This window comes from Trachemys scripta, chromosome 23 (genome assembly GCF_013100865.1).
Source record: "Trachemys scripta elegans isolate TJP31775 chromosome 23, CAS_Tse_1.0, whole genome shotgun sequence".
NCBI lineage: Eukaryota > Metazoa > Chordata > Testudines > Emydidae > Trachemys > Trachemys scripta.
The window spans coordinates 6,627,139-6,744,238 of NC_048320.1; the positions used below are offsets into that span (position 1 = coordinate 6,627,139).

Consider the following 117,100-nt stretch of genomic DNA (forward strand, 5'->3'; position numbering starts at 1 on the left):
CTGGACTCCGTGCTGGCCAACATGGGGATCCATTTAACCCAGGAGGAGCTGCAGGAGGCGCTCAAGCACAGCCCCGTTGACAGTGAGCATGTCCACTCCCACTCTGGCTCCGTTTGTGTTGTCAGAGCCGCGTTGTGTGGGGCGAGGCCTCCTGCTGCCAACGTGGTGGTGGGCAGAGGCGGCGAGGGTGAGGCTGCTCCTTCCTAGAATTGCCTGGGCATGTCAAAGGTGCTAACTCCACCCTCGCCTGACCCGACTTCCCCCTTAGACCATCAGGCTGCTCTCTCTTGCAGCCAGCTCTTATGGCCTCAACTGGGTAGCTGGGAACAACCACAGCATTGAGGTTCTCAGGCCATGGCCTTTGCCCCCCCGGCTAGTCTCCCCATACACCCTCTGTGCAGGAGGCTGCAGTGGGGCAGTGACATAAAGCCATTGCCCCAGGTGGCCATTTCCTCTGTGGACAGGGGTTCCCTGATGGCTGGAAGCTGCCTTTGTCGCACCAAAGTGGTCTAAAGCAGGAGGAACAGAGCCCAGAATCCACAGCCTGGCTTGCTCAGCTGCTTCCCCGTCCATGGCCGTGTCCGGCCCTCATCCCTGAGCGCTGCTTTCCCTTGCAGGCGATGGCAGAGTCGGCCTGAGCGCGTTTATGAAGAGCGTGATGAGTATGGCTGAGAGTAAGTGAGAACAGACGCTCTTTCTCCACATCCATCCCTGGTGTGCCCTGTTCCGGGGAAAGCCTGGTGCCAGGGCCTTCCTCATAAACTCATAGACTCAAAGACTTTAAGGTCAGAAGGGACCATTATGATCATTTAATCTGACCTCCTGCACGACGCAGGCCACAGAATCTCACCCACCTACTCCTGTAACAAATCCCTAACCTATGCCTGAGGCATTGAAGTCCTCAAATCGTGGTTTAAAGACCTCAAGGTACAGAGAATCCTCCAGCAAGTGACCCATGCCCCACGCTGCAGAGGAAGGCGAAAAACCTCCAGGGCTTCTGCCAATCTGCCCTGGAGGAAAATTCCTTCCTGACCCCAAATATGGCGATTAGTTAAACCCTGAGCATGTGGGCAAGACTCACCAGCCAGACACCCAGGAAAGAATTCTCTGTAGTAACTCTGATCCCACCCCATCTAACATCCCCTCACAGACCATTGGGCATACTTACCTGCTAATAATCAAAGATCAATTAATTGCCAAAATCAGGCTATCCCATCATACCATCCCCTCCATAAACTTATCAAGCTTAGTCTTGAAGCCAGATATGTCTTTTGCCCCCACTACTCCCCTTGGAAGGCTGTTCCAGAACTTCACTCCTCTGATGGTTAGAAACCTTCATCTAATTTTAAGTTTAAACTTCCTAATGTCCAGTTTATATCCATTTGTTCTTGTGTCCACATTGGTACTGAGTTTAAATAATTCCTCTCCCTCCCTTATATTTATCCCTCTGATATATTTATAGAGAGCAATCATATCTCCCCTCAGCCTTCTTTTGGTTAGGCTAAACAAGCCAAGCTCTTTGACTCTCCTTTCATACGACGGGTTTTCCATTCCTCGGATCATCCTCGTAGCCCTTCTCTGTCCCTGTTCCAGTTTGAATTCATCCTTCTTAAACATGGGAGACCAGAACTGCACACAGTATTCCAGATGAGGTCTCACCAATGCCTTGTATAATGGTACTAACACCTCCTTATCTTTACTGGAAATACCTAACCTGATGCATCCCAAGACCGCATTAGCCTTTTTAACGGCCATATCACATTGGCGGCTCATAGTCATCCTGTGATCAACCAATACGCCGAGGTCCTTCTCCTCTGTTACTTCCAACTGATGTGTCCCCAATTTATAACCTGCAGCTGACCTCAGCAGCACATGCAACTGCCTCAGTTTCCCCTTTTTCTGCCTGTGCAAACACAGTTGTGTTTTTCTCAGCGGAAAATTCCTGTCCTTTATTCACATCAAGTGCCAGCGTCTGCAGATCCCTTATCATTGTAAAATCACTTATTCCGAAAACTCCAGTGTGAAACAAAGGAACTCAGCAGCTCTTCAATCCCATCCTCAGGTCCCTCACCTGAGCGTCATTAGCCACTCAGTCTCAGTTTCTTTGGCCTCTGTTCCAGGCCCCCGCTCCCCAGGCCATCCACCTGAGAGTCCCAAGGCCCCCTCTCTCCCACGAGTCTTCTCCGGTAGCCCAAAGTCAGGCCTCCCCTGAGAGGTCTCCCTGCAATGTTCCACTCCCTGGCTGCCTGCCCTGCGAGTCTAATCCCTGCTCCTGGGGACCTTTCTCCAGAGTCAACCCCTTCTTGGCCCAGCATGGCCTGACCAAGCTGGTTCTTCCCCCTCATTCTTTGGGGCCTGTGCATGAGCCTTCCTGCAGTTTGGCCGGGATCCCCAGCTCTCGCCAGCCCTCCCAACGGTTTTCCTCAGAACGTATCACCAACAGTTCCAGTTACTGCTCTCCCTCAGCCCTCCTGCAGCGCTTTCCTCAGGCGACTCGCTGCCGCTGTTCCTTTCTCTCCTGTGTTCCCAGGGTCTGTCTGCGCTGTTAGTAGAACACACATTAGTAGCCCCTGGCTTTGTTTGTTGAGACCCCAGGCTAGGAACTGTTGAACCCTGGGTTCCAGCGTCTACACTGCATTATGTGGGCCCGAGTCCAACCCACCCACATCCCAGACTTCCTAGCGCCCTCCAAAAACGTGGCTGCTTTAGCCCTTTGTTCATGATGCAGGGGAGGTAAATTTAACTGTCCCGAGGACAAAGTAAGTCTGCCTGGGGGATTGTGGGATATTTTTGGCAAACTCCCAGAGCCCACATCCACTGGGGCTGCGTCTATACTGCAAAGCACTAGGGTTTGAACCCTGGATCCCAGCTTGGCTCAGGCTCTGACCATCCACCGCGATGGGCTGCTGGGTCCAAGCCCTGGTGTTAGCACCGTTTGTGTGTAGACGGAAGGGGGGTTAGTCTTGAGCCTGAATTTAAATGGCAGTGTAGATATGGCCTCTGACAGCTCTCACCTGCGTCTTCCTGACATTCTCTCTCTCTCTTTCACTGTCGGCCCACTGTATGTTATTACTCTCTCCTTACTCAGGCAAAGCTCCCCATTGACTAAATTAGACCTCTTTTTCCCATGTATCCCAGGGGATAAGGTTGATCTCCAGAACCTGGACTCCATCCTGGACAGCATGGGAGCCCATTTAACCAATGAGGAGCTGCAAGAGGCATTGAAACATGTGACTGTTGATGGTTTGTATTTCAAATCTGGCTCTGTGTTCTCTAGCAGGGGGCGTGAAATCAGCAGGGATGGATGGAGAGCGTTGGAAACCCTGCTGCATGTGTGATTTGTGCGTGTAAAAAGAAGTGATGTGATGTGTGCACAATAGGGACAAGGGACAGTTGATCCAAGGCCCAGATTCTGCTCCCACTTACACTGGTGTAAATCTAGGTAACACCACTATCACCAATGGATTGATTGGCTGGGTCTCATTTGCACTAACGTCGCTTTATCCCATCCTGGCAATGTAAAGTGGCCTTAAAGTAGAACACGTTTATATTTTTGCGCCACGTGTAGAACAGTATAAAGTGATTGTGTAAATGAGAATCGGGTCCAACAGGGTTAATCTGTATTCGCACCAGTACAAGTGGGCTCACGATATGGCCACTTGGATTTCACAAGAACGGCCAGATGGGCTCAGACCAATGGTGCATCTAGCCCAGTATCCTGTCAGTGGCCAGTGCCAGATTCTTCAGAGGGAATGAACAGAACAGGTAATCATCAAGTGATCTATCCCCTGTCATCCTCTCCCAGCCTCTGGCAATCAGAGGCTAAGGTCACCCAGAGCATGGGGTTGCACCCCTGACCATCTTGGCTAAGCCATTGTTGAACCCATCCTCCATCTTTCATACCCTCCCTTTTCTGATTCTAACTCCATGCCTCCTCCTCTCAAGGATTCCTCCAGTTTTCATTTACAAGGAATAAAGTCTCTTGTCTGACCTGAACTTAGCAGTGATGCCCATTCCCTTCTGCCTCTTTTCCTTAGTGTCTGTTTGTCATTTCCATTGACTCTGAGCTGTGCTTTACCTTGCAGCGGACGGGAAGGTGAATTTGGGCGAATTTATGAAGGAGGTGAGGGCTGTCCAGAAATTGCCCCCAGGGGAAGGTGAGTGAGAACTTAATAACACTTATGGTTGGTAAAGGAGAGTACACTGAATGAGGCAGGAGAAAGTATTATGTGACTGTGTAATTAAAGATTGTCTCCTAATGAACCCACACAAGGGGCAGAGTTAAGGTTATTTCATGAACCTTAATTCAGACATTTCCTACCTCTTTCCTGAAATGAGTAGATGAAAGCGCAACTATAGAGCTGTTAGTGAATGGTAACAGGGTCCACGCCGCCAATTAGTGCCTGGCAGGCTAGAGAGCTATAGATTTATATGCCAGCTTACTGCGCACTAACCATCTGTATAGACAAGCCAGTTAAGTATTGTGAAAAACTAATTAGAAGCGGATTCTTCCCCCTTCGAACTGAATAATGTATTACCTGTTTCCTGGGTATTTGCAAAGACGCAGGAGGATTTCAGTGCCATCCTAGAGGATATCAAAGATGATGATGGTCACAGAGCCATTTGCCTAGTTGTTTTAATTGATCTGCATGTTGTTTCCGGGGCTGGTTCTGGGCTTCCAGCTGCTCCATGCAATTCTTCTCAAAGCCATGGGCTCCCACCCTTACAGCATAACGCCATGCGAAACGATCCAGCACCAGCTGCTCAAAGGTCGAATCAGAAATATTCATTTGGGGCAGGTTTTGTTTCAAGGTGTCTTTGAAGCATTTCATCTGCCCTCCACGCGTACAGTTGCTTTAGCTTAATTCAGAATATAAGACTTTGTTTTCATAGATGGGTCTCGGGCATTCGAATTACCTGGCGAGTCCATCTCAAGAGGGAGCAGATCAAATGAGTCTTGATGCCAGCCCAACCAGCTTTCACCTCTTTTATCAAAGGGGATAAGGGGCTTGTGTCTAAGATACATTACCAAAGTTTTCAAACATAATAAATAACCAACACCTAGGGCTAGATTCAGCGCTGCTATAACTCTTATACTTTGCGGGAGTTACACTACTAGGTCATAAAGCAGTGAGCTTTTTTCCCCTTTGTTTGTACAGTGCCTAGCACCGTGGGGTCCTGGGACGTGACTGGGCTCCTAGGCACTACAATCATATTTTTAAGGTTTCAGTATTCCTTAGGAGGTAGTGCAGAGAGGGGAAGGACTGATTTGCACATATGGATAGGCCTAGAGGCCAAGACACTTGGGATTTCTCTTCCTGTGCTGCAAACACTTGAGCAAATCACCTAATCGTATCTGACCTTGAATAAAAATTTAATTGCTGTGCCTCGGTTTCCCCTCTTGTATAGCTGATGATAGTTCCCTTCCGCCCAGAATGGGTACAAGTTTCATTTCACTATTCTGTGTGTAAGAGAGAGAGAAAAAACAAAGAGTTATTGTTTTTATTATTATTATCCTTATATTGCCAAATGTCACTCCCCAGCCTGTCTGCATGTAGGGGAAGAAAGCCTGGTTTAGTTCTTCAGGGTGATTCTTTAATGTACGACTAATGAGCCTATGCAGAGTCCAATCTTCTCCTCTCCGTTCCCAGAGGACAAAGTGGATGTGGGGAACCTGGACTCCGTGCTGGCCAACATGGGGATCCATTTAACCCAGGAGGAGCTGCAGGAGGCGTTGAAGCACAGCCCTGTTGACAGTGAGCATGTCCACTCCCACTCTGGCTCCGTTTGTGCAGCCAGAAATCTTGTCAGCACCCTGTTGTGTGGGGCAAGGCCTCTTGCTGCCAATGTGGTGGTGGGCAGAGTCGGCTCCCTCCTCCTACTGCCCGGCAAGCCAAAGGTGCTAACCCCATCCTCCCCTCACCTCAGCCAACCTTCCCCCTTAGACCCAGAGGCTGCTCTCACTTGCACCCAGCTCTGATGGCCTCCAGGGGGCAGCGGGGAACAACTGAAGCTCTCAGGTTCCCTGGCCACAACCATTCCTCTCCAGCTATTCCACCCTATGCCCTCTATGTAGGAGGCTACAAAGGGGGTGGCATAGAGCCATTACCCCACGTGGCAATTCCCTCTGCCCACAGGGATTGCCAGGGAGCTGGAAGCTGGCCTTGTCATGTAAAGCAGGAGGAACAGAGCCCAGAATCCCAGCCCTCGCTCGCTCTGCTGCTTCCCTGTGCGTGGCCGTGTCCGGCCCTCGTCTCTGAGTGGTGCTTTCCTTCGCAGGGGACGGGACAGTCGGCCTGAGGGCGTTTATGAAGAGCGTGATGAGTACGCGGAGACCGTCCCAGGCTGAAAGTAAGTGAGAACAGACGTGCTCTTCACATTCGTTGCTGACGTGGCCTTACCTGGACCATTGGAGAGCAGCATCGAGTCACTCTCTATTAGGGTGACCAGATGAGATGAAGAAAATATCGGGGCACATGGCGGGTGGGGGAGCAAAAATGCTGCTGGCAGAGCGAAATATCGGGACAAATTAGTGGGTGCTCTGCACCCACCAGCAGCCAAGCTCCCCTCCCTGTGCCGCCTCACCTCTTCCTCACCCCGTGAGTGCGCGTGTCCCCACTCCTCCACCTACCTCCCAGCGCTTCCCCCCTGCCACCGCCAGCACGCTCCAGGAGGAGGGGGAGGAGAGGGAACGTGGCGCTCAGGGGAGGAGGCGGGGCTGGGGCTGGGGCGGGGATTTGGGGAAGGGGTTGGAATAGGAGTAGGGAGGGGCGGAGTTGGGGCGGGGACTATGGGGAAGGGGTTGGAATGGGGGTGGGGAAGAGGTGGGGCAGGGGCGGGGCCCGGTGAGATCTTGGACAAGGCACTTAGGGACAGATTTTTAAAGGTAGTTAGTCATCTGAAGAAGTAGATAGGCACCTAGTAACCGTTTTTTTAAAAATTGAAAATCCCACGAGGCCCCAGTGCACATCTGTAGGCCCCTAAATGCCTTTTAAAAATCTGGCCCTTTTAAAAAAATAAAAAAATCGACCTCAGTTTCCCTATCTGTAAAATGAGGATAATAGCCCTGCCCTGTCTCTTTAATGTTGTGAGGATAAAGACAGTAAAGATGGTGAGGTGCTCCAATAATCACCTGAACAAGAATCTCACTTCCCGATATACCCAAAGGGTTGAGCTCGCCCATGAGCAGAGGGCTTGCCCCATATAAGCTGGAGGTCTTTTGTGGCACTGAAATGGCATTTATACTGGCTCTCTTCTCTGCCCGGGGTGAATTTCACCAGTGCCTTCAGCACCATCAGCAAAAGCCAAAAGGATCCTTCACTTAATATATTGCACTTCATTATTCAAATGTAGCAAACCACCAGCTCCCGGGGGTGTGAATTCTGCTCTCAGTGTCTACATCCACACTGGCGTAACTGAGAGCAGAATTTGGCCCAAGACGAGTGGGTGGGTTGGGTGCTGGGGTGCAGTTACACTGGTGTTACACCATTTTAACTCTGTTGGGCCAGAGCCATTGAACATCGAACTGGTTGATGGGATCTGGCTCCAGTGGAGAGACTTCTGATTTGCACCAGTGTCTGTGAGAGGAGGATTTGGCCCCAGTGGCCTTAATTGAGATTTTTTACATCTCAAAGAGGTGACGTCAAAGGGTCTAAGGGGACTCTGCTATTTCAAATTATGGGTAAGATTCTGAATGGTTGTCATAGCTACAAGAAAGCAAACAGTAAAACCCCTAATCCTTCTATCTACTTAAAGGGGACAGAGTTGATCCTCATCACCTGGACTCCATCCTGGCCCACATGGGGATCTTCTTAACCCATGAGGAGCTGCAGGAGGCGCTGAAATTCGTGACGGTGGATGGTGAGTCTTTCAGGTCTCCCTGCGCTCCGTGGTAGCGTTCGCGTCGGTGCCAGAAAACTGAGCGAATGCCTGAGCCGCATTTTCCCTTACAGCCGATGGGAAGGTGAATTTGAGCCAATTCATGCGAGGAGTGAGTGCTGCCCAGCCAATGACCCAAAGACCTGGTGAGCAAGAGCTTTATTAAAGAGTCTCAGAGGGGTAGCCGTGTTAGTCTGTATAGTAACAACGAGGAGTCCTTGTGGCACCTTAGAGACTAACAAATATATTTGGGCATAAGCTTTTGCGGGCTATAACCCACTTCATCAGATGTATGGAGTGGAAAATACAGTAGGCAGGTATAAATACACAGCACATGAAAAGATGGGAGTTGCCTTATTGAGTGGGGGGTCAGTGCTAACGAGGCCAATTCAATTAGGGTGGATGTGGCCCATTTCCAACAGTAGACATGAAGGGGTGAATATCAACCGAGGGGAAATTACTTTTTGTAGTGACCCAGCCACTCCCAGGCTTTATTCAGGCCTAATTTGATGGTGTCAAGTTTGCAAATTAATTCCAGTTCTGCAGTTTCTCACTGAAGTCTGTTTTTGAAGGGTTTTGTTGAAGAATGGCCACTTTTAAGTCTGTTATTGAGTGACCAGGGAGACTGAAGTGTTCTCCTACTGGTTTTTGAATGTTACAATTCTTGATGTCAGATTTGTGTCCATTTATTCTTTCGCGTAGAGACTTCCCGGTTTGGCCAGTGTACAGGCAGAGGGGCATTGCTGGCACATGATGGCATATATCACTTTGGTAGATGTGCAGGTGAATGAGCCCCTGATGGTGTGGCTGATGTGATTAGGTCCTATGATGGTGTCCCTTGAATAGATACGTGGATAGAGTTGGTAATGCGGTTTGTTGCAGGGATTGGTTCCTGGGTTAGTATTTCTGTGGTGTGGTGTATAGTTGCAGATGAGTATTTGCTTCAGGTTGGGGGGCTGTCTGTAAGCGAGGACTGACCTGTCTCCCAAGATCTGTGAGAGTGAGAGATCATCCTTCAGGATAGGCTGTAGATCCTTGATGATGCGCTGGAGAGGTTTTAGCTGGGGACTGTAGGTGACAGCTAGTGGCGTTCTGTTACTTCTTTGTTGGGCCAGTCTGGAGTAGGTGACTTCTGGGTATCCATCTGACTCTGTCTGCTGCTAAGCTCCCTGGTCACTGTTCCATCGCTCTCCGGCAGTTCCCCATAGTGACTTGCTTAGAGATGGTAACGTGTGGGTAGAGGTTGGTGTCTCTTGAATGGCTTCTGGTGTCTGTCTCTCAGGCATGTTGTAAAACAGGCAAAAAGCCTCTCTGGTTCACAAGTGTTGCTGGGGGTTACGGATTGTCTGGGCCCATACTGTGGTGAGGTCATAATCACATGGTCTAATGCCCATGGCTGAGCAGGGTTGGGGGCCGGTGAGTTGAATGAAGCTTGTGGCGATTACTACTTCCTGGGCATCCCGAAGTTGATTGTGCTTCGTTAACCATCGTTTAACCTTTTTTACGCTACCTCTTGCACAACAATGGGGACTTAAGACACTAGTCAGTCAGGGTGGGGCAGTACCGAGGCCATATTTCAGGTGTGTCACGGCAGGTTTAGCTGCTTGGCAGAAGCCCCAGTGAGATCAGTATCTCATGGGGGGGAAGTCAAGGCTCCAGAGAGCTCGGAGTACCTCATGATTCTGGATGCAAGTTACAGAACTGATGGCCCCAATTCATGAGGTAAGGTAGCTGGGAAAGAACAGGGAAACTAGCTCTTAGTCCCCCCCACCCCTTATCTAGCCCCATTGCCCGTAAAATCTGAGCACCTCCCAGGCATTAATATATTTTCTCTCATGACCCCCCTCGTGAGGGAGGAGAGTGCCATTATCCCCATTGTACAGATGGGGAAATGGAGGCACAAAGCAGCTAAGTGCTTGCATAACAGCGCATCACTCAGGGGTTCTTTCCTGAGTCTGTATAGTGGCCTTCCTCTTGCCACCCTCCTCCTTAAAGCTGTCTCCGGTCCCAAGCTCTGGGATCAAAGGAGGTTTAAAGTAGGAGGGAGGAGAAGAGCCTCTGACCCTCTCTGCATGTTTGTCTTACACCCCAGAGAAACCTCAGACGACCTTTGGCCCCATCTCTGAGACCAATATGACTCTGAAATCCCTGCCGAAGAAGATGATGTTGAAACCCCTGCCAAAAAAGACCAGCGGGTGAGTGTGGAGGTGTCCGGGCTGCCATCGCCATGGATTGCCAGGTCCTCTGAGCAGGATCCCTGCCTTCACTCCTGCCAGTAAAACACCCAGTACGCTTGGTGCAGTAATCAGCATTAATTACCCTTTTTTCCAGCTGAAGGAGCTGGCTCCGTTGGACTCGCCCGTGCCCCCCTGTGGCTGTAATACCGTGTGTGTGTAACTGAGTTTCTGTCTTTCTTTTTCTTCTTGTTTTTATCAAAAATATAAACACATAACGAAACAAAACATATATAAATACACGCACCAGATAGAAATAATCTCTCGGAACAAAATTTAACCTTCATTATTTGCAAAACCTGGCGGGGGCGGGGAACCCTGAACTCATCCAGGTCATGCAGGGCATCAGTTAGTAAAGTGACTAATTAGATAAATGAGAACATAATCTATGAATAACAGGAACTAATATATATTCAACTGCAAAAGTATGCAATCATTTCATGTGTGACCAGACAGCCTCATACTTTTCCCAAGTGTTTCTATTAGACAGAGTCATTTTTTCCATTAATGCAGTAAGAGGGAGGTCACTAAGCCAGTCTGTAAATAAAGGAGGAATTGCAGATTTCCATTTCTCAAAATTAACTCTTTTGGCCACTAAAATAGTGACTGCAATCCATTTCTCTGGTAACAACAACTCATTCATCATGCCTCAAATACACAGGCTTGGAGAAGGAAAGAGACCATGTAAAGTTTTTGAGAGAGCACTGAATATGGAGTTCCAGAACATGTGCATTTCTGGACAGATATAGAAGATGTGCGAAAGGTTGGCACATGGCTGTTTGCATATCCAGTATTCGCTGTGCGTTGCCTTAAACACATGATCTGGAATCCAGTCCTGCCTGTTTAATATCTTGTTCTGGAAGAATCACAAGGATAAAGAACTTGAAGTATCTTGTGCATTAATACAGATAGCCTTTATTCTCACAACAGAAACCTGGGAGGATACGTTCGTTTTCCCATTTTCCTTTGAGACTGAGATTGAGAGGGTACCGCAAAGCATTAAGCCATCTAAGTAATTCCTACAAAATGACTTTTGTTTCCATATTTCTTAACATCCTCTTCTAGAGGTGAAAGAGTTGAAAAGGACCAATTGTCCCCTATTCTGGCATGAATCCTTGAGCACAGCTGCTGAGAGAGGAACCTGTGAAACAGTAAAAGCGGATATTTGTTACATGTTTAATCGAAGGGGGCCAGTCTATCATCTTGTGTTAATCCTTTTTCTATCCAAATTGTCTTAAGCATGGAGTTGGCCTTGATCCTGATGCATGGGTTATCCCATAGTGGTACGAGAAGAGAATTAGTAAGCTCGGATGCTGTGATCATTGTAGGGCATTGCAGGATGCTCCATGTAGATGCAAAAACTGGACTTTTCCCTAAGGACGTGGGTAGCCTCTTAAGGTATATAAAAGAAGAGAGGGAACCAAATGGCACAGCTAAGCTTTTTTCTATCTCAAACCAGGCCAGTATGCAGAGCATATATAATAGGACGCATTTGGAATGCTAGATAATATAGCTACAGATCTGGCAACCCCAGACCTCCAGTTGCCCGCTATTTTTAAGGGTCTTGTGTGACAAGTGAGGCTGGTTTTTATCTCATATAAATTGCATGATAAGCCTATTTATTTGAGCAAAGAGTGAGGGAGAGACCTTGAAAGACAACAGGCTAATGATATACAATCAATATATGGCAGATATTCATTCTGGCTATTTCTATTTCCCCCAGTAAGGATATAGGGAGGAGACGCCACCTCCCTACATCCTTGGACAGTTGTTTTTATATGTAGTTCATATTTATAGAAACAATTTGGGGAAGATTAGGACAAAACACCTAAATAAGTTATTTCCTTGCATCTTGGAAATGGAAAATGCTGAGACTGAGAAGGATCTGGTCTTTTGGATACATTCGTTGCTTGTGATTTATTCCAGTTATTGCAAAAAACAGAGGTCTCCAGAAATGTAAGCTACACTCTATAATGATGAGATTAATGAGGAGGGATTCTTCAATAGTACAAAAATGTCATCAGCATATAAACTGATTTTGTATTCTTTCCTGTTTATAATCACACCTTCAGTGACTGCGGACATTGCCAGTGGCTCAAGAGAGAGATAAAAAAGGAGAGGCAAGAGGGAACAGCCCTGTTGTGTCCCTCTTTCTAGCTGAAATATGGGAGAAATAATTCCATTCGTCGATAGTGCAGCAAGGGGAGAGTTGTATAATACACTCAGCCAATTCAGGAATATTGATCCAAATACGATTTTTTTAGGACAGCCATTAGATGAGGCCATTCAACCCTATCAAAGGCCTTCTCTGCATCTATTCTCAGCAGCCAGGCTTCCTTTCAGGAAACTACCCTGATCTGCGTGTGTAATTGATGGGATGTGGCTGCTAAAATTTTTGCAATTGGTTTGCAATCTGTGTTGAATAGAGATATGGGACAGAAGTTGACACCGTTGTGACCATCCTTGTTCTTCTTTAATATGAAAGAAATTAAAGCAGTTTTCGTGTTCTGAAACATGGCTCTCTTTTGGAATGTTTCAGTGAAGACCTTTGAAAGAACAGAAGAGAGCTGATTACAGAATGTTTTGTAGAAATCTGCCAGAAAGGCAGCCATCCATCTCAGGGGCCTTGCTGGAGTTCATGGTTTTTTGTAGCCTGTTCAGTTTCTGGTGTTGAGAAAGCTTTGCCCATAAACAACACTTGTTCTGAAGTTAGGGTATTAAAAGGCAGGTCTTCAATTAAATGATCCAATTGATTAGAGTCTGATTGGTTGTCTGATTTATATAAAGCTTAATAGAATTGCTTACATTGATTATTTATATCTGTTCATTCCAGGATGGCCCTCCCGTCTTCTTGTAATAAGGAAGAAATGTTGTTGGCTAGTTCCATCTTAAATCTTCTGGCAAGTGGCTTACCTGCATTATCTCCCCAATCATAATAGCTTTGTTCTACCCTGTTGAGTGTAAATTTGAACTTGGCTGGATAAGCGTTCATTATATTTATATTTGGCATTGATAATGTAGGAGGTTTTCATTATTTGGGTCCGCCTTGTGTGTTTTCTCCAACTCAGCTATTTCCTTGGCCGAAAAGTCTAGTAACTTGAGTCCTTCTCTCTTCTTTTGGGAGGCCTCCCTAATGCATTCACCCCTTACAGCACCTTTCAGAGCTTCCCAAACGATGTATCTGAGGTAACCGAGTGCTTATTTTCTTGTATGAAGTGAGAGATGACACAATCAGCTGTGCAATTACATTTTGCATCTTGTAGTAGCAGTGTGTTCAGCTTCCAGCGAAGGCTTTAACGAGGTGTAACCAGCATCTATGGTAAGTATAAATGGAGCCTGAGCTGAAATTATCAATAGTGCTTCCAGGCATGCTGGAATCCGTTCTGAAGACACAAGAAAAATTCAATTCTAGAGTAAGAAGAATGTACTGCAGATAAATACGTATATTCATGCTCCTTGGAGTGTCTTAGTCTCCATACACCTTTTAAATCAAGTTCATTCATTAGTAACGAGGGTTGCCCTATTGTGCTTTGAGGGCTGGGTCTCATGTAATTGGATTTGTCCAGACATCTGTCTAGCATAGTATTCCAATTGCCTCCCAGTATTACAGGAGTGTCTTTCTTATTAGAAAGAATGTCTGCAATGTCTTTGAAAAATTTAGAATTACCTCCACTTGGATTGCAAAGGCTTCCTAGAACAAACTTTTTTGAGTTGAACCATCTTCAGGAAGAACATTTCTTTCTTCAGGATCAAACCAAGACTGTATACATTGAAAAGTTAATACTATTATGAATTAAGATGGATGTGCTTCTGCTCTTAGAATTCAGTGATGAATGATACTCAAAACCTCCCCACATCTTCTTGATTCTAATGGCATCTATTTCTGCTAGATGAGTTTCCTACAATAAAGCTACCTGGCACTTTTTTGATCCGAGATGTCGCAGGATTTTATTTCTTTTGGAAAGTGGATTAAGTCCTCTCACATTCCAGGAGCACGCTCTAAGATATAAAACCTGATTCTAAAGATACATATTTCCCCATTGATATTGTAAAACCCTATCTCTAGGATATGGTCTATATTTATACATATTAGACACTGGTTAGTTTTAAATTAATTTCTGCTTTCAATTGAGCCTCTAAGCAGGGCCGGCTTTAAGCCAATTCCACCAATTCCCCCGAATCGGGCCCCGTGCCTAAGAGGGCCCCGCGCCCAGTGGCAGGGACGCCCAGAGTAGGGGGCAAGTGGCAGAGAATCCCTTCCCTGGCTAGAGGCGCCTTTTTAATTTTTACTCACCCGGCGGCGCTCCGGGTCTTTGGTGGCACTTTGGTGGAGAGTCCTTCACTCGCTCCAGGTCTTTGGCGGCACTTTGGTGGCGGGTCCTTCAGTGCTGCCGAAGACCCGGAGTGAGTGAAGGACCCGCCGCCAAAGACTAGGAGCGCGGCCCGGTGAGTACAAGCTCCGCATGTTTTTTTAACATGTTTTTTTTTAGTCATCCCTGCTGGGGCCCTGTCGAAACTGTTCGAATCGGGCCCCGCACTTCCTAAAGCCAGCCCTGCCTCTAAGTGTGTACGGTATGCAAAAAGATCTGTAGTTAACTATCATGTGTCTTACAAATATACTTTGGAACAGAAAACAACAAAAAGTAAGACTTAAAATAAGCCAGAATGGGCAATTTCAGATCCGGATGGCTTCAGTTCTATCTCTCCTCCCTTCCCTATATTATCTAATAATATCCTAAACATCTCTGAATGCATATTTTAAGTCAAATCTTACCCTGTAAATATCATTGGGTATTCTAAGAACATGTATAATGTATTCCTACCTACAGAAGTTCTGATGTATAGTTATGTATGCATATATATATACAGACTCATCATATGAAAATGTACAATTGGTTTGGTAAATCCAATACAAATTAGTACAAAATCTAAATATGAAAACTACAACATAAAAAAAGTTTCATATTCATAGTATGTCAAATGCCCTGCACAAATTGAATAACTAGTACTATTTAAGGTTAGGTTATAGTCTGTTTTACATGTCAGGAATATTGACTGTTCCACAAGGGACTTGTGGTTACCCTAACACGACCCATCAGAGGCAAAGCTAGTGAAGAGATTCTGTCTAGCAGTGCAAGCTGTGATGATTTGTGCAGATAATGCTTCAGGCAGTAGATGGGGCTATATCCCCCAGCTTAGTGTTAAACAGTTACTCTGTGCATTGCGTTGCTATACATTCGTTATTGCTCCGTTTTAAAGGCGACCAACTGAAGAGTTCAGCCTACCTCCTTGCTAGGAATTCGAAGTTTGTGTAAGTGACTATTATCATGTCTACAGGGATACCTAGAAAAACAAACTGATTTTTAAACTTGTTGAGGTTCGCTTTGTACTGAATCCATGGGGAAGGTGAATGGGTACTGGATGCTGTATCCGATATTGGTCCCCCTCAAGATTTGCTTTATGCCATTGAATGCAGCCCTCTTTCTGTTAAAGAAGTCAGGGGAAAGAGATTTTGTGGCCTTTGTACATAAGGTTTTCAGCTTTCCTAGCGGAACTTCAGCGGCTTGAAGACGATGGGCTTGGGCTTGTCGGATTCCCACCGTCTAGTACCAGGCATTCGATGAGCCCTTTCAATGTCTAATGGGGGAAGCTGAGGGTGGATTTTAAATATGCCAGGGACCAGCTTCTGAAGAAAGCTGATAATATCCACCTTCTCCAGACCCTCAGCAATGCCCAACAGGTGACGTTTGTTTCTTCAAGTTCTCTTTTCTAAGTCATCCTGGTTTTCTTCCAGTTTGTCTAGTCTAAGCTTTGAGGAGGCCATTTCTTCTTTAAATTCACTGGTTTCAAGGGCAGCCTTTGGCAGCTAATTTTCCAAGTGAGCCATATGGGGATTTTGCATCACACACCTCTTTAGAGAGGCCATGGATATCTTTGGAGATTGAATCCAGGTGGCCTGTGAGGAATTCTTTCAGTGTCGCGATATCCTGGGCTAGGTTCTGGTGTGGCTGCTTGGGTGATGCAGGTTGAGGTCTTTTACTGCTTCTCATTTATTCATTGGGATCCATATTCAGCAGTTTGAAGTTTATCCAGGGGATGAATTTAACCTTTTATGGCAGAAACTTATTGCCAGTTTGCTAGGAGAGTAATGATTAGAGATGAATTGATGTGAGGAGATCATCTTCCTCACAGATATCATGTGATCTTGGAATGTCATTCTTTCTAACACTATAACTTGGCAAAGCTGAGGCTCCCCAAATCAGCTACCTCCTCACCGGTGCTTTCTCCCCACTGCTTTCCAGGGGAGGAGAGGGAGCAGGCTCAGGGGTGGGTGCCCAGCAATGGCAGAGTTAAAGGTTAATGGCTTGGTTTTTCCCAGGAGCTGAGTACCCACATTTCCTATGGGAGACTCAGCCCTTTGGGGAGCTCAGCCCGTAAATGCCAAAGTCGTTGTGCAGCCCTGAGGAAGTTGAGGAGATTGCATAAGAGGGCAGAATCAGACCCTAGAAGTGTCTCCAGAATGACCCCACAGCATCTCAGTGGTGTTCACATCTGTGTACAACTGATGTGAGAGCAGAATCAGATAATAAACTCTTCTCTGTTAAATTAATGCAACCCCTCTGAAGTCAATAGGGTTGCACCAGTGTAGCTGAGAGACGTTTGGCCCCCTGCATCATATCCTGCCCTGAATCCATGCGCTCAGCTGCTGTTCCATCAACAGGAGCTGCACATCTGCAGAGGAGTGTCGGTTTGCATCTTTTAATTGTCCTTCTTTCTTCTTGAATGTTGTATGGCAGGGAGTTATCTGGCATCCTCCTAGACAAGAATAAGTGCAAAGCAGTAAAGCATCTGACCAGGGACCAACTAGAAGGTAATGATGCCCCAGTTATCTGTTTTTCACCTTGAAAGGCAGGCTGACAAAAAGATGTTCAAGGTTTATTCTTTAGCTTGTTAAATCCTTATTATTTCTACTGCAGTAGCAACTGCGGGGACAGCCCCCACCTGAGGTCAGGCCCCCCTTGTGCTGGGCACTGTACAGACCCAATCCCTGCCCCGAACACCTTACAATTGCAGCTGACCAGACAGACAAAGGAAGTAGGGCTGTCAAGCGATTAAAAAAATGCATTGTGATTAATCATGTGATTTTTAAAAAGTAATTGCGATTAATTGCATGATTAATCGCACTGTTAAACAATAATAGAATACCATTTATTTAAATATTTTTACATTTTCAAATATATTGATTTCAATTACAACACAGAATAAAAATGTACAGTGCTCGCTTGGACTGTAAAAAAACAAAAGAAACAGTATTTTTCAATTCACCTCATACAAGTGCTGTAGTGCAATCTCTTTATCGTGAAAGTACAACTTAGAAATGTAGAATTATGTACAAAAAAACTGCATTCAAAAACAAAACAATGTAAAACTTTAGCGCCTACAAGTCCACTCAGTCCTACTTCTTGTTCAGCCAATTGCTCAGACAGACAAGTTTGTTTACATTTGCAGGAGATAATGCTGCCCGCTGAAAGTGAGAACAGGCATTCGCATGGCACTGTTGTAGCCAGTGTTGCAAGATATTTACTTGCCAGATGCGCTAAAGATTCATATGTCTCTTCATGCTTCGACCACCATTCCAGAGGACATGCGTTCATGCTGATGACAGGTTCTGCTCGATAACAATCCAAAGCAGTGTGGACCAATGCATGTTCATTTTCATCATCTGAGTCAGATGCCACCAGCAGAAGGTTGATTTTCTTTTTTGGTGGTTCGGGATCTGTAGTTTCCACATCAGAGTGTTGCTCTTTTAAGACTTTTGAAAGCATGCTCCACACCTCGTCCCTCTCAGATTTTGGAAGGCACTTTAGATTCTTAAACCTTGGGTCGAGTGCTGTAGCTACCTTTAGAAATCTCACATTGGTGCCTTCTTTGCATTTTGTCAAATCTGCAGTGAAAGTGTTTTTAAAATGAACAACATGTGCTGGGTCATCATCCGAGACTGCTATAACATGAAATATATGGCAGAATGCGGGTAAAACAGAGCAGGAGACCTACAATTCTCCCCCAGGGAGTTCAGTCACAAATTTAATGAATGCATTATTTTTTTAACAAGTGTCATCAGCATGGAAGCATGTCCTCTGGAATGGTGGCCGAAGCATGAAGGGGCATACGAATGTTTAGCATACCTGGCACATAAATATCTTGCAATGCCGGCTACAAAAGTGCCATGCAAATGCCTGTTCACACTTTCAGGTGACATTGTAAATAAGAAGCGGGCAGCATTATCTCCTGTAAATGTAAACAAACTTGTTTGTCTGAGCGGTTGGCTGAACAAGAAGTAGGACTGAGTGGACTTGTAGGCGCTAAAATTTTACATTGTTTTGTTTTTGAGTGCAGTTATGTAACAAAAAAAATCTACATTTGTAAATTGCAGAGATTGCACTGCAGTACTTGTATGAGGTGAATTGAAAAATACAATTTCTTTTGTTTGTCATTTTCCCAGTGCAAATATTTGTAATAAAAAAAATATAAAGTGAGCACTATATACTTTGTATTCTGTGTTGTAATTGAAATCAATATATTTGAAAATGTAGAAAAACATCCAAAAATATTTAATAAATTTCAATTGGTATTTCTATTGTTTAACAGAGCGATTAAAATGGCAATTCATTGTGATTAATTTTTTAAATTGCGGCTACTTTTTTTGAGTTAATCGTGTGAGTTAACTGCGATTAATCGACAGCCCTAAAAGGAAGTGTCACTCCCTCTTTTGCGGATACGGGACTAAGGCACAGAGGGAATAAGTGAATTCACACAGGAAACCTATGGCAGAGCTAGGAGCTGAACCCAGGTCACACGAGTCCCATAACCACAAGATCCTTTTGCCTTTCCTCTGGTTCCATGATTCTCTTACCATATTGTTTCATTGACCAGGGTAGAATCTTTGTGTTGGCATAAAAAAAAAGCCCTAGGCATTATGCCCCTTGGTTTCCAAAAAGCGTAGTACATGAAGTTCGTACATCCCACCTGACGTAACTGGTGGTACTTTCCCTACATGCCCACAGCTTTCCACCAGGCCTACAGTTTCTTCAGTAAGGACGCAGATGGCAGTATTGACCTACAAGGCTTGGAGACGACTGCAAAGAAGCTGGGGATTAGTTTAACCGAACAAGAGGCCTACGACGAGCTGTCATATGCTGATGTGGACGGTGAGTGTAAACAATCATCCCAGGTTTAGTCCACCGTGGTACGTTCCAAGGGTCTGTGTTTGTGAGTGTGTGGCGTTGTGCTCCCTTGGTGCCATGCTGCTTGCTGCCTGGCAGAGGTTTGTGCTAACTCCAGCCGGAGCAATGGAGTGCCTGGTCTGTTACGAAGTGAGAGACCAGCTCAGTGTGAAAGCAGGGCTCTTACAGGGGAAATGGGCAAAGTGGTGGGCAGAGGGGGGGCGGGCAGCTGTGCATAGGGCTAGCTCCAGGATGGGCGGGGAGTGCACTAGGCTGGCAACATGCTGATCCAAAGGGGTAGGGGCCAAGGGGGGATGGGACTATGTCCCGCCTCCTCATCAGGCAGCACTGTGAAGGGCACCATGTGAATGGATGATGGGAGAGGGATAGCTCAGTGGTTTGAGCATTGGCCTCCTAAACCCAGGGTTGTGAGTTCAATCCTTGAGGGGGCCATTTAGGGATCTGGAGCAAAAATCTGTCTCGAGATTGGTCCTGCTTTGAGCAGGGGGTTGGACTAGCTGACCTCCTGAGGTCCCTTCCAACCCTGATATTCTATGAGTTGCCCAGCAGCTGTGCCAGCCCTCTCAAGACGAATCCTGGCTGAGTCCACAAGAATTCTTCCTTGGGCTGCCCTGACACTCTAACCAGTTGGTGTACAGCAGACACCATTAGCACACATCTCTCGCACACACATGAGGAGCCCGGATTAGAACCCGAGTCTTTCTGGTCCCACAACCGCCCTTCTGCAAGCCTCCAAAGCAAGTCCCTCTGTGACAACACTGACTCATACATACAAGACCCCTCCTCAGCCCTTTCCAATGCAGCCAGTGGCTTAAAGCCACATTTGGGCCCAAAATGTATTGGTCCCTTTGGTTGATCTGGGTTTCAAACTGGGATTCACTAAGGTTTTCTCCTCTTGTAGTCCTTCCCCCCTGCCCTCCCAATCACACAGGTCAGAAGCAGGCCAGCCATACAGCCATCACTAGGGCCCTACCAAATTCACGGTCCATTTTGGTCAATTTCATGGGATTTTAAAAATTGTAAATTTCATAATTTCAGCTATTTAAATCTGAAATTTCACCGTGTTGTAATTGTAGGGCTCCTGACCCAAAAAGGAATTGTGGGGGAGGGGGGGCAGGGGGGTCACAAAGTTATTGTAAGGGGGGTTGTGGTACTGCTACCCTTACTTCTGCGCTGCTGGCCGCGCCGCTGCCTTCAGAGCTGGGCAGCTGGAGAGCGGCAGCTGCTGGCAGGAACCCAGCTCTGAAGGCAGATCTGCTGCCAGCAGCAGCGCATAAGTTAGGATGGCATTATATGATATTGCCACCCTTACTTCTGCGCTGCTGCCTGCAGAGTTGGGCCCTCAGTTGGCAGCCGCCACTCTCCGGCAGCCCAGCTCTGTAGGCAGCAGCACAGAAGTAAGGGTGGAAATACCACGAACCCCCTAAAATAACCTTGTGCCCCCCCCCCCCCCCCCGCAACTCCCTTTTGGGTTAGGACCCACAATTTGAGAAACACTGGTCTCCGTGTGAAATCTGTACAGTATAGGGTAGAAGCACACACAAGACCAGATTTCACGGGGGGACACCAGATTTCACGGTCCATGACACGTTTTTTGGTAGGGCCCTAGCTCTCACTCTCTGAGACAGGCTCCCGTAAGCAGCATGGCCTCAGAACTTAGACAGACCCATGCTGATGACATCCAGTGGAGTGGGGGAGGTATTATGCACTTGTCTAGCGTGGATCTTAGCAACAAAGCCCCTTCTCCGCCAGCACTCAGGGGAAGGTGGCTGTAGCCAACCTGGCCTGGAGTAGGCCCATTACTACCATGTCCCTGGGGTGAAAGGTGCTTGATCAGTGGGAAATGCTGTTTACCTTGCAGGAGATGGGAAAGTGAACTTCTCTGATTTTCTGACCATTGTCACCGACAACAAGCGCTTCATCCAGGCTGTAGGTGAGTGCGGTGAACCCAGCTCAGCCAATGGGATTGGCCACGGTGTCCCCCAGCGATGTCAGTGTGTGGCCAGAGAACCCCACTTACCTAGAGGCATCGGTGTTACCTGAACCTTGGGGCGATCTGGAGTTCACGTGACGTGGACTCCGACATCAGCATCTGGGGTCCCCCAAAGAATGAGCTCGCGCACAGCTGGCCCCCGTTCAAAACAGCTGTACAAAGCCTTGACAATCTAGCTCAGGGGTGGAGGCCGCTGCTGAGTGCCAGGCTGAGACCTGGGGGCACAGAGGAGAGTGCAGGCACTGGCACAGCTCCCCAAGGTAGCCTGGCTCATGGAAGGGGACTGATGACGGGGAGCCCAGGAACCACAGGGTATATAAGCGGCGTTCAGATAGCCAGGGTGAGGTCAGTCAACGCTGTGCTCCACATACTCAGGCTGAGACACTCTGCCTGGAACACCGGGACCAAATCTGCCTCTTCCAAAGCAGAGGGGGAGCAGCATTCTCTGGAGATACTATGCTTCCTTGGGCGATGGGAGAGGGCAGTGAGAAGTACCCCTTGCCCCAGTGCACCAGGCAGGAGACATGCCCCCACACACGCGTACACCATACTTTGCCCAGAGGAAACCTTGTTGGAGGTCACTGGTGCTGACTGCGGGCTCTGAAGCAGATGGGTTGGTGGGGTGGGCGCTCTGATTGACGTGCATCTCCTCCCCAGCCCCCGAGAAAGGCAGCCTGGAGGACTTTGATTCCATCAACGCCACGGGAATCCTGCTCTTTGAGGTCCTGTCAAAGCTGGTGGAAATGTCGGCTCTGCCCCGGAAGGCCATGCTTGAAATAGTCAGGTGAGTGCTAAAAGCTCTAGCAAGGTCTCCAAAGAGGGGAAAGGAGGCTCGGCAGAGTCAAACAGTGGGCTCAGGGCCAGGCTTACAAAGGTATTTAGGCACCTAAAAATGCAGATAGGCACCTAATGGGGTTAACAAAAGCATCTAGGTGAGTTAGGCCCCTACTTTGATTGGAAGTCAATTGGAATTGGGCCTCTAACTCACTTAGGCGCCTAATGGAATTTACAGTAGTGGTTATCTGCATCCTTCTGTACTTAAATACCTTTGTAAATCTGGCCCCAGTTCTTTAGGCACATAAGTGAGCAGTGTACCTGTGTAGACAAGGCCAGCCATATAAATGAGGACAAAACAGGGCCCTGTAGATATATTTCATACCTCCTCCCTCTGCCCCCTGGAGAACAAAAACACACCTGTTCTATCTGCCATATGGCACACACCGAAAAGCACATCCCTCTTCTCTACATAGCCCTTATGACCTTACCTCCAGATCACCACATAAGCCTCCCAGCCTGTCTGCTTTCATCAAGTTGGAGCATTGTCCCCTGGCTCCTCCTTGGCAAGCTACACCCTTGCAGGGTATGAAAGACGAGGATGGCTGCAGGCTGTGCGAAGGAAATCTGTGGGTAGTGGGGGCCGACCTCTGGGCTAAATCAGAATCGCCAACCTATCTTTAAAGGTGACTTGCAAAGAAAAGGAAGTGCTGTGGTTTGCTTCTTTATGGTGAGTAGAGAAGGCCTGGAAAAGATTTTATCACCCTTAGGAGTACGGTTGTCAAGTCTTGCCTTTCCAGGTCTGGTTGGAGAACTCGGAGGTATGGTCTCAGAGCTTTCTCTGCCCTTTATCAGCAGGGCGGGGAGCTGAATCCTTAAGACAGAGAGCCCTTCTCCCCAGTGTTTTAAGATGCTTTGAAAAACAAGGACGCTAGACTCGGTTACTCTTCCTCTCGATGAACCGTATCTTCCACCCAGGGGCGGCTCTATGTTTTTTGCCGCCCCAAGCACGGCAGTCAGGCGGCTTTTGGCAGCACGCCTGCGGGCGGTCCGCTTGTCACGCAGATTCGGCGGCATGCCTGCGAGAGGTCCTCCAGTCCCGCGCCTTCAGTGTCCCCACCGCCGAAGCCGCGGGACCAGTGGACCTCCCGCAGGCATGCCGCCAAAGGCTGCCTCACTGCCGACATCACAGCGACCGGCAGGCCGCCCCAGGCGTGCGCTTGCTTCGCTGGTGCCTGGAGCCGCCCCTGCTTCTACCATGAGCAGTCTTACTGAAATCAACAGGGTTCAGTGCTATTCAGTGTGCACCAGGCTATCCCAATGGGATCCAAAGAGCATTAATCTATCTGAGTAGAAATCCCTTCCTTCTCAAAGTGAATCAGGATTCAGTTTCTGGATATTGCAGGTACCATAATCCAACCAGTTCTCTAGCTGTCCACAGAGTCTCCAAGGAGACATAAGAGCTGAATTTATACTAAAGTTTAAAAAAAAATTAAAAATAGGGGGGAAAAAAACCTTTCAAATCCTCCCCAGCCTCCTCTATGCAACATAAAGCAGGAAAAGGACACAATTCCCCTCCCCGCTTTGCTAGCCCCCATTAAAGAAGGTGAAAAAGGCTGTTCTCTGGTTATAGCTGTCCTGGGTGTAGAGTGTTTGGTGACACTGCGCCATCTTTCGTCTTCTAGTTACTACCGACAGAAGTTCCTGGTGTCCACTGGCAGGAGGGCCTGGATAGATGCTGGCAGCTTAATGGACCATGGGAAGGGGCTCCACACACTCCGAAAAGCCCCAACTCCTCAGAGAGGCAGAGTCACTCCTATGTCTGCCTTTGCGGGTGCTGCCCGCATCTCAGTGATGAATGACAAAGAGCTGGAAGCCTACGTGGAAACCCTCAAGGGTAAGAACTGCACGTGGCAGTTGTGTGTCTGAGTGGGAATTTCAGTGGTGGTGCCAAAGAGGCAGAAGGCCCATTTGGGGGTCACAGCTATTCACTACAGCATCCTGTGTCCATTGCCAGTAAGGAGAAGTCCTCTCTCCCTACCAGACTTTTGGGCTTTGGATCAGGGCCGAGGTTAGCAAATCTTTTTTGCTACCTGCACCCACCCACTGCTTGGACTCCTCAAAGACATGAGTGATAGGAGGAAGCATAATCTTGTAGTGAAAGTGCAAGACGCCTGGGTTCTCTTCTCAGCTGTGCCACAGACTCATTGGGTGATCTTGGGCAAATCACTTCAGATTTATAGAAGTAGCCACTGATTTGGGATGCCTCCAAGCCAGGACTAGAACCCAGATTTGCCAGTTCCAGATCACTTATTTGAGTAATCAAATGGGAAGGATGGTACTCTTCCAGGCTCCACCCACAAAATAAGCTCCACCCCCATGAATCACCAGACTGACACCTTTCAAATGATCAAAATATGATCATCTGTTCTCTGAGCTGCATTGGGCACCTTGAACTTAGGCCTGGTCTATACTACCCGCCTGAATCGGCGGGTAGAAATCGACCTCTCGGGGATCGATTTATCGCGTCCCGTCGGGACGCGACAATCGATCCCCGAATCGGCGCTCTAACTCCACCAGCGGAGGTGGTAGTAAGCGCCGCCGACAAAAAGCGGCAGAAGTCGATTTTGCCGCCGTCCTCACAACGGGGTAAGTCGGCTGTAATACGTCGAATTCAGCTACGCTATTCACGTAGCTGAATTTGCGTATCTTAAATCGACTCCCCGCTGTAGTGTAGATGTACCCTTAGTTCTTCCCTCAGTGGGACTTGAATATACCTCTGGGCTCTGATAGGCTCTTTAGATTTGCTTCTTTCTTGATTGGTTAAAACAAAAAAGGAGTCATCTCTCCCAGATGCCACCCATTGATGGCACCAAAATGGGAAGTCACTCACAGTAAATTGTGTAGATCTCCTTTCTTACATGAGGAATGAAATAGTTGACACATATATTATCAGCACTGTCACCATGTAGAATAAATATAAAATGGGAGAATTAAAGTTAGCTTAAGGTTGGTTAAAGAAATATGGGTTGTAAAGAAAGGCCTTGAAAGTAAAGAGTTATAAGGCCCGATGGAATGAAGTAGGGAGGGCGTCTGGTTCAAAGAATAACTAATGAGATAAGGGGAAGTTTCTGAAAAGGCTTCTGACCAGTACGGGTGACTGGTTTTAAGTAAGACAAAAAGAACATGGCCCTTCCCACCCCACATACCAGTGTTATCTCAAAAAATAGGGCCTATGTTAACCCAGGTACAAAGGAAAAACTGTGTCAGCAAGAAGGATGGGAAAAGATAAGGAGGAAAGGCCTTGGGGAGAAAGGAGGTTGTAATCTTATCTGGATTAAGACTGGAAATAAGGGTGAACTGTCTCCAGTTGGCTTTTACCTGAAATCAGTAATTGGCAATGACATCACTCGTTTTTTAAAGTGTATAAAAAAGGTAAACTCTTCAAGGGTTCATTGCTAATACCTGCCTGACCACATTGGAGCAAACCAAGATGGGTCTAAGCACCCTTGGGTGTTAACCCATTTGTAAGTATCTTGATCAAATGTTTATAAATGTTTTGTTACATTCGGATGTAGTCAATTGCTTATTATTTAGGCTTTGTAGACGTGTTTAGAGCAATTGTATAAGTACCTTTTGGCCTCTGGATTTAATAAAGCAATTTATGATTAAATTAGTGTCATGATAATATCCTGCGTAAATAATAATTCCAACACACAAGGGAACCTTCAATAACTGTTTAGTTCTTCTTGGTGGCTGCTCGGTGTATAACAGCTCATGGGCTACCAAGGAGTCCATCTCTAGTTCTTAAGACCTATGTCTTAAGACTTTCAAAGGTGGCCTCTAATTTTGGATGTCTCCGTTTATGGTTTCCCAACTTTAGACACTTGTGGGTTGATTATTCTGAGGTGCTGAGCACCCACAACTCTTTGCCTACAGCTGGAATAGTGGGGGATCAACACTTCTGAAAATTAGGTACTAGATCTGTAAAGTTGGGCACCCAAAATCAGAGGCTACTGGCCCATATTTTCCATGTGTTTTACGGAAAGTAAGGTACAAAAAAGGAGGAAAAGTGAATAGGGGAGATCTCAGAATGTGTAGTCCTGTCTTGTTGGATTGGTCATAGAATGGGAGAGCCAAGGGCTAGAAAACAGATGGTGGGTACTGTGTCCAATTAGTGATATCCATTCTTTTCTTTTCTTTTCCCCTTTGCTAGCAAGCAGTGTCCCCTCTGACAGTCCTTATGCTCAGGTACCCATCTTCCCATTGCTTCCCAACCGGAATGGAATGACAATACCGAAGCCAAAAAAAGACTTGCAGAAGCTGGAGATGCAGAGAAGGAAAGAGCCTATATCATCGTTTGAAAACCATTTTTTCCATAAAAGAAACTGGCTGCGTGAGGCAAGATAAGGAAACAGTTAATCTATATAATAACAGATGACACCCAAGGGCAGGTCTGAGTAGTTGTGCTGTAGATTCTTCCCCATTGAAATGTGTGGGGTTAGCACACATCCCTTCAACGCTTACATTCCCTTGGACTCAATGGGTCAAATTCAGTGATGTCAACGGGGTGTGACTCTGCGTAAGCCTGGAGTCGTCTAAGGTGATGTAATATACACATTGAGGGTGACGGAAGGAAGTGTAAATTACACAAACTTAACTTCCTTTTAGATCTTTTTAGACTCATCTCTGAATGTGGCCACCGGAAAATTGTTCCCAGAAATGTTCTTGAAATGAATCTATGAATGCTGCATCGTTTAACCTGCAGTCGGTGCAGCTGGCAAACTGTGGCTGTATATATGTTCGAGATTACATAAAGTGGGGAATTCTGGTGGTTTGTATACCTGGCATTCACCAGCGGTAAAATGAATAGAATAGCTCTCCCCTTTGCAGCCCAGAAAGCCCAATACCTCTGGGTGACTATTCCAGGTAAGACAGGGATACACTTTTACAGGGAAGCAAATAGCCTTGATTTCTCTTAAACATGTTAGGCTGGTTGAAAAGGGTATGGGTTTGATTCCTGTCCTAAAAGCTTTGAGGCAAGAGATTCTGGCTGAATTCCCCCATGTTCCCTGCCACAGATTTAAAGAATATCTGATAACATGATAGGCTGATGGATTGTCTTGGTGGGATGATTAAAGGAATGAACCCTACCACGAATGCAGCAGAAGAGACCAGCTGTCCGTCCCACAAAACAGCTTTGGTCTCTCACTTCCCAATCTCAAGATATGACCAAGTGACCCAGACCACACAAGACACTTAATGAGGATGTCTACTTTCTCTGTTGTCCTCCACAACACACACCCTGAGATGTGTGGACACCTGATGGGAAATCCTGGCTGTGCGTGACAACACTAAAAGATCTTTTCCGAGCAGTAGGCTGTGTTTCCTCCTCTTGGGGACAGTCCTGGAGCATAACAGTACTGAAAGTAGATAGGCCAAACCCTGCTCTTGTATATTGCAGTGTAAATCTAGACTAGTAACTTCATTGGCTTCAATGGAGTGAGTCTGGATTTACACCGGTGTAACTGAGAGCAGAATTTTGCCTTGTACATATACTCTGGTAGCCTTCCATTGCTGAGCTAGGGCTAATCAGATCTCACGCTTCAGCCTGACTGCTGCAGGAAGGGATTTCCCCAAATGTGCGACACTAAACAACTGGCCAGGTGCATTAGAGAGGGGTTTGTTGTCCCTGAAAGTAGTAGGTCAAAGCCACTGCCTGAGGCAAGAGGCCTGTCTTGATGGACCATTGGTAAAGCCTCTCTTTCTGTCTTTTTCAATCAGGCAACTGCGTTCAAACCTCCTGATTACTTCAGAGATCGGAAAACCTCCCTTAGTCTCGGCACTCACTTGATGGAGAGGCGACACCGTTTGACTATAGAAGACCTGCGTGAGATACGACTAGATGTGAGTACAAAGTCTACCACCCCTTCCAAAGAATTCCTCCCTCCTTTGTCTCTGGTAGTTTAGGAGATAACCAGTTTGACACTCCATCAGATCCTCGCCAATCAAACACACTCTTCTTCCAAGGACTAGGTGGCTCACGGCATTAGGAATGGGGTATGGCGGTATTTCCCAAACTTGGGATGCCGCTTGTGTAGGGAAAGCCCCTGGCGGGCTGGGCCAGTTTGTTTACCTGCCCCGTCCACAGGTCTGGCCGATCGTGGCTCCCACTGGCTGCGGTTCGCTGCTCCAGGCCAATGGGAGCTGCTGGAAGTGGCGGCCAGTATGTCCTTCAGCCCGTGCCGCTTCCTTCAGATCCCATTGGCCTGGAGCAGCGAACCGCGGCCAGTGGGAGCCATGGTCGGCCGGACCTGCGGACACGGCAGGTAAACAAACCGGCCCGGCCCGCCAGGGGCTTTCCCTACACAAGCGGTGTCTCAAGTTTGGGAAACACTGGGCTATGGGGGCCCTTTCATCTCCAGGGCACTACTTTGGATGCCGACTGGGTTGCTAGCGATGAAAAGATGGCTCTTTTGTGGTCTTTATAAAAAGAGTTCAGTCCTGGTGAACAGGGGCCATGTCACACGAACCAGCATCCATCCCAGCTGGCCTCGTTGTTTCCCCTTTTTGGAGGTCAAAAGAGATGGCCATGGCCACCTAATGCTACCCTTTCACCTAGCAGCCATCCAATCAGGGCAGGAGTGAGGGGCAGCATACGGACATTTGCATTGCCACACTGCCCCTACTGTGGAGAAAGGACTTCAGCTCCCAGTGTTGTCAATCTGACCCCTTCCAGACAGAGAGTAAAATGTCTCTCTGGAATTGCTCCATTTTGCTTGTTGAAACATAAAGCTACTTAGTATATGGCACAAATTCAGATCTGATGTAAGCAAATGCAACTGAAACTGCTGGGCGTGCGAAGTGCTCAGCGTCTCTGAAAATCAGACCACTTTTATAGGGACTTCATTTTACGTACTCAGATTGGAAACTCTTGTCCTGAGGTCCTCACTGCTCTGCATGGACATTAAAGATTCCACCTGCTATTTTCTGTAACAGTTAGAGGAGCTGACCCAGTCTACTTGGTCAAGACTTCCCTCCCCTCAAATTGTTTGCACGTTTTCAGCCTGATTGCTGCCCTCTGCCCCAAGAGGTGGCTGCATTTCAGTGGTGCTTTGAAGCCCTTTGAGACAAAAGATGTTACAGAAATGTATGATTATCAGTAACCCAGATAGTACAAATTAGTGGGTTGCTGGTGCTCCATACCCCTGTTCCACCCTGATTGTCACCTGGCAACCATTCTTCCTCTCCCAGAGGCATATGCAAGGGTTAGGAGCAGCAAGTACAAATACCATTGGATATTACCACTTAGATACAGTAGCACGAGGATGGGGACCTTAGAAATATTGTAGGAACTGGGGTATATGCACAACCCTTTATAACACAGTGACTGTAGTTACACTGAAGTTCCAGTGTAATTACAAGGTGTAACCCATACAATTAACTTTCTGGTGAAAGGATTTTAACTAAGCATCTGTATTACTTCATGCAATTCCTTGAAATTACTATGAAGTATGAAACCAAAGGGATAATAATAAATAAGTCAGTTAATCTTTCCGTTACATAAATTGGTGATACACGCCACCTTGATATAACACGACCCGATATAACGTGAATTCGGATATAACGCGGTAAAGCAGTGCTCCGGGGGAGCAGGGCTGTGCACTCGGTGGATCCAAGCAAGTTCAATATAATGTGGTTTCACCTATAACGCAGTAAGATTTTTTGGCTCCCGAGGACAGCGTTATATCGAGGTAGAGGTGTATTTACTGGCATCTACTTGCAGTCAGTGCATGATAAAGGGCATCCAGGATCTTTTTTTTGACAACCTCACACCTCCCATCTGTCAGACTTCTGCAGTAGCTGGTTTCCATTTGGGTACAGATCTGGTTTCATGCTACACTGCGGCCTCTTTCAACCTCCATCTCTTCTCCATAGGTGAAAAGGGTAACTGAAATGTACAAGGAGGGGATGGCACTCAAGGAGAGGAACAGGATGCTGAGACTGTGGCGGAGGTTGCACGGTGGGCAGATTGGGCTGGAGTCAGGGAACCACAGCTTCTACCACACTTTCTCCACCTACTCCTGGTCATGGAACGCTCGCCAAGAGCTGGTGACACCCAACGAACTTCAGCAGTACGATAACAAACTGTACCGCAGAGAACATTCCTCAGCCCGCTCCGATGACAGCGAAGTCAAGGGTGGGATAAGGAAAGGAAAAGAAAGGAAATGAGAAGAAAGAGCCATATTGCTCCATTTTCTTATCACTGTTGACTACTGTCCTCCTTCACATCCCATTATTTTTCCCTATAACAGTCTCAGGCTCTTACACAGGTGACACTGTCTGAGGGTAAAGAACTGTTTCCCCTTTGCACACTGGCTAATACAATGAGAATTAAAAGAGAAACATGTTTTTCTTCTACCGGTCTCCGCTCTTTCTCTGTAACAATCACTGGATTCAGGAATATCACTATAGGGATTTCACAAGAGGATAGATTTGAGGGAGAGGTATCAAGATTCCTCTATTCTATTCCTAGCTCTGCCACTGACTTTCTGTTCCTTGGTTTTCCCATCTCTGAAATGGGGCTTATACTTACCTCAGAGGGAGGGAAGCTGCAGGGAGTTCAATGACTGATTACTAGGGCTGTTGATTAATTGCAGTTAACTCATGCGATTAACTCAAAAAACTTAACTGCGATTAAAAAAATTAATTGAAATTATCGCACTGCTAAACAATAGAATACCCATTGAAATTTATTAAATATTTTTGGATGTTTTCCTACATTTTCAAATATATAGATTTCAATTGCAACACAGAATACAAAGTGTACAGGGCTCACTTTAGACTATTTTTTATTACAAATATTTGCACTGGGAAAATAAGTTGTATTTTTCAATTCATCTCCTACAAGTACTGAAGTGCAAACTCTTTGTCATGGAAGCGCAATTTACAAATGGAGATTTTTTGTTTGTTTGTTACATAAACAACGAGGAGTCCGGTGGCACCTTAAAGACTAACAGATTTATCAGGGCATAAGCTTTCGTGGGTAAAAACCTCACTTCTTCAGGTGCATCTGAAGAAGTGAGGTTTTTAGCCACGAAAGCTTATGCCCAAATAAATCTGTTAGTCTTTAAGGTGCCACCGGACTCCTCGTTGTTTTTGTAGATACAGACTAACACCGCTACCCCCTGATACTTTTGTTACATAACTGCATTCAAAACAATGTAAAACTTTAGAGCCTACAAGTCCACTCGGTCCTACTTCTGGTTCAGCCAATTGCTCAGACAAACACGTTTGGTTACATTTGCAGAAGATAATGCTGCCCGCTTCTTGTTTACAATGTCACCAGAAAGCGAGAACAGTCATTTGCATGGCACGGTTGTAGCCGGTGTTACAAGATATTTACATGTCAGATGTGCTAAAGATTTGTATGTCCCTTCATGCTTTGGCCAGCCTTTCAGAGGACACGCGTCCATGCTGATGAGGCTCATTAAAAAAATGTGTTAATTAAATGTGTGACTGAACCCCTTGGGGGAGAATTGTATGTCCCCTGCTCTGTCACGTGGTGGAAGCAGGAGCAGCTGGGCCCTTGCTGCCCGAAACCAAACTGTGGCTGAGGGGTGCTGGTGACCCTATTGCGCTGGGTGGGATGGACCCCTAGGGCCGGGCGCTCCAGCCCCCCCTTCCCCCGCGAGACACGTGCCACGGGTGGGCGGTGACCCCGCTGCTCCTGGGGCTGCGCAGCCTCTGGCTCGGTGGGGGCGGCAGCCAGCGCGAGGCGCGTGCGAAGGCTCGGCCCGGGCCCCGCCCCTCACAGGCCCCAGGCCGCCTCCTGGGGGGGGGCAGCCAAGGGAGTTCTCTCTCCGGTCGGACGGCGGGGTTAGGGGGCGGGTTCGGGTTCCGGTTCCGGGTCGCGCAGCCTGTCATGGCGGCGCCCAGTGGGCCGGAGGAGGCGGCGGCCCCTGGGAGGAGGCAGCCGTTCGGGAGCCGCTTCCTGACCGACCCGAGCCGACTCTTCCAGCACAACGCTTGGTGAGGCGACCCCCGCCCCGGGAGACACGACCCCCCTTTCTGCGAGCAGCCTCCCCCCACCCCGGCGGGCACCGACCCCCAGCCCCGAGGGGAACCGATCCCCTCCTCTGCGTGCTCGTGCTGCCTCCCCCAGTCCTGGGGGGGGGGGCCCCTCCCCCCCCGCCCCCCGCCCCCCCAGCCTCGAGGGGCACCCTGCCAAACTGGGAGAACCGCCCCGCTTTCCGGGTGCGCACAGCCCTCCCCTTTAGGCCCCGGGGGAACCGAGCGCCTCCCCCCCTTCCGTGCAGACCGTCCCTCCCTGGGGGAACTGAGCCTCCCTGATTGGAACTGTTCCTTCTCTGCATCTGCACAGCCCTTCATCCTCCTCACTTGGTGATCCAGTTTTGGATTATATGACTCCAAGTCGCTTCATAAATGTAAATGGTCAATTTCCTTTTTCCAGAAATGAGGCATTCTTAGGGGTTTACGGTTCTGTTTCTTTATGTCTTTTGTCTCTATCAAATAGTGATGAAACACTAACCCATTTTGGGGCCTGAAAAATTCTGCTAGGCCCCTATATTCTTCTTTGTCCTGTCTCCTTCGCATCACCTTGCTTCGCTCTTTTTAAATTATCATTTGCTTTAATGCCTGTGTAGCTGTGTATGTACATTGAAACTGTCAACATGTTCTTAACATCTGAAAGTTTCCCTGTATCCAGTGCTATCTCTAGGATATTCATGCATATTGTTCAATATTAAATCTGTGTACGAATTAAAGCTATTTTAGTACATGGCAGGTGAGTCGTTTGCTTTGTCAACAAAGGGTGCCTATTAGTGTGAAATGTGATAGTGATCTTGTGGCGTGGATTTGTGTCCATTAAAACTGGATGGGCATCCAAAACCATTCACATACACCTCTGAACAGCCATCACATGTTGATCAGCTTTAGATCACTACCTAACTGGCCCAGATTTGAATTGGAGACCTATATATGAAACCCCTATTATTACCAATTCAGTGAGCCGTCTAATTCCCTCCCTTTGTTTGCTTATTAAGAGTGTTTTTGGTTCTTAATTTATCAGACACTGAAATGCTGTTACACTGCCCAGCAGCTTTCTCTCTTTTTTTTCCCCGTCTTAACCTTCCTAGCTAAGTAGCTCATTTTATTTTTCCCAACAGGGATAATGTAGAATGGTCTGAAGAGCAGGAAGCCAGTGCAAGGAACAAAGTTCAAGAGAACAGCAGGCAGCTTGTTCCACAAGACAAACAAGGTACTTCTAGATGCCGCCGTATTTCTTACAAATCTTGACGTGTCAATACAATAGCTGACAATTCTAGCCAAAAACAAAGATTCACCTTCATTTATTCCCCCAATATTTTTTCCAAAACTGCTGATTTTAATCAGACTCGGGGTCTGTTTAGTATAAGGCAAGGGGCTGATTCTGTTCTGCCTTCATGGCTGTCTCTCTCTCTAGCAGTTTAATGACTTCTAACATTTTATCTTCAAGTTCCTTGTGTGACGTTATGCTGCTTGTGAAATAAGCTCAGTCTTTCGCCTGTTAAGCTATAGGCAGTATTAGGGGTGCCCATATTTATCTGCATTAAGTTAATGGTAATAGTTGAAACAGACTAAGAAAAATGTTAGTTTATCCAAGATTGTGCATTGAATGTTTGGCAGCAAATCATAGAATCTTAGGATTGGAAGGGATCTCATGAGCAGGGCTGGCACCAGCTGAGCAAGCTGGTGCTTGGGCGGCAGATTATTGGAGGCGGCATTTTGCCCAATCCTAGGGTGGCACGGCCCCTTTTTTTTTTTTTGTTCCGCTCCGGCCGCCCTGTAGGGGGAGGCGACACGGAGAACCAGAGCGCCCTGCAGGGCAGTCCTCTTCCTTCCCTCCCCGCCGACCGGAGTGGAGCCCTCGTGGCAGGCGGCAGCGCAGCGGGAGGGGCCGCGTGGCAGCACCCCCGTTGTAGCCCTGGCCCTCCCCTTCTCTCTCTCTCCCGCCCGCTCCTCCCCCCTTCCCTCCCCCCCCGCAGCCAGTCTCCCTGCACCTGCGCTCCAGCCATGCTGCAGGTTTTGGGGGTTTTTTTTGCTTTGCCATTCTGGCTGCCCCGTTTTGTTGTTGTTGTTGTTGCTTGGGGCGGCCAAAAAGCCAGAGCCGGCCCTGCTCATGAGGTCATCTAGTCCCGTCCCTTGCACTTAAGACAGGACCAAGCATTATCTAGACCATCCCTGACAGGTGTCTGTCCAACCTACTCTTAAACATCTCCAATGACAGACATTCCACAGCCTCCCTAGGCAATTTATTCCAGTGCTTAATTACCTTGTTAGGAAGTTATTCCTAATGTCCCATCTAAACTGCCCTTGCTTCAATTTAAGCCCATTGCCTCTTGTCCTATCCTCAAAGATTAACCAGAACAATTTTTCTCCCTCCTCCTTGTAACAATCTTTTACATACTTGAAGGCTTTTATGTCCCCTCTCAGTCTTCTCTTCTCCAGCCTAAACAACCCCAGTTTATTCAATCTTCCCTCATAGGTCATGTTTTCTAGACCTTTAATCATTTTTGTTGCTCTTCTCTGGACTTCCTCCAATTTCTCCACATCTTTCCTGAAATGTGGCACCCAGAACTGGACACAATAGTCTAGTTGAGGCCTAATCACTGTGGTACTAAAGTTCTAAGCTGTTTCTTTCAAATTCCCTTCACTTGCTCACACCTCGGTGCAGGAAATATTGGCGTATCCATCACTTAAACTCACGGTAGTTATAAATCTGAATCAAGCTGGAGAAGCATAGCTCTGCAGCTGATGTTTTGGTTAAAGCTGCTCTAACGTTCACCCAGCCCCTTTCCTCTCCTGCTTTGAGATCTCATTCTACGTTACAAAAGATAGCGAAAGTGTCCTGCTGTCCTCTGCTAGATCTTTCTCTCAAGAGCTAGACTAGATTTGGTTGATGTTACTTGTTATATCCCACCTCACGCTTGGATGTAGCTAAATAGAAATAATCTATGTTGGGATTTCTACCGTAGACTGCTCCTAGGTATCAAGCTGGACCTTCTTCTTTAATGAAAAGTAAAGGGCCATGAGTCTATTACATCTGTAAGGCAAAAATGCGAACTGTGATGGGGCTATTCAGGTCCTTGCCATGTAGCGTTCCATTGTGTTCACAATAGCCGTAGTGAAAAGCGTGCTAAGACTGACCCTCCTAAACTCTTGTGTCTAGATTCTCAAAAGTGCTCAGTACCCAGCAGCTGCCATTGTGATATCCAACATGCTGAGTTCATTTGAAAACCAGGCCACTAGAGAATACTGCTATCCACTAGCTTTGCTTACTCCCAGAGTAGAGGAGAGATGGGAACTCTGCCACCTCTGTAGGACTTCAGATACTGCTATAATTCAGTGCATGGCACTCTGTAGTGATATTCTAGATAGAATGGAATCCCTGCTGAAGCTCTAGTAAACCACAGGTAGCTACACTACAGATGCAAAGTAGGATCTTGGTCGTTACAGCTATGATACCTTGTGGAACAGATGGGCCTTCAGAATTTATTTTGAAAGAGAGGGGAGTGTCTGATGTATGCTGTTTGGGAAAGAGTATTAACTAGCTGGAGGCATGGAAAAAGCAGTCTGGCTTCCACCCTTTCCCTTTGGAGACAATAATTCATTGGGTCCATGGAGTCTCTGATTCCCTCCCCATCTTCTGTGGCCAGTAATTTTTGTTTGGGGACATATTTCATCCAAGAGAGTCCTCTAGTGTGAAGGGGTGATACGGGCTGGACTTTGGGGGTTGTCCTCACAAGGAAGAGCTGATCTCTCTGGACTTCCAACCAAGGAAAGAGCTCTGCAGAAATCCAGCTCACACATGGACGTCCTTGCACACTAGAGTTCTGACTAAAAGGAATATTTTTAATATTCTTGACCTTGAAGCAGGAATTATGGGTGAAGTTCATTGGGCCACGCTGGGAAAACGTCAAATTAGAGGATTATAATGCATCTTTCTGGCCTTAAAATCTATTTTTTGAGTGATGCTTATCAGCTGGTCTTTGATTTCTTGTTCTTACGCTGCACTGATGTGAAGTCTTTGTTGTTTTACAAACAGTAAGTTCCACAACATCTCTGAGGTAGGTATGGCTTTATACAGGTCTACTAGAAGGACCACCACACCTCTGGAATAGAAAATAGCCGCTGTCCAGTAATGCACAGCACTACTGCATCATTCTTCAGGACAGGAAGTGCATAATATCTTATGTAGTGGATATCACAGGAGGCATTTAGGTCAGAGGTTCTCAACCAGGCGTATACGTACCCCTTGGGGTACGCAGAGGTCTTACAGGGGTTATACCAACTCATCTAGATATTTGCCTAGTTTTACAACAGGCTACATAAAAAGCACCAGCGAAGTCAATACAGACTAAAATTTCATCCAGACAATGACTTGTTTTTATGGCTCTATATACTATACACTGAAATGTAAATACAATATTCATATTCCAATTGATTTATTTTATAATTATATGGTAAAAAGGAGAAAGTCAGCAATTTTTCAGTAATAGTGTGCTGTGACACTTTTGTATTCTTATGTCTGATTTTGTAAGCAAGTAGTTTTTAAGTGAGGTGAAACTTGGGGGTGTGCAGGACAAATCAGACTCCTGAAAGGGGTACAGTAGTCTGGAAAGGTTGAGAGCCACTGATTTAGCTAATTAGAATGTAGATCACTGAGTTGAAATCTTGCAAAGACACCAAGGTTAGCATCCCCTACATGTCTGAAAATGTCGTGGAATTTTATTAGCACCTCATGTTTTCTCATCTGAAAGATGGCACCACTAGCACTGTACTTCCTTGCCGCCACATTAAGGCATTGGTTCCATGGAGCTCAGGAAAAACCGCCAGCTACTGAATCAACATTACTACTTCCTCTGCAACTTGAGTGGTCTTTGAATGTCTCCCGTGTAAACACTGAATGGGCTTGACCCTGCTTAGCTTGAGATCTGATCGGATCACAGCATGAGGTGCTATGGCTGCAGATATTAAAATCTCTCTTGACTTGGTCCTGAGGTCATGGCTCTTTACAAGGCCCTTATAACCGAGATAAAGTTAGAGGGATTATTTTTATATTTAGTAGTTTTTCAGGATAAATCCTGCTAAAAATACACCCAGAACTGACTTTTCAGTTCTTTGCCAAAACTATTTTTTTCTCCCTTGCCCGAGCCTTCTTTTAGACTGAGACTGCATTTCTCCCCAGACATTTCCAGCCTTTTTTTCTTTATCCTCCTTCAGACCTCTCTTAAACAGTTAGAGAGATTCCAGCTTAATTTTCTGTGTCGATGGCTGGCTCAAGAGTAACTCCAATTTTAATGGATGCCCCCTTTTCCCTGCTTAAGCCTTCTGTCCTTGGTGGGTGGTAGAGAAATAGAGTGAGAGCTGTAGAAGAGGGTGAGTAATCATAATCGTAGGTGAATTTTCTGAGTTCAATAAATAACAAGTCACTGTCCAAACTTGTTTAAGGGCTTGCATGTTGTTGAAATGCAGCTGGAGTCTGTGGCCCTCGGCCATAACACTTCCAAGTTGATTAGTAGCATAAGGGCACTGAAATTAGTTATCTCTTCCCAGCACAATAGGCCAGGACTGCTCATGCCAAAACCTCACTTGAGAGAGAGGCTCACCACCTTTGGAAGATGCTAATCAGTTCCTCATGCTGAGTCCATTTCCCAAGAGAGGAAGCAGCTCCAAGAACGGTATTAGGTATCTGAAATCTGTGCAGTCATGTCATGGAAATTTTCAGGCCGTTTCTGATCCCATTAGAAACTCACTCAATCACCTCCATTCCACATCCGCAACAGAGGGGAGTTCTTCCTGCTCTTGCTCGCTATTGTGTTGTTCATCTTATGAAATCAATCCAGGAGGTCTGAGGGATTAGAATCTGCGAGGGATAACACTCCCCACTAAGGTTTCTTGGGTGCATGGGGGGAGCAGACATTACCCTTGGTCTTCTTTTCCTCAGAAATGTAATCTCAGAAATGTCTGATGCTCTAAATTGCACAAAACACTGGAAAATAAAATACTGGGAGCAGTCCTGTACTGGTAGTCAGACTAAGTTATAATGATGTTTCTAATTTCACACAATTTCAAAGCATGCTACAAATACTAGCTAAGCCTTGCATAGCCTCTGTGAGGTAGATAAGTCCTATCCCATTTTTCAGATGGAAAGCTAAAAGGCCTGATCCCAAAATATACTAAACACCTTCATCTCTCATTGACTTCACTGGGAATAGGAGGTGCTCTGTACGTCTCAGGAGTGAAGCCCTAAATGAGTTTCCTCGGGTCCCAGAGAGAGTCAATGGAAGAGATAGGGAATAGGACCCAGAGGTTCTTTATCAGTTCTCCACAAATAGAAAAGGCCTATCTCAGTGCCGTGAAATTGAGCTAGAAAGGCAGACAACTTCTTTCACAAACACCTTCCTTTTTTATTCCTAATGAGGTAGCGTGGTGTCATAGCTGGGGAGAGGGCTGATAGCTCCGCGTGCGAGGCAGTCGGACTCCAATCAGGATGCTCCTCAATGAATAACCCTAATTCTTAAATAAGTTGCTAAATACAACATGGAGCTTGTGACCCCTGTTGGATTTAAACTGATTACAAGCTAAGAACTTTGACTTGGTTTCTGCTGACCTTTCTTCTATGTCTTTGCTTACAGATGAATATGAGCTCAATGCTAATGAATACTGGAATGATTTCTATAAAATCCATGAAAATGGCTTCTTCAAGGACAGACATTGGCTGTTCACTGAATTTCCTGAACTGGCACCAAACCAGAACCTAAGTCAACCTGAGGCTTCTGCATACAAAGATGGTAGCACTAGAAAACCCATAAACACCGGGCTGGGGAGCTGTGAAAATGGTCTTTGTTCATTGGAAACCAGAACACAAGAGCATCATCAATTGGACTCGATGAAAGACCGTAATAATATTATCAACAGACTCGACGCAGATGGAGAAGCAATACTGAAGTTGGGTGACCTGAAACTAAGTGATGGTGACTTCCCAGGATCCTCTGCCACCTACCGTATACTAGAGGTAACTTCAGTGAATGAGAGAAACAGCATCTTTCCCAAGTGAATCAAGCTTGCCATCAGAATCTTTGTTCATGAAGGTGACAGACTTCAAACTAACAGGTCGTCATGTACAACCTCACCAACAGTGCAGCGCAACTTTACATACAGAACCAACCGTCTTTCTTACAAATCTATCCCAAAGCTCTTTACAGAAATGAATAATAGGAGGGAAGCGGTAATATAGGCAAAGAGAGAGCTTCATTTTCAGCTGAAATTTGATATGAGGGAAAGATTCAGGAAGGTTGCTACAGAGGAGAAGGCCCTTGTACCAGCAGTAATGAGACTGAGCAAAGACGGAATAGATATATTGACAGAGTTTGAGGCCAGAAGGAACCACCAGATCATCTAATTTGACAACCCACCCCCCCAATATTTCACAGGCCACTAGCATTACCCAATACCTTTACAATAAACCCAACCACCAAAATTAGACCAAAGTATTACAGCCCACGGGAGACTAAACTATTATGTGCCACAGGCAGAGAATAAGCTTGCCCAAGACCTCTGCGATGGCAGAGAAGTGATTAAGTGAGATATGCCCAGATAATCCTGACAAGTGACTTGTACCCACATGCTGCAGAGGAAAGTGAACACCTCCCCCACACACACACACACACAGCAAGCAGGGTGTTGGGGGGATAGAGAGAGGACCATAGCTGTGAGATGGACTGGAGCAGCTCAGTAGAGGGTGTTAAAAACATAGAGGAAAACTTTGAACTGAATTAAGCCTGTTGGGTTTTGGTTCAGATTGGTCTTTGTGACCAACTAGTTCCCAAAGGGATCAGTATCTGACTGTGTCCCGCACTGAGGCCTTCTGAGATTCAAAAGGCAAGTTATTACTATCTGATGTTAAAGTAACAGCTGAGGTCTCAACATGCATTCTTGTTGTGTAAAGAGCCAGTTTGTTAACCGTGTTCCGGAAGCTTCCCTCTGTCCCTGGGTTCTGCTCCTGAGTCTGTCTGACCTGAGTGACACAAAACTCTGAAAACTGTATTGCAGACCAAAAAAACCCTACGCAGTACAGCTAAGGAATTCTCAGGTAGTTGTGAGGTCTCAAAATGGTGATGCATAAGGGGTATCAACAGCATTCCTAGAACAGATTATAGAACTCATTGGCTAATAAACTATTAAAGCTGAAATATTTGTGCCAAGTTTGCCCACACAAAATGTCACTGTGGATGATCAATCATCATATAGCTGTGGCTGGTTCCATTGAAGAGTTGCGTTAATAGCAGCGGCCGGCCACCTGTTCTGTTGGAGCCCTGTTCTCCCAGAGGTGAGTCAGCATAAACAACTTTGCAGCTCTCTGCAGGATCCTAGCACCTAAAACCCCGTTAGAGGCAACTTTCCGTACTATTAAACCATCTCTGCTTTCATACCTCACCCGTATGCTTTCTGCACCCGCCGGCATTTCAAACAGCCAATAGTACATTCCATTCTGCTTACTTCAGTCCTTCCACAGAAGTCCCTAAACATTCAGGAACAAAAGCCGCGGAACTAAATTGTATGGCTTCTCTTCTCTTCAAATGAAGGTGAGGGGTAAGGGGCAGTAGCACTGCAGGTCCAGTTATAACTAGGGATAGTAGGAGAGCCATCTAGAAAGGGAGACTGAAATAATAGGGTGCAGCTAGAACAGAAAGAAAAAGAGAGCAAAGCAAATCTCCCCTCCTCCCCCACCCTTCCTCATTGTCTCTGTATGGAAATGAAACTGACTAACCCCTGACCTTTGAGGCTGCCTGGGTGACTCATACTGGTTGTTATGCTTGCAATTCCAGCAATAATAACTTTCAAGAATATCCGTGATCCACACAATCTGCCAGACTGTTGGTAGAATTAGGTAGCTAGTTTGGTGGCTTCCTGTGGATGCTCGGCTGCAGGGCCTGATCCTGAAAGGTGCTGAGCATCTTCATCTCATATTAATGGGCATTGCAGGTGTTTGTTGCTGTTTGGGATTGGTCCCTCGTAGATTGCTGGAAGATCATTTTGTGGCTGGAGGGTGATGCTTTGTAACAGCTGCTAAGTGCAGACTAGAAAGCAGACAGGTGTGTAACTGGCTGCTCTGTTTCTGCAGGTTGGCTGTGGTGCTGGAAATACGGTCTTCCCAATCTTGCAAACCAACAAGTAAGCAGCTCTGATTATTGACTACTTGTAGAGGACAAAATTAAGCACTGGAAAGGACGTTGTGCTCCGCTCTTTTTTTTTTAACTGCATAGACCCATTGCATATAAAAGAGGCTAAACACAAACACACCCGCTTGTCAGTTCTGTCCACACACCTTTGAATGATTGAATTGTGGTTAAAAGGTTGCTGAGAGTCCACAGGATGCATTTGGTGGTCATGAAATTCTGCACATCCACTCATCTGTGGCTTTCAGAGTACTCTACAGACAAGCTTCTCAATCTCTGTTTTCCCTCCTTTCCCCCAACATTGTAAGCATCATTGTACAGATGGGGATGACGGAAGCACAGAGGCGCTAAGTAACTGATCCAAGACCACACAGCAAGTCATTGGTAGAGATGCGGATGAAGCCCAGTGCTCCTAATTCCCAGCTGCGTGCTCTCCCCATTAGACCCACTTCTTCCCTAAAATTTACTTTGCAAGTTGAATTGATTTTAAATCAACAATTTTAATCCTGATTTAAATCAGCAAGCACCTTGATTTAAGTCAACGATTTTGATCCTGTTTTGCATTTGTACTTTAGTTCTTTTCCTAATGAAAGGTTGCTTCTCATTGGCTGGTAACCATTAAAACGTTGATTTGCTAAACTAAATATAGCCTTTACGCTAAATTTGGTACTGCTTGTTGCTAACCAGGAGGATACACTATCTCAATACACATTTATTTAAGTAATTATATAGCTTAATTTACATTATTCAGATTCTTAATTTTTAACTTTTTTTATTATGTTAAAAAAATTGTGAATGATGCATTTCTTTTTTACTAGATGAAGATTAATTTAGATGGAAATTGGAATTCAATTAAAATGCACAAAACCAGCATTTTAAAATGTGTGTTTATTGCTTAAATACAACTACCGTAAATGTGGTGGATACATAAGAAAAAAGATTAACAACACATGTTTAGTATTTAAAACTAACTGATTTATTAAACAAATGAAGTATTGTGTGTAGTTAGTGAATTGAACTGATTGTTTCTGGTCACCGTTTCTTTCAAGATTTTAGAACTGGTAGTTTTCATCCTCCCACGCCTCGTTTTTATTCATAGAGTGAGAGTTAAAAAAGCAGGAAAATTTTGTTTTATTTTTCCAATCAGTTTCCCAACTTTGAATGAACTCGTCATTAAACTGAAATAGTTGAATAAATTGAAATGAAGAAAATAGTGGCTCTGCTCCTGCCATGCGGGCAGGGGACTGGACTCGATGACCTCTCGAGGTCCCTTCCAGTCCTAGAATCTGTGAATCTATAAGAAACTGCTGTTGTCAAAAGATAGTTTGGCACTTCGACAAAATCTGTTATAGGTGCTTAGCCAGTGACTGCTACCAGTTCAGTGCTTTGATTTTCTTTAAAACTTGGGCAGCAAACATGTAGTGCCTGAATATTTTTGACTTAAATTATTTTAATAGATTATAGTAAGTGTAGGTATTAATGTAGGTTGTCATAATTTCAAATTTAATTTTAAATAGGCTTATTTTTAAAAAGAAAAATATATTTAGATTAAAAATCCAGGGTTTTTTTATGTTTAATTTGTATCCACCCTGAGGACCAATTGGGGCACGTGACTGTTTCCTGTTTCTTTTGCATTTATTTCAGTGATCCGGGACTTTTCGTTTATTGCTGTGATTTTTCCAGCACAGCTGTAGATCTTGTCCAGGTAAACTAAATGTTGTGTAAGTTCTAGATGAAGTCACAGCTAGGTGGAGGCAGCTGAACCTGTGCGGCATTGGCAAAGATCTACAATTAGCACTGCCTTCGTTAGTGCAGTTCTGCTGGCAGCTTGATCTTTAGCTAGAACTGGATACGGCCGCTCAGTGTAAGTAGATTGGGGGAGCTGGCCATGGGAGGCTGCAAGAAGGAAGGGAACAGGATTAAATTTTTTTTAAATAAAAAGGCAGTTTGACAATGGTTCTGGAGAAGTAAGTCTGCTTTCCCGTCTCCTGTTATCAGCCTCATTTTTTCCAGACCAGATGCTGTTTAATTGGGCAACTGCTAAAGTTTTGAAATCTTTAAAACTCTTTCTTACAGCCTCAGTCAATTAATATTATTCTTGAGTCACTTGCATCATGGATGTAACCACAGGTCTGGAAGTAGCATTTAATTGCTGCTGCCCACGCAGCTGGTGCGATGTCACGGTGGATGCTGACTTTGTTGTTTGGGGCAAGGGTTGACTTTGGCTATGGAATAGCAGGATATAAACGAACAAATCTGTTTAGAATGGAGTTTGGAAAACTTAGCTAGAGTGTTAAATTTACCAGGCCGTTTGATATGAGAGATCGTGAGGGGGGAGAAGGATAGCAGCAAGGGGCAGCGGCTCCAGTATGACTATTGGTGCTCCCCACCTTCCCAAGCAGCCACCGAGTGAAACTGACCAGAGTCTGCATGTCATTGGGAGCTGGGGTTGTCCCACATCTCTGTAAAACAGTCCCCTTCTGTTTAGGAATCTAAATATGGTTTTAAGAGCCTGGCATTAGATATCCTGGTTTGAAATGTTTAACCTAAGGGCCCAGTGCTACCCTACTGAAATCAGTAGGAGTTTTACCATTGATTTCAGAGGATCAGGTTTAGGCCTTGACTCTCTGTGCTGCTATAAAGGGGAGAATTCCAGCTTCATGGTATAAATCACCCATTTCTAGCCTTGATCGTTTGAGAGAGGTTTGACCTTAAAGCTGTCGCTGATCCCACAGTCTGGCACTGCTTTTTTTGGCAGTAGTGAAGGACTGAATAGAATGAGTCCAGAACTCTCTTATAACTCTGCCGTATCGACTTAATAATTTTCCATAGTTCCCCTCCACTTCCCTTTCTCGAATATTCTAATGATAATAGCTGTACACACAGGGGTTATTCTGAGGTGGACCCAAGGCCTCTGGGGGTATGTCTACGCTGCAGCAAAGGGCACGTCTCCCAGCCCGGATATACAGACTCACGCTAACTCCGCTCGAACTAGTGCGCTTACAAATAACATGTGGCCATTGCGGTGTGGGCGGTGGTTCAGGCTAGCTGGTCAGGCAGGCTTGGACTTGGATGGCTACCCCGAGCCATCGCCCATGCCACAGTGTCCACACTGCTATTTTTAGCACACTAGCTTGAGTGGAGCTAGTGCGAGTCTCTCCTGGGCTAGGAGGCACTAACCCAACCGCAGTGTAGACATACCCTGGCTCTTCCAGCTTTTCCACGTGAAAGTGAAATGGAGACCGTGCAGCCAGGTAGTGTGGGTATTTGTGTCTGACAGTGTCTGTATCCTCTTTTAATTGCAGACCAATGCAGAGTATGACTCTTCTCGCTGTTTTGCCTTCGTTCATGACCTGTGCAAGGACCAAAGCCCATACCCAATGCCAGAGGAGAGTCTTGACATCGTTATTCTCATCTTTGTCCTATCAGCTCTTCTCCCAGAAAAGTAAGTCGGCCTCCACTACAGCACCAGCAATTCACTGTAATGAAAGGAGAAAAGGCTGCACATGACTAACGCAGTCAAAGCCCCTTCATGGGGGATATTAAAGTGATATTGTCAGGTTAAAAATTCTATAGTGAAATAATCCTTACCTGTGTTACTGAACTCTAAATTGAACCTAGTGTACTCCTCACCCTGTGCTCTTTGTATACTTTGTGCATTTCATTCCACTTGCACAGTGAACAAGCAGTAGGGTCAATTTCACTTTTTGGATTTGCCCCCTTAGAGCAGTGCTCCAAAGTCTGGGCTGGAATCAGGGAACGTCTGAATCCAAGTAAACTATTCCCATGGACTTTTTTTGCTCCTGAAATGGCTTCTATTAATATTAAGCTATATAAAACTTCGTTTTATTTACATGCCTAGATTTTGGTCCCAAATTCACCAGGCAGTGTCATTTCTACAGATGAGCACAGAGCTCACGGGCAGTGTCCCCATTAACACTGTGCTCACTTTGCTCATCTGTAAAAATGGGCGCAGCATAGTATTTTACCTGTCTCACAGGAGTGTTGAGGTGGAGAGCAAGATATCTTACCTGTGTTCAAAATACATCAGTTGTATGTAGTGCATCTCATGGCAGGACAGAGAGACACTTGGTGATAGGAGTTCAAAGAGGATTTCTTCTTCTGATCTCTGGGCAAATACCAACCCTGTGGCTCTCTTGGCTTTCTTTCTATGGGAGTGACTAGCACAGCATGTGCTGCTGAATGTCCCCGCACAGGGTGTCCCAAGTTTGGCCTGGAAAGTACGATCATGGAAGGGACTGCCGACTCCACTACATAGTAGAGATCATAGTAATGCTTTGTAAAATTGGAATGCTTGTCAGATAGCAACATGGTGTGAAGGTAAATGCCGTTTACAAACCAGTATGTACTTAAATAATTACCCACTGTCCATTGTGTGGCTAGCGTTCAAGAACCTTTTCTGAGGTGACTAATCAGGAAGCCCGAGTAGCCAGCGCGATGTCATCCGCATACGCTAGAAAACCTATTTCAAGGCACAGCAGTTAAAGCCAAATGCCTAGAAAACAATGGCCTTATCTTCCCATCTGAACTATATCCAGGCCAAGAAGACATTAAACATCAATTTCTGTGGGTTACCATTGATGCGCAGTCATCATCCATGGTACCTGGGGATAACCCTGGACTGCCCGTTCAGCTTCCGTCGCCACCTTGAACAAACCAAAAGGAAAACAAAGGCCAGGGTCAACATCATACAGAAGCTTGCAGGACCATCTGGGGGAAGCGATGCCCGCATGCTCCAAATATCGACATTCGCTCTGGTCCATTCTGCAGTGGAATACTGTGCCGCGGTTTGGAGCGGAATCCCCCACACCATTTTAGTGGACATTGAAATTAATGCCGCTCTTCGCGTAATTAGTGGCACCTTCACATCAACACCACATCCATGGCTATCAGGACTGGCTAACACATTGAGCCAGCAAATATCCAACGAGATGCTGCCACAGTTATGGAGTACATAAAGATCATGGCAAATACCCCACTACCACTCCACCCTGACCTAGAACAGCCACCTCGCCGCCAACTAAAATCAAGAATATCCTTTTGGTCTCGTGCCACAGCCTTCTTGCAGACGACGGTCTGAAGCCTGGGCGGCTGCAGATGTACCAAACAAAAATCTAATCGACAAGCCAGCTGTGCAGGTGCCGAGCTTCTCCCCACGTGCATATGGACAGCTCTAAACCATATCCACACCCAACGTGGAAGATGTGCATAATTACTCCGTAGGTGGAAAGCGAGGGAATTGCTGAAATGTGACTGGCATGGTGCAAACTGTCGGCCACATCCTGGACGATTATTGCCCAATCCAAGCTTATCCTGGAGGTGTCTCAGCCATGCCCGTGGCCGCCACCCCCTCTGCTCTGGGCTGAATAAGAGACCCGAAGAGCCAACCGTAGTCATGCCTTTGCTTTCACTGTTCCACTATCGCCATACGGAAGAAGACGAGGCTGACTGTAGCTACATTGTCTGTATGTAACAGAGAAGCTGCTTGTGGTTAATAAACACATTCTGATTGGTGGGCACTGCTCAGTGGCACTCATGGACTGTCTTTGAGTTCTGTGTTTCTACAACAGAGTCCTGGTCAGTGACTGGGGCTCCGAGACGCCATGATAGTACAACAAACAAACAATGAGTGGGTCTGTAATTGTGCACCCATGGGATAACCTTCTCCGCTGGCGGCTGACCCCTAGCATGGCACCTCTTTGAATGGTTCAGGCTCTCTTGGCGAGGTCTCATCGAGCCAGAGCATATGGAGACATGACTAGCCAAGCCTGGGGATGGCTGAATACACTGAGATGGGTTGGCCTCTCATGGCATCTGGCAGTTTCAGTGGGGGTGTGATTCACTCTTCTGAAGTGGGAGGGCTCTGCTCCCAAAAGACTGGGAAATCCTGCCTTGCGCTGTAAGTATCCATGCCAACCTGTGTTTTCTGAACTAGCTAGAAACCCCTGAGAGCAGGGTTATAACAAAGATGCTGTACACCTGGGTGCCTTACAGCTTAGGCCCGCGTTTCAGAGCTGCTAAGCACCAACAGCGTCCGCTGAAGTCCATGGTGGCCACAGGCGCTCAGCACGTCTGAAAATCAGGCCCAAGGTGCCGCAGGTTAGGCACTCACGGAAATTTCATGCATACGTTCATAGATTCTAAGGCCAGAAGGGGCCGTTATTATCACCTGGTCTGACTTCCTATAATACACAGGCCAGAGTGCCTCGCCCAGTAATTGCTGTATCAAGCCCATGACATGTGGTTGAGCTGTATAGTATATCCTTTAGAAAGACCTCCAGCCTTGACCTTTAAGAGGTCAAGTGTTGGAGGATCCGCCACGTCTGGATGTCCATTGTTCCAGTGGTTAACTGCCGTCACTGTTAGAAACGTTTGCCTTATTTCTAGTCTGATTTTTGTCTAGCATCTAGGATGCCTGCCCAAACGCTCACAGGAAATCTATGCAGAACCATGGATAGCACTTGAAGATCCTGTGTTAAAATCACGTGACCACTTCCTCTCATGTGATGCCATCTTACAAAGACTGTCAGATAAACAAAATTATAGCCTACAAGTCCGCGTGTATAGATGCAATCCAGTTTATTGGGACAGCTGCTGACAAAACCACAGCAATCTTCATATTCTCCACTATAAACCCGCCCTTTTAAGAACCTCAAATCAACTGAGCTGTTTAAAATGAGAATTTTTCACTCGAGTCATAAGTTGTAAATAAAAGTCTAAACATAAAGGAACGCTGTCTCTTTGGTAAGCTCAATTCATTCTAATGACCTGAGGGATGAAGGAAGCAAGCGTAACTTTGAAGGCTGTTGAATTTTCCTAATTTGCTCTTTTCCCAGGATGCAGCGCGTCATGAACAGACTGAGCCGGCTTCTGAAACCAGGAGGAATGATTCTGTTACGAGATTATGGTCGTTATGATCTGGCGCAGCTTCGGTTTAAGAAAGGTATTTCCTCCTTCCACACTGGAACCCTTGCCACATCAGGGATGGGTGATGTGAGAGTGTCTGCAGAGGAGGCTGCCGTGTCTAGGAGACAGGCTGGTAACTTCCCCTTCAGCACAGAGTGCAGTAGGGGGCGGAGATTGCCATCTGGCTTCTTGTGCAGCTGATTGGCTGATTTAAAATAAGTTAGGTGGGTAATACTGTCTGAACAACTCTTGCCCCCAGGTCGGTGTCTGTCCGATAACTTCTACGTGAGAGGCGATGGGACCAGAGTTTACTTCTTTACACAAGGTAGGAGATTAGATCTTGTATTCCCGACCTTCTCACCTTCCTCATTCCTATGTGTGGGGAAATTCTGCAAATCCCCCAGAGGCGAGCAGCGGACTCAGACATACCCTCTCTGGACCCCGGGCTGAAACGTTCGAGGTTTGTCAGTTGCATGGAGAGCTGGGCCTGTTGATCATTGTGAAATATGGCTCAGTGCGTTCCTTCGTGTAGCGGAGAATTTTCCCCCATCTGCCTCACGTGCAGAGGGCCCTCTCGCAATGGAACTAGTGTGCTTGCTGCACTGGGGGTGGGAGGGAAAGAGGGGAGGGGAGCAGAATCTGAGGAGGTGTGGGGAGGGGCATTCCCTGGATGCTGTTGCGTGAGGATGGAGCCAGAGGGGCCAGCACTCTGAGGATCGTGTCTTCTGTCTCCCCCAATGTGGGGGCACTAAAGACTATTCTGGCTACTGGGCTGGGGTAGCCTCAGCAGAACAACTGTGCTACTACAACCTGGGGCTTGTTCTCTTCTCCATCTGTCACCCCCTGCCCTCCAAACCCCCAGCCAAGTTAGTGATATCGAGCACCTCTATCCTACTGCTGGTAATCATTAGTCAGGTCTCAAATGATCAGTGTATGTAGGGCAGTGGTACAACTGCAATGAGCTGATCGGGTCACCGCACGGGCGTATAGGTTACAGCTCAATCATTCTAAAATGGGTGTCTGGAAAGGAAGAAAATGGCTGTCTGGCAAAGGTTTCAGTATGGCAGGTATGGGATAAAAGAGCACAAGCTGGGACTTGTTAGCCCTTTGCTACAGAAACACTGTAAAATCACATGCTCCCAGAGCTGCAGTTACGCTGGGTCTCTCCCCAGCACTACTAGGTCTCTGGCTTTACGTGCAGCCAGAGCATCGGGGCGCCCTGGTACAAAATGCACCATGCCGCCTATCGCTTGTGTTTGGACTACTTGGCTATAGCATTGTTCAGGCTTGGAGGGCACTCGGGGTCTTGATCAGCCCCACCTTGATGTGGTTTTTCTGGGATGTTTTTGGATTAATGACCACAATCCATATCAGTAGAGCCCTACCAAATTCACAGCCATGAAATACGCTTCACGGACCATGAAATCTGGCCTCCCCCCGTGAAATCTGGTGTTTTGGGAGCTTTTACCCTATACTGTGCTGATTTCACAGGGCAGACCAGATTCCACAGGGCAGAAAGGGGTCCTGACCCAAAAGGGAATTACAGGGTAGGTCACAAGGTTATTTTAGGGGGGTTGTGGTATTACCACCCTTACTTCGGCCCTGTCTTCAGAACTGGGTGGCCGGAGAGCGGTGGCTATTGGCCAGGTGCCCAGCTCTGAAGGCGGTGCCCCGCCTGCAGCAGCATAGAAGTATGGTGGCAATACCATTCCATGCCAACCTTACTTCTGCGCTGCTGCCTTCAGAGCTGGGCGGCTGGAGAGTGGCGGCTGCTGACTGAGGGCCCAGCACTGCAGGCAGCAGCGCAGAAGTAAAGGTGGCAATACCATACCAGGCCATCCTTACTTCTGCGCTGCTGCTGGCGGCAGCTCTGCCTTCAGAGCTGGGCTCCTGGCCAGCAGCCGCCGCTCTCCAGCCACCCAGCTCTGAGGGCAGCTGCAGCCAGCATTAGCACAGAGTAAGAGTAGAAGTACCAACCCCCCTCCCCCCACAATAACCTTGTGATCCTCCCACAACTCCTTTTTGGGCCAGGACCCCTACAATTACAACACCGTGAAATTTCAGATTTAAATAGCCGAAATCATGACATGTACTATTTTAAAAATCCTATGACCATGAAATTGATCAAAATGGACTGTGAATTTGGTAGGGCCCTATATATCAGACATACAGGACTGTAAGCTTAACCCTAGAGCATTACAGCATGGGTATGATCCTGTAGGGTGCTGCGTGACCTCCACTCCCAGGGACTTTGGGATTTGAGGGTACTTAGCATCTTTATCAAGCCCCTTGAAAAACACATTCCCTAATCTTGGAAAATCCGTCCCCTCAGGCATTCGTGGCTGGACAATGCCCACCCCTTCATTCTAGGGTTGCTGCTGTCTTCCCTTCCTCCTCCTCCTTGCTCTCTATGATGCTGATCGTCCAAGCACTTCTCTTCCCCCTCAGTAGAGCAGAGCAGAACTTGTACCCCAAGGTCGGTGTTAACTCTTGCCACGAGATGATCACAAGGTTTGGCAGACTATAGAGAGCTTGACACATCCAAAGCTAGGTATCATGTGGTCCTTTCATTTGACTGTGGAATCAAAAGCACTGGATTTTTTCCAGCACTTCCTTGAACCTTCAAAGGAATCTTTTGGCCCCCACTTAAAGCAGTTTAGCTTACAACAAGCAAGTGTTGATCAAATTAATGCTTCTGCTATCTTAACCGCCTCGTCTCCATTCCTCCTAGATGAATTGGATGCTCTTTTCACCACGGCCAGGTTGGAAAAAGTCCAGAATCTGGTCGATCGGCGCCTGCAGGTGAACCGAGGGAAACAAGTGACGATGCATCGAGTGTGGATCCAGTGTAAATACCGCAAGCCCTTCCCTGCAGGACATAAGGAGAATGGGCACATTCATTAGCAAGGCGTGTCTATCACATGTGCTGTATTTGGACTTGCTGGGACTCTCCTCCTGTGCAGCGTGTGGCACTGAGCAGACTTGTCATACCATGCTGAATTCTGACGCCTCCTGCAATGACCAAACTAGTCGTAAGTTCACCTGCTTTGTGTGCAAGCTGGAGCTATGCTGAGGACAACTCCACGACAATCCTAGTTACTAGTCTTTGTTTTTAAAATTAAGGGTGACTAACAATTTAGCTAAGAAACGGGCACTAACTGTGTCTTGTTGAGCCTGAGCAAAATGAGTAACGAGTCCTCTGTCTTCCGAGTGTCTGCAGGAAAAGGAACAGGAGTTTGGACCTTATCTTCAGGTTTTGCAGTTTGCAGGACAGTGGGGTTCATTGCAGCCATCCACTCCACCCACACCAGCTCCTCCTGCCCCATCACCTTTTTGTCACTCGCTGCTCCGGGTAGTGAAAACCAAAGTCACATGACTTGCAAATCAGCTACAGCGAGGGGTGGGTTGCCCTAACAGGTTTTAAAAGTCAGGCTGGCTAGTGAGTGCAGATTCATTCCAGGCCTGTGCAAGCTCCCAGAGAGAGAATCACCTTCCATCCTCCGTAAGGTAATCAGCTGACTCAGTGTGGTGGACGGTGTCTAGTAGTTAACTTACTAGAAGCCTACCACAAGGTTCAAAAGCTATCCTTGTGTTCCACACCTTTGGGAGCCAGGTTTTTTTTTTACTCTGGGGAAACTGTTTTAAATAGAGCACGAGGATACAGAACTGATTTGCGATCAACTTTGCCAGCCATGGTTTACACCACTACTTACGTCTTTCCAATCAAGCTAGTGTGCTGTACTACATCTGCGCTGAGGAGATCCAGGTTCAAGTCAGTCAAGCACGGAGCAAAAAGCATGTTGTGATTGGTGTCAAAGTACAGACCAGAATAGACAATCATTTCTGATTGTGGATTTTCACACGTATAGAGTGGAGAAGGTGGGGGAAATTCCATCAAGCCTATGTTTCATTATCAGGATAGGAAGAAAATGACCAGGTTTGTGGGGGGAAATGGGATTGGCTAGGTGTGGGAGGGGAGAGACTGGAGGGGATTTGGGATGCTTCCGAGTAGCTGCTGACTTGTGACTCTCCTTCTCTCCATCTACCTTCCACCACAACCTTCTTTTCCCCTAGTGCCTACCCCTCTCAGGATCTCTGTGTTGGAGAGAACCCAGCCTGACACCTTCCTAATGACTTGTTTTGGCTGACATTGCTGGGGGGAGAGGGGCCAGGGCTGTGCTTATGTCATCTAGTGCACCTAACATGCCATTCCATTCACAGCACGTATATTTTGATGGTGAGATGATCATGGGCCAAGAGTACCTACACAGGAAGGAGATGTCAGCTCCTAAGGGGCTGTTTCATCTCGCTGACAAAGACATAACAAGAACCTATGCCTGGAAGGGTGAAAGGGGAAGTAAAGAGAGAAGAATTTGCTCCTGTCCCTTAGAAATCAATGGGAGCTTTGTCATTGAGAGTAGAAGTCAATAGGAGCTTTGTCATTGAGACAGGACTGGGCCCATTGGCTTGACTGGTGCTGGGAGAGCCCTCAGGCATCATGGTGACATCTCCTGTCACCGTTGTCATGTTTAGGAGCCGACCCTGTTGATTCGTGACACTGCCACCACACAGCCAGCCTGTCCCTCTGCAATTGTCATTCCTAACTCCGTAGGGTGATGCGTTCCAAGGCTGTGTACAGGTGCAAAGGTGACCCAGCAAGTCCCTTGGAGCCTCCCTTTGAGTGCCGTGCATGCTGATGCTATTTTCATGTTTAAAGTCAGACTCCAAAACAGTTCTTTGTGAATACCTGATTAATGCTTGAGAGAACAGCTGGAAGAAAAGTTCTTGTTAAAGGTGCTACAATCCTGCTCCTTCAGTTCAGGGTTGAGAGAATTTTCAAACCACATGGATGGAGGAAGAAAAGACCAGACTCAAAATGCCTACTATTTCTAAGGCAAAAAACATCTGGAGAAGGCATCTTTTCTTCACAGATATTTAGGCTTGGCAGGATTCAATTTTTATTTTTTATGATTTAGGTGGATATTGATATTGAATTTTATGCATTTTTATCAATTTTCACAGTTGTGGGAAACTATGGGGGGGAAGACAATAGCAATTTAATGACCATAGATGTTGAGATTCAAAAATTTAAAGCTTTATAACTGTTCAAACACAAATTATCAACCTCGCATATCAAAATATACCAAATAAACACCCTGAAGTCAAAAACCCTAAGTTCTCACGCAGCATTTTTCTTACTTTGTCTACCTGTAAATTTCAGTATTATTGATGGAAGTATTTGTGTGTGTGTGTGTGTGTGTGTGTGTGTGTGCGCGCGCGCGCAGTGAAATCATTTGCCAAGGTTTACTGATAAAAATCTGAGAACCCTGAGAAAACGCCTCAGTATTTCAGTTAGACGTTAAAAAAATTGGCTACTGGGTTTGGAAGAGATTTTAATATTTATAGAGAGTTAGTGCTTTACAGCCATTGAATAAGACAGGTCTCTGCCCTGAGGAGCTTACAGGGGAATGGACACTACCTAGACAAAAGTGTTTGCTTGAAACTGAGACTGGAAGAATAAACGTCTTTTAAGGTAATGATAGCATCATTGCTCACAGGAACTCCTTTTCTCTGAGTCCTGGTGATGCTTGTCTCTTCCCCTCATCCCGCCCAGGAGATCAAGTCAGGTTTAGGAAAGAATAATCCTGTACTTCTCCAGCATGACATCCCTCTGCCTCTCATCTAACCAACCCTGCCTTTGCTTAAATGTCACCTTTCCAGAGACTGCTGGCACCTGAGAGTTTCCTGCAGTCCCTTCCCCCCCAATCCCCAGAAGGAGCTGTCCCTTTTGGGGATAGTTTTATCTCCCTTGAAGGAGAGTTATTTACTGAAGTAAACAAGCAGTATAATTGGGGGGAATTAAAGTAATTAGAAAAATTCCTTATTAATCACCCAAGGGTTTGTTGTAACACAAGGAAGGCTATTTCTTTCATTATAAATTATTCATTTAAAGCTGATGGATCCCGTAAAAGCAGTTCACACGCTTTTAAAAGAGTTAAAATGAAGTTTCTTATGATTGTTCTACTAGCTAAAAGGCTCTTACCACATCTGTCTGGTTTTAACTTAAGCTTCATGCAAAAACTGGCAACCATTTAGGCATGCAGCCATGAATATTTTTTTTTAACATAGTTTGTTCTGTTTTAGCATTTAAACAGGCACTTGGAATAAACAAAGTACTGGTTAAACATGATTTTGTTTTAGATGTTACTGGTCCATCAATGGCTATTAGCCAGAATGGACAGGGATGGTGTCCATAGCCTCTGTTTGCCAGAAGCTGGGAATGAGTGACGGGATGGATCACTTGATGATTACCTGTTCTGTTCATTCCCTCTGGGGCACTTGGCAATTGGCCACTGTCGGAAGACCGGATATTGGGCTAGATGGATGTTTGGTCTGACCCAGTCTGGCCGTTCTTATGTTCTTGAAAGCAACAGGCTTAGTGGCCTTTACTTGAACCAGATCTACTACAGACCAATGGATAGGGCCCTACCAAATTCAGTCCATTTTGGTCAATTTCATGGTCATAGGATTTTTAAAGTAGTAAATTTCATGATTTTGGCTATTTAAATTTGAAATTTCACGGTGATGTAATTGTAGGGGTCCTGACTCAAAAAGGAGTTGTGGGAGGGTCACCGGGTTATTGTGTGTAGTTCTTGGGCTATTCCAGTCCTGGCCCTACTGGAGCAGAGAACGCTGCGTAGACTGAATTACATGATGGTTTTATGATGTATAGAAATAAGATCATTAAACTTATTGTCACTAATGTCTTAGAGCAGAGGGTTCTCGACCTTTTTCTTTCTGAGGCCCCCCCAAGACGCTATAAAAACTCCACGGCCCACCTGTGCCACAACAACTGGTTTTCTGCATATAAAAGCCAGGGCTGGTGTTAAGGGGTAGCAAGCAGGACAATTGCCTGGGGCCCCATGCCGCAGGGGCCCCCGTGCAGCTAAGTTGCTCAGGCTTCGGCTTCAGCCCCGGGTGGCAGGGCTCGGGGACCATGTGGTGGGGCTTCAGCTCTCTGCCCTGAGCCCCAGCGAGTCTAATGCTGGCCCTGCTTGGAGGACCACCTGAAACCTGCTCACGCCCCCCCCAGGGGGCCCCGGGCACTTAGTTGAGAACCACTGTCTTAGGGAATTAAAAGCTAGGTTGGCTGCCCTAGGTTGGGTAGGTTAGTAGCATCATGTTAGCTTAAAAACATTCTGAACATGTTGGTTCTGAAGCCCCTTGGTTGGAGAGATGGAGAGAAACTCAGTGTATTGGGCCACGTGGCCCATGCCTGTCTCCCCCTTCACCTCCATCCCAAAAGCCACATTGTAAAATTGAATGTATCATTTCAATGAAGTTTTATAGTCTGTAAAACTAATAGGTGACCCTTACTGGTCCTTGACAACTAATGGACCAACTGAAAGTGGGTGTGGTTGAAAATAAATAAATAAATTAATTGAGATATCCTATCTCCTAGAACTGGAAGGGACCTTGAAAGGTCATTGAGTCCAGCCCCCTGCCTTCACTAGCAGGACCAAGTACTGATTTTGCCCCAGATCCCTAAGTTGCCCCCTCAAGGATTGAGCTCACAACCCTGGGTTTAGCAGGCCAATGCTCAAACCACTGAGCGATCCCTCCCCCTGCAATGGTAGACATCCTGATTGCAGAGAGTGCTACCATTGCACGGAAATGAAGGCCAATTCCAACACATCTGGCCTCTGGAGGAAGTCAGGTGGTGGCATATTATTTTTCAGTGAATCATGTGCTGGACTCATAGTCCAGAGGCATGATTCTTCTCTTTATCCATAGGCCAGGCATAACATGGGTAGCAGCATACAGATGTCTCCTACACTGTTCCACTGAATTGGGGGGATCCCTTGTATGGGAGTCAGATTAATTTCCAAAATAAAATTTCTAGTTGAAAAATCTGTTGAAACCAGCCCTTTTCCTCAATAAGGTTTGGTGCTGATTAATTGGATTTCTGAGCTTCTACTTAGAAAGCTTACAACTTCAAACACCTAAACAGAGCGAGGGTGGGGTTATAATGTACAAGCAAATGACCACTGGGAGGAATGGCGCAGTGTGGCACTGATGAAGCATTATACTGAAGGCAAGTGCTGTGATGAAGTGTAGGGAGAGGGGGTCTTTTATAACTGAGTTGTAGGCTATGTCCACATTAGATAGTTGTATTCAAAAAATTCCCATCGGAGCTACCTACTTCAGCTGCACAGGTGGGAATTCTGATGTAAAATTCCTTAGTGTCAGAGCACCAAGGATTTTATAGACATTAATCAACAGCCTGAATGACACTTGTACATGTTTTGGAGGCAGTGCAGAGCAGGAAGCCTGGGTGTCGTATGCAATTATCCATCCATCCATCCTACCTAAAATGGGTCATGCCTCATTTTGCACTGGCTAAAGCTTCCATGTGCCCTGCAAGAGAAGCCCCCAAGTAGAGTGTGGTGCTATAGACCAATCTGGAGTTGGTAAAGACATGGATAGCCATGGTTTCGTCTGCATCAGAGAAGGAAAGGATGACATCTTGTGGCCAAGAAAAGATGGTTGTGGCCCAATTGTGCTAGGTGCTGTACAAACACACAGAAAAGGACAATCCCTTGCCCCAAAGAGTTTCATCTTGCTCCAGTCTAACAGACATTAGCTGATGAGATGAACAGGTAAGTAGGGGTAGGGGTTTCGGGGACATACGGTCATAAGAATAGGACGTGTGCAATCCTTAGTCAATTGGGTGGTAATCACAGCTCCCCACCTATTCCTCGTATATAACACAGGCCACAGAATTTCACTCCGTACCTGCTCTGAGCTCAGTAACTTGTGGTTGATCTACAGCATAATCTTTTAGAAAAACATCCAAGCTGGATTTAAAGAATCCAACTGATGGAGTATGGACCACATCCCTTGGTAAGTGGGTTCTGAACCCTGCCAGATGCTAGAAGAGCAGGGCAGTTGCTGCCCTCGCTGAAACAGAGAGGTAGGCCCAGATCCGCAAAGGGACTTATTCAGTGTGATGCTGAGTATTGCTGTGCCTTTTAGGTGCCTAGAAAATCACAGGAACAGCCCTGCAATCCACAGAGCCTGAGTCAGCCGCCCAGACTCCTATACAGTGACAGGGGAGAGAGCGACACCTTAGACTGTGAGCCACAAGCCAGCATGTTATACAGGGAGCTTGCCTAAGCTAGCCAACAGGAGATGCTGACCAGGAGGGGATGTGCTAAGCCATGCCCCCTCTCAGAGATAGGTACGAAGCTAGAAGGCAGTCCTTAGCCTATGGCTAGGGTATTCATCCAGGGTGTGGGAAACCCCTTCCTTCTGAGGGGGAGAAGGAATTCGAATAGGGCTTTTCCACCGCTCAGGTGAGCGTCCTAGCTGCCAGGCAATGGGATATTTTGATGTGAGGCTTCCTCAATCCCTTCTATTGAAATTGTTCCCCTTTAATGAAAATTTGAATAATTAAATATTAATTGGGGCTGAGAAAGAGTTCGAATGACTCTATGGTCTAGCAGTTAGAGCACTCACCTGAGGGGGGCCACAGCCTGTTCAAATTCCTTCTCCCTCTCAGGAGGAGGGGGGACTTGAACCAGGGGTCTCCCACCTACGAGGTGAGTACATTAGGCTAAAGGTTAGAAAGGAGCTCCTTCTTGTTTTGTGTGAGCTCACCTGAGGTAGCTTCTGGGCACACCTACCAGACTGGGTCCCTGCATATGACTTAGGTGGCAAAATGCCTATCTTTCCCGCTTTGTGAATCGCACTGGGGCTTATGCAGGAGATAGCCGTCTGGGCAATTAGCGCGAAGCAGGAGTGCACATGCCCAGAGCCAGAAACATGAGCGTCTAGGGCCCTTTTGCTGCAAAAACGTAGGTACTGAGAGAGTTTAGGTGCTTACAGGTTTAGGGCGAAAGCCAAGCAGGAGTTTTGTGGCTCCCAGTGGTGCCTAATAGGACTTAGGAATCTAAGTACCTTTGTGGATCACACCCATAGAGCTAAGTAACCTTAGTATAGAACGAAAGTGCAGCTTGTAGTATCCCTCACTCTTCCCCCAGGGGCTCCACACGTTGAACAAGCGATAGGAAGAGACTGAACCCTAAGAAGCTCCACAATTGAGGAAAAGCAGCATGTGGAAGAGGAGCAATATCCTAAACCTCTTCAAAGGAACGAGCAAAACCATACTGAAGTGACTGCAATCCATCCCACTACATGACTCAAGGTTGCTGGTGTAACGAAATAGCTTTATAAAGAGGTTATTGGACCCTGCTGGAGTTGGCCTGCTTATTTGATACTATTCTCTCTCGCTGATTTTAACTGTACAAATGAAGTTTACTTCTATAACTGAATGTTAACTCCAAACGTCCCTAATATTCCTCTAAACTGTGGTGATTAGTTGTAATAATGTGGATGGCTTGAGAAACATAAGTACTATAGAAGTCTCTTTTTAAAAAAGAACTTTCAAAATAGTTTTTAGCGATCCCTGTCGCTGTTTATGTCCCCATGCTGCATATCTTGGTGGGAGGTGAAATTTTGCTGCGACTTCCTCAGATTGGATCTCCTGCTGCGAAATAGGTTAAAGCACAGGAAATGCAGTTTACGAGAAAAGGCAGACATTTTCAAAGTGATTTGCAGAGCAAGTTCCCCCCTCCCCTCCCCTCCTCAACTTAAATTAACAATTTTAAAATAAAATGTTAGAAATTTCTTTACAGTGCTGCAGGTCTCTGTCTTTTCTTGTGCCCTCAAATGGGATCTCTCATTCCCTCAGTCCTACTCTATATCATCAGATTTGCCAAACTGGCAGAGATTCCTGTTCGACTGTACATTTTTCTTTACTCTGTTTGCAGGAAAACAAAGTCTGACTTCAGTGACTGAGTCTCCTCTGACATGCAGACATACTGACTAGAATACCTTTTCCATTACACTATAGTTTTGGAAGGCAAAGCTTTTATCCAAAGCACCAGCAACTTCCTTTCCTGTCCTTAATCCACGCCTGCCTCCACTTGGACAGGCATGGCCACTTCCTTTCTGAACAACTTCTCTCCCCCCCCCCCCATTTGTTTGCTTTTCAGAAAGTTGATTCAGCCTTAAAGCAAAGTGAGTTGCTATGCCTTTCAGTGGCACTTTACATTCTCTCTGATGGTGCTCCCAGGCTTTGGAAGAGAAGGGAATAAGAACAAACGACAAGGTAATCCACCACAGTAACCAGACTAAGTCCTTTTAATGTGGGAGTTTAGCAAGAGGCAATTGCAAGAACAAGCCCCTGGCTTTAAAAGTGCAAGGAAAGACTACAGTTAACATAAAGTCACTTTTAGTTTTCTTCGACCGCGCAGCCTGCTTTTTATGTGCAATATCCATATTTAATCAGAAGCTTGTCAAAAAGATTTAAGAAACGGCAAAGCGGGGTGGAGGCATTCTTGTTTTCTGATGTCTTTTTCTCAATTCCTCAGAGGCGCAATGATTGGGAGGTTGGGGATGTTCTGTGTATGAACCCTTCCCTACAGGCCCCTTTGCTCCTCACGGGGAGGGAGTCATTCCCTGGGGAAGAGGAGACTGTCTTTGCAAACAAGGTCCCTTGTTGCTCAGGAAGAGGGAGGAATTCCCTCTGGGTGGAGATGGAGAGGAATTTTCCCTTCACGCCACAGGGAGTTAAGAGGAAAGCAGGGAAAGTGGATTCATGCTGATCATCCTTATGCATCAGCTCCGTTTCCTCCCTCTGCGCCTGGTCTGTTGCTGCCAGTGCTCATTGAAAGCACCCTCTTGGCTGGGGGAGTAAGACAGCCTAGGTTACCCTTACCCCTGAGTGTTAAGCACATCAGCCACCCGGTCTGCCCCCCCCACCTCGCCCCCAGCAGCAGCCGCCTTGCAGTTCATTGGAGGGTGAAACAACCTGGGTGGGTATAAATCTCCACCAATCCCCTCCCTTCTGCACTAATCCAATTCTGCTGACCCCCAGCGCCAAGCCCTCCCCATGCACGCGGGTCCCCTTCCTCCCTGCATGCACAGACACCCCCATCCCAGACACTAGCTCCTTCACTGGGGGCAGGCTCTAACCTCTCACCCCACCGAACCCCTCCTCCATGATCTAGCCCCTCCCCTCCACACTTGACCCCACTTCTCCTATCAGGTGCCCTGGCCCCCCCATGCACACTCCTCTCCACCTGCACAAACCCCTACCCCCCCTCAACCCCATGCACTGGCCCCTCCCAGCCCCCCATTAGCCCCTCCCCCTTCCTGCATTCACCCCCACCCCAGGCACTAGCCCCGCCCAGCGCTGACCTCCCCTCCCCCCTCCCAGCACTGACCTCCCCTCCCCCCCACAGCCGTGCAAATCTCGCGAGAGAACACGCGCTTTCACTAGTGTGTCTTTGCACCAATCGATCCCTATCGGGCCGGGCCGAGTCGGACCAGGGGGCGGACCCGGCCGCACCGACACCCGCCCCACCCCCACTAATCGCCGACTAGTCGGGCTGACCGTGCAGGGAGGGGGGTGCCCCGGATTCTCGTGCCCCCACCTGCGGCACATCGGAGCCGCCCCCCCCTTCCCCGGGGCCTTTGTCCTCCGAGGCCGTCGCCACCCCCCTCCCCGGTCCTCACGCACCTTAGCCGGGAAGGGAGCCTACGCGAGGCCGGGGATCTGCGGCCTCCCCCGGCGAGGGGCTCTCCCCGCTTCCCCCCCACGCCCGGAGCCGCCGAGCTCGCGTGGAGCCCGCTGCCCACAGCGGCGGGGCGCCTGGCTCAGGAGAGGCCGCGGAGCCGCCCCGGGCCTCCCCCTCCCGCCCGGGTGGCCGCAGCAGGTTCCCCCCGCCCTCCTCCTGCCCCCGGCGGCGGCGGGATCCGAGCGGGGCCCGGGGAGCTGCTGGGCCGGGCCGGAGGGGAGAGGAGCGGCGGGGGAGCAGCGCCAGGTGAGAGCCGCGGCGGGCTGAGCCCGGGGGAGCGGGGCGGCTGGAGGGGCCCGGCCCGGAGCGCGGCCCCTGCCCCGGGGGGCCGGGGTCAGCGTGGCCTGCGGGCGGGCGGGGAGCGGCCTGGGCCCCGGCGGTTGCTGGGATGGGGGAGCGGGGCCCGGCCCGGGGGTCCCTGGCCCCGCTGTCGGGGGGTGACGGGGGTAAGCGCGAGGCCAAAGGGCGGGCCGGGGCCGGGCACGGCCTGCGGATCCCCGGCCTGGCAGTTGAGGTGGTGGCTGCCTCGGGTGAGAGGGAGGCCGGGAGGTGCCGGAGCCGCCGCAGCAGCTGGGACCTGATGGGGGGGAGGCTAAAATCATCCTTGTAAAAACATGGTCCCTGGTGTCAGGCAGGGCCCCCCGGCTCCTGGGAGACACCGAGAGTCTGGGCTGCCCGCAGGTCTCCCCCAGGGGCATCCCCGAGCCCTGGGTGGCTGATAAACCCATGGGGCCAAACCCCTAGAATCCCCAGTACCCCTATATCCCAGCCCATGGTCACTCCAGGGCTGGGACCCCCTGTCCACACGGTCCCCAGGCCACTCCACACCCTTATTTCAGATGATTGAAGGATCTGCATGTTCGTGGGCTGGCTTCCCTGTCATCCCACTTCTCCCATCTCTAGCTTTTCTAATTTCCAAATGAAAAGAAACCAGTGACAGCTTCGTTAAATGGAGACCGGAGGATTTTATTAATCAGACGTCTCAATTTGTTAGGGGGTTTTATGGCTTGTTCAGGGTCTGAGTTTGTGCATGTACATGCCCCCCATGGATTCGCTCAGCACCTTGGAACTTAGATTTGCAGCATTTAGAGGAAATGAGATGTATGGGGACAAAATGGACAGTAAATAGAAGGAACAATTGTACGGTGGCTTTTCTAGAGGGCACTTGCTGCCCTTCAAGAACTTTCCATGAAGCATATGATCTTTATACAGCAAATCTGTATTCTCTCATTTTTTTCTGTCTTTAGCTCATGTGGAGAAATGAAACTGGAACAGATATTTCTGGAACTTACCAACTTGCTCAAAATGCAGTTGGCAAGATGTGAATCACAGTTCTAATAAATTCTGCAATTCCTCCTTTTTTTTTTCAATTAACTCTCAAATTGTACGTTTCAGGAATTAACCCAAGTTACCCAAGGATGCGTTTTTTTAAACCTTTCATATAATGGCACCAATTTTAATCGATCACCTGGAAGTACCTAGAAGCATCCAGCTGTATGGGAGGAACTTGCGTGCTAGAAATATCTGGTACATTGCCCAATAAAGGGCGATGTTTAAAAAAGTGTCAATCTCTCCCTCCCATCCCTTTCCTGGAAGAACCCAGGTTTTGTGTCTGAGGTGGTTGTCACAAAAGCAAAAAGGTAGTTGTGTGGCGTTTGGGATTATCTAGTGCTTCAGGGAGTGGCAGAAATAGAGAATTGTGGGGGTTGAAGGGTGTTTTAGCCCTACAATAGTCAGAAAACTCTAAAGACTTCAGCCATTAATCCCCCTCCCCCTTCTCTGTTTCTTCTGCAACAAATTTAACAAAATACCTAATGGGAGAGGGTGGAATCATAGTTAGCAATAGAACTGGGGTTATTCAAATTAAGAAATTTCCAATAGCTGGTAATAGTGTCAAAAGATGGAACTCTCCAGAATAGGCCCTTATTAAAATAATAACAACTTAGTGGCAAGTCGCATTTTACTGCATGACCATTTTGAATCTATATTGCATGACAGAAATTATTTGTATACAGTCACTTGGTACTACAACTATTTTTGAGCATCATCAGTGCCACAGGAAATACGTTCTTTCCCTTTTCCTTGCATTGCGTAATATGGCATATTTTTCTCATATAGCAGCAGAAATGATGGAAGAGTTGCATAGCCTGGACCCACGACGGCAGGAACTGTTGGAGGCCAGGTTCACTGGAGTAGGTGTTGCCAAAGTGAGTAAAAGTACCTGTGATAGCAGGCATGAATCTTGACCTATCTTGCACACCACATTTAAAAAAAAAAAAACAAAAAAAACCCAAAACATAAGTAGTGCTGTTTCACTAAGGGAAAATTGTTTGATAGTTTTGTTTTGTCCACTAACTTATTTTAAAGCGTGTGTAAAGAGGAATGTACAATACTGAAAATAGTATGAGGCATTTGCCTCTGTGTGCATAGACACCACAGTTTGTGTGAATTTGTTTTGTAATGAAGAGTTAGTTTTTAAGATTTGCTCAGTTTTTTTCAGTATAAAAAAGGCCATGCACCACACCATCACTTCATTTGGCAGAGGTGGTGTAGCCCACCGCTTTCCTATCTCAAAAGGCTTGTGTGGGAACCAAATATGAGTAACTTAGGTGACAACCTTATGATGAACTTGCATGTAACCAGGGTTAAGGCCATCAGGAACTTGTCCATTCAGGTTTCCTCTGAGAACAACTGAACTTGTGTGAGCTCAGTTATATTCAACTAAACTTTGCTTATTCAGAGATAAGTTTGCATACTCTTGAGTTCACAACCTGCTAGCAAAATCCTCCCCTTCTCTTAATGTATGACTTTGTACCTGATCAGAAGTTGCATTTCTTGATTCAGGCATTCAGTAATAAGTTGTGTAACTCCCATCCTTTTGTTTGAAATACCACTATTGGGTTTGATCTCCATATGTTTGTGTGTGTAGTGTTATAGCTCCTGTAGTAGCGTCTCTTCATTTCTCCCACCATTCTAGTTCTTAAGATGACAGTGGAACAATGATAACATTCCAGTGTGCACACTTTAAGCACACTGAGTTTCAGACCATATCAAGCTAGAAAGGAAATCTAACTAGAAAACCTGTTGCTATAAAAAGTTCATCCACCTGTTGGAATCGTATTGGGAAGAGGGAACTTGGTAGCTGATTTACCTTTCTCTTATGAAGAGTACAAAATAAATACATCAAAGCTTGGAATGGTTCTATTCCAGTTTATATTTTATTTCTGAACTAATTTGTGCAGCAGTTGTATTATGAAGCCCTGGAAGCAGATCAGTAAGTAAACAGTCTGCAACTTAAAAGAAGCTTACTAAGGCCTGGTCCAAACTTAAAAGTTTTACTGTTACAACTTTCAATTAGGTATGTGGTGTGTTTTTTTTGTTTGTTTGTTTTTTAACTGAAATAGTAATATAGGTAAAAACCCCAATGGGATGCAGTTTTTCTGGTATGAAGATGACTTGTGCAGGTATAATTATTCCCCTTCTTGCGTGGAGCGAGCTATACTGATATAATTGTGCCCATGCTTGAACGGTGGTGGTGTTGAACCTCTTTAACTATACAAGTATAATTAAAGCTGTACAAATTTCTAGTGTAGACACCCTTAGATTGTAGGCTTCTTGAGGGCAGGACCCCAGTCTCTTTATATTATACAGTGCCTTAATACATTGAGGAGAGTTAATTTAGGAAGCCGCTTCTTATAAAGAAATAACTTTAAGCAGATCTAGGAAACCAAACATACAAAACTGCATGAGGTTATACAATTGGGAGAAAAATGCCCTTCCACTGTTCAGGTTAATATTGAAAGCTACCTTGCTAATTCTTATGCCGTTGACCATAACTTGATCTACCTAAAGAGAACAACAGTTTCTCATTATTTCTCCGGCTTTACAGCAGAGGCAGAACGTAAAGTAGTAAACGTTGTCTAGTATAAAATATGGTACAGTACCACAATCTGTGGGTGTAATGTTAATCCCAGATACTATATGCTCTACTGGGCCTATGCTTTTTCAGAATCTCGGCCCATCACACTCTGCACTGGCATCTATATCTCAGTGTTTCAAAGTGAGCATGTTTGGAAACCCATGATATGGTTTTTAATAGAGTGAAGGAAGATTTTAGCTCTCTCCAGTTGGGTGTGGAAGGAAAGCCACTTCAAATGAGTTAGTGCCATCTAGTGGGATTGGCACTGGCCTCTTGGGATGGAAGGTATTCTGTTGCTGTTTGTTGCATAAAAGGAAGAAAGTAAATATCGTCTCAGATGCTTTCCTATCTGGTGAGCAGGCCAGGCAGCTGTAACATTGAATTTCCTGCCTTTTATTTATTTGGCGTACTGCTTGGTATTTATTCATAAACAAAAGGCACAAATCAGGCCTGTGCAAAATAAACAAATGCTAGTTTGTATTCTTGCTACTAATTACAGCATATATAGTTTTTTAACTTTTGTTCACTTGCAAACCTGGGAAAATAACACTGTTTTTAAGAGCGTTTCTACCTGAAAACCAGTGTGGACTCGCCCTGAGTTTCTTCAGCCTCAGAAATTAAAGAACGTGCCCTTTTAGAAACTCTTGAAATAACCGAAATCACAGGTCCAAGAAAGCAGTGTTTCTAGGCAGTTGATGGAACTCCATCTACGTGAAACAACCATGTAGCTAGACATCTTCAAAGCAGTGGTGACTTGTTGGACACCTAGCATTGCCATACAGTTTAAGTGTATTCCTTTACCAAATTCATGCCTATGTTGATTCAGGAAGGTCTTGCTTTGTGAATTCCTGACATGAGCTGGTACTTGGTTACTTATTTAATAGCTCAGGTTTCATTTAGCAAATGAACAGTAAAGTTCAATTGTGAAGCATACTTCTGTCTAAACCTCTGTTTCCCACTTTGTCTTCAACACTGACTGACCCAAGCGGTAGTTTGAATTCCTGTGGATAACGTTTAGTTTTGTGTCTCTTCTCTTCTGCGTCACCTTCCTCTGTCTCACTGCTGGTAAAATAAAAAGTGGGATAGTTTCAAAGGATTTGTACCATTTCAAGGTATTTGTACCAGATACGAAGAGGGCTAGCTAGTTGGGGGTGGGAAAGTGCACATACATTCCTGCCTCCATCATTCAGGCTACATCGGGATGGATCATTACGGTAAAATACCTGTCATCCCCTAGCCTGCTATTGGGAACCAATGTCCACAAGTTAAACTTGTCCTGGTTTGCTTTGCTGCAGCTGTGCTGATTCACTCAGTTAGAATTTTTTTTTCTAAATTTAAAAATAAATCTGCAATACTTCAAGATGGCACTGACCTTCTTTATTTGGCTATAGTAATTATCTAGATCCAAATGTGTACACTAAAACTCAAGAAGCATTGGTCACTACTGTCTTTGAATTTGCATGTAGGATACAATAAAGAGGGACATGGAAACAAATACAGCCTGAATAGTGTTTGTGCTGCAGGATATCTAGATCCAAAAAAAAGTATATTTTTTCCATAAAAACAACAATATTTTGCAACCTGTTTTTGCTTTATGAACCCCGTGTCTATCCAGGATTGCGTATCCTTTATCACCAAAATAAGCTTAGCAATTAGACCTCTGTTTTAGCTGTAAATTTACCAAGTAGAGGACAAAGTTGAGTGACTGCATTTTTTCCTAGGGGGAAATAATGCTATCCCAAAAAGTTATCTACCATGTAATCAATGCAAACATTCATAGAGCAGTAGAGTAGGAGTTCTGAGTTATGTAAATAGATTCATCAGCTAGCAAAGGAAGTGCCCAGAGTACTTTTTTCTCCTTTTTATCCTGAAGATTTGATATTTCAAATCCATCAAGATAATTAAATAACCATATATAGCAGCTAAAGCACAGAAATGGAAGTCAGATCTGGGTTCTACTTCAGCTTTGTCACTGACTCAGTGTGACCTTTAGGTAAGTCACTTGACCTCTTTCTGCCTCAATTTCCCCATGTATAAGGGAGGTAGTGATTAATTAATCAGTGCTTGTAAAGCACTCTGAAATTTGTGGATGGAAGCTGCCATAGAAGTATGCAAAGCATTAGCATGTGTCTGTGCTACGGAGACTATACTGAGGTTTTTCTGTCAGTGTAGGAACACCAGCTTCTCGAACAACATTAGCTCAGTTGATGGAAGCACTCTTCTGTTGACATAGCTGCATGTACATCAGTGGTTCTCAACCCGCAACCCAATCAGCACACACCTGCTGCCCATGTGACATCCTCAGAGCCATACAGGTCGTATACATATTGTTTGGATGTGGCCTGCATAACATACACAGAACTGCATATGCGGCCCACGGTGGTAAATAGGTTGAGAACCACTGGTCTAGGCTAAGGGTTATGTCAGCATAACTATGTCAGTCAGGGATGTGATTTTATCACACCCTCACCAATGTAGCTATGCTGATAGAACTTTCAAATGTAGACCAAACCTGAGAGATTGAAAACCAGGTAACTATTGAAAAGTGAGTCAAAGTTGTAAACTTACCTACCTCTCAAACACAGCAGAGGTGACCTATGGAAACTTTGTTAGTAGCATATTTGTCTTTTTAACTGGATGTTTGGAAAGGTCCAGTTTTAACCAGCATTGCAGAAGTTTCAAATATAACTTGTGTGTGAAGGATGTCTTTCTTTTGTACTTAGACTATATTATACCTCTTATATCAAGGTAAATAAAGCATGAAATAAGGAAGACTATTTGTGAAACATGTTTCATCTTAGGGCTGGCCTACTTACTAACTAGCACAAAAGTAATTAGATCGGCTGTAATTCACACCTTTTGGTTATCTTGGTTCAAATTTGTGTAAGTGACCCTAACTTGCAATGGAATTGGAAAGGATCAATTGTTTCCATTTAAAACTGTGATATCAATGTATATAGCCACTTCGCTTTCCTGTTGACTTGCAGATATGGAAGTTGCACAGGTTTGGTTCACCCGAGAAGGATCATCCTAGTTTGGTCTAATCGAGTGTCCTCCTGCAGTTGAATTGACAGGAGGGTTTAGCAGAGGTTGCTATTCAAAATTATCCTTTGTGACTCCCTGTAGAATTCATGTTACCTTTCACCATGAGGAATGCATCCACTACATTCAAGCAGATGGTAAATGTAGTACAAATAACTTTGGGCTAGTTCACTGTGGTCGAGATTGATGAGAACCGTCTAAACCAAGTTGTAAGAGGATCATGTACAGTGTGTTGCAAATTGTTGTTTGATGTCCACTTGGGTTATTACACATTGGGGAATGGACAGACTTAAGCTGGAGCCAGACAAGGTGGATGCTGTTAAGCTAGTCCACTTCCACTAAACAATGTTAGATGCGGGTTTTCCTAAGGACTGCGGGTTACTTCCATCATAATGTAAGCCAATACTGCTTGACTGCAACCCTTCCCATGGTTCTTACAAAGAAGAAAATGACAAGCTTGTGTGAGTTGCCAAATGTGAGCAGGCTTTCAAAACCCCTACGGAAGATTCTTGTAGGTCAGTAGTGCTTTTGCAGCTAAATTACAATATGAAGATTTTGCTGTGCGCAGATACTTCAGACGTGGGCCTTGGAGCAGCACTCAGCCAGGTGAATCACAAGTGGGGAAGAACACCCTGCTTTATATCGGCAGGAAATTACTTCCTTGGGAAGCAATGAATGCCATTATGGAGAAATGCCTTGCCATTGGGTAGGCCTTCCAAAACCTCTTAATTTAAATGGCCTATATTTCAAGATGGTGACTGACCCCCATTTCCTTGCACTGGTTACACTAAATGAGTAGGCTTAAGGCAAAACTTCTCCAGTGGAGTATTATCTTGAAACAATACTCTTAAATTAGTCAGCTGTAACACAGCCAAAAATGCAGTGCCATTGGACTTCCTAGTAGCAAGGAAGATCTTTGGCAAACTTCTCCTGATCCAAAAGTGACAGTAAGGGAATTGGCAATACATTGTCGTCAGACTTTTATTTTGTTTTATATACTCTATGCCAAGCGTTGTCTCCCTGCTCTCTTTGATAAGATCTTCTATCTTCTTTGGATTAATTCTGTACCTAATTTTAGTATGGTTTTTAATTTTAAACACTCCCAAGATGAGTGGAAATTAAGTATTGTATATTTGTTCGTATGTCAGACACATAGAGCTAAATAGGGAAAAAACAGGAATGAATATAGGAGTTGGAACGACATATAGTTAGAATGGGGGGGGGGGGATCTAAAATGTACAGACTCTTACTGACTGTTTATCTAAACCTGTTGCTATAAGTAGTTTTGCTAAGCACTTGATTTCTCATGTCACGATGAAGATCAGTGAGTGTCTGGTTAGATGACTTGGGGAAACTCAAGTAGCATTGTGAGAAGAGATTTAGCTGAAAACTTCACTATGTTCCTTAGGCTTTCTGGGTCATCAGAAATCTTCACCACTCCTGTTTAGCGTATATTCTGGTGGTCAGAGAAGGCAATGTGCTGTAATAGTTAGAGGACTGGGAGTCAGGAAACCTATGTTCTATTCCAGAGTCCTTTGCTGACTTGCCTTGTGATACATAAACCAGTTGTTTAACTTCAGTTCCTTGTCTATAAACTATGGTTAAGGCTTTGCAAAGTACTTTGAGGACCTAAGATAAAAGGTGCTATATAAACCACTAGAGGAGGGGGAGCCCAGGTTTCACTGAGAAACGCTTTTGTAGAGACAGGCTTGTTCCCTGTTAATCATTGTTTATCTGCTAGGGCTGCATTTAAATGCAGTGAATCTTGCTATTCATGTAGAACTGGAGCCCGAATATACTTTGATTTCAGCCATCGTATAGGATAGAAGAATGGACTACTTGTCCATTCTCTCTTTCCCCGTATATTATTGGTGTTGGAGGCATGAGGATATTTGTCTCTTGTGCTTTTCAAGAGACGTATTGCTTTGGAGAGAAGCCTCATAAAGAAAGTAAGGTAAAACTAAACTCGGCATTGAATTCTGTCTTTCAAGAAACTGATTAGAATTGAATAATTATTTTGTTGATTTGTGAAACAGATTCAGTTCCAGCTTGCTCTTCCATAGCTGTACCTAGACCTTAATGAGGCCAGCCACGTTCAGATGCAGAATAGTTATTTCTGGTGATGGTGTCAAAGGTCAGAAGAACATTGCATGACTTTCAGATTCCACATTGAGCTTTCAGGCTGAGCAGTTAGGAAAACAACTTTTTAACTCAAACTGAATAGGGTTGGTCTGCGTACATCATTGAGGATACTTACACATCTGACATTTCTAGAGACTCTTTTCTGGCTGCCCATAGCCTACATCATGTTATCCCTCTGGGCTGTTCTAGAATACAAATCAGTGGGATGAAATATAGAACCTCCTTAAACAAATGAGCACAACCTGTTCTGAAAAGCTCAAATGTGGCCTTTTAGGAGCAGCTGTTTCTGTCGCTCACTCTCCATGAGTGAAATGGAGGCAGTGAGATTGTGGAAAGTGTGGGAAGAACATTCACTTTCATCTTCATCATAATATAGATCTTTAATATGTCTGAGGCAGGGCACAAATCTGAGACACTTCTGCACCTAATAAGCTTTATTAAGGTGTAGAAGCGAAGCTTTAACATTGTACCAAATGCTGACGTCTCGAAGGTACTGTTGCGGTTCAGGTTCATAAAAGGAAGTGATGAATTTTAGAGGGCATCATTTGAAGTTTATAAACAAACTTTTTTACATGGGCAAAGAGATTAACCTTCTGTCACCACTTGCCATAAGTGCCATATTAGGTTTATTACAACCACATGAAGGCTGTGTCTGTATCAAAGGTTAGCATTGGCACTTCTGTTAAATCCTGTTGTCAGGGGTTTATCACTTGGTCATTTTAAAAAATGCTCCCAGGTGGTAATTGGAGTACAAGATTCTGTCAAGAAACAACTCACTGTGAATAAATTTTTAAAACCAGCTAGATTTTAAATTGTCATGTGTTTTTTGGGGGGAAGGGAGGAATGCATTTTTTAGCTTTAAAACCATTTTTTGTGTTGATAAATGGTTTTGGGGAGGAAGTAAAGGGATTATAACTTGCAATATGGTCTAGAAAATAACTTTTCACAAATCTAAAGTTTATTTTTTAAATGTAGAGTCCTAAATATAGTCTTTCAAACTACTACAATTTAAAATCTAGCTGCTTTAAAAAAAAAAATTCCGGAACACCTTATTATGCCTCTTTACACACTCAGATAAACAAATCTGTGCTTAACATTAAAGTTGTAATCTAGATTTGCAACAGCTGAAATTAGGCCTTACTTTGAACTTTTTGGTTCTGACTGGGATGTATCACAACCTTAACTTTTATTTAAACATAGTTGTGCTAGTACTCCTGGAATGTTCTGTATATAAAGCTGAGGTGGGGAGGGAGGGGAGGGTTTCCTCACAAATCTGGCTTGGTCATGCTGTTATTTCAGCACAGTCTCCATTTCACTCATACGGAGAATTAACTTGGTATAATAATGAAGTACTGTGGTGATGCCGCTTCTGTGATGGAGTATCAGAGCTCTTGTTTTTGGGTGCTTCACAAGTAGAGCAGATATAGCTCTTACACAAGGGAGGAGGTTTCTCTGGCCAGAAAGTGAGGGTTATTCTTTCAGGGAGCCATGAGGTGGTGGTAACGTTGAAATCTAGAATGCTGCCTTTACGCTGTTCTGGTTGGAAAATGTGCTTCGTGTTCATTACCCTTTCTACTTGCTAATTAAAGTCATCTTGTAGCTTAAGCCTTTATATGTTGTTGCCACCCAATCCAACATCCGCCTTTGCAACGAGGAAAAATGTAAGGGGTGAAAAGGAGTAAAAACAAAATCCCCACTGGAGGGGTGGCTTTGTCCTGTCCCTCCTCAGTAAAGATTTTGGATGATTAAATATGACTTTTTATGTCATTGGAAAGATAGCCTAACTAATTATTCTGTGTGAGGGCATTACACCTAACTGCAACAGTAAATTTGTGTGTTTCACTCCAGTTTCCTTTTTGATTGGATTTACTGCAGTCTTTGGACCAGATTTACAAAGGTATTTAGATGCCTGATGATGCAGATAGACACTAATCGGCTTAGGCACTTTTGCAAATCCCACGAGGTGACCATCAGCATCTTTTGGTGCCCAAATACCTTTGTAAGTGGCTTTCGGACACTTAATTTTTGGTGTGATGGAAGCAAACATCTCTAGTTTTGGGTCAGTCAAGGATGACTGAAATTGTCTAGCAAGAGAAGTTCCCTGCAATCTCAACCAGTGCAACTAACACATGGCAGCAGTAATAGCCGGCTTGCCAAATGGAAAATACCTTTAAATTCTTAGCCCTGGGTCAAGCAGGTGCTCGCTGGAAGAGCTGCTTTGCTTTGCTATTTAGCAATTCAAAATGTTTTCTTTCACGAGCTAATTGTTTTAGACCTTTACTAACATTACCACGGTTGTTAGAATGTGATATTTCAAATGGGCATGAGAATGTCATTGCAAAGCGTTTTAAAGGCTGAGCTGCAACTAAGATATGTCCACGGCTTTCTTGCCTTATATGAAAACTGTCTCTAAGTTGTTTTTGTTTTTCCACCTGTAGGGTCCATTAAATAGCGAGTCTTCCAATCAGAGCTTGTGCAGCGTGGGCTCTCTGAGCGATAAAGAATTGGAGGTAAGCAGCCACTGTTCCTAATAGTCATCTGTTATGGGTTAAACGTGAATGGGCTAACAAAGCCCAGAATGAATTCCATGAGCTGGAGATGAAGATTTCCTAGTTCAGGACTTTTGTGTGGAACAGGTTACTAGAAGAATCGAGACTGAGTCTAAGTCATATGGACGTTAGAGCATCCTGCAAGGCCCACCTAGTTGAGGTTTTCTCATCATAACAGATGCTTTTCTTAAAGATAAAAAAGGAGGGTGGTTTTACTGCAGTTAGAATGGTGGTTTGTGCAACTAAGCCCTCAATTGCTGTTTTCAGTACTTGGTGGCTATGTTCAGTTGCAGTTTTGGGCAGACCAAAATAAAAGGGAGTCTGCTTAGAAAAGTCCAAGTCTTTCCCCACCCTCCTTCACACTTCATGTGTACGTGAAGTTTTAGAAATATGTACAAGAAGATAAGGATTTATATAAACTGACATGTAGAATGAAAAGAAAATAAGGCCTGATAGTATTACATGCTTCCTCTTGGTTACTTTCATTAGATCTGGATTCAGAACTTCAAAAAACCTGCTAAAACAACAAAGTTGAACTGCAGTTGCTTTTTAATTTAAATTAAGGTTGCCAGTTAGTAATGCAGTATCTAAATGTAAATAGTTTGTTTAAACCCCCAATAAGATAACTTCCTACTTCACTTGCCAGCCAAGTGCTGAGTTTTGGATCATACTTCCCCTTTTAATACATTACAGTACAGGTATCAAGTATCTGGTGCAGTCAGTACTGTAGGAATACACAGTATCTCGAACTCTGGACTTGACAGGTAAGTAAATTAGGAAATGGTCTTCAATTATTTGAAGATCATGAGTATTAAGTATCTCCATATTTTTGTTTTGCTCTGGCTTTACTGTCTACTTCTAGTGAGTTTGACTTAGATTAACTAAGGAGATCCAGTTGTCTGCCACTCTTCGCTTTTCAATCTGTGGTGTTTTAGCAGTGGGTAGGTAATCTTATATAGCCTACCTCTTGTGCAATTGGGTGAATGCGAGAATGACTACTTAAAATTGAATTTTGTTAATTTAAGGATAATATGAAGCTAATATACACTCGCAGTCTCCTGTTGTAATCTTATTGACACTGTTACAGAGCCTTTGGAGTCACTATTGCACGAGGGTATTTGTGAGATGCTCCTGTCAATGGTGGGGTGCAGATTCCTTTGACTTTGTATTGAGTCAGCAGTTTCTTGTACCAATATTGTATCTACATAGTGACTGGTATCAAAATGTTGTCAGTGAGGGTCTGTTCATTGTACTGATATCATTCTATAAAGTAGCGCACAGGTACAGTAGCTACTCTTCGTGTGGGTTTTTTTTTTTTAAAAGCTCTAAACAACCCTTTCTGCCCTCCCACCCCAAACAAAACCAAAAACCAACCCTCATCTCCATTAGGGACTGCTGGGCTGGCATGTTATGGCCTCCTACATTCCCTTGGATCTTAGGTTTAACTTCTGGCTGTGTCAGCTTCATTCTTTTATCTTTTCAAAGTAGGTAGGTTGGGTTCTCTGTTTATTGTGTGGACATCAGTTTCTAAGAACCATGAATCTTAAGTTTGCCACAAAAGTTTTGGCCAAGATTTCCCTACCCTTTGTTGTGCAATGGGCACTGTGGCTTTCCTCCTCTGTCGTTCAGTGGTGGCTGACATGATGTGTAAACAAATGGCTTGGAAAATATTTTGGGCCCCTTCGGGGTAAAATGTATGTGATTAAAAATGACCAGATTTTTCTCTGTAGTAAATTTGATCGTTTTTTTTCTAATACATAGAACTTCAAGTTTTGTTTCCTTGTGTCTCACTTTGTTTTGAAGTCCTGCTGAAGGAATTCTTTACATCTGAAACACTTCACATAACGTGTAAATGATTTTTCCTGTAACTTATGCGAGACAGCACCTAGGTACTAAGAGCACTAGAAATCAATTATTGAATGGGCTGCAGTCCGTTGGGTGGGATTTTCAAAAAGTGCTAAAGTGACTTAGGAGCATATGTCCTATTGAAAGGCAATGTAACTTGAGCTCCTGACTTACTTTAGCACTTTTTGAAAATCCCATCCTTGGAACATAAACAGACTGGGCCCAATTCTCAACTGCCTTGCATCTTATGTAGCCATTTAGACTAGTGAAAAGTGGGTGTTAAACGCTGCTGTTCTGATTCGATTGAATTTTATGCTCCATCTGAAGCAGACTAAAAGACTACATGATGTACAGGGCAATGGAGAATCAGTCATACCATGTCTAAAATAGAAAATAATCTCTCCCTGTTCCTACCCCCTTCTGATTTCTAACATGTTCTCTTATTTTTGCTGTGCACAGGTGTGAAGGTTGTGTCTCTCTAAGTACTGAGTGCAAAAACGAATGCACTTGGGAACTGGAACGACCATTGGGGACCTGCAGCCTATTTATTTAGTATTTTGGTCGTTTTTTAAATTCTGGAATAACAGCAGAAATGTTAATTTTGAAGTATTTTTTAACAGACTCCTGAGAAGAAACAGAATGACCAGCGGAACAGGAAAAGAAAAGCAGAAGCATATGAGACCAGTCAAGGTAACCCGTTCTCCTGACCCTTCTCAGGATTTCTGACCAGTTGATAATTGGCTTCATTTTTGAAAGAGTCGTGGTGTCTAAGGAGAGTAATGGTTCATCTCAGGGGTGTGTCAGGCAGCTTGTTAGGAATTTATTTGAAGTACTTTCAGTGATAGTGTAGTACTCCTCTGGGAGTCTTGTTTCCATTGTAAGAAAAACATTCAGTCCTACAACAACTTACTGCAACATTCATGTTTACTTCTAAACTCTAGAATTCTTATTGGAGATATATCATAGGGCCAGATTGCACAAGGAGAGACTGGATGTGGGTCCTCATATGGGTTATGTGAATATCATATGCTTAGTCACATAGGTACGGTCTGCAGCTGAAATCTCTCTCATTTTTGCTGTACTTTGAAAAGCTTTTGTTCATTTTCTACATCTTGTTCCATGTAACATTGGAAACCTGCTTTAACAACCAGCTAGAGAACAAGTTGTACTCAAAAGTATAAAACCGCAAATGTCGTCTTAAAGAAAAGAGAGTGAGTCTGATTTCAGTCCAAGCTCTCACGCTCCTCTTAGTGGATGAACATTAGTCGGATGGACGGAATAGTTATTTTGACAATAGGAATCTGCTCCTACAACAAAATAACAGATTCTGTTGATAGTAGACTGTACCTATAGTGTTTGAAAAGAGAGGTGGAACAACAGTTAAACTTTAATGAGTCCGTGTTAAATCACCATTCTCTCTCTAGCTCTCATAGGAAGGATTGTGGGAGGCTTAATGTGCTCACATTGAGTACAGCAAGTTACGTAAAGGCAAGAGTAGATTGTATATAGTAACCTTTATTATGCTGCTACCTTGAAGGAAGTTTTGAGAGATCCACATTGCTCACTGTGAGAGCAAATATTTCCCTTGTTTGCAGAGAAACAAATGTCATCTAATTGGGTCTATGACAATTTTGGAATTAGTCAAACTGTTGACTCTCCTAATTTAAAAAAAAGTGTAGAGATTCTAATCCTGGGACTAACTATTGCTGTGTTGAAGCTCTTCTTCCTTACTAGGTGATGTAAGGAGCACCTAAGTGTACATCTTCATTTACATGAATAGGTTTCTCAAAATGGCATCCGATGTTTACATTCACAAATCAAGTTTGCCTTCCTTCTCTGTTTCCCTTTCAGGAAAAGGCACTCCTAGGGGACATAAAATTAGTGATTATTTTGAGGTAAGCCAATTTAAAATTGAACTTTCAGAGAAATCTGTTCTTAAATCCTTGTTTGACGAATCTTTTTTTTTTTTTATGAAAAACTACAGTGTAACTTAAGTTACTCTCACCACTGCATTAAATTATAGCTTCTGGTGTAGGGGATTCACTGTATCAAGCTGATAGGGTTATGAGTTTGATTAGGGCAGAATATTTGAACCTTGTTTCTAAATTAAGCTAATTTCTATTTCTTAAATTTAAACAATTGACTGACTAAATGTTATAAATACCAATCACCCAAAAACCGGTTTGAAGCTGACTTCTGTTGGCATCTGAACCTTGCCTCATGAGACTGAACATCCCTTTGGCAAGCCCACTGCAGCTACATTAAAAGCCCCAGTCCTGCAAAGGAATCTGCCAATAGAGTCCCATTAACTTAAATAGGACAGATCCTGTTCAGAGTTAAGCAGGATCTTAAGTCATTGCAGGATCAAGACTAAGAAGTTAGCCCCACTGAGAGGCCAGCACCAAGCACAGAATGGAGATATCAAAACAGTGATGGGTACCTCTAAAAACTTTAAGAAAACTCATTTAATATATATTCTTGGCACTTTTTCTTTCCAAGCATGTACAAACTAGAACCTGGTACTTTTCATCCCTAACAACTTGTTCTTCACTTTATTCTGAGTAGTTAGTTGGCTTGGAGTTAGCAGTGCTTTTGCTAGCACTTCTTCCTTACTGTCTTCAGACATTGCTGAGTTAAAGCATGGCGCAGTCCGTAGTACAGGAACATAGGAACTTCCATACCAGATTAGACCAGAGTGCCAGCGAATCTGATACCCTGTTCCTGACTGGCAGAGGGATAGCTCAGTGGTTTGAGCATTGGCCTGCTAAACCCAGGGTTGTGAGTTCAATCCTTGAGGGGGCCATTTAGGAATCTGGGGCAAAAATCTGCCTGGGGATTGGTCCTGCTTTGAGCAGGGGGTTGGACTAGATACCTCCTGAGGTCCCTTCCAACCCTGATATTCTATGATTCAGAGCAAGGTGCATATTTTCTTCACCCCACCCCACCCATGCACGTGTACATAGAGTGCACAATTAGACATACCTGCCATGGGAAGGTCTTCCTAAACCTGGATTGTTAGACGTTGGCTTATCCTGAACCATATCCCTTGGTTTAAAAGAAGAAATTATATCTAATGTAGCTGTGGATATTTAACCATTGAAAGCATTCACAGTCACCTCTTGGTATTATGGGCATACTAGATATAGTTCGTTTTCTTTTGTAAATGGCCAAACCTCAGTCAGTGAATTTTTTTATTTTTTGTTGTCTTCAGTGTCCACTAAAACAGGTTGCTAGGGCTTATAGGGAAGGTCTTTAAGATAAATATGCAGCTTCTATGCAGCTTTCCCCCAAAAAACTTGCTTAAGCATAGTATCTTTATGAAGTGATTGATCATATGTATCTTTTTGGTCAGTTTGCTGGGGGAAGTGGTCCAGGAACCAGTCCTGGCAGAAGCGTGCCACCTGTCGCCCGATCCTCACCACAGCATTCCTTATCCAATCCCTTACCAGTAAGTATTCCCTCTGAGGAAGGTGCTAAATGATGCAGTTGATATGCCACAGACAGGAGATTTTTCTGAACAAATAGGGCAGAATGTTACCACAATTACTGAAAGGGACTTGGATTTTGTTTAGTCTCTGAATTAGTTTCAGTGATCCTGCAGTCTATACAGAGCTAATAAACTGGATCATAGCTGTAAAACCAGCTGTCCAGGGCCTGACGTGGACATGTTTGTTTCCAAGGAGCTAGTCCAATCTTAAACAGTTTATCTTACATACTTCAAACCCAGATGCCATTTCTTGATATAGTATAGACGAGTTCTGTCTTAAAGGGTTGTGGATGGCCTATGTTCCTAGAAATAGAAAACGTAGAACTAACATTTTCCGTTCTGTCATTCTGATCACTCTGCTTGTCTGTTGCATCCCTCTTCCTGCACAGTTTTGTCTTGTCTATTTCGATTGTGAGATTTTTCCAGAGAAGGGACCGGCTTTCAATGTCCGCATGGTGCCTAGCTCAGTGTTATCCTGCTCTTCGCTGGGGTTCATAGAACTACTGAAATACAAATGCATCGTTGTTAGTGCTGAAAAATATTTTACTCCACACTGATTTTTCAGGTGCTTGTAGCTTTTTGGGATAATCAGTAAAAGCTTTCCAATGTATGTGTATGTCCATTCCCCGACTTCTTCCATTGAGAAAGTTTCATTGTGCCATTTGGTCCCTTTTGCAAGGTTCAAATGTGAAGAGAACCAATATTTTAAAAAACTTTAAAGATATTTCAGAAGTTGCTTTTCTGTTATTGTGTAAATACCCTTAAAAACCACCCTTTGAATATGGCCTGGATCTAATCCTCAGATTTTCTTGAGCATTAGGAGAACAGTGTGGCAGTTTGGAGTCTTTTCTGGAGCATAGTATACTGACAGTAAACCAGATACAATGAAGCAAATGAGCTTTCCTGGCTAGTCTATTTTGAAGTCATCTGCACACCTCCTAAACTCATATTTGTCTAAATTCCAATGCTGAGTGCTCTGGGACTGTGCATTGTACCCTGCAGAGTGCCACAAAAGAGAGAGATTGGACCTCGGAGTCCATCATACATCACCAGATCTTAATGAAACTCTCCAGTGCTGCCTTAAAGTTAACAGGGAATTAAAACATATTGCTAGATTATTTTGTACATTTGTTGTTGTATTTAACACAACAGCACCTCCCTTCTTTAAAAAGAAAAGTTAAATTCAAAAACCTCTTAATGACACCTCATGGATGACACTTTACATGCACAACATTCAAGACCATTCTTTTCCCCAGAATCTGGGATCCTGTGGTAAGTGCATAAGGGACAGTCATTCCTTGAGTACATTTTTTTGCATTTTAATATATTGTGTATATAGAGACCTGGAGAGAACCATGCAGTCAAACTCGTGTCACAGGCAGCATTGGCTAAGTCAGTTGTCTTTTTTACAAAGGTGCTTGTCACGAGTCTGTTGGCAGAGTGCCCTCTTCAGGAGCTATGTGGAGAGCACAAGCATGCACGTCTAATTGTCCCACACCCATGCGCACTGCAAGGTGTGTCAGTTTAGCAGGGCTGGCTAGTACTCAGCCCTCTGACTGAGGCTGCTTGGTTGTTTCTTCCCCTCATGGTCCCAGGTGAAAGAAACAGAACAGTCTGCAGTCACCAGACAAGGTAAAATAAAAGCATAAAGGAAAAGGAGAACCTGTAGGTGGCTTCCATGAGGATATTGGCCTCTTAGTTCAGAGGGGCTGGGGCGGTGTCTCAGTTCACCCCTGAGTGCGCTGGGTCTCCAGGGGAAGTCTATCTCGTTTCCCATCTTAATGCAGGGAATCCGTGTTCTCCTGTCTGCAAGGGCTGGGGCTCAGTTGACTCTCATCCTCCCTGGGGAAGCTCAACCGCCTGCTCCCTTCTGGGTGGAGTTCCCGCCTTTGAACTCCTCCTCCAATCCTGGCATGATTTGCAGGGGTGGACGGGCAGGGCCACCCTTGCCCAAAGCAGCTCCTTAACCGCTTCCATGCTGGTGCGGGTTTTGTGTACCCCGTCACAGTGCTCTTCAGGTTCCTTGTCTTCAGTCCTGGTTCTCCTTTCTCCTGCAGCCATACTTTAACTTGATGCCTGTGTTGTGCTAGTAGCATGCCTCTGTAAGTCCATTCCTTTTTGGCTACAAAAGGAAAAACCAACAACAGCAGGAGCAGGGGAAAAGAGGAGAAAACTGAATATCATTCCCAGTTTAGGGAATTAGCGTGTGGGTAAGGAAGGGGTTAAGCACCTTTTATGAAAAGACTGTAGTGGTTATTCACACTGCACGGTAAGCTTGTCTGTGCCTAGGGCTAAGGGAGGAAAGGTTGGTCAGCTTTCTAGACTATCCCTTGCCTATTTCAGATCCCGTTATCCCTCAGTTGCAGATTTCACAGCCCTCTGCTCAGATTTCAGCTCTTACAATGTCCCCATTCCATAAAGCTCTCTATCAGAAAGGAAAGTAGTATTTCTAATGCTGGGCAGAAAACATGTTTTGGATGAGCAGTAAAAAAACAACAAGTTTTCTTTGGTTCATCTTTTAAAATCATGTGTGTCCTGCCTTTGCTGCAATTGCCTGGGAGGAGAAGAGGCTGCTGGGTGGGAAAATGCGTACAGCTGAGGAGGGAGAAGTTTCCATGTACAGTATTTTAGTGAGGCAACGTGCAATGCACTGCTTCGGAGAACATCTGATCAAAACTAAGTTTAGGGCCCCCACAATTTTCTGTGTCTGATTCAGCCATGTTCTGTGCCAGCGCCACTCTCCTGACCCTGAATACTGTATCGAACAAAGTTAGATGAGCAGTTCTCAGACTTCAAGACCTACCCCCATTACACTCAGAACAGTCCAGTACTTGGCATTCTGCCGTCGTAACTAATCCGTATAGCTAATATCATTTCTTGTTCCGATGGTACCAAGCCATGCACAACAGTTAGAAAACCACTGTACAAGATGTGAAAGTGGTTTCCTTTTAGCTGCTGCATATGGGTACCTCCTGAAAAGCTTTGAAACAGGGCTAGTCTTTACCTATCTTAGACAGTTTATTTTTGCCATTAAAACGGGGCCAGGTTGCCATGACTCCTGGATCCTGATTCAGTTGCTTATCTTAAGTAAATTGAGGCCGAGTTGCTCATCTGTAAAATGGGTATACCTGCACCTCTTGTGAAGTTGGGTGGTTGTAAATGATTTTGCCTCTGTAGAATGAGGATGATGATACTGACCTAAAGTGCTTTGAGATTTATAAGAGCTAGGGATCGTTGTTCTTAGCCTTTAAAGAGTGCAAAGGCCTAGATTAAGATATTCTGGTTAAGGCTTTGAGTTTGCAGCTCTTTGCTTGAATGGCCCCAAAATGTGCAGACGTGGAGAGGGGCAGTATTCCCGTTAACTAGGGGAGTCCTGTTCTGCACATTCCCATGCAGTGCAGCCCATTTCAAACATGTTATTCCAGTCACTCCTATTGACCTCCACTCTCAGAGCGATCTTTCCAGGAGCCCTGCTTTTAACAGACCCTCTCTTGGCTGGCTCCCCGTTCCCGAGCTGCTGCTTTGCTGACAACAGTTTTGGCAGAACCAGAGAATCGTCTTTTTTTTTTTTTTTTTAGGTTTATTGTATTTTTTTTTTAAATGTATTACAGCGGCGAGTGGAGCAGCCACTATATGGGGTAGATGGCAGTTCTGCAAAGGAGCCGCAGGAAGAACACTCTCCTCTGCCAACGCTGATGTCTATGATGCTGGCAAAACAGCGGCTTGAGAGTGAGCAGCTGGTACAGAGGGGAGCTGGCCTCTGTTTTGCTTTTGTTTCGGTGAGCAGTCTTTAAAAAACCCAAGCTCGGGGCAGAGGCTGTGTTAAGGGATTGGGAATGGGATGTGGAGTCTTTCAGCTCTAGGGCTCTGGTTCACATCCAGCCTGAGTTATTAGTGACCGTCTTTACCATCTGACGGCTGGTTCATGAACTATGTGAAAAGTTGCTGGATCTCCAACCTTGCCTTCTAGAGGAATCTGTCTGGTGTAGATGCTTTTATTTCAATTTAAGAAGCTAAACTGATAAAGCCGCAGTAGATTCCTGACTGATTTTAGGCTAAACCAACTTCTCTTAAAGCTGGAGTAACTGCCAATACAGTTGAGAGACAAGGTGGGTGAGGTAATATCTTTTATTGGACCAACTGCTTTTGGTGAGAGAGACAAGCTTTCGAGCTTACACAGAGCTCTTCTGCAGGTCTGGGAAATGCGCTCAGTGTCGCAGCTAAATACAAGGTGAACAGATTGTTTAGCATAAGTAGTTAAACATATTTCAAGGGACCATTCAAAGGTGAAGTGGCCCATTACTCCCCTATGACTGGAGAGGTGTTAAAGTATGTGGTGCGGGGGAGCTGGCAGAGGGGGTAAGTGGGTTATATGGCTGTAATAAGCCATAAATCCAATGTGTTTCTTCAGTCCATAATTTTTTGTATCTAGTGAAGTTTTGTATTTAAGCTCCCAGGCCAAACAAGGACACTTTGCCAGAGAAGTAGATCACATCATGGAATGGGCCACCTAAATACCCTAAGAGAACCTGCTTCAATACAGAAATGAAACTCCCTCCAACCGCACGCCTCTAGTTGTCATTTAATTGAGGCTTAGGTTGGGCATTAGGAAAAACTTCCTAAGCTATGTCTACACTGCGCACCTTACAATGGTGCGGCTTGGCGCTGGAGCCAGGCCATTGAAAGGGGTGCAATGGAGACACAGTAAAACCACCCCGAATGAGGGGTCGTAGCTTCATCCACAGGAGAGCGGCTCCCGTCTAAATGCTGTCCACACGGGTGCTTTTTGTCATTAAAACTTTTGTCATTCAGGGGGCTGTGTTTTTTCACAGCCCTGAGCGACAAAAGTTTTAACAATGAAAGTGCAGTGTAGACAACGCCTAAGTGTCAGGGTAGTTAAGCCCTGGAATAAATTACCTAGGGAGGTTGTGGAATCTCTGTAATTGGAGGTTTTTAAGAACAGGTTAGACCATCACCTGTCAGGAATGGTCTAATTATTACTTAGTCCTGCCTTGAATGCAGGGGACTGGACTAGACGACCTATTGAAGTCCCTTCCAGTCCTACGCTTGTATGTTCGTCACCCTACACTGGAACCCATACTGTTTATCATCAAACAATTACAACCCTTACTCGATGGGGATGCCATCCTGAAATAAATCTTTTCTGAATCCCCCTCTCTGGCCTTCAAACAACCACCCCTGCCCAGCCTCACTAAGCTCATCATCAGAAGCAATCCCCGCAGACCAACTCAAAGCAGCATCAGACCCTGCCAGCACAAACGATGCAAAACCCGTGGACATATCTCCACAGCTGTAATTATCAACACCCCCCACAAGATCCCTGGGTTCTACACATACCTATCACTTGTGGTGTACTAGTGAACTAAATGCCCCCATAACAACAGTGGGTGAAAGGAGAACCACTGCACTCTCAAATGACCTTTCACAGAAAAATGATAAAAGACCTGTGGGAGAACACAGCACAGAGCGATAACTCTACATCTGACCTCTTCTCATCCTCAAAGCCAAAGGAAACCTGCACAATACCTTCAAAAGATGAGCCCCTCCTAGCTGCTTTTTTCTTTTCCCCACTATGATGGAGAGGTGTTAACGGGCCAGTTCACCTTGAATGATGCCTTGAAACGTGTTAACTACTTGTGCTAAACAATTTATTCCACCTTGTACTTAGCTGCGACACTCTTGAGTACATTTCCCAGACCTGAAGAAGAGCTCTGTGTAAACTCGGAAGCTTGTCTCTCTCACCAAAAGCAATAGGTCCAATAAAAGATATTACCTCACCCACCTTGTGTCTCTAATTTCCTGGGACCAACATGGCTACAACAACACTGCATAAAGACAGCTGAGAACATTGATGAAATGTTGCTGAAGTTATCTTAAAGTTACAAGAAACATTGTATCTTGTACAGTATTGCCAACCCCAAATGTTCAAAAATCATGTCAGGCTCATGAAAAATCATGAGATTGGCTTTAAAATCATGAAATTATGTAAAATATAATCATTTGGTGTTCATTTGCCTTTTGCTTTTTGAGCCGTGTGTGTTTGGGGGGGTGTCACTTTTTGAAGCTTTCTCCACAGCCACTGGGTCTAGAAACTTACTTTTTCTTAAAGAACAAAGGTTGAAATTATTTCACGTCCACCTGACTCCAGGAGTTAGAGCTTTAAGGAAAATGATAATTATCATGAGACTTATGACAAAATCATGAGTTGGCAACACTGCAAGTTTTAACAGATTGAGCTGGGTTTTCTGAAAAGGATTGGTTTTCCTTTTGATAGCCCAAACCTCTGAAGCACTTTTTAAATGGTTTTATCTGATCAACATGGTGTTGAGACCAGAAAGCATCTTCCATATAAAATGAGGAGTGTGTGTTTGTTTGCATGAAGAACTGCAGTCACGTTAATACCTGGTAGTATATAATTATGCTGGCTTTCTGTTGCAGGCCCAGCAAGGCAGCCCCTCTTCTACGGGATCAGGGAACACAGAGCATTCCTGCACCTCCCAAAAACAGATTTCCGTCCAGCACAAACAGACGCAGGTATAGGCCAATAAACTGTAAAGCACATTGCCCTCTTACATCTAAGCTTTACATTTGGTGCAGTTTCGGCACTGGAGGAGAGAAGCAGGACATGAGTCTTGGTAGGTGGCAACCTACTGGCTTCATCAGAGGACTGAGTTTGGACTGTTGGATCTATTTGTGGCTCTGCCACTCTGCTGTCCCCTGGAACGAGTCCCACGACCTCTTTGTGCCTCAGTTTCTCTCTGTAAAATGGATACTTACGTACCTAACTGCTGATGGCGATTACTTGCTCTTTAGAACATTTTGAGACCTGATAAAAGACATACTCAGGGCCTAACTGATTTTCATATTTGGGGTCAGGAAGGAATTTTTCCCCAGGTCAGATTGGCAGAGACCTTGTGGGATTTTTTTTCCCTTCCTATGAAGTGTGGGTCACTTGCTGGGTTGAAGTAGAGTAAATGGTGGATTCTCTGTAACTTGATGTCTTTAAGTCAAGATCTGAAGTCCTATTGCTGGCGTGGGTCGGTGAAGTTCTGTGGCCTGTGATGTGCTGGAGGTGAGACTAGATCAGTGGTTCTTCACCTGTGGGCTGCCTGCAGCCTAATCAGCACAGATCAGTGCCCCATGTGACAGCCTCAGGACCATACAGGTAGTATATTGGATGCAGCCCACAATGGTAAATAGGTTGAGAACCACTGGACTAGATGATGATGGTTCCTTCTGGCCCTAAAGTCTGAGTCTAAGAAACAACTGCCAAATGGTATGGGCTGTTCTTCCCCCTGTACCCATAATTCCTGTTTGTTACAGGGAATCAAATACATAAGTTTTCAGAAACAAAGACTTCCCTGTTTCTGCTGTTAAAAAGGAATAGCTCAATTCAGAGGCGGTTATTTAAAACAAGAGCATACGAATGGGAAACAAACGTCAGATGTAGCACTCCCCCCCCTGCCATCGTAGGGCTGTGTGAAGACTAACGTCCTGTATAATGAATAGTGTGAGTATGTGACGACCAGTCTGAGATCTTCAAGGTGCGCAGTCTTACTCTGTCTACCTACTGAAATTTTAGCTTGGAACTAAAATACATTTGAAATCATGGCTGAGAGGCTGTGCATTTTAAGCCTCCCCTCATGCTAGCTGTGTTGTTACTTCCTGGGAGAACACTGAAAACCAGAGGCCTTAAGGGCACTAAAGAAAATTCAGGAATGCAATACAGGAATCCATATTTACAGCGGAAGGTGGGGCTTTTGCAGCTCTTCAAATACCACTGCGGTTTCAGTGTTTCCCATGGCCGAATTGTCTAATGCTTGTCTACTCGTATTGTCTGACCTGTATGCTGAGGGTGTGCACCCTGGTAGAAAGAGAAGAGTGAAAATTAATCCTGGCTTCACCAGAATTCTAGAATGCGCAAAGCCCTGCTTTCTAGAATAAACTATTGAGAACCATGATAAATAGCCAAGACAAATATGTAGCAAGGTTTCTGTAGCTGAAATATTACTTACGTTCTTCTGACTTTGATTTGTGATGTTTGTCTCTGCAGTCTGACCTCACAATGGAAAAAATATCTGCACTAGAAAACAGCAAAAACTCTGACCTGGAGAAGAAGGAGGGGAGGATAGATGACTTATTAAGAGTAAGTGTGAACATGGAAAGGCTCTTGTAAAACCTGCTTTTTGGAGCATCCTGGTATTGCAAGAGTAGAACACATGCACAAATCAGGATTTTCTGTACTATATTTGGGGAAACTGACACTCTTAGAGAAGGAGGTAATGTGAATAATTGGTTAGGCTGAGAAGGATGGTTCTTGAGGTAGAAGCTATGGGGAGACTTGCCAGTATATGTAGAGATACCAAGTGTAGTAGTCAGGCTGGTCTGATGGGTACAGCTATTCCATCTCCTTATTTGTAAGTAAAAGAACTTCTGAATAAACGGTTTCATTCTAAATGATGAGATCTAGTAGACTTGTCACTTGACTCAAAGGAAGTGATGGAAGCTATCCTCTAAATTAGAAAGCATATAAAGCATTAGAAAATATGCTGTGGGGCAGGGACCCCTACCTAGAGGACCTGTCGGACATGTTGGCATGTTGTCTACCAGAAGAAAGCAAGAGTCAAGGAGTAGAAAGCAAAACTGAATTTTTCCTCTTATTCCAGACTCTTCTGTATTGAAAACATTTCATAAAAAAAACTTGTTTCTGACCACACTAAGGCCCTTATTTTGGAAAGACTATACTTGTGTGTCTGGCCTCCCTATCTAGGAGAATGTGTATGTAAAAGAGAGATGCTTTTATGGCATGGTCAAAAACATGAAAGATTTTGTGGAACACTTTCCAATAAACCAGGATGACAAATAATTCTGTTTCCTAATGACCTCAAGAATAACTCCTTAAAAAAAAAAAAAAAAAAAAAAAAAAAGATTTTAAGAGGCCTACACTACTTAAGGCTTAACTGGATGCCAAATGACAGATTTTTCTGTTTTTAGATGTGTCGTTTTCTAGCCTACAAAGAAAGCACCCATGCAAACGTGATGTTCTTGAAAAACATCCCAGTTTCCAGAAAGAGAGTCTCTAGCAAGGCTGACCAGCTGTGCCAGAGAGCAATCCTACAGCTGAAAGTGCAAAGGAAGTCATCTTGCTGCTTCCTGTCAGTGTTCACTAGAGAGGAAGGATGGTCCAGTGATTACTGTGCTAGCCTGGGACTTGAGACACTAGTTCAGTTCACTGCTGTGCTGTAGAATTCCCACGTGACATTCGGCAAGTTACTCAGACTATGTCTACACTACAGCTTATGTCAGCATAAATTATGTCGCTCTGGGGGGGAGGGTGAATAAATCACCCCCTGAGCGACACAAGTTACACAGATAGAAGCGCCAGTGTGGACATAATTACACCAGCCTCCACAAGTCGCAATAGCTAAGCTGACAGGAGAGCTCTCTCCCGTCGACCTAGAGTGGCTACATTAGAGACGTCGCAGTGATGCAGCTGCACCACTGTAAACTCTAGTGTAGCCATGCGCTAAGTCTCTCTCTGCCTCAATTCCCGACCTGTGAAATAGGAAAATAGCACTTCCCTACCTCCTGGAGTGTGGTGAGGTTACATTAAAGATTGTGAGGTGCTCAGATCCTCTGGTAACGAGGACCAGATAAGTACCATAGAGAGTGGATTCACTTGGTCTTTTATCTTGGTAACCAGTTGGCTGCTAATTTGCTTTTCTCTGACCTGGAGCCAGCTGAGTAGATTACCTTTCAAGGTGATATGTGGCTTGGCTTTTTCAGGGCAGCCTTGAAAGTGGAAAGTTCGTATCTTGTTTTCGCTGACCTTGTGTACTTTCTTTTTTAGGCCAACTGTGATTTGAGACGGCAGATTGATGAACAGCAAAAGATGCTGGAGAAATACAAGGAACGGTTGAATAGATGTGTGACAATGAGCAAGAAGCTCCTTATAGAAAAGGTTAGCTGCTAGCTTTCCAAGTCTCTGTATCCAGAGCCACCCAGCTTTGGAAAACACACTCACTCTGTCACGCCTGTCCTGAACTCTAGAAACTTGCTCTTCAGAATGGAGTGAAACTTGTAGCCATTTGAAATACAGAATTAGAGCTGTGCGTTTTGAATAACTTCTCTGAAATGGTAATGGCGATGGCTTTCAGAGTGCAGAGCCTTTTGGCTTAGTTACTTTTGTCAACCTCAAAAGGAAACCCAGCATCCACTCATCTGAGCAGAATAGCCTGAGTTGTCGCATCTTATAATTCACATGTCACATTGCTATAAATTAGCATCTGTGATCCTAGCATGCAAGAGAGTATTGGAGGAGACTACACAAGAAGGTACCATGGCCCAGTAAATAGGGGCTAGGACGTGCCAGGTGTCAGATGTGCTTTGTGACTTAGGGAAAATCATTTAACTTCTGCCTGTTTCTAGCTGTAAAATGGAGAATGTCTTTGTAAAGTGCTTTGAGTCCTATTGATGAAAGCGCACTATAAAAATACTAGGTTATTGCTTACCAGCTTTCAGCCTGCTTCAATGTTTAAAGACTTCATTACAATTAATGTTTTTAATTTACTCTCTTAAAAAAAAATGTGTTTTAACTGTTTAAACCATTTACATCTGATGCGTGCAGGTATCGGGAAATATGGGAGTGCTGAAAACTTGTTTGAATTGCTTTAGTTGCGGCACTGATTGGTCTTAATTGGGCATGACCTCCTGTCTGTGAAAGTGAGGGATTTGTAACCAGATGGAGCTGAATGTTGTGTAGAACAGGTGCTGTGCAAGTGTCACTAATTGAGCTTTGCCAGTTCATCGCAGTCGATGGCAATATTAAGAGTTGGCTAAGAATAGAGTATTTAAAATACTGCATAACTTTCAGCTCAGAATTGATCATTGGCGGCTGCTGATTCAACACTTCTGTCTTGTCTGTCTTCAGTCAAAACAGGAAAAGATGGCATGCAGAGATAAGAGCATGCAGGATCGACTGAGACTGGGTCACTTCACTACAGTCCGGCATGGGGCCTCTTTCACTGAGCAGTGGACAGATGGCTACGCTTTCCAGAACCTCATCAAGTAAGAATAGAAGCTTCCTTGTCCTTCTGATGAGGCAGAAAAGAAAATCCATCTCTTGTGCCTCTTATCCCAAAGCACTTTTGACTAATATGTGAGCTATATGCAGTGCTCTCTACTACCCTTTACATTGAAACGGAGCTACTATTTAGCATAAACAATACTAGACAATGTTTTTAGGCCAGACAGCAATGAATATCCTTCCAGTAAAAACTCTATTGCAGTTTAGGGAGTCAGAATCTAATTACCAGAGTTGGTGTGGCCAAGACACTGGGCTAATGCTGCCTCTGACAAAAAAGGCCCCAGGGACTATAAGTAGTCACGGCCTCTGTCTTACACCCACTTGAAATACAGAAAAGATAAAGATTGAATGAGTTAAAGGGACACAACTTAAATTATATAGTGCTAATTATTACCTTACCTGCGCCTTCCGTTAGAAGCGAAACTTGATTAAAACAAATTTACTTTGAACTCTTTTTGCAAGTCTCTCCTCTTGGAACATCCGTGAAGTTAGTTTCACTTCTGGTTCTTTCTTCAGCAGTGTTTTGGTTGCAATCACTACAGGGGAATTGTGTATGTGTTCTTTAACAAATAGTGGAGACCTTTCTCTTGGACTCAGGTTTTGTTTAAAAAAATCAATTTTTACAAATATCTTAAGTTTTCGGCCAAAACTGAGTTGCTCCTTTTAAGCCTATTTTAACTGACGGTTTATCTTTGACAGCAGTGCACGTCTATGGTGAAAACATTTGTTTTATAAAACAAATTCTTTGAGAGCAGCTAAACCCTATAGAAGATCTTCTAATAGCAGTAGAATACACACCTCTTTCCTCTTGGGGTGAGGGACCCTCCCATATTCTCCTATCCCAGACTGACAGCTACCAGGCCATGGTGATCTTATCTCTTTCCCTTCTCTGATGCTTCAGAGGAAGGCAAAACCATTCTCAGTGCACCTGGCCAACTGTGCAATGCTGGGGCAGGGGGAATAGGACTGAGGAGGAGGGCAGGAATCTGCTCCTGATTCTGACTTCAGTCTGCTTACACCTTGGATCTTCAGATGGATGTTCACAACTGCGTGTGTTATGGTTGGTCGCAACAGGCTATGTATATTATTTTAAAGAAGTTTTTTAAAGAGAAATCCACAATCCGCAACTTTTTTTCTGGCAACAGTGTTCAGAGAGATAAAGGAGCTGCATAACCCAGGAAATGGAAATGACAATGACAAAACCCTTTTATGCAAGTCATCAATAGAAGTACCCTGCAAATTCCCACCTGGCCCAGGCCATTAAGTGGGACTTCCATGCAAATAAATCTCACATGAAGTAGTGTTTTATTTACAAACATGCAAAGACAAGAGCATGCACAATCCCCTAAGATTAAGGGTAGGTCTACACTACCCGGTAGTTCGGCGGCAAGCAAATCAAACTTCTGGGTTCGACTTATCGCGTCTTGTCTGGCCGAGATAAGTCGAACCCGGAAGTGCTCGCCGTCGACTGCAGTACTCCAGTTCGGCGAGAGGAGTACCGCGAAGTCGACAGCGGAGCCTGCCTGCCGTGTCTGGACCGAGGTAGGTTCGAACTAAGGTACTTCGAACTTCAGCTACGTTATTCACGTAGCTGAAGTTGCGTACCTTAGTTTGAATTGGGGGGTTAGTGTAGACCTGCCCTTAGTCACCTCTTTCTGGTCCAATGTGGGAACCCATTTCATCAAGCAGTGCACAGATGGTCAGGGGCTTTAGAATCTCCTTTAAGGGACCAAGTCCTTCTTTGCTTTTGCTGCAAGACACATGAAAATAGAGGTGCTTTTGAAAGTTTTACCCGCAATCTCTAACTCCCATTTTGTGACTTAACTGCCAGAGTGTAATTGAAAGTTGATGGAACTTCGTCTCCTAAGTCATTTTGGTGCCTTTCAAAATTTTACCCTGGGTTTTAAATTAAAATGACAGGCAGTTTTAATGATAGCTTTCTTCTGCAAGAAGATGGTCCATCATTGGTGGGATTGAAAAAGGTTTGAGTTGCCTTAAGAAGTTGCCTTTAAGAGCTAGGGATCATGTGACCATAGCCCTGCAGTAGAGGATTCACTTAGCAGTGTTAGTCTTTAACAGGGAAGACAGCGATCTAAAATAGATCCTTTTGGGGACCTGTGAAAAGTGAGTGGGGTAGCTGACAAAGCCAACCATAAATCATGGTTCATTCCTGGGTTTTCTTTAAGATGGTCTCAACTCCTCACTAGTAAAGAGATCATCACCTGCATGAATATTATTATGATTTGGGCACAGGATTTAATCTGTTGGAGGGCTTCTCATATTTCAGCAAATGAAGACTCCCTCGCTCTATAAATTGTGACTAACCTTTAGCAAGTTGAAGGATTTGACACCTCCCTCCCACAGTTGGCATGTCTTTCCATACTTTGTGTTAAAACACTTGATTTACTCATCCTAGGAGTAGAAATGATGTGAAAATCATTTTGCTAATCTGGGGGTATGGGGGTGTAATTAGTCATCTGTTTCCATTACTTGTATTTTTATAATCTGTCCCTTTCTCGCCCCACCCCACTCCCTCTCCCCAAGGCAACAGGAGAGGATAAATTCCCAGCGGGAGGAGATAGAAAGACAACGAAAGATGTTAGCGAAACGGAAGCCACCTGCCATGGGACAGACCCCTCCAGCAAGCAACGAGCAGAAACAGCGCAAGAACAAGACCAATGGAGCAGAAAACGAAACGTATGTTACATGGCTTTGTATTGGGACATTCCAGAGCAGCAATGTTTTTATAGGATATAGATGTGGGGGTAGACCAGCACTCTGGGAAATGGAATACTGCACTCGCTCCTAAGCTTTACTGTTTATCTCATAGACATTCTTGTAAAAAAATATTATAGAATAAATCTAGCATTCAGGAACTTGTGGCTGCAGCCCTAAATATTTCCCATTGGAGTGAAATAGGGATCAATGTTGCTCATAGCAAGTTTGGAGAGTAGAATTTTCTTTTTGCATGTGCAAGCAGTATTTTTTTAAGCATTGCAGCTGCATCTGTATCTCGCCTTAGACTTGAGAGAATAAATGGTGTAATTTTTTTGTTCTCTTTGCTGAAATTTTCCAATCAGATTTATCACACCTCCAAAGAAAGAAATGGTATATGGGTTAGCAGTCTTTATCCCATTGCAATTTCTTCTGAGAATTTCCAAATAAATCATCCGATATATTGGGGAAAGAGTCTCCACATAGTATAATACTTAAAGCAGTCCTTTCTATCTCCAAAGCACTTGCTATCAGCTAATTCCACGGTGGGGAGGGGAAAGATTATTCTCTCTCCTCCAGTAACTGAATCTTTTCTCTTGTGCACAAGATGTTGTTTTCAGTTAATTTATTGCTCTCCAAACATGCCATCTTGACCCTTCTGGAGACCAAAGCCATTTTTCTCCAGAACAATTTAGCATGGATAGTGGTGAGTCCAGGCTTCCCTGCCTCCCCAGTGGGTGTTGGTCCTTCTTCCAAGCCAGGATTATCTCCGAGGATGCTGGGGGTGGAGTTCAGTCTCCAAGCCCATTTCCTCCTGGTCTCTTCTGCTGACACTACCAAGGCGGCCACTTACCAAGTGTGTTGGCTCTCTTGTAATAAGGAAACCTACCCACTAGGAAGTAAACTAATGGCTTATCTACACCAACCTATAGTATGCCGCAAGCTGGGGTGTGAATCCACCGTTCACTAGCCCTCCATAAACTAACTGTCCGTGTGCACCCTGCTGACGTGCATTAACAGGTAGTGTGCTGTGATCTTGTCCTCCTTGAAACAGAACTAGTTAAAGTGTATTGACTGTTAATGCCTGTCAGCAGGGTCCACATGGACAGTTAGTTTGCAGCAGGCTAGTGTGGGGTAGCTTGCCACAATCTATACATTTGGGTAGACAAGCACTCGGTTCAGTTGACTATCTGGGGCTTCCATGAAGCACTTGGCTACCATTAACCAAGGCAGCATACGTACTGCTGACCTAATGGTGAAAGGCTCCATCCCCTATAACTCAAGCTTCCAAGCCAGCTGTTCCCTCTCTCTCTGTCACTACTCCCAGACTTCTCTTCATTCCTGCCATGTTTCTATCTCCCCTCTTCCCCTTTAGAGTTCCTTTCACCTTGTGCCTTTCATTCCTTACCTCTCTTTACTCATTCAGTCCTTCTCCTTGGTTCCTAGAAAGGTCCATTCCACACTCAGGGTCCCATGTAATCTTCCCTAAATACGGTAAACCAGGATCATAATTTTGAATGGCTTTCTATATTTCATGTTGCTAAAACCGCTGTGTGGGGATTGCATGACTTAGTGGAGCTGATGAGAGCCCAGGGCCCTTCTGCCTTTTCGGTTTCTATTTCAGAGTGTGCCCATGTAACAAAAACTGCCACTGCTTTTTGGCACTCAAGATAAAGATGTCAAAGAACTAAATGAGCCATGGAGAGAAGTCTCCTCTCTTACGAGAATGGTGCTTCCTCTTTCATGGTTGATGCGTGTTGTCCGGTTGAATTGTAGTGGAATGTGTTACCTGTGCTTTGGGCAAATAGAGGGCTTCAGTAGCAAAGATAAATCCGAAACCATTAACCGTGGCTTATGTCACACACGTCAGTTGCTATATACTCCTTTCCAGGAACACCAGTATGTATCAGCACACTCACTGGGACCTGGAAGTGCATACTGAACGCCTGTGTGAGATTATTTTAAAATCTTAGGAAGAATGAAGACTTTTCACAGCTTGCAACTATAAACTTGAGGGGACAAGAGAATGTTCATGGCTCTTTCCCACTTCCTCTAGAAGATTTGCCACTTAGAATGTATGACTAGTAAGACCAGGCCTGATGCTTGGGAGGGGCAAGACTTTTAATCAGGTGTTTTTTGTGCCTGATGCAGAATCTTAGGCTATGTCTACACTACTGGTAAGTCGACCTACGCTACGCAACTCCAGCTACGTGAATAACATAGCTGGAGTCAACGTACCTTAGGTCGAGTTACCACAGGGTCTACACCGTGGGGCGTCTCCCATTGACTTACCTTACTCTTCTCATCGGAGGTAAAGTACAGTGGTCGACTGGAGAGTGATCTGCAGTCGATTTGGCGGGTCTTTAGTAGACCCGCTAAATCGACCACCGGTGGATCGATCTCAGAGTGTTGATCCCTGCTGTAGTGTAGACCTGCCCTTAATGTAGTTAAGTTATGTATGTCCAGATAGATCTGCTGTTTGTCAGCCTCCTGAATAGCACCGATATTCTTCAAATTTAGGGTGACTTTTTAGTGGGTAGCACAGTTGCTGGAGCCATCTTGTAAAGTTGGCAGGCACCAGGCACATGTGGTGAGGATGGAGCTCGTTAGCCTATGAAAACCTTGCTTTTGAAATGAGCTGAGCAATTGGTATAATCAGGATAAGCTGGATTTTTACTAATTCGTTAATTGTAACCTTTGGTTCTAATGGAAACAAGCCCTGATATTAACCAACGTTGAAGCTCTCGCTGCAGTGTGTGGAGTCGGAGGCAATTCAGGGCTGAAGTTGATATTCCACTGACCTTTCCCCTGGGGTCTAGGCATTGAAGTCTGTAAGAGATACGCAAGCTTCCCCCAATGTTCTCATAAACTTTGCTGCAGTGGGGCAGTCAGAATTTGGAATGTTCTTGTTTTATCAGGATACGTCAACATAGTATGAATGTATGTTTGATTTTTAAAAGCAGTTGCCTGGTAGCTAATTATATTATGGGTATGTCAGCAGTGGCCAAACGTACTGACCCTCCGAGCCGCGTGTGGTAATCCTAAGAAGTTTGAGAGCCGTGTGCACCTGCCAGGGCTCGGTGCTTCTGCCCTGTGGCAGAGTGGTGGGGCTAGGGGCTTCAGTCCCACGGGAGGCACCTGCCGGGGCTTGGAGCTTCAGCAAGAGCGGGGCTGAAGCTCCTAGACACTCTTTTCCCCCCCCCCCCACCCCTTGCTGGGCAGAAGCCCCTAGCCCCACCATCCTGCTGGAGGGCAGAAGCCCTGAGCTTTCCCCCACAGTCTGATAGGTAGAGAATGGAGTGGGAGGGTATGCGAGCTGCATTTTGGGCACCCCGGTTGTATTTAGGCTGTGGCGGGGGTGGGCACTTTTGCCCTACACAATAAGTGTGTCATATTTTGATACTTTCTAACTCAAACTGTTTACTTTTAGATGATTCTTTTAGTTTGTATTTAAATTTCTCCACCCTTGAAATAGTATTGTTTTGATAGAGTTGTGCACATTATCTCCTCTTAAAGTAGCGTTGCCAATCGTGTAAAAAATTCCCTTTACATGCTTTTCAACTTCAAAATACTTTACAAAAATAAATCCTCGTTTTTGCAGCAAGTTATTGACCTCATTGTATTTCCTTGGGCTGCCCCAGATATGCAATTTCTGGCTGACCATCTAGACAGCTCTGCAGGCTGAAAGTTTGGGGTTTTACCTACAAACAAGGGTCATGGTGGATTCTCCATCACTGGCAACTTTTAAATTGTGATAGGATGTTTCTCTAAAAGATCTGCTCTAGGAATTACTTTGGAAAGGTTCTCTGGCCTGTGTGAGACAGGAGGTCAGACCAAATGGTCTCAATGATCCCTTCTGGCCTTGGAATAAATAAGGTTTTCCTTCAGTCGTCAGTAATAATCACTGAGTGTTTTCCAAATTCCTTCTCTGAAAAAATAGCCATTTTCAGTGCTTTAAAAATTGCCACCCTGGTGTATTGTAAATGCCATTCAGAATCAGCAGGAGTTGGGTGCTAAATCCTTTGGGATCCTTTAAAAATCCCACCCTAATTATTTGGAACTCAGTCTGGGCGTTTTGAGCACAGATGTGTCATCTTGGTTAGGGTGTCTTAAAAGGGGGGGAAGGTGCTCCTGTGATAGGAGCGTTGAGCCATGGTTTACCCAAGAGTAGTTATGAAATTCAGTCACCGCCTGAAAATAGGCATCTATAATGTAAACATGGACAAGACTGTAATTTAAGGCAGGAAGCTGAATTTGTAGGGGTTTTTGTGGTCTAGTGTGTTCAGTAGCTAGCTCGGGCTGTCACAGGGCCCTCGGCTAGAATGGAAGTCATGTATTTCAAGTGTGTTTATATTAAATAGGACAGTGTTTATTTTCCAGCCTCCTTGGCTTTTTTAAAATACTAGAAGCTAGCATGTAGCTATTTCTGGAAATACTAGTCCAGTGAGAGCCATTCTATTGCTTGTGAAAATCTATCCATTTTAGACTGTTTCACCCTGTCTGTGTGTCTCTCTCACACGCAGCCCACATTTGGTTTATTCAGTTGTTCGGGTACCCCAAATCCTGCAATAGCAACCAGTTGTCAAAGCTTGCTGAAAACAGGGTTCAGTCTGGGAAGGCTTCTTTAAAGCCAAGTAAATTTGAGATTACAGAACAATCTGGATTAACTGGATCTGATTTAAATGCAGGTCAGCTCTTTTCTTGAGAGCTTGTGTTGTAATCCGTTCTACAAGGAAGAACTACCAATGTGCCACATGACTTTTTGTTCTGTGTCCCTGTTGATGGTATTGGTTGTAGTTTTTTTTAGAACAGTTAGATTGTTAATTTGGAATGTAGTGATCTTTCGCAGTAAGGGGGATTTATTAGGAGAACCTACATCCTGAATATTGGACTAAATGCTTGTTCAGACAACGGTAAAGCGGGCAAATTCCAATTATAATTACTGTTCAACTGTAGTTGAATTATAGCTACCACTAAGAGACATCCATTTGAGGAGCAGGTATATTAACTAGGAAATTGAGTAATCCTGGCTCTTATGTTTTAAGGGCTAGTCATTGTTGTAGGAAATGTTTGTAGAGGAGGGCAGGTCGGGATTTATAAGGTCCTTCTAGGCTGCGACACACCCTCCTCCAATTGCTTTGCCTGCCCCACTGCTATGTCAGGCTGTCTCCAGCATGCCAGGAGGTGTACAGGAACAGAAGAAGCTAGAGATGGGCAAGACGTGGCATAGAGCCCAGAGCTGTTCTGCACGGAGATGTCTGTTTAGCAGCATGAAGCTCAGAGAGTGGAGCTGCCTTCTAACACTCAGTGGTACTGAGTTGCTAGGGGAGTGAGAAGCATAACATTGTGGAGCTGAGAGGTGGCTAGAAGTTGGGAGGGAGTTGAGGCTTCTGTTGGGGAACAAGAGGAGGAGAGAATTAAAGCTGTATTTCTGCCCCCCTCGCCCCTCATGTAAATCTTGACAGCTGCAAGTGGTAGTGTGCTTTCTACACAACAGTCAGTGGGATCCTGAACGAATTCTGAAGAGTTTGAAAGTCCTGTAATATAGCATCCCAGAGGTAGTTCTCTGTAGATTTGTAATGAGATCTGATTGAACGGGTTTTAAAAAAAATAAATAAATAAAAATGTAAAACCGAGTTAAATTTCAGAAATAAAAACAAATCAGAACATTCAAAAAGTGAAGGTTTCTGACGCAATGTTCAATATTTACAATATCTCCTCTTGGTTTTCTTTGTTAGGTGTAAACCTTAGTAAATTAAATATGTACCATGAAATAGACTTCAGACACACTCAGCGCTCTATTACAGCGTGTCAAGACTTGAGCACTATCTTCAGTAGGAGAGAGGCTGCAGAATGTGATATACACATTTCAAACAATCTGTCAGTTGCTGAAGGATACAGCATGCAATGCTCCTTCTTATAGCTGAGCAGATTATTAAATGGGTGTGTATTTGGCATAGTCCATCTGCTGGACAGGAATTGCACTAGAGTGGAATTTTATTTACCAGTGCCATGGTAAGTTGGCTGCATTGAAACTTATTCTCTCTCTCCCCCTCGGGTAGTCCTGTTTAGACCAGCCTGGCTACTTGAAACTGTAACCGAGACTGTGCTTACAAATGTGTTGGATATGTCTGTGACACCGTTCTCTTGTGTACGCAGGTTAACGTTAGCTGAATATCATGAACAGGAGGAAATCTTCAAACTCCGACTAGGTCATCTTAAAAAGGTAAAGAAGTCGTTACAGAAATAGCTCTAAGAAGCACTTGCAAGCTACATATGAACTTTGTGTAAGAGTTATTGGCCTGAATGCAAAAAAGGAGACAGGCACATAAGTCCCAGTTTTGGCTCCACTGCGAAGCACAAAACTCTTGCTGAACCCTGTAGGCTCCTAAATTCACTACATTTTCAGGGTAAAAGTTCCCAGGTGCCTGTGTTCGTGCCTCTGGGAACACACTGCTGCCTCCCTCTAGGCCTGAGGTCCCCAAAGTGTGGGGTGTGCCCTCTATGGGGGTGTGGAGGAAAGTCCAGGAGGGCACAGTGGGCCTGGGCCAGCCCCCACAGGAGAGGGAGGGAGTGCCACCCAGCCCCTCCCCACCCCCAGCCTCGGAGCAGCTCTGCTCCTGGGCCACGCCAGCCGCTGGCCGCGACCCCATTCCGAGACCCACCACCAGCTGTGGCTCCAGCCTCAGCCCCCTTACCTCTGGCTGTGTCGTCCCCGTCCCCAGAGCCGCGGCCCTGCTCCTGGCCCGGGAGAGGCACAGACAGGGGTAAGTGGGTGTGCGACCCTAAAAAGTTTGGGGACCGCTGCTCTAGGCGTCTGGATGTGCATATCCCACCTCAGCCCCAGTGTGATTCACAAACCAGGGGAAGATATGCGCTCAGCCGCCAAAGTGGCATGCTGGACCCAATCCAACAGGCGGACTCAGAGTCCATCTGCCGGATCAGGTCTTATTCAGAATCCTCCAGGAGAAGGAGGTGCTGGTTCCCACCTTACAACTTTTAGCCCAGTGTTGAAAGCACTTCCTGGGGCACGGAAGCTGCAGGTTCAATTTCCCCATTTCTGCTGAGGGTGGGGAGAGGATTTGATCAGGGCGTCCACCTCTGAGTGCTCTTAACCAATGAGCTATGGGATGCTCTGATGTGGAGCTCCTTCGGTCTCTCCTTTTGAAGCTGTTCCACTGTGGATATGGACTTTAGTAGTCATTGGGCCAGAGAAAGAGAGAGTGACTCTGACTCTGTAGTCCAGTGGTTAGAGCACCCAGCTGGGAGGTGGGAGACCCCTGGCCCAGTCACCCTGCTCCAATTGCTCTTTCATTGTTTAGCCACAGTGGAACAGCTCCAATAGGAGAGATTGAGGGAGCCCCACATCAGAGCATCTCCTAGTTCAGTGGTTTGAGCATTCTTCGGAGAGGTGGGAAACCCCTGTTCAAATCTTTTCTCCCCCTCTGGCAGAGCGGGGAATTGAACATGGAGCTCCCGCATCCCAGGCAAGTGCTGCTCCTCTGGCAAAGGTGCCAGACTCTGAAGAGTGAATATCCAGCAGAAGTAGGTGCCCCTCTGCAGCGTGGATTTAGATGCCCATCTACCTGAGAGGGGCAGGGCGTAGGGTACACCCCTCTTCCTGGCATCTCCCATTGGCTAGTTTAGGCAGCTCCCTGCCTAGTGTGCTGGCTTTTGTGAATCCCGTTCTGAGGGGTCTGTCTCGCCATTCACTGCGTAGGGAACCTAGGTGCGTAACTCAGGCTTTGTGAATCACACGGATTTTTCCCGGCACCTAAAAGTTTGGCGCCATGAGGTTCAGCAGCACACCACCTAATTCCTTGTGTGTATCCAGGCCATTGTAACTTGTCTGAGAGAGAAGCGTTCTTACTGAATTTCCCAGGGCAATAATGTCAAGGAGAGAGGTGTTCATAGCTTCCTACTAAGGCTGTATGTTTGTCATAGCTATAACCTCCATGATCTGTAGGGTTTTTAAATGAGAAAACCCTATATGTCACCCCACCCAGCCCACTACGGAGCACTGCATATGTCCAGCGTAGGGGGCAGGGAATATGTATGGGCTAGCGAGCTTACTAGAGCCCAGTGGAGAGAAGTGAGGATTTTTGAAAGGCTCTTTAAACCATTGTCTAATTTGTAATAGAAATATGACTTTTCTCATGACAAAGCCTATGAATTAAAATATCAGGTGCTGCGACTTCTTTAACTAAAGTTATGATATTTATAACCACTACTATTCCCCGCCCCTAAGTGTGACTCCATATTTTTGCCACATCAAGCAACCAGTCTCCTGTGTAACACTCTAGACAAATCTATTCAGCTCTCTTTGATAACTCCGAATAATAATACTCAGTTATAAAAATCATACATTTTTCCTTCTCGTTGGCATCAGCAGGAGCTCTCCCTGCAAGCAAACTTATTTTTAGGTAATTGTTTGCTTCCTTATTAGCTCATTAGTCACTATAGTCTTTTATTAGAGCAGCTCAGAAAACTTTGACCGATACAACTTCAGCAAAAACTAGACAAGAATATTTTCTCAAGTGTCTTTCCAGTTTCCTGACCAGCTCAGATTGCCATTAATGCTAAAATAGGGATGGGGTGGGGTTACTTGCTTTGGTTTGAGGAAGCTCCTTTTGTAGCACTGGCTTCAAAGAGAGTAGCTTTTCTGTCCCTTGGTGAATAAGGCAGACAGGCCATTAGGCCTGTAGGGAGTTTGGCCTTCAGTGTTTTCACTGGCCAGTATCTGCACCCTGCTTTTACCAATCACATCCTGAATGTGAAGGTCTGGCCTACACTCTGTTTTCTTTTACCCAGCATTGCTTCCACTGCCACCCAATGATGGGTATTACAGTGTATACAGGGCCAATTGCATGTAAACCGCACCATGTCCTCTCTACCTACTATGGGCAAGGCTAGACGACATGGAGCTCAAGCTATATTTATCCTGTAGCTACCTCCATTCCTACCAGTGGAGAAAATCACAGGTCCACTTATTGTCAGTGTAATGTAGCCCAGAACAGAAGAATCCATTTAGAATGTGACCTTTACAGAAAATGAAGTAATGCTCTAGGATTGTCTCATTGTCTGAGGCTGTGCTTACCCTCCTCCACTTTGGGAATTAGCTCATTTTTAATCGGTGAAAATAGAATACAAGTTGAAAAGGAGGGGTGTCCAATGTGATAATCCATGTATAATTTGAAACCTGATGGAAGCTGTCAGTAAAAGCTTATGTACCCTGATTCAACAGTCTGTGTAAAAGGGCAGAATCAACTACGTAGAATCTCCCTTCCTTTCAGGGGTGAAGTTAAAAACTACGTGCAGCATGGAAAGCCAAAGCTCTGGGTAGCCCACATCCTCCCACTTCCTGGAGACATTTTTGTTTTCTGTGGCTCTTCTGGAAACCACTGGGCTTTTTATAAATCTGAAAAGATATCAAGATGCTGCTTAAGATATAAAGTTACAGCTCTGTTCCAGAATCTGTGTAACTTTCAGGAGGGTCTTGGCTGTTTTTATCAGTGATACTTATTAGCTTCCACATGACACACTTCAAACTTTCAGAATTACCTGCTGTTTAATCTTCCTATACAATTCTAGGATACTTTCTTTGTTTGCACTGAAAGCGTATAATTTAATCAGTGTGTTCCTAACTGCTGGAATTGAGGAAAGCATAATTAACATATTGGCTGGGGGGAAGGGGAAGAACTTGTACCAACTCCCATCTGTAGTTTGGATGCATAGTCACAAGCAAAACAGCCCAATAGTTTCCTCCTCCTATTTGTTATCTTGAAGTTGGCTGTAATCAGTTTTCATTCTACCAAACCAGTCATGTACCATTAAATTCCAGTTAGTGTGTCCATAAATCAGGTGAAACTAGCTACCCAATGTCTTGAACTGTTTGTCATCTTTTTTCATACAGGAAGAAGCAGAGATCCAGGCAGAGTTGGAACGACTAGAGAGAGTTAGAAATCTACATATCAGGGAATTGAAAAGGATACACAATGAAGATAATTCACAGTAAGCATGGGGAGGCATGTAGGGGAGAGAATAGGCGTCAAATGGTAACTTCTCAAGGAAAGCTAAATTCTCTGAGGATACATTTGTCTGGTAATGGGAATGCACCATGCTTAATTCTGCTTTTAATATCCTGCCACCCACTGAGAGATACAGTACTGTGCTGACTTAAAAGCATTTGCGTGTAAAATATGTAGGATTTAATACTTTACAAATGACTTTGGAAGCTTTTGCAGTGTCATTGATAAATGACTATCCAATCGTTTGAAAATTGGACATAACCACCTTTTTGAGGCTTAATAAGAAGTGTCCTCTCTGAGCTGTATAATATCTGTGACTACTTATTAGTAGATGGCATTACCATTGTCAATGTTAAATTGTCCTCTCCAGATTTAAAGACCATCCAACGCTAAATGACAGATATCTTTTGCTACATCTTTTGGGTAGAGGAGGCTTCAGTGAGGTATATAAGGTAAGTTTTTGAAGAATTAGTCTGTTGTGTTGTATTTTGAGTCTGCACAGAGATACTCAGTAAGCAAAATCTGACATTTGTTCTCTCAAATGGAGAGTGTATGTGGTTGTGGGGGAAGGAATGTAGAAATACATGTCGCATCTGGCTTTGATTTAGACAGCAGACCTGATATTTAGTTTCTGTTCTCCACAAGATTTTATTGAAACATGCATTTGTTGGGAATGTCACACTGGTATGACTAGGAGAATGACATGAAATACCTCTTGAGACTTAAACAAGTGTTAGAAATCTGCTTTTAAAAGGTATATTTGAAATGGCTACATTGCAACGGCACAGTAGGGCTTTAAATCCGACACATTCTTGTAAATGAAAGGAAAATAACTTCCAGGGATATATGGCACAGCCTTCATTTTTTAAGTCTAGGAAGTGTTTGTATCCCACCATTGACATGCTGAACAAACAATCCTTGGTCACATGGGTAAGGATTATTTACATGACATTGTTTTGCAAGATCAAGACCTATGATACTTAGACTAGGCCATGCTGCTAATTGGAGAGATTAAGAGATTAATTTTAAATAAATTGAAAGCATCTGTTTCCCCAAGCATCCCATATGTGCTCTGTAGTTCAGAGGCAATTTGATGCTAATATTAGTCTAAACTAAAATATAAACTCAGGTATTGGACACTTATATGAATAACTAGACTATCTAGAGCCATAATAGTATTAAGTTTGAAAAAGGATATTGAACCTCATGTTTCAGGATTTAGAGTAATCTCTAACGTTAGGGGTTAGAACAAGATTGGGTGGGGGGGCACGATTATCCCACACCTGCATACAATGGGATGTCTTGCACTGTGCTCCAAAACGCCTGGATCAAAGACAGGATCCTGGATTAGATTAAAAGAAAATATATGGAGATATACCTATCTCATAGAACTGGAAGGGACCCTGAAAGGTCATTGAGTCCAGCCCCCTGCCTTCACTAACAGGACCAAGTATTGATTTTGCCCCAGATGGCCCCTTCAGGGATTGAACTCACAACCCTGGATTTAGTAGGCCAATGCTCAAAGCACTGAGCTATCCCTTCCCCTGGAGGGAGCACTGCAGTGGAACACTGCATCGATCCAGAAGCACAATTCCAAAATTTGTGTGTGTGTGCTGGGATGCTCTTTAAGATCCCAAGGGGTGAAAAATGTCAGCATGAGCTATGCAGCTGAACCATTGGCTCTCCAACCACAAATGGGTTGAAACTTCTTCTACCTGGAGATGTGACATCTAGCAATGTGCATTAAACCAATATATGTCCTATGCATTTTTTTTTTTTTTTAAATTAAGTACAAGTGACTTTGGTGGCTCAAGGCGTCATGGCAGAGAGCCTTCCTTGACGGTTCTCATCAAGTATAGGTTGTTACTATCGCATGGCTGTTTGGCTTGTGTGAAACGAGTGGTGCACTCAGTCTAGATCCCAGTGGATGGACTAGTGTTCCAAAATCACCAATTGTCTTACACTAATTGGCTCCCTCATTGGCAGGCGAATTAAAGGACAGATTCTTAAATTGTATTCAGAGTAGATAGCATTAGTGACACTAACTACAGCATATTGCCATCTATTCTTTGCTTTGCTTTGCATTGGGACACTAGTGTGGAATCTCTTGTTCACATTTGCAGTATTAATTTGAAATTGCAACTCTACTGATACTTACTTTTTTTCTTTGTAGGCATTTGATTTAACAGAACAGAGATACGTAGCTGTGAAAATTCACCAGTTAAATAAAAACTGGAGAGATGAGAAAAAAGAGAATTATCACAAGTAAGTGGTGCTGTAAAGCCGAGATACCAGATAGCAGAACAATGCATTGCTGTTTTTCCCCCATCTTGGCCTGAGAATTGGTTCCTATCTATTGATACTGACTAGAATATGTATTTTAATGCAGCTAAATGTAAAGGTGTACATCTAGGAGCAAAGAATGTAGGCCATGCTTTCAGGATGGGGGACTCTATCCTGGGAAGCAGTGATTCTGAAAAAGATTTGGGGATACTGGTGGATAATCAACTGAACATGAGCTCCCAATGTGATGCTGGGGCCAAAAGCACTAATATGATCCTGGGATGCACAAACGGGACTCTCAAGTAGGAATAGAGAGGTTATTTTACTTCTATATTTGGCACTGGTGCGGCCACTGCAGAAAACTGTGTCCGGGTCTGGTGTCCATAATTCCAGAAGGACGTTGATAAATTGGAGAGGGTTCAAAGAAGAGCCACAAGAATGATTAAAAGACCAGAAAACATCCCTTATAGACTCAAGGAGCCCAATGTTTTTAGCTTAACAAAGAGAAGGTTAAGGGGTGACTTGATTAGTCTGTAAGTATTTTTCTGAGGAACAAATATTTAATAATGGGCTCTTCAGTCTAGCAAAGGAAAATCTAACGTGATCCAATCGCTAGAAGTTAAAGCTAGACAAATTCAGGCTGGAAATAAGGTGTAAATTTTTAAAAGTGAGCATAATTAACCATTGGAAAAATTTACCAAGGGAGGTGGTGGTTTCTTAGTCGCTGACCATTTTTAAACCAATATTGGGTATTTTTCTAAACGATTTGGTCTCAGAATTATGTTGGAAGTTTTCTGACCTGTGTTATACAGGAGGTCCTACTAGATGATCCCAGTGATCCCTTCTGGCCTTAGAATCTGTGAAACTATGAATTCTCCTCTCCTTCCTCACTATTTGCTGCAAAAGTGAAGCCACTTCCTCCCACCTAGTTAGTATCCCCTCAGAAATGTCTGAAATGAGCAAGAAAAGTGAGTGGATGCTTGCAAAATAAGAGCATTGTTGGGGTCTGGACCAACAGTGGTGCTGAGAGTTTTGTTTCCCCTTAATAAGGGGATATCTCCTCTATATAATGACTTGGCCTCACTCACGCAGAGAACAAAAGCCTTAAGCGCATTCCCAACTCCCCAGAGACACTCGTTGGGAGTGTGCTTTCAAAAAACTGTACCGCTTGGTTTCCAAGAATATTTAATACTTTCTGAATTGTATGAATAAGCTTCCATTTGAAGGTGGAACACCGAGCGCTGTGCCAAGATCATTATATCTAAAGCGCTTAATGTAGAACCCAAAGTAAAATCTCTGTTGCTAATGCCCCGAGTCTTGCCTTTCAGACATGCGTGTAGAGAGTACAGAATTCACAAAGAACTGGATCATCCTCGAATAGTTAAACTCTATGACTACTTCTCGCTGGATACTGACTCGTAAGTGATGTGTTGATGTGCCTTTGCGCTGCATTTGCCAAGTTCCCCACAAAGTGTTTAGTCAAAAGCTTTCCAGCAAAGCTTAGTGATCCTGCAGTCAGGGTAGATCAGTACTTTACACAGTGGATCTTGTCACCACTGAGTCTCATTTGGACATGAGCTTAGGAGTCAGAAAAGGATTATCCATTTATATGGATAATGAACACCCACAGTTGCATAATAGGGGATAAAAGCGTATAAGGGACCCTCATGCTTCAGGGAATAAGCCAGCTACAAAGGGCGGGTCTGTACGGCTACACAGTGCACGGCAAGCCTGGGTGCTAGGCTGCAGCACTCCAGCCTGCCGTGCTTGAGTTGTCCACGTGGACCCTGCTGCTGCACACAAGAAGTTTCTCGGTGCACTTTGCCTACTGCTCTCTGAAACAGTCGTATGCAAAAGACATTCACAAACTTTTAGTGCACTACAGCAGGAAACGCAGTAGATCTACACCCGTTTGTCATGCGCTAACTGACCAAGTTAAGGCCTATCAGTTAGGACTTCTGTAGTTGGCAGACGGTTATGTAGTTGTCAATTATGGGGTTTATTGCACCTTCTCTGAAGGTTTAGTGCTGTATCCTGTCTGGCAGTAGCCTAGACACACCATTAGTCTAATCGGTTATGGCATTTATGTTCCCGTGTTCTTATACCCATTAGTCAGCAGATCTTAGTTCTAGCACAATCCTGTCCCCAAGTGATGTGCTACAGGGGACGTCCATAATGAAAACACATGTACAAGAAGACTAGCTATTTTTAATGCATTCATGTTGCTTTGCCTGGAAAATCAGTTTTGTTCTGATAAATGTAGATTTCAGATTTGGCTGTATGTAGATCTAAACCTGTTTCCTGTATGTCTATGATGGAGGCATCTGAATATGTACAAGTTTGACAGGGAATGACCTCGTTGAGGAGACTTACATGGAAGAGAAAATACAAAATATTAGTGTTTCTCTCAGGGGACTTAATTTTGGTGTTTGTTCTCTTGCCTTCAGGTTTTGTACAGTGTTAGAATACTGTGAGGGAAATGATCTGGACTTCTACCTGAAACAGCACAAGTTAATGTCCGAAAAAGAGGCACGATCCATTATCATGCAGATTGTGAATGCTTTAAAATACTTAAATGAAATCAAACCGCCCATCATACACTATGACCTTAAACCAGGTACGTTACGAAGCAGGATGTCATGTGTTTACCCTCTTACCTCTTCTTAGCAACCTCTCTAGACCACCAAGGAACAGTTCCAATTGGCGAAACCCAGGGACAGGACCAGGTCTATTGGTACCCATTCCAAAACCTGGATGCTTAGCTTGCAGCATAGAAGAGACTGAAATGCTTGGTTTTGCTCTGTAAATGGGTATTGGCACCGGGAGTTGCAGCATTAAGAGGAAGTAAAATTCCAGAAAGGAGCCTTCCTGTTCTGGACGAGCCCTTGTGCCATCATGTATCAGCACTTGGTTTCTGTGACCTGGTTGGCCTTTGCTTTCCTGTGCTGCATCTTCCTTCATATCAATGGCCAGCACATTCCTCACTCTTGTTCCCTTCCTTCGTGATGCTCAGTAAATGGCACCAAAAACTAACTTGGGAAAACTTGCTCATCTGTTGCTTTTATGGGTCCTCATAGCAATACATAGAGGTCAGATAGTGCTCTTGGAAGTCTGACCTTCCAGACTCACCAGTGCCCAGAAAATCAGAAGTGTCTTCCCCAAATGTCATCAGACAGTTCCCATCTCATAGACCATGCAGCTGAGAGAGCAGAGCTTCCTTGCTAGCCTTATCTGTTAGGGGTTGGCATATGCTGGGCAACACTTATTTTATTATTATTATTTTTTTTTTTACCCCAGTAAAATCCAAGCACTTGGTTTTCTGTACTGGCGACAGTTCGCTGGCATTGTATGTCCTAGATCTGGTGTGGTTTCTTCTACTGATTCAGTAGATGGCGCAGTTGCACCAATTTATATTTTGTTGCCCTGTTTCTGTTCTTACTCTTCCCAAACCACTGTTTACTAGTGTTTGTTTGAACGCGCTGCAGGGCTCTCCCTAAAATTTGTTGAAATCATGGTTGATCTATAGCCGTTATATAATTCTGCTGCTTCAAAAGTTAATAGCTTTGAAGCAAATTATACAGCTTAATCTGTTGGAAAGTTACGTGCTGCTGTTTCATTTAATCTGTAGAAATAGCTGATTCTGAAATGGATCTGGCCTTAAATGGATTGGCTATTTTCCATGGGTTTGGAAACCACTAGGGGGCACTGTGTCATAGAGGAGAGAATTCCTGGTGGCTGAGAAGCCAGGGCAAATTAGGACTTCTGGATGGAATGAGTCACAGCTGTGTATACATGCATGTCTGTCATCCATTCTCCCTTCCCTGACCTGCCCTCCCAGCTCGACCAGTCTCCCTTGTTGTGTTGGCATTGGAAAAGCCGTGGTGTAAAGCCAAAGATGGGGAGGCAGGTGGGAGGTCAGAGATCCATTTCAGGATGGGGAGCGTAGATGAAGGCACTTGGTGTGTTGTAGGGGCCAGGATTCCTCTCAGGAGGACTCCATTGAGTACTCAAACATCTTCTCCAGCCTAAAGGCTGATTTAGCTGGCTGCATTTTGCAGGTCGTGGTGCCTTGGTATAGTGTCCATAATTTAATACCCCATGTACAACACTGCAGTCCTGGTGCTGCTATTCCCTCCCCTCTTTCCATAATAAATGTCTCTAAAAAGCTGTTTTCCCTTCTTTTAGGTAACATTCTTCTAGTCAATGGTACAGCATGTGGAGAGATAAAGATCACAGATTTTGGGCTTTCCAAGATCATGGATGACGACAGCTACAACTCCGTTGATGGCATGGAGCTGACATCACAGGGGGCCGGTACTTATTGGTAAGTATTGTATGTGGCTGATACCAACTCAGGGTTCTAGAAAACTTGCAAATAACCATTAAAATCCTGATGCTCGAAACTTGGAGTTTACTTGGAATTCACTTTCCTTGTCAGTCTGTGTGTGGTGTCCATTGTACTATAGTGTAGCTCTGTAAAGCACTTTGAGATCCTTAAGGATGCTCTCAAACTAGTTGCAGTGTGTTGTGTTGTTTCTAGGCTGCCAGCCTTTTCATCTTCAGTGGGTTAGTATTTCTATCTTTAGATAGCACCTCTTATTCAAAGGGCCTGACAGGACAACTATAAACTGCATGTACAACTACTGCTGAAATGCAGCCAACTCTGGGGTGGAACTTGGCAGCTGTTTAATAGCACATATTACCATGTAATTTAGGGTAGGAAGTGAAGAAGAATCCCATACCCGTTTGAAAATGCAGGTAGACTTAGGAAGAATTTTCCAGTTGGAATTTAGTCACCATCCTAGTGGTAACAGACTTAACTTTATAAAAAGTGCAATAGCGCTTTCCGTGCCATGCATGCCCAGGACTTCAGTTTCAAATTTCACATGAAAGACGAATACCTCCAGCAGTACAGTGGCCCTAGCACCAAATTGTGGTATTGCATGGGTCCTGACTCGGAGGTTTGGACCTACAGTAAGAGCCGCTGAATGCAAAGACAGAAGTTGCATTTACAATGTCACTATTCACAGTGGTTAGCATAAACATTGTTCATGTCACCATCATTTTTTGCAGGCATCATCTGTTACAATCTCATGTGTTCTATGGGTTTGTTCCCCTCAGCAAAGCTGAGTCTCTAACTAGGACACAGCCTCTAAGATTGCACTTTCAGAAATGTCTATTTTGGCTGGATGTTTCCATTGTGAAATTGTTATTAAAAGGTCTTGGTCAACAAATACTAGATTCTAAGTGCATGCTGAGAAAACAAAGTTTTTTCTCCCATGTGTGATTGGAGTTAAACTCTCTGCTCTGGCGAGGGGGAAGCATTCACTGCAACAGAGACTTTGCATAAAGGATGCATAATATGGTGGTGATTTGGGGTATTTATGCATTTTCAGCATCCTTGTGCTGGGAATTTATGTGGACTGAATGTGCACAAACGCATAGCTGAGGTGTTAAATCCCACCTCATGACACAGTGCCTGCCTTCCTCTTGAAACCAAAATGGCTGTGGGGTAAAGAAGCAGTTCACAAGTGAAAAATGATTAGCTTGGTCTGTTCCTGGTCCCCAGTGGGCGCTCTTTGTGCATCAGACCGTAGGGCGTGATTGGCAGCCAGTTCTGTAGAGTTAATCAAGTGAAGAGGTGCGTTGGCAAAGCTGTGTGGGGAAGCTGCCAGTCTCCCTGTCTGGGCTGTGTCTGGGGCTAGCCCGTTCTGTTCACGTGTTTCTGTAACTGTTTCAAATCACTGAGCTCTCAGGCAGTTCAGATGGCAGTACACTATGTAGCAGGTTCAGGTGCAGCCTCAGGGTTCACTTGTCAGTGAATCGGGAATTTATTCTCAGGCCCCTTCTATACTGGGGTGTATGTTAGCTGCACTGGTGCAAACCCTGCTGCAGGTGAACCCTACTGATATACAGCAGAATTCACAGTGTGTGCCTACATTAGAGGGTTGTGCTGCCATGGCTACATCAGTGTGTTTCACTGGTGCAAATTTCCCTTCTCTAGACAACTATCAGGCTGTCACTAGACTCTCTCCTGGCCAGCTACGCCAGGAGTTCATGAGGCCATGGTGTCGTCTGTAGTGGTGGAGAAAAGCCTGAGATAAAAGGGAGGGTGTTGAAATCCAAGGACTCCACTTACAAGACCTTTGTCGGTAGAGTCCCTATTGCAGGGAAGTGAAAGCCTGTGAGTGACTCGCCCAAAGTTGCACAGGAATTCTGTGGTAGAGTGTGGCACTGAAGTCCGATCTCCTGAGTCCCAGGCTAGTGCCCTAACCACTGGGCCATCCTACCTCTCCTGTTGAAACAAAGTGACTGAACAAATCTGGATGTGCTATTGATGACCCTTTCTCACTTCCTTCCAATCAGGTATTTGCCACCTGAGTGTTTTGTGGTTGGAAAAGAACCTCCAAAGATTTCAAATAAAGTTGACGTCTGGTCAGTGGGTGTCATCTTCTACCAGTGTCTTTATGGCAGAAAGGTAAGGAAGGAAGCTAAACTGCCTCCTGCAGAACATCCCTTTCCACTGCTTGCATATATCTGCCAAGCGTGACATCCAGTGTCTGAGGTCAAATCTTTGGGGGTTTGTCAATGTGCAGTGAGTGACACTTGGTGTGTTTCCACATATTACTCCTCATGTAGGTTGTCTGCTTAACAACTGTAGCAGTGTGGAAACACAGGGCAGAGAAACTTATGCTGTACGTTTATGATGTCTTTGGAGGGGAAGAGTTGGAAGACTGCGGGTAGAAAATGATTGTCCTAATGATAAAGAGCTTGAATGTTTTAAGGTAGCCCAGGAAAGGAGACTAACCTAAGCACGAGAACACTTAGAATCATAGAATATCAGGGTTGGAAGGGACCTCAGGAGGTCATCTAGTCCAACCCCCTGCTCAAAGCAGGACCAATCCCCAACTAAATCATCCCAGCCAGGGCTTTGTCAAGCCTGACCGTAAAAACTTCTAAGGAAGGAGATTCCACCACCTCCTTAGGGAACCCATTCCAGTGCTTCACCACCCTCCCAGTGAAAAAGTTTTTCCTAATATCCAACCTAAACCTCCCCCACTGCAACTTGAGACCATTGTTTCTTGTTCTGTCATCTGGTACCACTGAGAACAGTCTAGATCCATCTTCTTTGGACTCCTCTTTTGAAAGAGCTATCAAATCCCCCCTCATTCTTCTCTTCTGCAGACTAAATAATCCCAGTTCCCTCAGCCTCTCTCCGTATGTCATGTGCTCCAGCCCCCTAATCATTTTTGTTGCCCTCCTCTGGACTCTTTCCAATTTTTCCACATCCTCCTTGTAGTGGGGGGGCCCAAAACTGGACACACTATTTGGCATTGGTGAGGCCTTATCTGGAGTAGAGGGGAATGATCACATCCCTCAATCTGCTGGCAATGCCTCATTTTATACAGCCCAAAATGCCGTTAGTCTTCTTGGCAACAAAGGCATGCTGTTCACTTCCTGTCATTCCACCGGCTTTGATAAGCTGTTGGTAACTAAACATCGCACAGTTTGATGGAAGTGCTGCTTTTGCTCAGTGTCTTAAGTCAGTGGTTCTCAACCAGGGGAATTCCTACCCCGGAGGTACGCAGAGGTCTTCCAGGAGGTTCATCAAATCATCTAGATATTTGCCTGGTTTTACAACAGGCTACATAAAAGCACTAGCGAAGTCAGTACAAACTAAAATTTCATACAATGACTTGTTTATACTGCTCTATATACTACACACTGAAATGTAAGAACAATATTTATATTCCAATGTATTTTATAATTATATGGTAAAAATGAGAATGTAAGCAGTTTTTCAGTAATAGTGTGCTGTGACACTTTTTTGTCTTTTTGTTGTAAGCAAGTAGATTTTAAGTGAAGTGAAACTTGGGGGTACACAAGACACATCAGACTCCTGAAAGGAGTACAGTAGTCTGCGAAGTTTGAGAGCCGCTGCCTTAAGTCACATAGTCACAAGGGGCCAAGCGCAGCACTGGCAAAGCAGGAGGAACTCCTGACAGTTTTGTCGGGAGATGGCCCTCTTACACCAGGGCTGAAACTGCAGATCTGTGTGAACATGGCATTCCCTCCCGTTTCTGAACTGGGGGGGGGGAGGGGGAGACGGCACTCTGGAGACAGTCACAACTCAGCCCCTTTGCATTTAAAACAACTGCGACTGAGCAGTCTTCTAAGCCAAACGGCTGGGGACCTGCAGCACCTTCACAGCACTCCTCAGCGGCTTCCCTAGAAAAGATACTGAATCCGATAACTTCCCACCACAAAACAGCAGCATGGTCATAGGCTTCAGAAGACACATTGTCAACTTTAATAATTGTCCCTTTTGTTTTGCAGCCGTTTGGCCATAACCAGTCACAACAAGACATTCTGCAGGAGAACACGATCCTTAAAGCTACTGAGGTGCAGTTCCCGCCAAAGCCAGTAGTCACACCAGAAGCAAAGGTAAAATCTCTCTGCAGCAGGTCTGTGTCTCACTGCCCGACACGCTGAATGGTCTGGGGTTTTAAAAAACTCATTGTGGTTACTTAACACAGTAGTTAATCCATGAATCTCACAATGGTCTGAGCCTTTACTCTGAAATAAGTGCCTTCCCTGGAACCACAAGAGCCACTCAGCTCTCCACAATGAATTGAGCTTGCAGCTTGCTGGCCTTTTATAATCTCAGGTCTCACCCAGAGACACTGAGCACCCTCAGGGCATTTTCTTGGAGTGATTTGCTCAGTGTCGTTGGTCCAAATTCCCTGTATTCTCTGCACTGTGCAGCTGTTGTCTGTCTGGTAGCAGCCCTCCTACCCCAGGGATGCCTGAATTTCATTGGTGCATAACTTGTTCAGTGGTTCAGGATCCTTTGGGTTAAGAGAGGCTTACAAATGGCAGACTTGTCTGTCCTTGTTAGAGCAGACTCCTGGCCTGCGAGAGATTTGCACGTGCACAGGATAGTGTGTGCCTAAATTGTCCATGGGGCACTGGTCAGCAGGTTGAAATTTAACAATAGTGGTCAGTGATCGTTGATGTCACTGTCAACACATGGAATGATCTCTAGTTTGGAATGTGACCGCAGGGAGAGGCACCCAGCAGACAGTTTTATGCTTCCCTCATCACCACTGAGCAATGATCCTGTTTGTTTAATTCTTTAATGTGCATTCATCAAGGAGTGACTGAAACTTGGCTAATATCGAGAGGACAGAACAAGCTTGTTACACAATTAGGTCACTCCTAGCGTGTTGTACTGGAAGTTGGGAGACCTCAGTTCAAAGTGGGACTCTGGATTCTGCGTGGGGGTGTATTCTGAACTGTTCGGGTTTTGGTGGGAGGCAGGCTTGCTTCCTCCCGCTCCAGGAACCATCCTGGTGCTGTGTGCTCAGTCACCCACCCAGGAGTTGGAGTTCTCACTGTAAAGCATCATTTGAGTTTAATTTAAAGTGGCCATCTACAGCTTTGTATTAACACACACTACAGCAAATCCCCTGCAGGACTCAAGTAATTATTCAAAACAGAACCCTGCATCCACAAAAGCTCTGCACCCGTCATCTTCCGGGGAACCCTCAGACCTTCTCCAGAATCCAACCAAACTGCTGCTGATGACGTGTTAATTCTGTCTCTGGTGCTTGCATAGCAAAACTAGTTCAATTGGCACCATCCACACTGAACTCCTGTCACCCCACATATGGTTCCTCCCTGCCCCAAAGCTAGGCCCGAAGCACAATTTGGGGGACGGGGGGAGTCATCGCTGTCCACGTGGTCACTTAATAAAGAATTTCAGTTCCCAGAGTTACTAGTCTGGCACAATTCACCAAGAACTATTATAAATAAAACGCCCCCTAACTCCTTTAGTCTCCTAACATTTGTTTGCCTTTTGGGCGTTCGCAGGCATTTATCAGACGGTGCCTGGCCTACCGAAAGGAGGACCGGATAGATGTTCAGCAGCTAGCCTGTGACCCCTACTTGCTGCCTCACATCCGCAAATCTGTGTCCACGAGCAGCCCAGCCGGGGCTGCAATTGCATCAACCTCTGGATCATCCAATAACAGCTCTTCAAACTGAGAGACAGAATAATAGGCCAAAAACTGCTCGCGAAACCGACACAGACTTTCAGAAACAGCTTTGGAGTAGAGGAATCCGCAAGGGTCTCAAGAAACCTGTACCAGGTGCTTTTTTTCTCTTGCTTTTTTTTCCATCCATAGAGCATGACAACATCAATTCTCATCAAGGAAACCTTCAGCATCTTAGGCAAAGCCATGCGGATAGGAGAAGCTTGAGGTTTATTCAGTAAATGACCACAGAGGATGGCTGCTCTGAGCGAGGGGGAAAAAATATGGTTCCATGTACTGTGAACTTCTGAACACGCAGACTTGGGGAATCCATGATGCAATGTGTGCTTCAGAGGAAGAATGTGGACTTTGGAAAAAAAGACTGGGCTAATCCAGTGTTGATATTTAAACATTGTTCTTTTCTTTTCATAAAGTTTAGGTAACATCTCCTGAAAAAGCTAGAAGCATCAAGGTTCAGCTGGGGATGGTATGACTCTTTGCCCTTTGGAGGGAAAAAAAGTTGATCCTGCCTGTTCATGGCACTAGAGTTAGTGTTTTACCCCTGATTAATTTCAATTTTTTAAAGAAAAAGTAACAATTTTTTTGGAAGAAAAGTTTTCTGGTCATAAAGTGAAACCCGTATTAGCAGGTACGTGGCAATGTTAACTCCACTGACGGTGCAGCTTTCGGTTTCCTTGCCATGGCCTCTTCCTTGTGATTCCCCTTCTTTTGGGGGCGGGGAATACACAAAGGGGGGGGGGAGAAGAGGCCTCTGTCGATCTCTTGCTATCAGATTAGCATGCCGTTTGGAGCCTTGTTGGGTTTTCCTGCGGCTGCTTCACCGCTCACACACTTGACGGTTGTCCCTTTTTAATTTATTTGAAGTGCTGGGCTTTTAAAATAAAGATTGGTCTGTCCACATGATGCTCTCCAATCCTGCGAGTACAGTATCTGTTGACTAGTCAAGACCGGCAGCAAATGGGAGGGGAGTTCAGAAGCAAAGCTCAGTCTCTCTGACGTGACTTTTCTGGGCTCACACAGTATTGTACATTTTGTTGTTAAACTTATTAAAACCTAAAGTTGAAGACTCGTAAGCTCTCCTCACTTAGGTGATTTACTATGGAAACCGCTTTCTCCCTTGCTTACCATTTTTCTTTTAAACTCACTGATTTTTTTAACTCTCTGATGTGGATGCCTCAAACAGATAAAAAACCCTGGGGAAGCATGTTCTAAAAATGAACAGGCTTCCTGATTATTTTTGTAATCCGTTTGAGGTGACCTCCACATTGAGGCAGAGGTGTCCAGCTGTGCAATGGGAACTTGTTGTCCCCACCGTGCCCCTTTTTCCCCCAAAGGAAGACTGAAAATCAAAAAAGTACAGTGCTTGGACATGTGGCAGCCAGGTTGGAATGTTCCTAACATATGTGGCAAGAGTTTTTTTGCCAGAAATATTTAAAGATGCAGCATCCAATAAAAAGATCTGTATTGGGAGGGGGGAACTGAGCAGTGTGTTACCACAACTTGTAAAAAAATGTGTGTGGTGTAACCTTACTCATGCACAAAACTTCCCTTGTTTGTTGTGGATTGTTCTCTCTCTCTCTCTCTGCACAGCGCCTTCTGGATTCCTTCTCACACTATCATAGTGCATTTGTTCTCTTTGGCGTTCGGTACCTGAATGGAATTCTGGTGGCTATCTATGTTCTCCGTAGTGTGGATTCTGCGAGAACTGCCACTTGTTTGCCTTATTGTAAGCCATCCTCCACAAATGGCAGGGTTAGCCCATTCGGCAGCCAATGATTAGTTGGTTGAAATGTGAAGTAGCCTGTTGAAATTACACTGGTAGTCTGGGGAAGTACAGAATTCTGCTGCAGCTTGAATTTTTTTTAATGATTCTTGGGCTTCAGTCTGATGCATTCATCTGCAGCTGCATTAGGGTGGTGTTGAAACTCTTGTTTTTAAATAAAACTACATCTTTAAATCCTCAGCCACAGTCTTAGCCCTTTCCATTCCTGCTGTTCTCTTAGAAACAAGCTATTTAGTAAGCAGCACTTGGACATCATGTTCAGCCTCCATCAGGGAAGTCAGATCTGACATCTCATCCTGTGTGCTGAAGTTGGTTATTTGGCCTCCATCCGTAGAGGGGAGAATTCTAAAAGGGTTCTTTGTATCCCAGTCTGGTTGTTTCTTGGACATAGAGTGTGTGCTATCTCTGTGGGTGTGATTAGTTTTGTGTCGGATGCATTTATTCCTGCTGTGACACCCGAATGGGGCAGCATTAGCCTTTTCTGGTGCTACTTGCCGTACCCAGTAAAGAACCCTGGTAGAATTCTAGCTGCCACACTTTTTGTTGTTAATATGGGTTTCACTTCAAGTAACAGGCCCTTATTGCCACATGTGTTCATTTACTTAAAAAGGAAAAAAGTGTCTGAAGAATTTGTAACTTAAACCAGGCCGGACTGTTTTGGCTCTACCCAACAGACAAGACATGGATATTAAAATAAGTTTTAAGAAACCGAATTGCTTGACTTTTTTGATCTTGCTGTTGGTCAGTGCTAGCTTGGGCTTTTTTCTGCTCTGGTCATATAGGGGTTGTACTAATATGGTCGAGGGGGTGGGGGAAGGGATTACGTTCTCAGTGCCAGTTGGGTTCCATTCACATCAGCGGGAAGTAGCCGCCCATAGATTCATAGATTCATAGATTATAGGACTGGAAGGGACCTCGAGAGGTCATCGAGTCCAGTCCCCTGCCCGCATGGCAGGACCAAATACTGTCTAGACCATCCCTGATAGACATTTATCTAACCTACTCTTAAATATCTCCAGAGACGGAGATTCCACAACCTCCCTAGGCAATTTGTTCCAGTGTTTAACCACCACCATAGTTGCCAATACCGAACTGAGGCACTTGTGAGCTTTGCCTATTTATTGGCATTCCTAGCTTACACAGCCCTGGTCCTTGGGATCTGGAACACCAGGATAAAATATCAGAACCTGTCTTCTCCCAAACCAT

At 45.0% G+C, this 117,100-nt stretch overlaps 4 protein-coding genes and 1 long non-coding RNA gene across 9 annotated transcripts in view; 4 read left to right on the forward strand and 1 right to left on the reverse strand.

Annotated features, from left to right (window-relative positions):
- The window catches only part of LOC117869424 (calmodulin-like), an 8,593-nt gene extending 7,911 nt beyond the window's left edge, over positions 1–682 (forward strand). Inside the window, exon 5 of the mRNA XM_034756263.1 lies at positions 618–682. Coding sequence (XP_034612154.1) covers positions 618–682 — 65 coding nt within the window. The remainder of the gene's footprint in view (positions 1–617) is intronic.
- A 2,462-nt stretch (positions 683–3,144) lies between these two features.
- On the forward strand, positions 3,145–30,481 carry EFCAB3 (EF-hand calcium binding domain 3). Its single transcript, XM_034755947.1, has 15 exons — positions 3,145–3,243; positions 4,086–4,157; positions 5,652–5,756; positions 6,280–6,351; positions 7,756–7,860; positions 7,953–8,024; positions 9,971–10,073; positions 16,910–16,983; positions 19,178–19,321; positions 21,219–21,290; positions 22,008–22,134; positions 23,810–24,021; positions 26,341–26,525; positions 27,909–28,031; positions 30,063–30,481. The coding sequence occupies exons 1-15, from the start codon at positions 3,183–3,185 to the stop codon at positions 30,354–30,356; spliced, it is 1,821 nt and encodes a 606-aa protein (XP_034611838.1). The 5' UTR covers positions 3,145–3,182; the 3' UTR covers positions 30,357–30,481.
- Positions 30,482–32,021: 1,540 nt separating this feature from the next.
- On the forward strand, positions 32,022–53,466 carry METTL2A (methyltransferase like 2A). The gene is made up of 9 exons (XM_034756007.1): positions 32,022–32,156; positions 33,314–33,405; positions 38,825–39,204; positions 41,314–41,363; positions 43,013–43,073; positions 44,674–44,813; positions 48,226–48,332; positions 48,555–48,620; positions 51,027–53,466. The coding sequence occupies exons 1-9, from the start codon at positions 32,050–32,052 to the stop codon at positions 51,197–51,199; spliced, it is 1,176 nt and encodes a 391-aa protein (XP_034611898.1). The 5' UTR covers positions 32,022–32,049; the 3' UTR covers positions 51,200–53,466.
- Positions 53,467–59,482: 6,016 nt separating this feature from the next.
- On the reverse strand, positions 59,483–61,039 carry LOC117869197. Its single transcript, XR_004643785.1, has 2 exons — positions 60,882–61,039; positions 59,483–60,044 (listed from the first exon to the last, which is right to left on the reverse strand). It is a non-coding gene; the product is annotated as an uncharacterized LOC117869197 (long non-coding RNA).
- On the forward strand, positions 60,739–116,607 carry TLK2 (tousled like kinase 2). 5 transcript variants are annotated; one of them, XM_034755814.1, is made up of 22 exons: positions 60,739–61,185; positions 63,058–63,146; positions 72,481–72,552; positions 75,057–75,126; positions 76,288–76,331; positions 77,789–77,884; positions 81,535–81,702; positions 84,383–84,478; positions 85,998–86,090; positions 87,795–87,905; positions 88,875–89,011; positions 91,575–91,727; positions 97,905–97,971; positions 101,659–101,756; positions 102,144–102,225; positions 103,947–104,038; positions 105,385–105,474; positions 106,504–106,673; positions 108,242–108,380; positions 110,423–110,534; positions 112,394–112,501; positions 113,930–116,607. In XM_034755814.1, exons 2-22 carry the CDS (start codon positions 63,066–63,068, stop codon positions 114,101–114,103), a joined length of 2,253 nt encoding a protein of 750 aa, XP_034611705.1. In that variant the 5' UTR covers positions 60,739–61,185; positions 63,058–63,065; the 3' UTR covers positions 114,104–116,607. The 5 variants fall into 5 exon arrangements, with proteins under 5 accessions (XP_034611705.1, XP_034611702.1, XP_034611704.1 ...); XM_034755811.1 differs by having other exon boundaries at positions 61,167–61,185; positions 63,061–63,146; XM_034755813.1 differs by lacking the exons at positions 60,739–61,185; positions 81,535–81,702.
- The last annotated feature ends 493 nt before the right edge of the window (positions 116,608–117,100 follow it).

Coding starts and splice junctions, on each gene's coding strand:
- EFCAB3 (XM_034755947.1), top strand. CDS start 3,183: ATGGGAGCCCATTTAACCAATGAGGAGCTGCAAGAGGCATTGAAACAT. Junction 4,158..5,651: donor GAAATTGCCCCCAGGGGAAG/GTGAGTGAGAAC, acceptor CTCCGTTCCCAG/AGGACAAAGTGGATGTGGGG. Junction 5,757..6,279: donor GAAGCACAGCCCTGTTGACA/GTGAGCATGTCC, acceptor TTTCCTTCGCAG/GGGACGGGACAGTCGGCCTG.
- METTL2A (XM_034756007.1), top strand. CDS start 32,050: ATGGCGGCGCCCAGTGGGCCGGAGGAGGCGGCGGCCCCTGGGAGGAGG. Junction 32,157..33,313: donor CTCTTCCAGCACAACGCTTG/GTGAGGCGACCC, acceptor TTTTCCCAACAG/GGATAATGTAGAATGGTCTG. Junction 48,333..48,554: donor GCAGCTTCGGTTTAAGAAAG/GTATTTCCTCCT, acceptor TCTTGCCCCCAG/GTCGGTGTCTGTCCGATAAC.
- TLK2 (XM_034755814.1), top strand. CDS start 63,066: ATGATGGAAGAGTTGCATAGCCTGGACCCACGACGGCAGGAACTGTTG. Junction 91,728..97,904: donor AATGGAGCAGAAAACGAAAC/GTATGTTACATG, acceptor TTGTGTACGCAG/GTTAACGTTAGCTGAATATC. Junction 110,535..112,393: donor AGTGTCTTTATGGCAGAAAG/GTAAGGAAGGAA, acceptor TTTGTTTTGCAG/CCGTTTGGCCATAACCAGTC.